At 43.6% G+C, this 144,179-nt stretch overlaps 2 protein-coding genes across 8 annotated transcripts; one reads left to right on the forward strand and one right to left on the reverse strand.

Annotated features, from left to right (window-relative positions):
* Positions 1 to 30,899: 30,899 nt before the first annotated feature.
* SYK (spleen associated tyrosine kinase) lies at positions 30,900 to 67,646 on the reverse strand. Of its 6 annotated transcripts, XR_014539791.1 has the most exons (15): positions 66,904 to 67,646; positions 50,656 to 51,107; positions 49,598 to 49,758; positions 47,753 to 47,891; positions 47,196 to 47,277; positions 45,737 to 45,777; positions 43,889 to 43,957; positions 40,973 to 41,087; positions 39,632 to 39,803; positions 37,532 to 37,741; positions 36,719 to 36,905; positions 35,956 to 36,096; positions 35,155 to 35,267; positions 32,000 to 32,789; positions 30,900 to 31,771 (listed from the first exon to the last, which is right to left on the reverse strand). XR_014539791.1 is itself a non-coding variant. In XM_083576855.1 (14 exons), the coding sequence occupies exons 2-14, from the start codon at positions 51,061 to 51,063 to the stop codon at positions 32,717 to 32,719; spliced, it is 1,911 nt and encodes a 636-aa protein (XP_083432981.1). In that variant the 5' UTR covers positions 51,064 to 51,107; positions 66,904 to 67,646; the 3' UTR covers positions 30,900 to 32,716. The 6 variants fall into 6 exon arrangements, 4 of the variants coding, with proteins under 4 accessions (XP_083432981.1, XP_083432982.1, XP_083432983.1 ...); XR_014539790.1 differs by lacking the exon at positions 43,889 to 43,957; XM_083576855.1 differs by having other exon boundaries at positions 30,900 to 32,789.
* A 37,029-nt stretch (positions 67,647 to 104,675) lies between these two features.
* DIRAS2 (DIRAS family GTPase 2) lies at positions 104,676 to 131,459 on the forward strand. Of its 2 annotated transcripts, none has more exons than XM_083577203.1 (2): positions 104,676 to 105,013; positions 125,546 to 131,459. In XM_083577203.1, exon 2 carries the CDS (start codon positions 125,586 to 125,588, stop codon positions 126,183 to 126,185), a length of 600 nt encoding a protein of 199 aa, XP_083433329.1. In that variant the 5' UTR covers positions 104,676 to 105,013; positions 125,546 to 125,585; the 3' UTR covers positions 126,186 to 131,459. The 2 variants fall into 2 exon arrangements, with proteins under 2 accessions (XP_083433329.1, XP_083433330.1); XM_083577204.1 differs by lacking the exon at positions 104,676 to 105,013 and adding an exon at positions 121,751 to 121,879.
* The last annotated feature ends 12,720 nt before the right edge of the window (positions 131,460 to 144,179 follow it).

The following is a 144,179-nucleotide window of genomic DNA, read 5'->3' on the forward strand; positions in this document are numbered from 1 at the left end:
ATGCTGTACTCTTTATTATGAAGTTTTATATTATTTGTATTGATATATTATAGAGGTGGGGAACCTGTAGCCCTTCAGAGATGGCTAGAATACAGTTTTCAGCATCCCTGACCATTGACCGGGCTGGCTGTGGATGAAGGCAGTTAGTCCAACAACACTGGAAGTGCAGGTCACAGGTCCGCCATTCTTGTTGTATGTACACTGTGGCTGTAATCCTATAAACACTGACCTGGGAGTCCCTCCCATTGATTTCAGTGGGTCTTACTTTGGAATTGACACACACAGGAGTGAGGTGAATTTAGTTTTTATTTTCCTACTCTAATATTTCTGTTTGTTGGGTATAAACCACTTTGAGTATAATATACGCAAGGTATAATATACACGAGTGAAATATACATATATAAATAAAATCAGCATTGACATGAAATGAATTATGTTGTATGGGAGGGAGAAGTATGTTTTGGAAAGTAAAGACCTTGAGTCAAAGCCTTCCAAAATCTCCAACGCTGTTACCACCATTTCAGATAATAATGGGGTTTGGGCAATGCATATGATTGAGAATAAACAAAAATGGAATTTTAAAGAGGCAGGGGGAACGTTCTTTCGTACATGGTAGACATGTAAAAGAGTATTGGGAAATGATCTATAATGAATTGAAAAAAATGTTTAAAGGTTCTTTCCTAAAAAAACCCCAGAGTCCTTTCTGTTGAGGATAATTCAGACTGAAAACCCCAGGTGTCAGAAAAGGTTATTTATGCAGCCCGTGTTTTGTTAGCCCCAAAATAGAAAATGAGCAAGGTCCCAACCAAAGAAGAATGGCAACTTGAGTTGACATAATATGCACAACTTGCAGACTTCACATATAGAATAAGAGAACAAGAAGAACACATGCTTAAAGAAGATTGGAAAACATTTGTTGAATATATGGAAAATAATTGTGTACAGCTGAAAATGTTAGCAGCATTAAGATAAATTCAACAGTGCAAATGTTTTGATGCATGCAACAATGGAAAACTGATAGATATAGTTTTTGTAAAATATGTGGGGATTTAAGATATGTAAAATGAACCACAGAAAGAGAAGCGAAGTCATTGATATCTTAAGAATGTAAAATGTGTATTTGAATTGTGAAGCGGAAATTTTAATAAAAATTATTAAAATTATAAAAAAGAAGCCATGCTACTATTTTGCTTTTCTTCTCCCCCCCTTCTCTCTCTCTCTCTCTCTCTCTCTCCCCCCCCCCCCAGGAGTTCAATTGTCACTTCCTGTGCGGATCAACCTGGAAGTCAATTAAAAATTGGTGAAATAAATTTTCCTCTGGGTGTTGTATACAGGGGGCAAATCAGCAGATAGTGTGTGATGTCCTCTACCTAATTGCATCCGTATATACATTTGCGATCCATATTGGGAATTCCCCTCTAATTATGCTGAGGGTATCTGTTGGAATCTTAGTTCTACAAAGGTCCTGCATAGTTGTGGGAAGGTCAGAGTCTCAAGGCAATGGGGCCTTGAGTGACAGGTCTTAATTTGGGGGTACCAAGTATAGCAATGGGCAGCAGTGATTGATGCTCTGTCTTGGTTGGCATCCTGATCAAAAAATCCAATTTCTAAGGTCATGTGGGCTAAGGGCTAAGTAGTTCTCCATTTGGAGATTATAAGCCCTAAACTTATCTTGGCACTTTTGTGCTCAGCCCCCTTGTACTTAGTTGCTCTAACCAGCAGAGCTTAGTTAAGAGTATGATCCCCGAAGGCATTTAGCCTGTGCCAGTATCTCAGATAGGTTAGATCAATTCTGGCTGCTAGAGAGGGAAGCTTTGAGCTTTGTGTCCCACAGGGAAGCCCCCAAATATGCCTCATAAATTTATTTTGTAGGACCTCTATTTCAGATTTGACACCAATTCCCCAAACATTACTCAAGTGATATTCCAGACTAGCTAGGGATGGTGGGAGTTCATCAACATCTGGAGAGCCATAGGTTTCCCAGTATGAGCCAGTGTGGTGTAGTGGTTAAGAGCGGTAGACTTGTAATCTGGTGAACCGGGTTTGCGTCTCCGCTCCTCCACATGCAGCTGCTGGGTGACCTTGGGCCAGTCACACTTCTCTGAAGTCTCTCAGCCCCACTCGCCTCACAGAGTGTTTGTTGTGGGGGAGGAAGGGAAAGGAGAATGTTAGCTGCTTTGAGACTCTGTAGGGTAGTGATAAAGCGGGATATCAAATCCAAACTCCTCCTCCTCCTCTTCTTCTTCTTCTGCAGCATTAAAGTTATAATCAATATCCGGTCCCTCTATTTTCAGACCTTTGCAGTCCCACCCTGCTAAAATCTAATATACTGCATCATCTCAGCTGTATACCACACATCTTCAAGTAAGATATAATGTAATTATTCTATCATCCCTGAAGCAACTGAACAACCAAAGCCTAACTAGGATTTCACTCAATATTGTCTCATAAATGTTTCCCGGTTGTGTCAAATCAAAGCATTTGCACTTCAAACATCGTCCTCTTATGTACATTGAAGTGTCCTCAGCTGAATTGCTGATATCATCCTTAAGTGAAAACACACTTTGCTAGGAATTTCTGTGGTTTGACTAAGCAGCCAAAACATTCAATAGCCTCCCTTGAAATATCACAGACAACGCAGATCATTTTCTTCTTCAAACTAGACAAATTTATACCGGAGCTGGGGGGCAGGGAGAGAAGTAAAATACTTGTAGATCAGGGAACTCCCATAATCCGTGAGCATAATAGCCATGCTGGCTAGAACTGATGGGATTTGGAGTCCGACAATATTGGGGGGGGGAGAGCACAGTTTCTCCATCACTTTTGTAGTTGGCTGATTGGAGAAGACAACATATGGAGGCTGCTGTTCAGTGGGATTTGCTTCCAAGTTTTGCACTGAAAATAAAGCAACCGTGAAGCAGAAACAAAAACAAAATGACTGCTCTAAGGAGCCAAGAAAGGTGTTTCCAGGGATGGAATTTTGACTGTTGAACCACTGCGGTTTCACATAATTCATGTGTTTTCATGTATTTATCTCTGTACATATCTATACAACAAACACATACACACACACACACCTGCTTACAAAATCAAATTTCTCCTATAATTAGGAGTTGCAGATGCTGTGGTTCTGGTCATGTGTACCACAAGGATAAGGCCATCCCTCCATTTCTCACAAGAATGGCATATATAAAAATACACATACATCTTTGGTTTTGCATTCTCGGCTTTTCACAAAATCCGTGTCAGATGGAAACAGACAACTTGATTGATATCAGCTCTGTAGGAGCTGGGTTTGGGTGTTTCCCCCTCCATCTAACCATACCTGAAATGCGGTCCTAGGCTGTGGCTTTAGTCATCTGCTTTGCGAGGGCAAATGAATTGTGACAACCCCCCACAAATGGTGCCTTGCATCCGGCAGATGTCCCAGAAGCGAGCCTCTGGTATTCCACCACAAAAAACAGTTGCGTAAAATACTATTTTTTCTCCCTGTCTCTCTCTCACTTGTCAATGGAACTACTTTTGACTTAGCTTTTTTTTATTTTTTACGGAAGCTTCCCAAATGATTTGTGACTTTCGTCCGCTAAATCTTCTCTATTTGTGGTACAGCAAAAAGTCTTTGTCGAAAAATATAATGATAAAAAGAGGATGTGTTTTTCTTACAATTCGTCGTTAAGATTTGGATGCTATTGTTAATTCCAAATGCATTTGAGCATGTAAAGTCCTCTGCAGTCCTTCACTTGCATGTAATCGCTCTCGAGGCCTAATGACTGGACTGAAGATAAAACGCACAACTTGGGATGAGCAAATGCTTCCATTATAGTTTCTCTTAGTTTCTCATTTTACCAGTCAGTTCAGTTCTCTACACTCATACATCAGTTAGAGAATTATTATTATTATTAAAAAATTCTGTTTGAAAATTCATCAGTATTTTGAGGCAATTCTTCCTAATACAGTTGTATCTTGGATCCCAAACGCCCTGAAACTCGGGCTTTTTGGCTCCCGAACACCGCAAACCCGGAAGTGATTGTTCCGGTTTGCCAATGTTTTTTTGGAACCTGAACGTCCGATGGGGCTTCCTCTAGCCAATCAGAAGCCGTGATTTGGTTTTAAAAAATTTTGGAAGTAGAACGGATTCCGTTCTACTTCCAAGGTATGACTGTATATACATGTTTGTATGCAATTTGACCTAATATACTTTTTTTTTGGCAAAGCATTTTTCCATAATATAACACATTTTTGCATATTACTTCCCTAGATATATGCATGCTTGCACACCTTACTTGGCTGCAGAACTGTACTGAAAAAATTCAGAGAATGGTGAACTTTGTCAGATGTCTGTGTTTTGATTCACATATTGTTTAGGAAAATGTAGGTTCCTTTTTAATGGGGAGCTGAACTGAGTTTCTCTCCCATCTTGCACATGGCTCTCAAAGCAGGGTTGACCTTGTAAGCTGCCTGGGTGGGAAACCACTTGGGGGAATCATTCAAAAGCATCATGGAGACTTTGGAAAGAATGGTAGGTTAATAAGCAAAAATATCCTACACTGTACTTGCATATGAGGGATACGAATATTGTTTTCCTCCACTGGGTCAACTGGCTGATAGTAATTGCTGAAGACACGGCCAATTCATCATTCATGCCTTTGGCACCTAATAACATAAGACAAACACTTCTGAACCGAATCAAAGGCCCAGTCAGGGCAGAATTCTGTATTCACAGTGGTCAGTCAGATTCCCCTGGAAATCTCACAAGTATGACATAACCACAGCAGCCCTCACCTGATTGTCTTCTCCTGTAGCTGGTATAGGGAGACTTCACATGTCTGAAGCTGGAGGTAACAGATAGAAGCTGTGACTAGCGCCTGGGCAGGCACAGTCTAAATTCTATCTTGTTTCCCCCAGTAGGTTTCCTCATTCCTGATATTAGGTTAAAAGGTAAAGTTAAAGGACCCCTGAACGGTTAAGTCCAGTCAAAGGTGACTATGGGGTTGCAGCGCTCATCTTGCTTTCAGGCTGAGGGAGCTGGCTTTGGTCCACAAAGACACTCCCGACATCACGAGGGGGTGGGGTTGCGGGCTCACGCCCCCAACAACAATCTCGCGGGGCTGGCGTCAGCCCCGCGGGACCCAGGGATTCCCCAGCTCATTAGATATTCATTGCCTCAGCGCCAGCCAATCGGCTGGCGTTGGGGGCGGGCTTACCGGGTCCTCTTAAGGTCAGGGCAAGCCCTGCCTCGCCCTCTTTTCCTTCTCGCAGCAGCCGCGGTTTGTTCCTTCGGAGAGTTTTGTTGTCCGGTTGAGCGTCGCTTGTACACTTCGGAGCGCTCTTTTACTCTCCTCCTTGAGAACCACCTCAGCCTTAGCCTTCGCGAAGCAGCTGCCGCAGCTTACCCGGATCACGGACAGGGAATTCGTTCTCCCTACTGCTTGCGTGCACCTTTGCACGGCAAGTCAAAAGGAGCTGAAATCGCTGGGGTTTTTCTGGGGGGGCTTATTCTCGTAGGTCTTCTGCTGCTGCATTCCCCCTCCCACCCGTTATTCATCGCCTAGCTGAAGGAGCACACGCGGCTGATCAGGTTTGGCGCTAGCAGTGTTTGATTTGTTTTTATTTTGACTTTATTGGCTTGAACTGGTGCTTTGCTTTGGCGGCTACCACGGGGACTGGGGGCGCCGGTGATTTATACCCCTTTTGTTTGTAGCGACAAGAAAGGGGCGGCTGTGATCGCTCGACGCTTAGCCTCACTGTTGCCACGCGACGGGACGCCCACGGCCGCCATTAGTCTTGCCCACGTGACCTCTTAGGCGGCCGCCATTTTACTAGAGGCATTATTAGTAGGAAGAATCGTCTCGGTTTGCTTAACGTTTGCTTTGTTGCTCCTGGGTCTTTCGTCGCAGCTGCACACGGCTATCCCGTGGTTTGGGCGGCTCTACGCTTGCTGCGCGCATTGTTAGTTCAATTCCATTGCTAGGTCTTAAGGCAGCGCGTCTGTTTATTCACTGCCGGTCTTGTCGTCGGTTTACAACGACCACGTGGTCTGCCGGCGGCCATATACCATTGGGCAACGCGACAGGAAGTTAGACGCGGTTGCTAGGTGACCTGCAGTTCCGGTCGCCATTTTAGATCGACCACGTGGTCGGGCGACAGCCGCCATCTTGCCAGAGGCAACCCCCCCCCCAAGGGAAGAGGTTCCTTTTCGACCGCTGAATTCATAGCAGATTAATCGGTGGGGCTTGGAGCAGATCCCGCTAGGAGCTAGTCTTAAGCGGCGGGATTCCCTTGCTGGAAAAGTTAATCAAGTCATTAGCGGTGTGCCTTTCCTGGTTTGGCTTAGCAGCGTTTCCTCTGAGGTTGTCTCTTTAAGGCTAGATATTATCTAGCGGTGCAAGTCAATCGCTTTGTTCATTTAAGTGATCCGGGGGTCTTCAGGTCGCTTGCCTTGGGAATCATTTGCTGAAGCATAAATTAAATTTGACAAGGGTTCAAGGGGGCTCATCATTTCATTTAATAAGTCTATTACGAAATTATTTTCGCTTTAATAACTCTATTAGGGGTTTTATTTTAGGGGAGATACATACCTACCTTATAACTGCCCATAGTCCCGGCAGTTGCGTAGGGCGGATTTTAAATTAATAGTTACGTTTGGCTATATAGTCCGGTATACTAGTACAGTAACTAATAAATAATAATAATAATAATAATAATAATAATAACAACAATAAATAATAATAATAATAAAAAATAAATAAAATAAAATAAAATAAAAAATAAAATAAATAAATAAATAAATAAATAAATAAAAATTCAGCATATCATTCGGCAAATAGTTACAAATCGAATTGCCATTAGACGTAGCGGTATTTAGCTTATAGTACAGACCTTCATACGCATAGCTCGAGTGGGTTTACATGGCTAATAGGGGCAATCCCCAGTTGCCACAGACAAGTGGTGCGCTGGTGCCCGCGCCACCCTGCAATCCTCAGGCCCTGGCCCAGTTTTTTGCAGCGATCCAAACCTTTTATGCTCAATGCAGCCCTCCGGTTGCCCCAAATCCGAATATAGTGGAGGTTTCTCGCGATTGTATCCCCGACACCCCCCCCAGCCAACAGGGCCAGGCGGGTCCTTCGGTGGCTGTGGCGAGTACATCGCAGCAGGGCTCTGGTCAGTTCATTCGACCCCAAACTCGTTCACAAACAGCGCACGCACAGAAGTCTAAGGGGGCGGCGCAAAGGGCTAAGGCCGGGGCGCAAAACTCTAAGCCTTCGGGGCATAGGCCAAAAGCTCCGCGGGCGGCCACCTCTAATTCTAGCTTGCAGGGAATTGGCGTACCGAGTGTTTTTCAGGACCCTCCGGCCCAGCAGAGTCCCTCAGAGGGCTCGTCTTCGGATGAGGAGCTTCCTCCCCAGCAGGCAGTCACTGCCGTCAAGGATCCAGCACCACAGGACAACGGCTCCCGCGGAGGGAAGCGGAAAGCGAAGAAGAAGCACGCGTCCAAGAAGAGCAGGAGAAGTGACCCATCTGACTCCGATGATGACACAGGTACCTCTTCTTCGGAGGACGATAGCGATGCTCCCATGGAAACTTATTGGGGGGAGGGGGAAGAGACCGGCGTACCTTTGTGGGTTCACGAGAGGAGGTCCAATTCTCACCGGAAAAGTTTTAACGGTACCCTCGAGTGGAAAGATGGGGCGTTGGTGGAGGATGTTAAAGTCTCAACCCACCTGTCCACCGATTTTATTTTGGGTAATCACCTTTCCAAGAGAAAGAGGGATAAGATACTGAACGGGGACTTTGTAGACATGTTTACGTTGCTGCCGCCGGCACAAATAAAGGGGAAAGGGGAGAAAAGGCGCGTTTATGGTAAGAAAAGATATAGGTCCCCACGGGCCGAGCGTACATTCGAGAACTGGCTCAATGGCTACCAGGTCTTCATGGGGATAGTGGTAGGCTGTTATCCAAAACGCGGTTTGCACCTTGCATCTTATTTGGCGCACGTGAGGAGGGCCCGGGAATTGGCGGGAGATGAGGCTGCCATCGCGTACGACGAGGATTTTCGTAGGAATGCCTCGCTGTTGTCATCCACGCGCTGGGATCAGAGGGACAATAACTACTGGATGGAGCACGTGGGGCCAAACATTGAAAAGAAAGCTCACACCCAAGCCAAATCTGGTAAGGCGGACACAAAACAGCGTAAGCACTGCTGGGATTTCAATAAGGGGGCTTGCCAGCGCATCTCTTGTAAGTACTTACACGTGTGCGATAAGTGTTTTGGCAGCCACCCTGCCGTTAACTGCTACAAGAGTAAGCAGCAGCCCTTTCGGGACGGCAGGGGTCACCTCCACCAGGGAAACCGGGGTGCCCCCTCTGGCGCTACAGGACCCGCTCAAGGAGCACCGGGGAACCGCTACTAACTTGTCCCTTGACCTGGCCCGCTCCCCGATCAAGCTCCAACCGTTAAGAACCCTGTTAAACCTTTATCCTAATAGACAAGCCGCCCTTCTCCTAGGGGACGGGTTCTCTAAAGGTTTCAGAATCCCAGTAACGTGCACTCCCAATTCCAGCTGCCCCCCCAACCAGAAGTCGGTCTTGGAGAGACCTGACATCGCTTTGAAGAAGATTCAGAAAGAGATTGTGGCGGGGAGGGTGGCTGGTCCATTTGCAGTTCCGCCTATTGATCAGTTGCACATCTCACCGCTCGGCATTGTTCCAAAGAAGGCACCCGGGGAATTTCGGCTAATACACAATCTTTCTTACCCCAAGGGCGCTTCCGTTAATGATGCGATTCCCCAAGAACTGTGCACGGTGAAATACGCATCGTTTGATCATGCGGTGAAGCTGGTTAGGGGCTTTGGTAGGGGCGCTTTTTTGGCTAAATGCGACATCGAGTCCGCATTTCGCCTCCTGCCAGTTCATCCAGAGGACTATCGTTGGCTAGGTTTCCAATTCCAGGGTTCTTACTTCATTGATAAAGCTATGCCCATGGGGTGCTCGATAGCCTGTGCCGCTTTCGAGACTTTTAGCACATTCCTTGAATGGGCTTTAAAATTTAGAACTGGTTCTGTAGGGGTAAGTCATTACTTGGACGATTTTATCCTGGTCGCGAGTAACGCAAGCGACTGCACGGCCTTGCTCCAGGCCTTCAAATCCTTAACGGAGGAGCTGGGCGTCCCTTTAGCAAACGAGAAGACAGAGGGCCCGGTCACTAGGATGACTTACCTGGGTATCGAGTTGGACACAGTGGCCCAAACTTCCCGCCTGCCGGATGAGAAGTTGTCGGCCCTGAAAGACCTTATCTCACAGCTTTTGCCCCTCAGGAAGGTCACATTGAGGCAAATTCAGTCGCTCTTGGGTCACCTCAACTTTGCGTGCCGAGTAGTTTCTCCGGGTCGCCCCTTTTGTGGACGGTTGGCAAAACTGACAGCTGGCCTGAGGTCTCCGCATCATAGGGTGCGCCTTTCTAAGGCTGTAAAATCTGATCTTCAGGTCTGGCTTCAATTCCTCGATGGCTACAATGGAATTTCTCTTTGGCAGGATAGCTTGGCCCTTCGAGCTGACTTCCAAGTGCATTCAGACGCGGCAGGTTCCCTGGGTTTCGGTGTTTACTTCAGAGGGCAATGGTGCGCCCAGCGATGGCCTCCTTCTTGGCAGGAAAAACCCATCCTTCGCGATCTAACTTTCTTAGAATTTTTCCCTATAGTAGTGGCAATTCATCTCTGGGCTGAACAATTTAGGGACCGCCGGGTCTGCTTCTGGACAGACAACCAAGCGGTGGTGTCTGTGTTGAATAAACAATCGTCTCGCTCCCCTAGAGTTGCCGCACTGCTGCGATATTTCGTCCTCTCCTGCCTTAAACTAAACTTATACGCTTCAGCCAAATTTGTGCCAGGGATTGATAACAACATTGCGGACGCTTTATCTCGTTTCCAGATGGAGCGCTTTCGCTCATTGGCGCCGGATGCGCAGCAGCTACCGCAACCGTTTCCGGAGCACCTCTGGAGTATTGGCAACGAGAAGCAATAAAGGGAGTATTGTCAGCAGTGGCTCCCTCTACCCTTAGATCTTATAACAAGGCGTGGTTAGACTTCACTTTATTCCGTCAAAAAAAAGGTCTGTTTAAACCAGGAAGGCCCCCAACTAAGGCAGAGGTGATAGAATACCTGGTGCGCCTTCGGGACCTAGGCCGAGCCCCCAAAACGCTCAATATCCATTCGGCGGCTATATCCTTTTTCTCCAAGGCTTTGTTTTCAGTTGACCCTTGCGCACATTTCGTGGTACGGAAGATGTTGGAAGGTTGGCGTAGATCGCAGCCTCCTAGTTCTGACAGCAGACGGCCCATAACTTTAGACATACTTACACAAATACGCACAAAGCTCAGGGTCATCTGCTGGTCCAGGTATGAGGCCAGGCTATTTTCCACAGCATTTTCTTTCGCTTTCTTCGGCGCCTTACGCGTGGGAGAGGTGGTCTGCGACGACCAACCGAGCGGCATCGGCAAGGGGCTCCTCTACGAGGACGTGGCCTTGTCCGGCTCCGAGGTAGTCCTGAAAATCCGCAGCTCAAAGACCGACCAACTGGGCAGGGGGGCTCTAGTACGTCTGCAGGCCACTCAGAAGGCCGGCCCTTGCCCAGTTAAGGATGCTAGGAAGTTTTTGTGTTTAAGGCCAAAAACTAGTGGCCCTTTCTTCATACACGCAGATGGCTCTCGCCTTTCCAAACACCAATTCACGAGGGTCATGCGGAAGGCGATTGCGGCCACCGGGCTCCCTCCCGGGGAGTACGCCGCACACTCTTTCCGTATCGGGGCTGCCACCACCGCCGCCCACATGGGTTTACCAGCCGAGAGGATAATGGACATGGGTCGGTGGAAGTCGAACGCCTACAGGAGCTACATTCGGAAATCACGCTAACCCCCCCCCCTTTTTGCGTATTCCCTTCCCCCTACCTGACCTGGCCATTTTGCTCTCTTGTTTTCAGATGCCGGGGTTGTGCGGATCTGGATCCTTGGCCACAGCATTGTCCACTGGGCAAGTCTGCGGGCAGTTGCTACGGGATGTCGCGTCAATCTCCAGCTCCCCAGCAATGTTGAAGTTTACTGGTTGGCACGTCGGGGAATGCGCTGGGAGGAATTTCGCCCAGTGGTTTCAAATCAGATCGCGACACAAGGCCCACCAGATGCGCTGGTCATTCAACTGGGCGAGAACGACCTCGCTTACAGAAAGGGGGTGGACTTGATGTGGAATATTTTCAATGACCTGGGGGAGTTGAAGGCCTCCCACCCTAAGCTTACAATTTTATGGTCATCTTTGCTCGAAAGGCGCTGCTGGCGGGACGCCAACAATCCTAGGGCTGTTAATAGAGCCAGGAGGCTCCTGGAGCGCTCGGTCGCGCGTAGAGTGACTGCATTGGGTGGGCGGGTCATTGAGCACCCAGGCATCCAATTTTGCAACGAGGCACTCTACTGTGAGGATGGCGTGCATCTTACCAATGGTGGTAACGATATCTGGCTGGCTGACATTTTTCAGGGGCTAAGGGATTGGTTACAGGTCTGAGGGTATTGGCGGCGAGCCTGGCTCGTGTGGCGGTTAGGCATTGGCAGGGGTATTGTTATGCAAATGAAGTCGGGGGGGAGGAACGCCATCACCTCCCCCAAATCTCGAAGGGTAGTTCGTTAAAGGACTCCGGGGGGTGTCGCCTCGTCCGAAACCTACGGAGGCTAGGGCCTAAAGCGCGCCCCCAAGCGGTAACCCCTTGGGGAGCGTCCAGGGATGTGCATCTCGGGGGCTCCCCCTGTTGGTGCTTAACCCTTCCCGGTTAGACCGGATAGACGGTTAGGGCCAATGCCTAAAGCCAATACCTCTCTCTTACCTGTAATCAATAAAGTTGTGGCCATTTTCGCCCATCAACTTCAATTCTTGTGTCCGTTGTCTTTATTTTACTCCATCTGTGGGAGGGGGCGGGTATTGCCACGCAAACAGCTTTCTGGGTCATGTAGCCAGCATGACTAAACTGCTTCTGGCACAATGGGATACCATTTCGGAAATCAGAGCACATGGAAATTCCACTTACCTTCCCGCTGCAGCAGTACCTATTTATCTACTTGCTCTGGTGTGCTTTCAGACTGCTAGGTTGGCAGGAGTTGGGACAGAGCAACGGGAGCTCACCTCCTCACGGGGATCCGAACTGCTGACCTTCTGAGCCCAAGAGGCTCAGTGGTTTAGACCACGCAATCACTGATAGGTCCACCCACCATTGTGAGGCGCAAAGCAATGAAAACAATGCCTCCTCAGCTGTTGCCATTGGCTGTGGGTTTCTTGTGATGTCACAAAAGCAACTGTTTATCTACTTGCTCTGGTGTGCTTTTGAACTGCTAGGTTGGCAGGAGCTGGGACAGAGAAACGGGAGCTCACCCCATCGCGGGGATTTGAACCACCGACCTTCTGATCGATAAGCCCAAGAGGCTCAGTGGTTTAGACCACAGCGCCACCCGTGTCCCACCTTTATCTTCCTGGTATTAAGTTTGGCTTGCCAGCAACTGCATTTGAGCGGGACTCCTAGGTTTTTCAGGGAGGTTGTAGCCTTCGCCTGCCCCTCCTCAGCAAGGGGATCTGGGTTGAGAATCCTGTTCGAAGCCTGGACATGGGCTAGGGCTATGTCACAGTTCCTATGGGAACCCCTCGGTTTGTCCCTATTTGATGTAAGTCATAGGGCACTCCCTATCAGGGGTTTACCCTTAAGTAGATTCCTTGCAGACAGGCAGGAGTCAAGGTATAGCCTGGCTTCACCCCAGTGCCTAAGCCATACTGCTCTCATCTGTAACCAATAAAGTTGTGGTCTTTTTGAACCCATAAACCAAAATACTTCATGTGCTTTATTGTTCTCCAGGGAACTTTGTGGCTCAGTTGCCTTGGCACGCAACTGCATTTGAGTGGAAGTCCTAGGTTTTTCACTGAATCATAGAAAAGGACCAGAATGGACCATTTGAGCAGCCCATCGGCAGCGCCATTCAGCTAAGTCTGGCCCACGGTGTGCCGCACAACCCAAGAGAAGGCGCATGGCAGAAAGGGGGTTTGCAGAACATGTTGCTCTGCTTGTTGCAATAATAATGATAATAATAATAATAATAATAATAATAATAATAATAATAATAATAATTATAAATTTTATTTATATCCCGCCCTCCCCAGCCGAAGCCGGGCTCAGGGCGGCTAACAACAATAAAACAGTACAACAGTACAACACAACACCACACTCTAAAATCATTCATTATAAAATTAATTCAAATCAAACCAATGGCAACCATTGGGCCAGAGCTCCGCGAAGATTGCCGAAGGAGGGAGTCAGGCTGTGCCCTGGCCAAAGGGAATTGAACGCCATTGTACAGATATGGTGATGTGGAATGTTATAGCTGCCTGGCAAACCTCATCAGTACCTAATGTAATAATAATTAATAATTAATAATTAATAATTAAAAAAGGTAAAGGTGAAAGACCCCTGGACGGTTAAGTCTAGTCAAAGGTGACTGTGGGGTTGTGACACTCATCTCGCTTTCAGGCCAAGGGAGCAGGTGTTTGTCTGCAGACAGCTTTCCAGGTCATATGGCAGCAGGACTAAACCACTTCTGGCGCAATAGGACACCGTGACGGAAACCAGAGTGCACAGAAACACCCTTTACCTTCCCACCACAGTGGTACCTGTTTATCTACTTGCGCTGGTGTGCTTTCGAACTGCTAGGTTGGCAGGAGCTGGGCCTGAGCAATGGGAGCTCACCCCATCATGGGGATTCAAACTGCCGATTTTCTGATCGGCAACCCCAAGAGGCTCAGTGGTTTAGATCACAGCGCTACCCGTGTGTAATGTAGCAAGCTAAACAAATGACATCTGTTGGCTTTGCACGCTAGCCTCCATTCTAAAAGCCCTCTCCATCCCCACTTCCAAGATATGTGAAAATGACTTTGTTTCAGTGATGTTGGATATAAATGGAACACAGTGAGATTGTCAGCATGAGAGCAGCATGAGCAAGTCTATTGCTAGCCTGTTGTGTTTCTGTGTGACGCTCCTTTAATAAAAGCGTTTGCTGGAGGGCTTTACAATTTGTTCTTTGAAGACTAAAGTGCTGTACAATACACAGATGGTGTGTTGTTCTGCTGGTGGAACATGCTGGCTTTTGCTGAAAGTTTCTGATTCATAGGAACCTAGAAAGCTGCCGTATACTGAGTCAGACTGTTGTGTTATCTACACTGAATGCCTGTTGCTTTCTAGCATTTAAGGTGGGGATCTCGCCCAGCCCTACATGGGATTGTCAAGGATTGAATGTGGGACCTTTTCCATGGAAAGTGAATGTTCTACCAATGAGCTTGAGCTCTTCCCCAAAGAATTACGGTATACTTTATTTTATTTTAATTTTTTAAATATCATTTTTATTAATTTTTCTGTTTTACAATTTAAAATACTCATTTTACATCCTTCAGATATTAACGACTTCCCTTCTTCTCTTTCCATGGTTCATTTTACATATAATAAATCCCCGCATATTTTACAAAAACTATACCATTCAGTATTCCATTATTGCATCCATCAGAACTTGTTGACACTGTTGAATTTATCTTAATGCTGCCAGCATTTTCAGCTGTACACAATGATTTCCTATATATTCAATAAATGTTTTCCTTTTTTTATATAAATATTTATTCGAGTTTTCAATTTTATACAGACAAAAAATAAAAAGAAAAAAAAATATTAAAAACAAATCAATTTCAATATCAATTTTCAATAACATGTTTCTTTGACTTCCTCATACCTCCCCTTCTTGTTTTCTAGTTCAAATTGATTATCCAGCAAATCCTAATCTCTTGACATTCCTTTTAACTAACACCTTATTTTCCAATCAACTTTTTAAATTTTATAACTTAAACAATATTTATCCCAGTTCTTTTTATCATAACAGCTAGAGACCACATAAATTCAATCCAGCATCTTTCAAAGTTCATTAATTTTGCAATATTTCTGTAAATAGTCCTTAAATTTCTTCCAATCTTCTTCTGCCGACTCTTCTCCCTGGTCGCGGATTCTGCCGGTCATTTCTGCCAGTCCCATACAGTCAATCAACTTCATCTGCTATTCTTCCAGAGTGGGTAGATCTTGCGTCTTCCAGTGCTTCAATAAATGTTTTCCAATCTTCTTTAAATCTTTGTTCTTCTTGTTCTCTTATTCTATATGTGAAGTCTGCAAGTTGTGCATACTTAAGTTGCCCTTCTTCTTTGGTTGGGACCTCGCTCATTTTTCATTTTGGGGCTAACAAAACACCGGCCACAGTTGTTGCATACATAAATAACCTTTTCTGACACCTAGAGATTTCAGTCTGAATTATCCTGAACAGAAAGGACTCTGGGTTTTGGGGGATAGTACCTTTAAACAAATAACAAAGTACCCCAAAGAATTCTAAAGGATGAGCACACTTGAGCCCCATTTCTAGGGCACCTGTACCTGTTCTTAATCCTACTTCCAAGGCAGCATGGAAATTTTATATAAGGGAATTGCAGATCAGGTTTGGAGACCTATTAGAGATGGACAGAGCGCTACTGAAGTCTCATCTAATAGTAGGTTTGAAGGGTAATAAGGGCAGTCTTGCTTGGGGTTGGCAGTTCATTGCTTACGGAATTACAGCTACATGGGTTCTTTATTTATTAGTTTATTGATTTGCTACTATAATTTCTTAGGGACGCAGGTGGCGCTGTGGGTTAAACCACGGAGCCTAGGACTTGCCGATCAGAAGGTCAGTGGTTTGAATCCCCGCGACGGGGTGAGCTCCCGTTGCTTGGTCCCTGCTCCTGCCAACCAACCTAGCAGTTCAAAAGCACGTCAAAGTGCAAGTAGATAAATAGGTACCACTCTGGCGGGAAGGTAAACGGCGTTTCCATGCGCTGCTCTGGTTCTCCAGAAGTGGCTTAGTCATGCTGGCCACATGACCCGGAAGCTGTACGCAGGCTCCCTCGGCCAGTAAAGCAACATAAGTGCCACAACCCCAGAGTTGGCCACGACTGGACCTAATAGTCTGGGGTCCCTTTACCTTTACCTTTACCATAATTTCCACTGCATCCTTGGAACCAGACAACAGGAACAAGATAGGGACATAGGACCATTAGTCTGCCTGGCTCCATGTTGACGATGGTTGACTTCCTATTGCTCTCCAGGTGCTTAGGCTGGACTGTTTCCAGATTGCACCATAAACGTTCTCCATCTTGTTTCCAATGTCTATCCAGGAGCTGATGTGAGCAATTTGATATGCAAAAAGTGGTCACAACAGGCCACTGATGGTTGTATCATTCCATTGCCTTGGCCAGATCATTGAAGATCTTTGAATACCTGGAAGAGCTCCAATGAACAAAGCGTGTTCTCCTTCATGGAGAGCACGTGATGCGGTGGGGTCTGCCGAGCCACCCCTCTGTTACCAGGCAGGGTCTCTAAAGATGCCCTGGGGCAGCGATTGGTTCACTGGGTTGCTGGGGTAAAAGTTATGTTGCAATTTTGGTGGGAGGGGTAAAATGTTTAAATACTCTGCACGCAGCCTGGAGCTTTCTCTTTGCTGCGTGCAACGGATCACCCGCCCACCCGCCCTTGAGTAAGGGGTTGTTGACCTTGCTATGCCTGTCATGGGGTCGTCTGCCGTTGGGGCAGGGGCCTGGTAGGAATTTTGTCCATCTGGCTGATTGGCTGGGCCATTTGGTTTTTGCCTACTGCGTAGCAAATCGTCACAACTTGTAAGGTTGCGGTTAGGCATTGGTTATAAATTGGTGGAGGAGGGGTTAGGATAGGCTGGGCCTGCCCCTCCATGGTTGCTGCGGAAAGGGAATTCCGTTAAAGGAATCCTGGGGCTTGCCATCTTTTCGTCCAATCCCTGGAATGGGACTAGGGCCGGCAAGCCTTCGGGGAGCATGCGGATGAGAATTGAGGGTCTGTGACTCAGCTCCATTTCTCCCTGACTTGCTTTCCCCCGCACTGTCTTTCAGTGGTGCCCGGAAGTCAGTTCTGTCCCCAGGCGGGGGGACAGATAGTCTTAACCAATGCCTCAACAACCACTCACGGTTTTGTATTTAAATAAAGTTGTGGCCAAAATTATGCCAAAAACCTTAAACAAAAATTAAGTGTGCGTTGTGAGTTATTTGGGGGGTGGCTTGGGGACCTCGACACGCAACACTAAGCAGATGTAATAATATTAGAGAGGTCAGATTCCTCTGCTGTTTTCCCCACCACAGAATAGGCCCTAAAGCCGTCTCAATGTGTTCAACCACAATCACCCTGAGTCACCATTGTTGGACAAGTCTATCTTCCCAGAAAGGTCTGTCTCTGCGATGGATCTTAGGTTATGCAACTCTCTCTGTATGAAGTTCAAAATGTCCCCTTCCCTGAAATCATCTTCCCTTTTATTGTTCAAAGAGATGGCAGAACTCCACATGGGGTTGAAGTCCTGGGGAGAATTCAGCACTATTGAGATTAGTTCTCAGCTGCGGAAAAAACATGTCCCCCTCTTTATTTTCGACTCTCTTGGGCAAAGGAATTTAACCTTAATTATTTACAATTTTTGTTTAACCTGCAATAAAGAAGGGCTTTTTCGCTGGCTAGGTTCAATTCTAACCCTTCTAACCTCCCTTGGGGTAGGTTTGTGGGTATGGCAGAAGGAGATAGGATCTGCCCATGCGATGCCCACCTGGTGGAAACTCTAGCTCACATGGTCCTTAAATGTAAAATGTATGATGATCTCTGCCAACAATTTCTAGACCATCTATGTATTCCAACATGGAAACCAGAGACAGAGGTTATACGCTTCTTATTACAAGAGAGAGACCAGGAGCTCACCAAGACAGTAGCTAAGTTCCTCTATTTGATTTTTTGTCGCTGAAGTACGCTACAGGATCCTGCCCTTGCTGGAGACCCACAGAGATGAAATAGATTGCTCGCCTCTTCTTCCCATCGGTAAATGATTGTACTGTTGAAGTGGCAATGAGATTGCACTGGCCTATTTATTCTGAATGTTTGTATGTGATGCCAATAAAGGTTTGATAATGATGATGATGATTGAGATTCGTATGGTCCACCCCCAGCAAATGTTCTTAATGTTAGTGTGTAAACACTGACTTCAGTTTCACAGTAAATTGGTGGTCCAGAATGTGGCAGCTAGACTGGTGACTGGGAGTGGCCGCCAAGACCATATAACACCGGTCCTGAAAGATCTATGTTGACTCCCAGTACATTTCTGAGCACAATTCAAAGTGTTGGTGCTGACCTTTAGAGCCCTAAATGGCCCCGGCCCAGTAGACCTGAAGGAGCATCTCCACCCTCATCGTTCAGCCTGAAAACTGAGGTCCAGTTCTGAGGGCCTTTTGGCGGTTCCTTCCCTGTGAGAAGTGAGGCTACAGGGAACCAGGCAGAGGGCCTTCTTAGTAGTGGCACCTGCCCTGTGGATTGCCCTCCCACCAGATGTCACTGTGATGGCCTGGGACTTGGGCTTGGACTCGGAAGCAGAGGAGCCTCAGTCTGCACTGAGGCATCATCTGAACCAAGTCTGGGGCTTGATCCTGAAGAGTCCCAGTCTGCACAGGTTCCCCTGCAACAAACACCAGCTGGGCCGAGTCAGGGGCCTGAGCCTGCCCTGGCTCCAGATGTGGGGACTACCTCGTTGTCCTTTGCTGGGTAATCATGTGCAGCTGCTCCACTATGGGTTTGGTCAGGGGAGGCTGAGGTGGCCCCTGGGTCTAGTAACCCACCGATGTCTCCCAAGCTGCAGAGACTAAGGTCTGAGAGAAGGAGAGACCTGAATACTCACAGGAGGAGTGCTCGCCTTCGGGCAAAACAGGGAGGTGAGTCATGGGGGATCAGGACCAGCCGCTACCCCGACAAAGATAAAAGGCTGTCGGACCCCGCCCCAGGTTGTGGGAGCAACATTGTTGTATGCCAGATCCTGCCTGAGATCCTGTACCTGTCCTTGCCTGGTTTCCTGCCTCGTATCCTGCCTTGGCCCTGTCGAACTCACTCCTAGCGGAGCATCCAGATTCTAGACTGTTCCTGGACCACGTTTCACGGGTTACCCCCGGGCCCAGCACAGTCATGGGAAAAAAACAACTACCTGACTTTTAGAAGACATCTGAAGAGGTGATGCACTAAATAAAATAATAGAAACGTCAACTGTTTAAATCAAGGCCACCTCACATGCTGTTACACATAATTGTATAGGCCAAGGTACTTTAAGTGTATAAAGCATTAAAGCTACTTTCTGTAAAAAAAATCAAAAAAAAATCACACTGTATGGCCAAGGGTATAGAATTGCTAAGAATAAGGACACACCAAAATAGAAAAAAGGCTATTACATATAGTTGAAATACTGTACATACGAATTCAAATGTTCATCCAATTAAATGAATAGCATTTTTAAAACTTAAAAAAAAAAAATGTTTTCTGTAGCTCACATTTCAGAACTGCCAATCGTGAATGACACAATGCCCAGTAATGTAACTGGATCAAAAAAAGATCTTTATTCATTACTTACGCTGGCAATATCACCGTTTGACTTATTATTTACTAGATTTTTAAAATGTGGGTTGTAAAACTGGTTCTTACATTAGAATTTACAGTTTGTGGAGAATATTCTCCGGAGAATTTTCTAGCAGAGAATATTCTCACCTCACATCAATAATCTGAAGGTAGCTCTGTTTAGGGAAGTTTTTCATGTTTGATGGTTTATCGTGTTTTTAATATTCTGTTGGCAGCCACCCAGAGTGGCTGGGGAAACCCAGCCAGATGGGCGGAGTATAAATAATAAATTATTATAATATGATGATGTTGATGATGTTGATTGGGCTTAGTAAAACCAGCACACAGATTCCAAGACATATTTATCATATCTTGTATCATGTTGACACAAGGGTAGTGTGGTCAGCTGAGTTAACTCATATAGCTTCACTACATCATGGAATCACAGAATTGTAAAGTTGGAAGGGGTCCACAAAGGCCATCTAGTCCAACCCCCTGCATTGCAGGAATCTCAACTAGATTGTGCATGGCAGATGGCCCAGGGCTCACCAAAGCTGGATCTGGGCATGCAAGAAATGCAAAACAATTATTGCGTTTGAACTGAAATTGTTGGTGTGTGCACAGCTTCTCTTTCTTGCACTCGTCCCTCCCTCCCTCCATCTTTCATTGCTTCTTCAGCCACTTTGCAGGCTGCAAATGTACCAGCTTTTGTCTCCGGCGAGCTTGCAGAGGATTGTCTGCACCAGACTGCGTTTAAACGTCACTGCACCAGGGCCGGATTTAGGTTTGATGAGGCCCTAAGCTACTGAAGGTAATGGGGCCCTTTATATGTCCAGCTGTCCTTTGTCAACAGCAAATTGTTGCTGTTTCTTTGTGTTGAATATATGTTATATATGGTAATTTATGGACCTAATAGGCATCTAAAGCCATTTGCACATGTTGCCGTGCAACCAGTCCATGCAGAATGTAGGCACCCTATATATAGAAATGAGCAAACCAGTGATATTTTAGGGAGCAGGCTAGCAGGCAAGGTACATTACTTACATCACAGGAGCCTACACAATACAAAACACTGTTGCTGTATGTAGGTTTTATTTTATTTGTTTTTTATCTTATATTTTGGAAATGTACATCCAGTTTTTCCCCCTTTACATTTTTGGGGGCCCCCTAAGCTATAGCTTGTTTAGCTTATACGTAAATCCGGCACTGTGCTGCACAACAGCAGCAAGGAAGAGAGAAAGAAAAGAGGAACAGATGGGGCAATAAAAAGGAAGAGGAGAGATCTGCCTTGCGCTTTATGACTGAGCTCCTTGAGTAGGGAACGCAGAGCAGGCATTCTTAGAGCTGCTCGCTTCAGTACATGATGTGCTGCCTGCACAATACTTCAAGCAAAGCGCATGTAAATTAGAAAATAATAGGATATTGTCCAAAATAGCCATCGCGCTAGATGAGACAATCAAGAGAGCGTTTTCTGAGAACTCTGCTTTCCACGTCAAATCCATGTGTTGTTTACGCACTCAGTGCCAAGCAAGCATAATATTTCATAGCTGCTAGTGGCCATGGACTCTGCTTCCAGCAATAGCCGCCTTTTCCTAGTCTCTCCCCCTCCATACTCACAGCAGGAACAAGAGCAAAAATGACTCACAAACCGGCATTTAAATGGTTGGAATTAATCCAGGGTCTGAGAACACACCGCTATGCATGTGCCTTGATGTTCTTACGTTGCTAAGCTGAGAGCTCGCGGGCAAAATTATCCCTACAAGATGAAAAAATGCTTTGTTTTTATTTGTGCCTATAGAACATCGCTTCATTTACAGCCAATGCATCTGTGTTTGTCTTGATCCAGCCGGGAAGCCTCATATGCATGGAAGCAACTTTGCAGAGGTCTTCCAACTGCATAAGGAAATTGCATGCACCAATAGCTGCTACTGGCAAGATCATACAGGCCAAGCCAGCGGCAGGGATTATGAGTGCACAGCCCTTTTATGGGAAACTGGAAATCCACCAATCAGCTTCCTTGGAAATAGCTGTTTGGCACAATTCTTTTCAAGGATGACAATGATGATGATGATGATGATGATGATAACACTGATAATAATAATAACAATAACAATAACAATAATAATAATAATAATAATAATAATAATAATGTGGCTTTTTCTGCTGTGCTGATATATTGTAGAACTGGTCTTTAACTTAAACTGGTTTATTATGAAATAATTTTTATTTGATTTTACAAATATAAACTTATAACAAAATCAATTACATATCATAGAAAGAGATTTCTCTGAATCTCAGTACTTTCCCCCACCCCCTCCATGGGTCCTATTGTCAACGTTTTCAACTGCATATCATTCCGTTATCCACACTTTTTATCAATCTGAATTTTCCATAGTCTTTGTTACAAGTATGATTAAAATCCTGCTAATGTTTTCATCTGCTTACCGTGGTCTCCTAAATAAATACGGTAACAATTTCCCCCCATTCTTTTTAAAAGTTCTTGTCCTCTTGGACAAAATCCAAGAGCTTAAACTGGTTTTTATGCAGGTGGTAGGGCAGCCCAGTTACACATCACTCTGAAAGAAGATGCGCACTACTGAAAAATAGGACAAACAAAATTTGCAAACATATTGCTTCTGCTAACTTCCATTATAGATGTGCATGTAGAAATAATTGCTGGAAGACAGGCTGCCTTGGATTGCCTACTTACAAACAAACATAACTCATGCACCCAGTGGCATGCAGTCATTGGACTAAGGGGATGCGGGTGGCGCTGTGGTCTAAACCACTGAGCCTCTTGGACTTGCCGATCAGAAGGTTGGCGGTTCGGATCCCTACAATGGGGTGAGCTCCTGTTGCTCTGTCCCAGCTCCTGCCTACCTAGCATTTCGAAAGCATGCCAGTGCAAGTAGATAAATAGGTACCACTGTGGCGGGAAGGTAAACAGTGTTTCTGTGCACTCTGGTTTCCGTTGTGGTGTTCTGTTGTGACAGAAGCAGTTTAATCCTGCTGGCCACATGACCCAGAAAGCTGTCTGTGGACAAACGCCGGTTCCCTCGGCCTGAAAGTGAGATGAGCACCGCAATCCCATAGTCACCTTTGACTAGGCTTAACTGTCCAGGGATCCTTTACCCTTTACCTTTACCTAAATGTTCTGCCTCCCTAAAGCATGGATAGCTTTTGCCCGGCTTAGGGAGGGAGCTGCGAGGCTCTGATGGGTCCAAGATCTGTCCTGCCATCTTCCCAAAGCCCACCCAGTTTCTGGAAGGTGGAAGGAGGCAGGAGGGCTCCAGCATCCTGTCTGAGCCCTGGCACCTCTTCGCAAATCCCAGGAAGTTTCTGCCCGCTTAGGGAGGCAGGCGCAATTCACACGTGCGCAATATCACACCTATGACATCAACCCCCACCCCTCACAAGCTAGGGCCTCTGGTTCTAACTGTTCCCCTTGAAAAATTTCACTGCAGGCGACTGCATCCCCCTTGTCAGAGTACATGCCAGCCTAATTGGTAGTATATGTTGGCTAAAATTGACACCCAAATAAAAGTGTGCCACGTTGAGCACAATGGCACTTAATATTAGCTTGCAGATGTGCAGCTGGAGCCAAAGCATGTTTCATCTGAAGCATGCCTCACATGGGACAATTATTTGATTCCTGCTCCTTTTATTCCCTGCCTCCTTGCCTGGAGTACCTCTTAAACTAGGGGTCAGCAAACTTTTACAGCAGGGGCTGGTCCACTGTCCCTCAGACCTTGGGGGGGGCGGTCTATTTTTTTGGGGGGGGTAAGAACGAATTCCCATGCCCCACAAATAACCCAGAGATGCATTTTCAATAAAAGGACACATTCTACTCATGTAAAAACACACTGATTCCCAGACCATCTGCAGGTGATTGGGCCGGATCCGGCCCCTGGGCCTTAGTTTGCCTCTCAACCTGTGGGTCCCCAGATGTTGTTGAACTACAACTCCCATCACCCCTAGCTAGCAAGGCCAGAGCTCAGAGATGATGGGCGTTGTAGTCCAACAACATCTGGGGACCCACAGGTTGAGAACCGCTGCAACAGTTAAGGAAGTGTCAGAAAAACAGAATAAACTGCCATTAAAGCCCCATTATGCCTAGTGGGGTTTACTCCATTGGTGAGTGTGTGAGCCCGTGCACACTTACTTGGGAATTAGCCTCACTGATTTCAAAGAGTTTTTTTTTTTTAACGAGTAAGCATGCATTAAACTGGTGTGTGTGCACATTTATTTATACAATGGTACTTTGGTTCTCAAATGCCCAGGCACTCCTTTATTCCCAAACACTGAAAACCTAGAAGTAAGTGTTCCAGTTTTTGAATTTTTTTTGGAAGCCAAAAGTCTGATGCGGTTGTCGGCTATTGTTTCCGGGGCGCCTGCACCAATCAGAAGCTGTGCCTTGGTTTTGGAACATTTCAGAGTCAAACGGACTTCCGGAATGGATTACGTTCCAGAACCAAGGTGCCACTGTATTTGCTTTTGTTATTTATTTCGCCTTTCTGTTTTTGAGGCTTTTCCGGTTAATTTGTTTTTGTGAGTGTGGAACCCAGTTCAGCTACTGATTGATTGATGTGTGGCTGTAGAAACGGATTAAAAAAACCTATCCAAACAGTGACTATCATCAGTACAGGTGGGAAAAAATAATAATTTTTATTTTTATCATCGACAATACTGTCTTATTTATTTTATAGTACAGTACATTGGTTATTGCTTTCATTTTATGTATCAATGGTCTCATTAGATAGAAAAATTCATGTTAAAATGATGTTTTAGGGGTTGTTTTTAAATAAGTCTGGAACGGATTAATCCGTTTTCTATTACTTTCTATAGGAAAGCACACATTGGTTTTGGAGCAAGGGACTTCCAGAACAGATTAAGTTTGAGAACTAAGGTACCACTATATTTATATTATTTATTTTCATATTATTTATATTTATATTTTATATTTATATATGGCTCTGGGAATCGGGGAAGCCTTCCAATACTGTTTCATAGACAGAAAGTTATTTATTCTTGTTTTGTGTATTTGAGCCTTCATTGCTTTTATAAAGCATTCATGGCTTGCTGAAAGTTTGTAGACCACTAACCAAAGGGAGTGGTGGTGGTTCTTTTTTTTTTTTTTAAAAAAAGCAAAAGTTGGAATTAAAAGTAGAGTAGAAACAATATACATTCAAAGGCTGCCATCTGTTGGTCAAATATATTTCTTACAGGTTACTTGGCACGGTGGAGACATACTGAACATAAGGAATCCAAAAGACGTTATGCTTATTTATGGATAGGAGCAAAGTAGGGTGGAAAGAGAGACTTTAGCTGCAGTCAGAGGTCTGTGGATACAAGCTTGGGAGAAAAATGTGTTTTATTATACTGTGTAGACCATGCTTGAGGATGTTCATGCAAACTGGCTTCCATGGAACTACGTATATGGTAGAGGTGGGGGATGTTTTTCAGAACAAGGGCATACCCTCCAACATTCCTCAGATGAAAATAGGGACATTTCTCACTTCCCTCTCCCCACAACTGGCCTTCCTCGACCCCCTATTTTTGCCCCCCCCCCAGCATTTCATATCAGAAGGGAAAGTGCTGTCCCCACTTCACCAGTGAGACATGGCACACACTGCCTCCACCTTCCTGAGAAAACCTCTTAATCCCGATTGCGTTTTATTTTATTCTTCGGTAGATTTACAAAAAGAAAAAAAACTCTGGTAGGGAGTTTGACTGGGGCATTTGTTGCTGGGAGTTAGGCTGGCCTCAAGTAGAGCCAGGGCTTTTTCGGTTGTGGCCCCAATCTGGTGGAATTCTCTATCACAAGAGACTAGGACCCTGTGGGACTTGACATCTTTCTGCAGGGTCTGCAAGACAGAGCTGCTCCACCGTGCCTTTGGCCAAGGCACAGTCCTTTGGTAATCTTCACAAAATTCTAGCCATTAATTTGTCATTAATTTGATTTTGAATTGATTTTAGAATGAATGGATTTTAGAATGTTGTGTTACTTTTATTGTTGTTAGCCGCTCTGAGCCCGGCTTCGGCTGGGAAGGGCAGGATATAAATAAAATTTTATTATTATTTATTTGCGTCAGCCATTGGCCATAGCAATAAAACAACAATACGATATACAAAGAATAGAAATAAAAAGTCAGTTATATAAAATACATTTTAGGGTTTTGAATCAACAGTCAAATACAGTTGTACCTCGGGTTACATATGCTTCAGGTTACATACGCTTCAGGTTACAGACTCCGCTAACCCAGAAATATTACCTCAGGTTAAGAACTTTGCTTCAGGATGAGAACAGAAATCGTGCTCCGGCGGTGCGGCGGCAGCAGGAGGCCCCATTAGCTAAAGTGGTGCTTCAGGTTAAGAACAGTTTCAAGTTAAGAACGGACCTCCGGAACGAATTAAGTACTTAACCTGAGGTATCACTGTAGTAGCTCTTATTCTGATTTCCCCAGCTAAAGACCTTGCCCCCTTGGCTGTCCCCTGCTCATCTTGATCTGCCAAGAGAAAGGACACTGTGGCAGTGGTTGGGCGGCCCAGAATGGGCAATAAAAGAGGGGTGATAATCTCATTCCGCAAGTCTTTATAAAACAGAGTGCAAGCCAGAAGGGCATGTGCCACCGATTCAGTACTGCCATCTCCACAGGGATAGAAGCGTTTTTCTGTATGGAATCTGTTGGAATTGTCCCTCAAGTACAGCCGAGGGCAATACATTCAATCTTGCGAGAGTAAAAGCGTGTCAATATTTTAGAATTGCTAGGTTACTGCATGAGTCCATTTGTGGTATTGTTCTGCTTTCAGCTTGGCTGCTGTTTGTGTGCAAGGCGCATTGCATTTGTGTTGGCAGCTGCCAGCAGCATGGGAAAAAATTGTGCCACCCATGATATGAGGCGGCAGCAATCAAATACACAGAGGTATTTAGCAGGGATCGTTTTGGAGATGTTAGTGTAGCACAGGAGCTGGGAACTATTTTTTCTGCTAGGGGCTACATCCCTTTGGAGGATACATGGTGGATACATGGAGGCCAGAAGAACCCTACACTCTCGCAAGATCACTCATCCCACAAACTCCATGCACTGTTGGCAGCCTTCCTGCGACGGAGACCCTGCTTGTGTTGCCCTGAGGAAATGTGGCTTGGAGGGTGTCACTACAAGGGACAAGGCTTTCTCAATGACAGCCACCCACCTATGGAGCTCTGTTGCAGCAGAAGCCCAGAGTACTCAGGTGGCCGTTTGAGATGAATTCATTCTGGAAGGCTTTAGGAGGGAAACCATTTTATAGAATGCAATCAAACCTATCCATTCTTAAGGAAATCAGCCCTAAGTGCTCACTGGAAGGACAGATCCTGAAGCTGAGACGCCAATACTTTGGCCACCTCATGAGAAGAGAAGACTCCCTGGAAAAGCCCCTGATGTTGGGAAAGATGGAGGGCACAAGGAGAAGGGGACGACAGAGGACGAGATGGTTGGACAGTGTTCTCGAAGCTACAAACATGAGTCTGACCAAACTGCGGGAGGCAGTGGAAGACAGAAGTGCCTGGCGTGCTCTGGTCCATGGGGTCACGAAGGGTCAGACACGACTAAACGACTAAACAACAACAACGTTTATTCTTATTGCGGATTGTATTTTGCATAGGGGGTTCCACTTTTGCTTTTATTGTTCCATTTTTGTTAGATGAAGGGATGAGATGATGGGAGGGCAATGAGAAATAAATAAATAAATAATAAAGGTGGATGCTAATAAAGAAGACTTTCTTCTTAACAGGAGGAAAGGGGGCGGTGGAGGAAGGATCTAGGCAATGCTTAGATTGCCAGGGCAATGGGTATGTGTGTAAGAAGAAAAGTTTCATCAAACTCTTCTTCATCCAACTTTTTTGCTGCTGCTACAATCCTCACTTACCAACATTTTCATTCCATACATCTCCCTGTTTGTTATCTTTTCAAAACCTGGAGTTAAGAGGAAGTGAGTGGATTTTGGCAATGCAGTAATTAGGTACTTGGCAGTTATTAATGTGTATTAATAATATTATTCTTAATGATAAGCCGGTAAGAAACTGAAATACAGAAACACACCAAAAGATTAAACAAAACACGTGGAAAAATCCAGCAGAGAAGATGCCACATCCATGGCAGCATTAAATGCTGGTTGTTAACAGGCATAGATTTGAATTTGGGACTAATAATAATAATAATAATTTATTATTTATACCCCGCCCATCTGGCTGGCTTCCCCAGCCACTCTGAGCAGCTTCCAGCAAAATATTAAAATACGGTAATGCATCAAACATTAAAAGCTTCTGTAAACAGGGCTGCCTTCAGATGTCCAAAAGATTATTCTCGAGAATTTAGCATCACTACTTCAGATGTCTTCTAAAAGTCTGGTAGTTGTTTTTCTCTTTGACATCTGGTGGGTGTTCCACGGGGCAGGTGCCACTATTGAGAAGGCCCTCTGCTTGGTCCCCTGGAACCTCACTTCTTGCAATGAGGGAACCACCAGAAGGCCCTCGGAGCAGGATCTCAGTGTCTGGGCTGAACGATGGGGGTGGAGACGCTCCTTCAGGTATACAGGACTGAGGCCGTTTAGGGCTTTAAAGGTCAGCACCAACACTTTGAATTGTGCTCCGAAACGTAGCCAATGTAGGTCTTTCAAGACAGGTGTTATGTGGTCTCAGCGGCCGCTCCCAGTCACCAGTCTAGCTGCCGCATTCTGTATTAGTTGCAGTTTCTGGGTCACCTTCAAAGGTCACCACATAGAACACACTGCAGTAGTCCAAGCAGGAGATAACTAGAGAATGCACCACTCTGGTGAAACAGTCTGTGGGCAGGTAGGGTCTTAGCCTGCGTACCAGATGGAGCTGGTAGACAGCTGCCCGGGTCACAGAATTGACCTGTGCCTCCGTGGACAGCTGCGAGTCCAAAATGACTCCCAGGCTGCACACCTGGTCCTTCAGGGGCACAGTTACCCCATTCAGGACCAGGGAGTCCTGCACACCCGCCCACCTCCTGTCCCCCCAAAACAGTACTTCTGTCTTGTCAGGATTCAACCTCAATCTGTTAGCCATCCATCCTCCAACCACCTCCAGACACTCACACAGGACCTTCACTGCCTTCACTGGTTCTGATTTGAAAGAATCAGACTAGAAAATGGGCTTGCTATTTCTTCTACTGAATTTTAGGCTTAAGGGGAACCTTTTCCTGGAGAGGCAGACAGACAGACAGAGAACAAGTCAATATTGAATAATGGTCAAATTAAGGGTTGGATCGGTTTCCACAAGATGCTCATGATAGCAAATTCATGTCAGTCCTAGAGTTTTGAGGTAGTCCAAGCTCCTGCATATAGAGAAAGGGTTGCAAGCTATTTCTTACCTTCTTCACATACTCTTCTAGATTGGGAAAGATTTGGAGGTGTTTGATAAGAACTGGGGTTGTTGTTTTTTTTGCTGGTATAATTATGTATCCTCAGAGACTTGGGAAACTCAAGATAATGGGCATTGCTATTGACCTTATTCAAATTTTGTATGACGTATACCATCTTACTGTTGTTTTAATGAAAGTGCAGTCTATAAATACAGTGGTACCTCGGGTTACAAACACTTCGGGTTACAGACTCCGCTAACCCAGAAGTAGTTCCTTAGGTACTTTACCTCAGGATGAGAACAGAAATCGCATGGCGGCGGCGCAGCGGCAGTGGGAGGCCCCATTAGCTAAAGTGCTACCTCAGGTTAAGAACGGTTTCAGGTTAAGAACGGACCTCTGGAACTAATTAAGTTCATAACCAGAAATACCCCAGTATTCCAATAAATAAACAAACAATGCCAGGAAACAGATCACATGTGTTTTCCCATTAGGATCCTTTTTATTCTCTCCCTTTCACCTGATCTAATCTATTTTATGTTGCAGTATGTACAAAGCCCCCCCCCCCCCATCGAAGAAACACGTAGTTATCATGCTCACTTTCAGAGTAAACTGTTGTGAAGACACTGACATTTTATCATCTGCTCACTAGATGGCACTAGCCTTAGCTGCATTTGGATGGAGTCAGGAGTTTCCTCTTGCTGTTTTGCTTTTCTTTAGGACTATGGACACATTGCTGGTTTAAAATGCAATGAAGTCACCCCCCCTATGTTTCAAGGTGTATTTGCTCCTTTCTGTCCACATGCTTTGATGTGTTTCCACCTCGCCAGCAGTCTGTCCACACCAATGGGCAGAGAGCAGGAAGGGATGCAAACTGTCTGGTTAGTTTCCTGCTACAGTCAGTGCTGGATTTGGGAAAACCACATCAAACCACAACATTTCCAGAAAACTACAGGATAGCTCTGCATCCCAGGTAACATTGTGTGTACACAGATTCAAAAACCACCAGTGGGAGAGAGGGCAAATTTTTTGTCTAGCTTTCTGAGAGGTGTGTCTCCTAGCCTTCTATAAATTTTTTCAAACACTATGAGTAACTTAAAAGGACTAATGGCATGCAAAATGTTAGGACATTCCACACCTTATAGGAATAATACAACCACATCTCTAGATGGATTCACCGCCAGTTTGAAACTGCCGTCAGCACCCCGCTAAATGGACCAATCGTGTCACTTAGGCTTGTATTGTTCCTATAAGGCACAGGTCTGAACTGTTTTGCCCTTGTCCTTCTGCTTTCCCTGGAAAACCTGCTCTTTAAGTGCTAAATCGGAACAAACGGCAATCCATGGGAAATCTGAAAGCAGCGGGGCAAATGGAAGTGTGAATGAGCCCTTCGTTTCAGGCAGCTATCGAGATTCCCAGTCCTATCTTCAGCTTCTGAGTTTACAGCAAGCATTGCCTGCACCCTCTCAAGCACATCTTTGCAGCTACAAAAGCAAAGCTCAGGAACATTAAAACATAAACTGAAATGTGTAGGCAGCTGAATTTTGCACCTAATACGACAGCCTGAGCGTATCAGCATTCCCACAGAACCACAATAGATATAGATCAGGCACAGGCAAACTCGGCCCTTCAGATGTTTTGGGACTACAATTCCCACCATCCCTGAGCAATGGTCCTGTTAGCTAGGGATGATGGGAGTTGAAGTCCCAAAACCTCTGGAGGGCCGAGTTTGCCTATGCCTGATATAGATGTCCCTGGGCAAATGAAAGTGACATTTCCTGATGACTGGACTTCCAGTTACCTTGCCCGCACTCCCCAATCTACATCACTCACAGATTTCTATGAACCATATGCAGGGCTTGTATGAACCACAAAATTCATACAAGGAAGTGATATCACCACAGTCCTAATGCAACTCCCACCACCATCCATGAAATTTCTCATGATATAAATTGGCCCTGAACAAAGGCACTGAGAAACCAGACCAAGGAAAACAAACAGCCAGAAAAAATTGAATAAACAGATGTTTGTTTCTCAAAATCAAAATGTAGACCATATGAAATAATATAAGAGAAGCGTTTTCTGTACATAAATAGGCAATGAAAATAGAAGTTCATTTTTTAAGAACTATTTTAAAAAAGGCATTTTGCATTCATAGGACCTAGTGCTAAGATTTCTGAATCTGATTGTTTGGCATTAGTTTACATTCTGCAGCATTGCTTGATTACAAAGAGATATTCCATTTTTTAAATGTCATGATCCTTTCTATTTGTTGCATTCGAGGTGCTGAAAAGACTCAACTGTTGTACCGTTGCTCATAGGGGAGTTCCTGCATTCCCATGATCATTTTGGTTGCTGGTCTTCAGGGACACAATTAAGGCAACAGAAAGCTCAGTGGAAGGCTGTGGAACGGATCCAGCACTGTTTAGGGGGCAGTGCTTATGCTCAAGACAGTAAATCTAGGGGCCCTTCAGGGTGCTAGGGGAAGAAAATTCAGGTGTGCGCCTTCCGCCAGCCAGCAATAATGCAGGCTATGAGGGCTTATTTAAAATGCGACAAACTATGCATGGGGACCAGTGAAAGGATTCCTGCATAGTGGGTGCTAAATCTGAAGGCTCCTGCTGCATTCCTTGGTTCAGTCACATCTAAGCCTCTCCATGCAAGCAAATCCTGAGATGTGCAGTGCTCACCTGGAGATTCTGAGGGGCAGCAAAAGTCTTTCAAAAGGTGATGCCCATCAACTCCTGTGTCTTCCCATGGAAGTACTTTTCAGCAGCCTGCAAGATGGGACAGTCACACTGGATTGGTGGCTACAGCCTGTAGATACCGGTTAAGATTAGTTGCACTGCTGGTGGATAGTTTGTGTATTTTATTTACAGTGGTACCTCGGGTTACATACGCTTCAGGTTACAGACTCCGCGAACCCAGAAATAGTACCTTGGGTTAAGAACTTTGCTTCAGGATGAGAACAGAAATCGTGCAGCAGCGGTGCAGCGGCAGCAGGAGGCCCCATTAGCTAAAGTGGTGCTTCAGGTTAAGAACAGTTTCAGGTTAAGAACAGACCTCCAGAACGAATTAAGTTTTTAACCTGAGGTACCACTATATTTCGTTACTGTGAAAATTATAGTTCATTTAAAAAAAATGTATACTCAGAAGTCAATCAACAAGAATACTGCTCAAGTATTTCCTTAGGTATTGCAGCCTTAAGTTATATAGATCAAGAAAGAGGGCGTGATTAGGCTGCTGTTGTGGAACATAGCCTACAGAATAATTAAATTTCTGTGCTCAATAGGACTTAACAGTGAGGAAGAAGTATTAGCAGAGGCCAAAGCAAGGCTCTTGTTTAGCACATGAACAACACACTTCTTCTGCATTTTGCATTGGCAAAAACAGTTTAAGGCTGAATTCGGCTACTTGAAGCAGGCTCAGGACTCAGTTCCGGTCCAAAATCAATCCCTGTTTTGACTGTCCCAAGGAAAGTTTATGAAAGTGGCAGTATCAATATTCCTTATTTACTAGGAACAAATAAGGCACTGAATATCTCTTAATAGCATTATGGGTATTCTACTGAGAGCAGGAAAACTGCGTGGGGACAGTCTGCTCGATTCTCCAGCATTTTTACCAGTCCAACAACATCAATAGGTTAAAAGCACAATTAATATCCAAAGAACAAGTGCAACCCCACTGGGAAAACGATTCCTGCAGAAACACTCTGAAAAGCTGCAAAGGCATTTGTACAGCAGAACTCTTTTCACCGGAGAGCATCTTCATTCTTCATATTTGCCTCCTGCATGGTGTCTCCGTTTACAGCCATTCAGTACACAGTGCTCTTATTGTGCTATGTCATAGTAGAAATTACGCAGCCTGAACTCCACCGCAGAAAATCCTGGCCGATCATCGACGCTGTAAAAGAAAGACATTTCGTTTTTGTTATAGGCACACACGTCCTTTGCTCTCTCCTCATTTAAGTCCAGATGGGCAATTTCCAGCCATCATTACCTCAAGACCAAAAGTGGAGATGGGTTTTGACCACATGTGCAGGTAACGCCAGAAAATGTTGCTCCCCAGCAGTGTCAAGAAGGTACTGTTTTGGGGGGACAGGGGGCGGGCGGGTGTGGGGGATTCCCTGGTCCTGAATGGGGTTACTGTGCCCCTGAAGGACCAGGTGTTCAGCCTGGGAATCATTTTGGACTGACAGCTGTCCATGGAGGCGCAGGTTAATTCTGTGTCCAGGGCAGCTGTCTACCAGCTGGCACGATGGCTTGAGACTCTACCCGCCCGCAGACTGTCTCGCCAGAGTGGTGCATGCTCTAGTTATCTCCCGCTTGGACTACTGCAACGCGCTCTACGTGGGGCTACCTTTGAAGGTGACCCGGAAACTGCAATTAATCCAGAATGTGACAGCTAGACTGGTGACTGGGAGTGGCCGCCGGGACCACATAACACCAGTTCTGAGAGATCTGCATTGGCTCCCAGTACCTTTCTGAGCACAATTCAAAGTGTTGGTGCTGACCTTTAAACCCCTAAACGGCCTCGGTCCTGTATACCTGAAGGAGCGTCTCCACCCCCATCGTTCAGCCCGGACACTGAGATCCAGCACCGAGGGCCTTCTGGCAGTTCCCTCATTGCGAGAAGTGAGGTTACAGGGAACCAGACAGAGGGCCTTCTCGGTAGTGACGCCCACCCTGTGGAACGCCCTCCCTTCAGATGTGAAGGAAATAAGCAGCTATCCTATCTTTAAAAGACATCTGAAGGCAGCCCTGTTCAGGGAAGTTTTTAATATTTAACGCTGTACTGTTTTTAACACTTAATTGGGAGCTGCCCAGAGTGGCTGGGGAAACTCAGCCAGATGGGCGGGGTATAAATAATAAATTATTATTATTATTATTATTATTATTATTATTATTATTATTATTATTATTAGGTGGAAGTTTGTGAGAGCAATACAGACTTTAAGCCCCTAGTTCCGACTCAGCAAAAACAGCAAGCTGCCTTACACCAGATGAAGCAAGGGAATAATGGCTATGAGAAGAAATGCAGTTAGTTGAAGTAAAACTGCAATTCCTGGCTGCAATGCGAATACAGAGTCTATCCCCTCCACAAAGGGGGTGGGAGCTCTCAAGGAGAACCTGTGAGGCTGGGAGGAATAAGCTACTTTTTGACCCTTCCTTGAAGAGCACAAGCAGAACTGAATCAGAAGCCAATAATGCTCCTTTGTCTTATACAACTTATCTCAGAGATTTAGATAGGTGTTTCGCAGAAAAAGTACTTAAAGGGGCCCCTAGAACACCACCCCCTGGCATTAGTTTGTTCTGGGTTCCCATGTGACCGAGAACATGTGCTGAGTGATCATCATCTAAGTAAAAGGTAAAGGTAAAGGTACCCCTGCCCGTATGGGCCAGTCGTGTCCAACTCTAGGGTTGTGCGCCCATCTCACTTAAGAGGCCAGGGGCCAGCGCTGTCCAGAGACACTTCCGGGTCACGTGGCCAGCGTGACGAAGCTGCTCTGGCGAGCCAGCACCAGCGCAGCACACGGAAACGCCGTTTACCTTCCCGATATAAAGCGGTACCTATTTATCTACTTGCACTTAAGAGTGCTTTCGAACTGCTAGGTGGGCAGGAGCTGGGACCGAACGACGGGAGCTCACCCCGCCGCGGGGATTCGAACCACCGACCATGCGATCGGCAAGTCCTAGGCACTGAGGTTTTACCCACAGCGCCACCCGCGTCCCTATCATCTAAGTACTCTACTGCAATAATTTAGGGCACCCTCATCACTGAAGGAAGGGTCTTCTGTTTGTGAGATGTGCCGAGAACATCACTGTACTTTTGAGGTTTTTTTTTTTAAAAAAAACACCCCTATGTATATTTTTTATCAATTTTTTCATGTTGCACAGCTGTTGTAGTCCAGTGTTCTGCTCAACAAGCTTTTGCCAGTCCGTTTCTGAAAAACACTGTACCAGAAACAATCAGCTGCTATGTAGCTGTGCACAGTGGTTATAAAAAAGTTATGTTATCTCGTCTAAAAGCTATATTGCAATTTGGCTTGCAGGGCATTACTTCTCATTTTCATTACTGTGTTAAGTAGGGCAACAATTATTGTTAATTCACATTTTATTCCTTTGGCTTGAAATGTTCCTTGAAGGGCAGTTTGCATCTTTTTATTTCATGGTTTAAAATGCAGGGAAAGCGAAGACAGTGTGGGGAGAGAAAAGCACAAGAAATCCAATATTTTTATCAGAAGAAACACAAATATGATGATGCTTACTCATATGTCCAGCATAATTTCATTAACTCATAGACCTCAGGTGGGCAGTTTTCTGGACATTCCATTCGCTCTCCTCTTTCAATCATCTGAGCAACCTCCCCACCTTTCATACCCTGCAATAGAATGAGAAAGGATTTACTTATTTTTGTCAAACTCAATTATTTAGGGACAAGTGATGCTCTGCAGCAACATGGAGTGTAGAGTGCTCCTCTTCCTGGTTCCAGCATCTTTATTCTGCTCGTGGCTACCAACCCAGATGTGCTTCCTACCCCCACAAGTCCATCAGCACTCTGTGCCCACTGAGCATACTGAATCTGCATTTTGGGTTTTGAGTTGGGTAGGCATATTTGTGCTGAATCCCACCTATACTAAATTCTGCGCTGAAGTCTAGGGCAGCTTTCTCTTCTATCCCTGGGGACATTTAAAAATAGATTGTTAGTGGGAACCAGGAAGAGACCGAGCCAGACAATGAGATAGTTCTTTTCACATTCAGATATGGCTACATATATTTCTCTGTCCTCCTGTTCCAGCCACTCCACTCACCCTTCCTCTCACTTATCCCTTTATTTCTCCTCTCAATCTATCACTAGTTCATGTCACTGAGTTATTATAGGGCTGTTTGGGGTATCCCGCCCCTGTTTGTTTCCGCAATTTTTTAATACTTGAGCATGCATCAGCATGACTCCGAGTCTGCTAGTGGTAAGATCTTGTGTTCCAGTGGTATGGTTTTGGCTACATAAGCACAAGCACAGAAAGACCTGAATCTGTATTTAGTGAAGGAAAGCAACATATAAAATGTACCTTGTATGGCTTTTGCCCATAGGAAAAAGCCTCCCACATTAAAACACCAAAACTCCAAACATCGCTCTTGCTCGAAAATTTGAAGAAGTTCATGCATTCTGGAGCATACCACTTGACTGGCCATTTCCCATAATGTTCTGCCTACAGTGGTGCCACACATAAAAGAGAATATTAGACTAATAATAATAATAATAATAATTTATTATTTATACCCCACCCATCTGGCTGGATTTCCCCAGCCACTCTGGGCTGCTTCCAACAAAACACTAAAATACAATATAACACAGCATACAGCAACAAGAGGAGGGAATTATGATTTTGCGGAGTTTCTAAAGTCCACCCTCTTTTGACACCATCAGAGGGGGAAGGTTAGTCACTGGTGGATCTAGTTTTCCCAGTACTGCATCATGTTGTGAGCCGATGATGTCATCAGTGTGTGTGTATGTGTACACTGATGTGTGGGCAACCTGCTAGAATCTACTGAGCACATATAACATAGCTGTACCTGCAGCCCCCAGGCCCCTGCCTTGCTCAGCTCCCAGCAGTGATGCCTTGCATGTTGTAAATAAAAGTAGTTTCGAGAGTGTATGTAGCAAAGGAAAGATTCCTTGCAGAGGCATGCCTGCTGCCCTGATCATGTTTTGTGTTGAAGGACAGCTAACAAATTTTAAACTACAATGACAGTGCATGCACATCACAGGAAGCCACAGTGACACCATGAGAAGAAATCTCAGTCGAGACAAATTACAGGGTGAAATAGTACCTTGTAATAATCATTAGAACCAAGGGCTTTGGAAAGTCCAAAGTCACTGATTTTGGCATAATGTTGTGTAACCAGCAGTACGTTTCTCGCAGCTAAATCTCTGTGCACAAAGTTGTTTTCTTCCAAATATTTCATCCCCATGGAAACTTGATGAACCAGCTCAATGATATTCTTTTCTGTGACATCTCTGAAAAACCAGAACTAGTTTACTACTTTAGCAATTTGTAGTAAATTTTCATTCCTTATTATTCCATTCCACTTATTTTGTTGGTAATTAACTAGTTGTTCCTGGATTTTGCTTGTGTGGAATCCAATGTTACACAAGTAGACCTGCTCTTCCTTTCCTGTCCCTTAAAGCCCTCCCCCCATGAGCTAAAAATCTGTTTCCAAGGGTTAGCAAACTATCCAGAAAATATTTTGACGGCATGTGTCTCCTTTTGCTTCCAGTCAGAAACAGACCCTTTGCTTTCATGTGAGTGAAGGGGAGACAAATATCTCATAACTAACTAAATACTTATGTTACCAATCCATTATGTGCTTACACTTTTCAAGAACGAAGGGATCCCATCTCAAAGGGATCCATACTGGAGAACAAACAGTAATGATGTACTCAACTCTTTTAGAGCACATCTTCACCTTTTGACTGAATTTCACAAATGTGACGGGAAAGTAGAACTTATTTTTTACAAACCAGTAGTAAATGTGCTCTTGGAAAAAACAAAGCTTTGGAGAACTACTCAGCTAGTGATTAGTCCATCAGTTTTGCCTATTAACACACAATAATTCAATAAATAATACAGACGGGCAATTTACCTGTGTTTTATCAGATATTTATTCAAGGGGCCAAGTTCAGCCATTTCCATTACCAGCATCCAGGACTCGGCCTCACATATGCCTATCATTCGGACAATATATGGGTTATCCAGCTGTTGCATAACATTTGCTTCTCTCAGCAGTTCATCTTTTAAGGAGGGGTCGTTGCTTTCGTTCTTGAGAATTTTCACAGCCACTGTCTTCTTTCCCCTGAAAAGAAACCACCAGGAAACCTACATTATATGCAGTGCTCAAAGTATTCTTGTCTGTTTGCCATGTGCTCAATCTATCCAGTTTCTGCTTCCAAATGCGGCTGCGTGCAACACCTCAGAGGAGGAACAGGCAACATTGCATTGCATAATTCATGCACTCCAAGTCCTTCTAAAGCTGCATAATTCATGCACTCCAAGTCCTTCTAAAGCAAAAGCTATGAAGCAAAATATACCGGCACAAATATGGTTAATTGGTTTCTTTCCCACTGATGGGGAAAAGGGAGCATTCTTGGGGGTGGATTGTTGGTGGTGGTATAAGCACTTAAAATTGATATATTCTGGTCAAAGGCACAAGTTTTTGTTGCTCAAAGAAGAAAAGGAAAGCTTTGCTGTTTGGTGCTTATGTATCAAAACAGGTCAAAGACCCAAAGTTATGAAAACATACTGTATTGTATTCAAGAAGCGTATTTAAAAGGAAATAAACACGACATGAATAGGGCAATGAGCAACACACACACGACGGAACACTGTTTGTTAGTCTGTTTCGACAAATGAATCTTTTGAGAACACATCCCAATGGAGTTAGGAGACAGCAAGGTTCTTGTGCCTTTAAAAGCAGGCAGAAATTCAGCAAGTGAAGTCTTTTTTTAGTATGGTAATACAATTATGGGGAAAGCTCCTCTAGTTCACATAAGATGCAGGTCAGACATTTTATTAATTGTGTGGGGCCTGGTTCATCCATCCACCTTACCCCCAACAAAGGATAAAATTTGTACATGATACAAAATGTATACAAATATGTGCCTTCTTTTGTCACTGAGGCAGAGAATCTATGCAAACTAACTACTGATTTTCTTTAGGGAAAACAATGCATGGGATCACACATTAAAAGCTTTCACTTTTTAAAATTACTGAGTGAAAAGGACTTTAATATACCCTTAACGTTAAAAAGGCCACCCCAAAATAAAACATTGTGGATTATAGAAAAATAAATCATAGTTATTTTATGGAACATACTCTGGTGCCAAATCATCTTCTCTAACCTGGTGATCTGCAGCAGGCAAGGCTTATGGGAGGTGTTGTCTTAAATATCCAGAGGACAACAGTTGGGGTAGGCTGTGCACATGATGAAGGAGGCATGGCAGTGCCACCCTCTTGGCACTGGAAGTGCTTCTGCTTGCTGCAACGGGGTGTAGGTGAGTTCAAGGGAGCTCTGAGATGGTGGTGTCAGTACACACACCTTCGGGATGCTAACCTGGAGCTCCCCCCTGAGCTGGCTGCCATACCCCACTCCATCCTGGACACCTGTACTACTGATACAGGTAAAGGTAAAAGGTAAAGGAACCCTGGATGGTTAAGTCCAGTCAAATGGTGACTATGGGGTTGCAGCGCTCATCTTGCTTTCAGGCCGAGGGAGCTGGCATTTGTCCACAGACAGCTTTCCGGGTCATGTGGCCACCATGACGAAACCACTTCTGGCTCAATGGGACACCGTGACGGAAACCAGAGCGCACATAACACTATTTACCTTCCCACCACAGTGGTACCTATTTATCTACTTGTACTGGCGTGCTTTTGAACTGCTAGGTTGGCAGGAGCTGGGACAGAGCAACAGGAGCTCACCCCATCATGGGGATTCGAACTGCCGACCTTCTGATCGGCAAGCCCAAGAGGCTCAGTGGTTTAGACCACAGCACCACCTGCGTCCCTCTACTGATATAAGAAGGCAGGGCAGGTCCTTCTCTCTCTCTCATGGGTTTCTATTGATTGAGGCAAAGGAAATCTGGTCCAGGGCTTAAGAACAGCGGTATCATCAAAGGAATAGGACAAATAAAATAAAATAAGTCAAGAGGGAAGGATGGTAAGATGACAGCATTTCAAAACTTACTTTTTCATTTCATAGGTGCCTTTTTTCACAGTGCCAAAATTACCAGAACCAAGTTCGTGGTCTTCCAGGACCAGCAGACTTCGGTCCAGGGTGACATTTTTAGTTTTTATCTCTTCTGGGTCTGCATATGGACTCTCGTAGACCTCTGTGTCCATGGGCAACCTCTGATCACCTGGGTGTTAAACAGCAGAACAGGTTTAACTTTTTCTGGCACACAAATGTTTCTGTGCTCCCTGCCTGTCAAATGTTAGTACTCTGCCTGCTTTCTCATCCATTTCACCTCCTATGCGGTGCAATATGCTAGCAACAATCCCTACCGCTATTTGGCAAGCCTCTTTCATTTCTGGACTTCCCTCATTGATATCCAGTTCTGCAGCAAAGACTTTTATGTCAAGTCCTCCTCCCAGACTCAATTTAGCTGCACTTCCATTGCCGACTAACTCCTACCTTATCCCACCTTCAGTTCCCATTTGTCAACTTTTCTCTCCAATCTCCCCCTGCTGTGCTGCTTAACAGGCACCTGTTTGGCTTTCATCTAAATAATGGCTTTCCTAAAATTTCACACTGGCATCATGGGGTTTTGTACTTTTCTCAACAGAAGGGGTTCTGAGAGGAGCTGGGTTTCACTCAAAATGCTGTGTACCTTTTCAAGTAGCATACTCTCTCACACAGCCTTGCTAAACATTGCTAAACTGGAATTTATTTACAGTTTAGAAGAGAAAAGAAATGCCTTTCCATGGGTACCAGCCCTCACCAGTGACAAGGGCTGTACCAAATTGAAACAGGACATTTCTCAGTTTCTCTCTGAATTACCGGGTCAATTGCATGAATTTCTAGTTGCTGTTATTTCTCTCCAGCAATATCAGCATCTGGAAGTAGCGATACTTAGAATCACCTTACAAATCTTACAATTTCAATTTGTAAACTGCTTGGAGATCCTTTTGACCAAGTCGTTTATGAATTTTCTAAGTCAGTAAGTAAGTACAGATAGCTGCAAAGATGTAGATTGGTCACAAATATACTGTATTTTTCTGTGTATAAGACTAGGTTTTTCCGCTGGGTTAAATCTGAATCCCCCCAAATAGGGGGCATCTTATACATGGGGGCGTCTTATAGACGGAAAAATACGGTACTTGTTCTAAATAGGAAAAGCGTTTCCAGGATTTTTTCTTTCTTTCAAAAAAGGGTTTCTGCATTATGAATGGTCACAATTACTCAGGGTTCTATCACTCTCCATGTTTAGTGCCTCAAATATTCTACAGAAAAGTCTGTCCAGTGCAAAATAAGAAGGAAACTTGGGGAACAACTATTATCAAAAGAGAACTGATTTCAATTGCCTACCTTGCTTTACACGTGGTGGCCCATAAGGGTTATCTGAGAAAGCGGCAGATGGTAATGATGTTGTTGATGTTCTAAAAGGTAATCCAGAATCATCATTCCGGACAGGTAAAGGTGGCTGTGGCACACAAACAGATTTTTCCATTAGTACATATTTGGGGTATTAAAGAGAGCATGATAAGAAAAATTAAGCAATGAAAGATGTAGGCAATGAAAGCATGAGTAAAGAAAGCGAGCAAAGCTTACCTAAATCTTCAGATTGTTTCTTGCATATCTGTGTCAGCAAGGTAAGAGACATGCTGCTAAAGCAGAAAAGGATTCTGGGAAGTATTTCAGAGAACTTCCTGATGAGGGAATTAACTAATGCAGGCATAGGCAAACTCGGCCCTCCAGATGTTTTGGGACTACAACCCCCATCACCCCTGACCACTGGTCCTGTTAGCTAGGGATGATGGGAGTTGTAGTCCCAAAACATTTGGAGGGCTGAGTTTGCCTATGCCTGAACTAATGGCTTTGTGTTCAAATGAGAACTCAATAGCAAATAAAGTTGGTCTTTTTCAAAAAACCTACATCTGCTTAATCTGGAGCTGCTCAGTCTTATTCTTCCAATCAGTACTATGCTTTTCATGGCTTCCCTTTGATGGCATATGCAGCATATAAACAGGTCTCCCGCAAACTCTGAATCGGTAAGCTTGAGAGTGAGCCCAGGTTGACACATTTACCAACATTTGAAATGAAAGTGGCAGACATAGGTTCATCCCACAAACCATTTCCACCCTCTCCAGATGTTTGCTATTGTGCTGAGAACTCACTCATCTATGTCTCTGGCCCTTTTCAGCGTAAGTCAACAAAAGGGCAATACTAAATGACTGAAACACACCTTACATTTTATTCTGTCTGCAACTAGTGCTGACAGCTGGAGGGCACTCAGGTCAAACAGGTGAAATTCCCAGAGTTCTGGTGTCTGGAAAAGTTCTGCCACCTGTATCTGTGTTTACCTAGTTTTCTCCCATTAAAGGTCAATGCATTCTTGAGCCAGGAATACCTGTGGGTAGATTGTGTACAGCAAGCACACTTTGCCAACCTGGTGCCCTCCAGATGTTTTGGTCCACAACTGTCATCAGCCCAGCCAGCGTGGCTGTCCTGGCTGGGGCTGATGAGAACTGTAGTCCAAAACATCTGGAAGTCACCAGGTTGCCAAAGGCTGGTGTATGGGGGAAAAATGCATTGTGGGACCCAGCGCCACATCTATGTTTAAAAGCAACATGTACACCCTGGGCCTTTCTGCTGTTAAGGTTGTTGAGCTGATCTTTTAAATATTTACTCTGTAAATTTTGATGGGATTGCAGCGGAATGAGTCCAGGGCTTGTGTCACTCAGTATAACTTGCAAAGAAACAGAGATCCGGAAAATAATTTTGGTGTTGTCTATCAGCCTTACTCTTGTTTAGATTCCTGCATCTCTACCAATCAGTAACACTATTAAAGATGCCTGGGTGAAGAAAAAATGTAGTGTTTAAGATAAGACTGATTTAAAGGGAAGTCATGTCATCAGACAAATCAACTCTATTCTCTCCGCAAAGCAAGCAATTGTATCCTAAACATTTTTACTCAGAAGTAAGTCTCTAAACACTATAGTACAAGTGCACATCTTCTGGAATAACTATAAAGAGTGCAAGCGTATATTATTTCTTGTGTATCCTGTTAATATATGGAAGTGGGAAATTGTTTCTGAGACACTGGAGCAATATATTTAAAGGGGATAAGTAGTGAGCAAAACATAGATATGAGGTTCCCAACTGACACATATGTTTCATACTTTGGTACTTGCACTTGCTAGGGAAGATGCAAACTCTTGACTTTCAACAAAAAAGAAAAACACCAAGACAGGAACTGTGGAATACCTGTGTTTCCTGTCCTCTCAATATTTTAAAATTTTATCCTAAGCCACGTCTTTTTGCCAACTAAGTAGGGCTAAACCAGTTTAAATGTTTGGAGATTTACTTTTAAATACGATGTTTGTTCATATCAGAATTCATTAGGACTAGCATGAAGGAGACAGACGTGAAAATTCACACAGAGAATTGATCTGACCCAGCGTTATGGGAAAGAAGCAGGCATGTGCCAATCTGCTCCACAAATTAGGAAGTATTTTTATTAATATTTTATTTGTAATGTAATATACAAATGGGCACCATTCATCCATTTGTCCTCAAATAAACCTTTTTCCAGGAGAATTAAGGATTAATTTCAGCTTGCAGCCACTGTGATTGGCTTTTGCATTTTCCAGCAATCATTGTGTCTAAAATGCATAGGTCTTGGATTTGGGTAGGGTGGGGTGGGAGCAGGAGAGTACATATGCTCAGTGCTAGCTTTCATGTTATTAGCTGGTACAATAGTGGCACTAGCCCCCAAACCTGGGGTGGAGAACAGAGGGGTGGAATATCTTCTCTAAAGAAGCAGGGACAGTTGTTTTCCACATTTCCCATGTTTCAGAGAGAGATAACTCACACAAAAACTAAGATTTAAAACTCACACAAAAACTAAGATTTAAAACAAAACTATAAATATTGTTTCACTGAAACATAAAGGCTGTTTTCAAAGATGTGCACACACATGTGATACTAGCTTATTTTCAACTCCATTCTACCAAACTGATCTCATTATTATTACAGTTATGAATATTATGGCACAGCATGTTGGCAACAAATAAAATGCAATCACTTCTTTTACATAGCTAAATTTGAGCCATGGGTTAATTATATTAGGCCAGAAGTAGAAGCTGAAGAAAGTTGCCAAATGTGCGCAGAGCGTTAGCAGCAAGGCATGGAGCCAAATCATTGGAAAGAGCTGTAAGTGAGCTTCATGAGGGTAAGTCCTTCCACACATTTGCAAATTTACAAAACACCATGTTTATGCACCTTTTTGCTTCCCGGCTTTGGGAAAGTGTATGACTTGATTCTGGTGAAAATTCCACCTGTTGACCAAGTCTAGAAACCGTAAAGGATATCAAAAGCATAAATAAGTGTATCAGAAAAAGTAAGAAATATTTCACACACACATTTATTTTCTTTAGTCATCTACAATAGTGGTTTCCAAACTTTCTACTGAGAATAGGACTTGGTTGCAAACTTTTGTATTTTTAGCCAGGATTCACATACAAGGACCTTCACTTTTGCGCTGTACACATCCTTTATAATATGCACTGCCAGACTGTAAACCAAATATTTCTTTTTTAAAAAAAAACCATGGAGAGACCTGGTCTGAACAAAGACATTGGATTCTTATCTCATTATATATGACAAAGCCATTTTTCACCTTCTCACCCCTTGCTTTTTCCTGTAAGACCTACTGCAGTCGTTAAGAGTCGTCAACAGGCTCATCACAGCTATCTGCCAACCACCCATTCCCACCACCCTTCTGAGTAATACCCCTCCCCACCTTCTCACTATATAGAAGGATCTGGCAACTTCTGTTTCAGTGTATCTGAAGAAGTGTGCATGCACACGAAAGCTCATACCAAGAACTAACTTAGTTGGTCTTCAAGGTGCTACTGGAAGAAAAAAAAATTTTTTGTTTTAAAAAAATGAAAAACACCTTCAAACTCTTCAGCCCAGTTCATCCATGTAAGCATGTCAGTGGTTGCTTCAAACCCAACTCAAAAGAGACTGCTCCACTTTGCAATCTGTTTGTACAATGTATTTGTCCTCCTGCATGCATCCAGGAGTTATCACCGTATCACGCTAAACTGCAACAAGTGAGGGTTTGTATTGTAAAAGATGCTAGAAGCACAGCTGTGTTTCAAGCAACCACCCATGGGTTGGGTGTAAAGGAGAGAGAAGGGGTGTGGCAATTTGAATAAGTGAACAAACTTTTAAAATGCATCTCCATTCAGTCTGAAGTCAATGCTTTGCCTCCTTCAGCCCTGAGACGAACATTGACAAGAAAAGCTTTATCATATAAGACAGAGCAGGAATTTTCAAAAGGGCTCAGTGCTTGAGACCATGAGTTTTCATTTCTCGTGTTCTGGTTCCTGTCATTCACTCTTCAAATGGCTTTTATGGCCCTCTGTAATGTCCTTGCTTCTATACTATACCAAACGTTCCCATTATTTTTCCTCCACCCAGTTCTCCTATCTTGCTTTCTCTCACTATCTACTCTAGTCCTTGTCAACACATTCAAATCCCTTGTGTAACCAAATTTTTGGAAGAACAATGATTGCAGAGCAAGCAAATACACACAGAACATCTTAATTTAAATTATTGTGATTTTATAATTGTATTTTCTCATATCCAAATTTGGACTGTTGTGGCAGAGAATACATCATACACTGTACAAAGTGAAACAAGAGTAGAAGCCAATTGGTGCCACTCCATGGATGCAAGATATAGCTCGGTCAACAGCACAGGAAAGAAGATTTATCTTGGTGGTTCTTCCCAATGCCCTTCCCTAACCTGCTCTGGAAGTTTGGAGTAATTCCCATACTTTCTACTGTGGAACACCACCAACTGGAGTCTACCCACTGCAGACTGGAATACATGATATTTTCACCCCAAAATACTTCTTATGAAGAATTAAAAGCTGGAGCAAAAAAATAATAATCCACATAATGTCTAATGCTATTGCATGTAAAACAGACAAATATATCTGAAAATTATAGCAAATGTTCATATAGTAAGAAACTCAAAAAGTGAAAATTAACCATCCTTGAACTTTATTTTATTATTAAAAACTACCATAAATGCTTTTCATCAGCACAATTTTCTTACCTTGCTGAAATTAGGCCTGTGATCCGGTGGGGTGAATACGCCTAAGATAATGAGGTACACTAATTACTATTGCTGCTTTTATCAAAATACATTTCTGGGGGGGGGGAGACAGGAGAAGAACAATCTCAAGGGAATAAATATGCAAACATCAGTGTAGCTGTGGCATAAGAAATGAAATTACTGAACTAACAAGAAATGAACACAGGAATCAGCCTTATACAGACTCAAGAGCACAGCTGTACCGAGCTCAGGGTCATCTTGCATCGATTAGCTGTGGCTCCCCAGTGTTTCAGAGAAGGGTCTCTCCCTGAACTGAACATGCTAGGGACTGAACAAGTAACCTTCTGCATGCTCTACCACTGGGCTATAGCCCTTCCCCAGAGAAGATGGCAAAATACGGGTCTTCCCTGGGGAAAGTGCCGGGACATGGAGCTTTAAAGCACAGACCAGTACCAGCATGACGCAAAAGGAATTTTGGGTGAGCCCCAAGTGACTCTGAGGTTGCAGCAACCTGATAAATATAGTCTTACTCGAAGAAAAGGCTAAGGAGTAAACCCTACACAAATTCAGAGTGGAGTTCCTAAGGCAATTGGATGGCACCTTGTATGCCTTCTTTTGGCAACTCCTGCAGCCAAACTGGTATCAAACGTATTGCTCTGCTTTCCTTTGGACTATATCAGCAAGGCTGAGAGGGCGGTCTTGTCATCTGGGAAGCCCAGGACCTCCAGACACACTGCCTAGGCTTGTGCCACCAGGAGGTCCCTTCCGTGCTACAAACACAGCAGTTTGACTTTATTCATGGCGATCGATGGATGCCAGCAACTATCCATGCTATGCTCTGCTGTTATTAAGCCCCAAGACTTGAAAGGGTGTCCCTGATGCAAGGCACAGCACTAAAAGGGAATTTAGAAGAGATTCCGAGAAAGCCCTGGCCCGCTTGCTTAACATAGGGTGTTGCTGCTTTACACATTTGCACTGCTACGGGTAATGTAAGATTGGGCAACCTATGGCTGCAAATCTGTTTGAAACTCTGGAGAGCCACTGTGGACAACAATGAGCTAGACTGACCAATGGCCTGACCTCCTTGTCCCTTATACGCAGATCAATCATTATACCAATAAATGAATGAGTATACACGGATCAATCACTGCAATCATCTGGAGAAGTCCTCCTGACAATCCCACAGTTCTTATATTTTTTCAGCTTCCGCATTTACTAATACTTTTTGTGTAGCGGCACCAGTAATTTGGGACACTGTTCCTACTGGAATCATACAGGTACCCACAATTCCAATATCCTATCAACCTGCTGAAACCATTTTTTGATTTACCAAGTGTTTTTAGAAAATTGATTGGATTCAGTTATGTATTTTACGCTCTTATAATTTTATGGATGATTTTCATGTACACCACCATGGGGACTCAAATTCTACATTTTAAAAATAAACCCAGTCACTCACCATTTTTCAAGTTAGGATTTGGAACTGGATCTGTGATGATTCTTAGAAGTCCATCTGCTTTGTAGGAATAATGTTCCACTAGCTATCATGAGAAGAAAACAAATAAGAAAGAATAGACTAGAAGGAAGGAGAAATAACAACTGCTACAGTGGCTTAGGGCCAGACATTTAGCTAATCATTTCTAGTTAATATGTAAAATCCAGCCACCTGTCCTGCTGCCCTCTGTGGGTTCTCTGGTCCTCAGGTTCAAATATTTCATTTTGTTTCCCCACTTCTGAAGCCAATAATTTTATCCCCAGGCAGCTCCACTTTCTCATTAGCCATTAGTCATTAAGTCATTAAGTTACCTAATTTTTTTCTAAGGAAGATCTAAACAGCTCATATTAACCAAAGTAAGCATTATCCTCCCATACTTTTGCCCACAATGGAAAACAGGAAAATATGTGATTTTGCATAACACATTTAATCTATAGACCCACGGCAAAGCAAAACTCCTGCTGTCTATGCTGTCAATATGCAGACATAACAGACAGCTCAGCGAGTGACACTTGACAAACCTGGCAGAGTGTATCAAATTTCTTTCCCTCTGGGATTGAGAGTTTCCCCCTCTTGTCCTTCTCTATACGATAATGTACCACCTTTCCTTCATTGAGCAGACAGAGAGCGTAGGATCCCTGATTCTCCTTTTCCCTGATTCTGCAAAGAAAATAAATAAATAAACAAAGGAACAATTTTCAAACTGCAGAGAGTCATTCTTACGTAAACAAATATGAGGCTAATTCTTCTCCACTGTTATTAGCTGTGTAAAGCTCTCATCATATTTTCTACGGTCTTCAGAACTACTTTTGTCACCCACAACTTGTCTAATAGCTGCTGGAGACAATAGTGCCATACTATCCACCCACCCCCAGACCCCAATCTAGTAGCCAAAGTACAGCTGTTTTCGCAACTGAGATTCGACAGACTGAGCAGTATCCAGAAAAACAGCCGTGTGAATTGACTGGTGCAGTTACCTAGTCCATTTAGTAAGGATAATTGGGTTCCTTAATTCTCATAATAATCCCAATTATTAAAAAATAATAATTACTTCAGAATATTACTCTGTCATAAAACAAATACCTTCCTAGCTCCTTAATATTCCTTGGGAAGTTTTAAATGTTTGATGTTTTATCGTGTTTTTAATATTCGGTTGGGAGCCGCCCAGAGTGGCGGGGTATAAATAATAAATTTATTATTATTATTATTATTAACAGGCACTAACATCTACAAGTTCTCACTTCCCTGCAAGTTACACAAAGGTCCCCCCAAGTGTGGCTTGATTTTACTTTTTTACAGAAAACATCACACCCTTAAAATTCAGGATTTCCATTTTTGTCTACTACAGCAGTCCTTCATTTTAAAAACAACTGGCTTCCAAAGCGAAGTACAGATGTAATGTGGTAGGAAGAGCAAATCTATTGGCTTATCATACTTCTTTTATGCCACAGCCTGGGGTGGTAGTGGGGAGAGAGGCAGAACAACTAATGTGATTTTGCCTAGTCCAAGCTACATGGGTGAGTCGGATTTTCCAGTTCCTGAATTACTAGAACACTGTGCACTTCTTGGCCTATCTATAAATAGGTTACGTAGCTGTTAACAGAAATAAAGGCAACCATGCATTACAAATGTTGTTATTACAGGACATAGTCAGATAAAAGAGGAGAGAAACCCCAAAATATAAAACGTGAATGAAATATGGGACAGGGATTCACTTAATTTGTTCCACCGCAAAGAAATTCAGGACCTTTAATGCCTGTCATGAGCAACAGTGTGGTAGCGACCAAACAGTATTTTCAAGAGCAGTAAATTCTGCTTTTTGAGTAGACTTAGGTAAGTTATCTCTGTCTTTATAAAATTTGGGTTTGCACACAGTCAAATCAACAATCTTACACCAAGACCATTGGGTTTGAATATACCCAACAACCGACAGGGATTAGGACTTGAGATAATAAAACAGTGGAAAGTGCTTGGAACAATTAATGTTTCCAGTATGCTGAAGAACACCACATCACCATTGCCTCTCATAGAAAAATAGTTATAAAGTTGGTTAATAACAGTTAAAGTATAATCCACTGTTAGCTTAACAATGCTGTTTTGAAAAACACTATCCCATATCCATAACAAGAAAAAAGGGGAGTCAATTCAATATTCCATAAACAAGTTACGATGTCTCGGCAAATAAGCCAATAAATGCTGCTTCCAGGAAGGCAAGGCCAGATGGAAATATAGATGAGTAAAGATAAACATACTTGGCAAACTTTGGTATTGTTAGAAATAATGACTCTACTACTTAGTCTTCCTACTGCAGTTCAGGTTGTCGGCATTAAGCCTCTAGAAATTGCAAGAAAAACATGTTTACTTACAAAAATTTCCCATTGGTCCTTGTGCCCAGAAGAACACGTTGTTCTGATTCCTCCCGAGTTATTATCCCATGGAACCAAGGCATTCTCAAATGTGCTGTTGTAGCAATCAATTTCTCTAACTGTGGTTTCTGACTAATAATCGCTTGCTCAAGGGCATGGCCCTGCACAGTAGGGGAAAACGGAGGAAAGTTGTAAGAATACAAAATAAGCAGTTCCAGAAGTTGAGCTAAGTGCTGGGCATATCCAGAGTATTTTGCCTGTGTGTGTGTGTGTGTATGTGTTTGGCAAGTAGCCATGTTTAGCCCAACAACATTTTAAGCTATATTAAGCAAAGCACTTTTTTTCTGTATATCTCATGGGTAGGCAAACTAAGGCCCGGGGGCTGGATCCAGCCCAATCGCCTTCTAAATCTGGCCCGCGGACGGTCCAGGAATCAGCGTGTTTTACATGAGTAGAATGTGCGCTTTTAAAAAAAAATGCATCTCTGGGTCATATGCCTCTATGCATCTGCATCTGTGGGGCATAGGAATTCATTCATTTTCTTTCTCCAAAAGATAGTCTCCCCCCCGCAAGGTCTGAGGGACAGTGGACTGGCTCCCTCCCTGCTGAAAAAGTTTGCTAACCCCTGGTATATCTGTTTATTAAAAAACTGTACAATTAGTAGTAGAATAGGCTACAATACTTCAAAAGGCACATTTTAGAAGGCAAAAATAAAATGTCAAATAATCCAACAGATTTCATAAAAGACTGACCCATGCAAGAAAACACAGCACCCTAAAATCTACCCTGTGCTTTTGTGACAGTAAATTTGATCGCTACATGGATTTTGAAACTGGAAAACTTAAAGTAGTCTCCACCCCAACCCCAACCCCGCCTGAATAGTGCTGGCAAGAGCGGTATTTTTCTTTAGCTGGGGAATTTTGTCATTTATGCTCACAGTGCTTGGGTGCCATTGCAAAAGTGTGAGGTTTCACTTCTTTTCTTATTCTCCTTCACACATCTCCATACTCACCAGGTGTCAAATGCAAAACAGAAAAACACAGGAGAACTAAACTTACATGCAAGTTCCACGTTCGTTTCACATAATCCCTAATTAGATTTTCCTTCAAGTCCTCAAACTGGCTTGTTTTTGGTTCCACTCCTGGTGGTCGATGACACGGTTTCTTGAGCAGGCAAACAAGACCATCAACTTCATCCGAGTGGTAGTTAATGAGTTCTATAGGACTCCTGTGGGACTTTCCTCCTGTAATGGCGTAAGAACCACTCATTTCCCTCTCAATGGTGTAATGATAAACTTTACCACCGTGAACCATGGACAAAGCAAAGCTACCCAGATAGTTGCGGCTCTGTCGCAGGAGATACAGTCCATTGCTCAGCCCGCCTTGCATCAGGTAGTCTTCAGCTTCTTCACGTGTGATGTTGCCAAAGAAAAAGGCGAGGTGACTAACAGGATTAGCACTTGCCATTTTTTCCTTTCACTTCTTAGTTCTTTATAGTGATTATTTTGTACCTGTAAGGAAAGAAGAAATTGTCCGAAGAAATGTGACCTCATATTAAAGTATATCACCTTGAGGGCCACATTTGGGATGCACATAACACAATGAGAGCCTCATATGTAGCCAAAAGGATGCAATGCTGAACTACAGGGAATCTATATTTTTGTGAATCTTTTACCCTTCATTCTGTGAATTGTGTCCATGCTGATGAAAAGCCATGGTTCTGACTATTCTGTTACAAATCTGTTTGCCCCTACTGCCATGAACTCAACTACACCAGAATCATTTCCCTATTAATAGGTGGGAGTCGATGGGGGGAAATACAGTGGTACCTCGGGTTACAGATGCTTCAGGTTCTAAACTCTGCTAACCCAGAAATAGTACCTCGTGTTAAGAACTTTGCTTCAGGATGAGAACAGAAATCGTGCTCCGGCGGTGCGGTGGCAGCGGGAGGCCTCATTAGCTAAAGTGGTACTTCAGGTTAAGAACAGTTTCAGGATAAGAACAGACCTCCAGAACGAATTAAGTTCTTAACCCGAGGTACCACTGTACAACCTTCAGATTACTTTTATTGTTTTCTTCTCTTGAGATACCCTTGGTTGTAGGTGAGATTTAATCCTGAAAACACACAAGTTAACTTGGCTAATTCAACACAGGTGGAAGTGATGCTTGGATTATATGGGTGGCATATGAAGAAGTATTCCAGTGAACTAAACATATTATCATATTGCAGATGTATGGCTGAGATGAGAGCTTGTGGCTCTTCTAAGGCCATATTCATAGTTGAGGAGATTTGAATCAGGGATTTTCTGGCTCACACGCTTACCCACTGCGACTCCCATTTCAGCAAAACTGAGACTTTTTGCCTATACCACTATATACTTACAGCTCAAACATACATGCTAGGTTTGCTACCACAAGTGCAACTGCCTTTTAAATCTTTCTAACTGCTGCTGAATTACAGGAAAGTCCATGTTTGCTTATCACACTGCAGCCCAGGTCTATGGTTAGACCAAAAAAAACATCTTATAAGCTTTGCTGCTTGTGTTATTCTCCACCCACTACTCTAGTTTTTTTTCTAGACTGCAATGCACTTTGATTATGCTTTTAAAAATTATTTTCATGTTACACAGGAAGCCACAAATGCTCAGCTCCTTAGCATTTAAGTATTTGTATCTCTCTAGCCGAAAGCATCTAACCTGCCTTTCTGTTTCCTTCTGTGGCTAGTGGACATTCAAAAGTTGCCTACTTTAACCAAAAGACACTTTTTAATCAGTGTGCAAGAAAATGAGTGGAAGATAAGAGAGACAAGCACAGAACTATTGATCAATGAAACACCTTTCCCTCAGCAAAAACCAAGATATAGAAACACTAACTTAAATATATGGGAAGTAACTGAGAATGAGACATATATATAAAAGTGCCTAGCTTCCAGTCTCTAGCGAAACTGAGAATGAAAGGTACAACGGACCCTCCCTGTTTCCGAAATCAGAACTGTTTCAATGACTGACAGATCAAGAAAGGGTCTGATAATAAAGCGTCAAACATTTAAAAATTCCCAATACAAGACTGCCTTCAGATGTCTTCTAAAAGTTGTGTAGTTCTGTATCTCCTTGATATCTGAAGGGAGGGCGTTCCTCAGGGAGGGCACCACTACCAAGAAGGCCCTCTGCCTGGTTCCCTGTAGCCTTCTCACAGTGAGGGAACCACCAGAAGGCCCTTGGTGCTGGACCTCAGTGTCCGTGCTGAACAACAGGGGTGGAGACGCTCCTTCAGGTATACTGTGTCAAGGCCATTTAGGACTTTAAAGATGAGATGGCAGGCAAATGATTTCTTTCTTTCTTTCCTTTCTTCTCACCTGGCAGGTGAGTTGCCACTGCTACCTTGCTGCTGTTCTGTGAGCTGGAATCTGAAATACCTCTGAGATATGATGCTGTTTCCTTGCCATGTGTATTATGCAGAAAAAGAAATGGGAGCCATTTCTTTTCCTGTAGAAGGTTCCTGGAAAGGAAGCTGATTTCATTCTTTCCCAACAAGCAGCATTTGAGGCTTCGTTCTGCAGTGCAGGCATGAGCTGGCAGTGGCAGCTCAGCTTTTGGCTTTCCTCTGGCTTAATTAGGCAAAAAAAGAAGGAAGGTAGATTTGTCTTTCCTTGCCTCATCGCATATGCCCAGTATTGGGTTATGGAAAGAGGGTACCATCCCAGGAAGCCCATGAAATACAGGACCCCTGGCCAAATGACAATCTTCTTTTTAATTCAATAGAAAAAGTTAAATGTTTCTCCAGGAATGTTAGAGCCCCTGAGAATTTCAACGGCATCTCTTTGAATCCCAAGTTGTGTAAAATGATGGAATTGGGGGGCACATTTTCTATATTACTTAGGTCCAGACAACAGAAAGATCTGCTGGGAGGCATTATCAGACTTGCTGTTGTCACACCATGGGGTGGTAACAAGGATGGGTGTCAAAAAGCTCTATGGGTGCTGCTACCTTGTTGGAAATGGATGCAGGTTTGGATGCTGACAGCACTGTATTATGGGTTCCTGGGCTCTGTTTATGTGTGTGGAGACTCTGCTTTCTACATGTTGCTCAAAAACCAAGGCTTCTCTCATTTTCAAGTGACATCTCAGTTTACCAGCCACTCACTTAAGTGAACTGTACAAAAGAAGAAAACCCCCCAACCCCAACCCATGATTTAGCATGATGCAAGGGAAGAAAGCTGAATAGTTATACATCTGCAAGTGTGTGCAAATGTAAAGCTGGTATCTCTAGGAAGTGGTACATGTACATAAAAAAGGCACTAGAGTCAGAGCTACTACAGTAATGATATGCAAAAATGAAAAGCTCAGCTGTGTAATAAAAAAAGTTAAATAGCAATAAGATGCCCTAAAAATAACTGTCAATCCAATGCCCTGAATGTTTATGTTCAGCATAAATGAGGGGAAAAATATTTAGTATGCCAACATAGCACTTTTCCAGATGGATTTTAACTTTTAGACAAGAGGGAGAATGCAGTTTTCTAAGACAGCTTAGATAGGAATCAAGCTAATCTTTCACACAAAACATGAACTGAATAACACTCAAGTTGATACTTAACAACAAGTGTTGTTAATTAGGAAAAGTCAAATTATCTTCCAAATTAAGGTTCTTTCATCTCCACAAGAGAAGCAATGGGGAAATATATATGAAGGACTTGCACAATAAAATTAAATATCTCAGAAATAGCCCATTGTTTTACAACTTGTAAAAAATACAAGATTGGCAACGTGTTAGTCTGAGATGCTAAGACGGGGAAATGCCAGAGCCCTACTATAGATAAAGAAAGGCCCAAATCGCATGAGCCAGTGCACTGAAAAACTTGAAGCAGGGGCAGCACATCCCAGAACTTGATTCTGTCACCCGCCATGCACATCAGTTTATGCTATATTGCTGCTTACACCCCAGCCTCTGTACAGGAATGCATGGCTGAAGAGTCATTATGCTTGCTTGGTCTAGTAAAGGAAATAGAGGGATCACCCTCTTGCCTGGCATCCTATAGTCTTTTGGGGGGCACAGAAGCTAAGGGGACAGATGCAGAGCTACAATGAAAGAGGAATAGCAAGGAAACAGAAGTCTTTCTTCAGTATACGTATGCATGTCACCTACCACTAATTGCACATCCGTAATTTGCAGTGACCCACAGCAGTAATGTACCCGAAAAGTCAGCTTGGTAGCATTCGCTTTATTTTTATGTTTATAAAGAAGCAAAGCAATAAATGAGAACATAAGAAGAGCATGCTGGATCAGGCCAATAGCCCATCTAGTCCAGCATCCTGGGCTGCATACACGCCATTATTATTATTTTATCATTTACTGCATTTATATACCCCTGGTATATAAATCTCAGGGCAGTTCACAGAACAAAATCAAAATATAAAACCTCAAAATAAAAACAACAACCCAATAAAGCCCCTCCCCCCAAAAAAACACATTTAAAAAGGGCATAGGATTTCAATCAAATCAACCAAATGCCTAGTTAAAAAAGAACCTTTTTGCCTGGCACCTAAAGGTGTATAATGAAGGTACCAGGTGAACTTCCTGGAGGGGGGGGAGTTCCATTTAAAGCACATTTAAACCCAGGACTCTGCTGCCCCACAAGAATCCTGGAACTTGTAGTGCTAGTAATAGTAGCTCTGAAAAGAAGTAACGCCAGATCCTGGGAGTCTTGGGAGAAGTTATGTGGCTCAAATGTCTGGTTTGCATGCAATCCTGTTCTCGCATTGGCCAGCAAAATGCCCAACAGCAGGAGCTGAGAACAGTATTCTTCCCCAGTTGCTATTCCCAGCAACTGGAATTCAGAAACATACCATCTCCAGCAGTGGAGGTAGAAGAAAGGGACTGGGTCGTATCCATTGAATTTGTCTAATCTTTTAAAAATCCATCCAAGTGGATGACCATCACTACCTCGTGGGAGTGAATTCCATGGTTTAACTATGTACTACTGCCTATTCTGAATATTCCAACATTCAGCCTTACTGAATGTCTTGAAGTTAAAGTAATTTTTCAAAAGGTAAAAACTTTTCTCTATCCAATTTCTCCATACTATGCTTAATTCTACACATCTCTATCACGTTTGCTCTTACTTGCTGTTTCTCTAAACAAAAAGCCCCAATTGTTGTAACCTGTCCTCATAATGGAATTGCTCTGCCCCTGTGATCTTTTTGGTTGCCTGCCCTTTTCTGAACCTTTCCCAGCTCTACGACGTTCTTTCTGAGTGAGGTGGCCAGAACTGTACACTGTATTCCAATTCAGGTTGCACCATAGATGAGTAACATTACTTCAGTGATGTTGGGCTGGAAGAGGTCACTACAAAGGAAGGACATACGCTTGCTGTGTCAAGTGAAAGTAACTCACTAGCAACACTCAGAAAATTATCCTCTTAGAGGTAGCTATGCAAAGACGCTTCTCACCCTGTCCAGATTACAGGTCGATAAATTTACATGAAAGTTAATGATAGATCTAGAAGCCACTGAACTTTTTACCAAATGTTTGAGTTGCAGCTCATAGGCAGGAATTATGCCAATCCAGTACATATCAGAGCAAAGTACAGATTGTGAGAAAATATGCCTTTAAAACAGGCAGAACTGAAACCTGTTTTTGTCTTCCCCTTTCTTCACTTTACCTCCCATTAATTACAAGCAGAATGACCAGTGGTGAGGGCTAGTGAGGCCTGTGGTCCAAAACAACTGGAGGACATCAAACTTGGGAAGGCTGTGCTGTAGAAGAGTTGGAGAAGGCCTTCTGGTCACCTATTCCAATGCTCTGCTCAGCGTAGAGAATCCAGAGCTTAAGACATCCCCAAAAGATGTCTAAGTCTAGTCTCAGCTTTAAGACCTCCAGCACGGGAGAGCCCATCATTCCTCCAGCTAATTGATTTCATTACTGAGCTATTATTTCTGTGAAGATGCCTCTCCTAACATTCAGGCACAACTCTAACCCTCTCGTAACTTAAGCCCATTCAATCTAGTCATGCCCTTTGTCTTCTTCTGTGTCACCAAGAGCCAAAACTATTTGAAAACGTTCTCTCTTGCTCATACTTCACCTGCTTAGTCTTCTCTGGGCTAAACGTACCCAACTTCTTCACTCTTTCCTCCTAGGATTTGTTTTACATATCACTCATTTCTTGCCCTCCTCTACCCCGGTTCTGCTTTATATTCTTAAAACTGCAGTGCACTCATTTTTGTAAGTCACTCTGAGATTCATTTTTCTGAGGGGGAGAGACTAATAAATATAACAGTAACAGTAACAATAGCAACAGCTTGATACAACACTTGAAGCTGACTATGCTGAATGCAAACAAAAAGTTATATTCAAGCTTTTATTGGCTTTAGTCTGCCTATGCTAATTATACTCTGGTCTTACAAGAATCACACTCTTTTTGTCAGTTTTTGAGAAACGCTTCCTGTGCTTCTCTGAAAATGTGTCCCCATGACCATACACATTTTTGCTCAAAGTGCTTCGCACAAGTCTAATGCAATCACCATAACTCATAATAAAAATTAGATCTACAACATAAACACTAAGAATTAACTGCTAATTTGAAATATATCAAAAACTGAACACTTCATATAGAATGTCCCAGGTTCAATCCCCAGCTCTCCAGGTGGGATTCTGATTGCCCCCTGCCTGAAATCCTGAAGAGCTTCTGCCTGTCTACTCCGACAATAATCAGCCAGATGGACTGATGGTATGACTCAGTGTAAGGCCTATATCCCTACAAAGCTTACCAACAGTTCCAATTAACAGTATACAATACCTTCACATCCCAAAGTAGCCACAAAGTTGGTGGCATTAGTGCCTAGCACCTGCCATAACATTTACATCTTGACCTTAATGTCTAGAAAGCCCCTTCGGAGTTTTTCTTGCAGCAACTTCCTTGTGAAAACTGTAGAGCAGGACAAGGCAGGTGGAAAGGCAAACACTGTTGTGGTTAAACAAACTTAGGCTAAGTTTTACCACACATGAAAAACTTAAAACAAATCCTTATTTCCTGATGAATAGCCTTTGGACTATAACATAACTTAAATAAAAAACTATCTTTAGAAAGATTTTTCCTCCAAAAGCATTTTATTTTAAAAATCCGATTTAAATGAAAAAAAAGTCTGATATATATATATATATACATACATACATATATATATATATATATATATATATATATATATATATTTAAAAATCATTGATTTTTATCCACCCTGATATGCAACATCAGCGGAGGTGTACCTAGGCTCCCTTCCACCCTTGACAAGGAGATGTATCAGTGCCCGCCCACCCATCTCCAGAAAAAAAAACCATGATGTAATTCAGTCATCACAAATGACTTTTGAACTGGGCATTTAACAGCATTCTACTCAAAAGTAAATCCAACCAAGTTCAGTGGGGCTTACTCCTAGGAAAGTAGGTACACAGGACTGCAGCCTAAATCTGGCAAGTCAGAGGCAGGAACTTCTGACAATACCTCACTTGCCTTTTCATTACTTCGGTCAAGAAGCCAGCAGAAAGGCAATAACTTGGAGGTTGCACCCCAGTGCATCCTTTACTCAGAAGTAAGCCCTGCTTAACTCAATGGTCCTTGCTCTCTGGGGTAAACTTGCAGTGGTGCACGTGCTGGAAACTGGTCAAGCCGGGAAAGAAACCAGGAAAAAGCAACTTGGCTACTGTAAATTAAGAGCCTCTGATGTTTCTCAGTTACAACATCAGCTGAAAGGCTGCTTTTGGGGCAAGCAGGGGGATCAGAGGGCGGGGAGAAGCCCTCACAGGGACAGGTAAGGGGACCCTGCAGCTGCTGAGACAGCCCACACCAGCATCCAGATTCCTTAGCTGAAGTTCCAAGAGAGGCACAATTTTTGTGCCTTCCTCCTGGCCTGCACCCTTGGCAAAGACCAACCTTACCAACCCCTAAGTACTACTCTGAGCATTGCACACCCAAACTTTGGCCTTGTTCAGAACTTGGATGAATGCATGAGGCTCAAAGTAAGACTGTGTGTGCTCAGCCTTCACGTGTTCAGTATAAGGTTTGAAACAGCCCCATGTGTACGACTGTAAATGCAGCAGGCTCTTTCCGTGCAGTCGGGAAACAGGCACGTTTTGCATGCACAGGTGCTCTTTTTAATCCTGTGCAATGAATGTATAGTCAAGCATACGCGATCCCACTTCCACATCCTTGACTACTATCTGAAAGGGGTTCCTATCACTGGCACTCACTTCAAGATCTGTTGTATTTAAATTCTTTTTTACTTTTTTACTGTAAGCTGCCCAGGGAATTGTAAATAAATAAAATGTCCTCCACTCAGTGAAGTGGCTTTAATTCTCGGATTTCCTCTGCTTCCATATAATCTCTTCAGTTGCTAGCACAGTTCACTGAACTTATTCTTTACAGTGTTTTGACAGGGTCCACACACTAGGAATGCAATAGGATGTGGGGCAATTATAGGATAATCTGGCAAAAGTTGAGCAGAACTGTTAATACTATTCTGTGCAACCCCAATCTCTGAGCAGCAAGAGACTCCAGAGTTTCCAATGTTTACTCATTGTTTCGTTTCCTTAGAATGAAGGTCAACTGAGCCTGTGGTGTCTTTAGGCTATATGGTTTTATTTGCACACATACACAACTTGAGCATAGGATGGAGGGGATCAAAGAATTAACACTCCAACATATCTTGCTTCCCCATTAGGTGCTCAGGGAAGCTCCAAGTCACACAAACACCACTCTGGAGATTGTTTTTCTACTTTAGAAGGTAATGTGGCTTCCAACTACAGCAGTACAACCTTGTCTGCCCAGTTCAGTGCCTTCTTCAAATAGTTTCTAAACCTTACATACACAGGATCATATGATTGGAAGGGTCCCATGGGTATCATCCAGACTGACCCCGCAACCTATAACACTATGTTTAATTTTGCACCAAAACTGGGCCACCAAGACAGCAGTAGCAGAACAACTTCATCAAGCTTCCTTGCATCTTAATACATTTCCAACAGACACCATTTTTATAATGTTCATTGGACACCAGTGTGTACTGAATGTCATTGCCGGTTGAATCAATTTCAAACAAAAAGTCTAGATTGGACATTTCAGGGCTATTGCTCACTGTAGAGGCCTGAGTGGGGTTTCCTAGCTCCATCTTCCATGGTTACTGTTGATCATTCAGATATTTGTGTATCTGTAATTTTCCCTGGGGGAAGGGCTAATACTACCAGTGAGGATGGGTTAAACATGCCTTCAGTTAAATTCAGAATCTCCTGTTTTAAAGTTTAAAACCCACAATATCAAGAGATCTGGTCACAGATCTCTTATGTCAGGTGTGTGGTCAGGCCCTCAGATCCATGGAGGAAAGTGTTTTCTCCTAGATGGAAAGCTGTAGGTTCTACAAACCAAAGGTAACCCATATTTATAGCAATGGAATTGAATGAAGTCATATTGACAGCAGTGGAGGTGAACTTTACTTAAGCTCCATATATTTCAATAGGGTTTACCTGCTAATAGTTTTTGATGGATTTGTGCCAGCTGTTCTGTTCCCCTGTCTTTCTGCTTTCAAACTGTACCTTTCTTGTCAATGCTAGTAGACAACCATGTGGAATATTATGTAGAAAGGTGCTGTATCTCCCTAACCCAAATCAATTATTAAATGAGACATCTCTGGTTGAGTACCAGCCACGTAACTATCAGATTTGTTCATCTGTGGATCTATAATGTAACATACCTGAAACTTGCTGTGCTATATTTCACTCATGCTTGTGTCTAGACCTCTAGGAAATTTTGTTTAGGGGAGTATTTTCTGTAGAGCCCTATAATACAGTGGACCCTCCAGATGCGAACTTAATTCGTCCCGGGGGTCCGTACTTACCCCGAAAAGTCCATATCCGGAGGTGCCAATTCTGCATGCGTGTGGCATGATAGAGTGCTTCTGCGCATGCATGTGCAGCAAAACCCGGAAGTATACACTTCCAGGGTTGCTGCGTTCGTAACTCGAAATTACTTTACCCAAAGGTAACATAACCCGAGATACCACTGTATATAGTTAGCAATCCTACTAGAAACTATGCTAAATACCTTTATTAAGGTTTGTAAATGCAGTGTTTAAAATGTTTATGTACTTACTGTTTTAAATTGTGCAATTTTATAATAAGTATCTTCCTAGTACAATGTTAATTCTATCCCTTCCTTTCAACATTGTTCCCTTTATCTCTGGGATTCATGCCAGCTTAAACTAAATAGCTGTCTCATTATTATTTTTTCCTAAAGTGGCGTTGGATAAATTTTACAATACTTCTATCACAATGGAACAAAAGTCATTCTGTTTTGTAAAAAACACAAGTGAAAACTTACTAATTTTTTGCCAGTCTTTTTTCTTTAACAATCAGTATTAAAGGTTCCCCTCCTTCTTTCTTTCTGCTGTTCCTGCCGTTGTTGTAATCTGTTACGTGCATTACGGCCACTCCTTATATTGCAACTTTTACAGATGGAGAAGTGAATCCTGTAACTGGCCCTTTCGGTTTTGAAAAGCAGATTACAATAAATACAAGAAAGCCCCTTAGAACAGAACTAGGCACCCCCTGCTGAAGTGACTATCTATCTATCTATCTAATCTCCAATGATGTTATTACCTGTTTATTATGCTTGTATCTCAAACTCCCTCTGGAAAGCTCAGAAGAGTTCACTCGGGTTTCCTGGTTAGTAACTTGTCCAGGTTCTGGCCAAGCTAAGACTGACTTGGGAGGGGCAAATAACCTCCGTTGTTAAATGCAGAATATTTGCTCCTCCCATCAGAAGTGTTCTAATTCTTGAGTTCAGTTTTTATTTTGACAAGGAATAAAATTATACTGTTTAAACATATTCACCATCATTCAACAAGAAAGATCTACAAGCAGAAACAAGATTTCTGCACACTGATTTCTATCTTTTCGGATTGGAAATCATAAACAGGATAATGCACATATGCACTGTACTGTTCAGGCAAGACTTAATTGCTAGATGTCTCTCTTGGTGAAAACTGGGATTTACAATCCCATCTGGGCCGTCTAGCTACATTCTATCTTTTATTCGTTTGTTGAAGACATTTATATATCACTTAATTGTTCGCATTTCATGGCAGTGTACATAAAAACAATCTACAGAAAACAAACGCAGGACAAATACAGGATAATAAAACATTAAAACTTTATCATAAAACCTGGTCTGCTGGAAGAAGACAGACTTCATCATGCACCTGAAGCTAGGAAGGAGTGTGCCTGTCTAATTTCAGCTGGGAGGAAGTGCCACAGGCTTGGACACAGCACACTGAATGCACATCTAGTAGTTATGAGCTGTGCCTCTGAATCATTGGGAACCACCAACAGAGATTCCTGCATAGATCTTGGTAATTGGGCCAGAATATAAAAGATCAGGCAGTCCTTAAGATCTACTGGACCCATATTGTGGAGGGCCTTGTAAATTAATACGAGAACTTTGAATCTGGCTACCAGTAATGCATGAGCAGCTAGTGCAAGCTTTTAAGCACTGCAGCTGTGTACTGGCCATGGTCTGTGTCCACCAGCAGGCTAGCTGCTGCATTTTGCACCAGTTGTAGCTTCTGTACTGGGTGCAAGGGTAACCCTGTATAGAGCACATTGCAAGCATCAAGTCCTAAGGTTTACTTATATATTTTATTATTGTATTTATAAAAAGCAGCCCAGTAATATCACCGTATTTTTCCGTGTATAAGACGAGGTTTTTTTGCTATTAAAAAATGGGGGGTCATCTTGTACACGGAACAGGACATCTGGGGGAATTTTTAAAATATTTAAGCATATGTCTGGGATTTTGGCTTGGGCAGGCTGAGGCGGTCCCACCTGAGACCACCCCACCTTTCTCTCTCCCCCCCCCACCCCGGGCTGCATGCTGGCGACTCGCTCGCCTCCTGAAGCCCCCGCTGGCTTGGCCACCGGATCGAGAGCAGCTGCTGCCGCCGAGAGCTGCCTCAGCTACCTTTCCTTGCCCTTCTTTCCTTTTTCCCCTCTTCCCCTCTCAAACTCCCACCCTGCTCCCAGCCCGCTCATCACCTTCCTCAGCTCAGTTTGCTCAACGGCATGGCCCCAATGCAGAGCGGCCGCTGCTTTCCTCCGGCTCTTCCTTGGCATCCTGCTTGGGAGCCTGCTTCCCCACAACAGCAGCTGCCACCTAGGGGGAGCGTGTGGAGCCCCAGTCGCTGCCTTTGCTTCTGCACCACGGTGCACTGCATGCACCTCATGGTGGAAACTTTGAGGGCAATTGCCCCCCAAAAGATCAACAACTTGCCACCACCAATCATCCAGATTTTCACTTCTATTTAATTTTGGGCTAAAAAAATAGGGGTCGTCTTATACATGGGGGCATCTTATACATGGAAAAATATGGTATTCTATGGGTGGCTTACATGATACTATTAAAAACACAGTATCTTAAAACATCCCAAGTTCCAGAATAAAAGCTGCTAGCAAAGAGAAAAACAAAACCAGTAGTTCAGAACACTAAACAAACCGGTAGTTTGTAAAACAAAAGGACTGGAAGACTAAACCTGGTGCCCAAATGGCCTTGAAGAAAATACAGTAGTACCTCGGGTTACAGACGCTTCAGGTTACAGACTGTGCTAACCCAGAAATAGTACTTTGGGTTAAGAAATTTGCTTCAGGATGAGCACAGAAATTGTGTGGTGGTGGTGCGGTGGCAGCGGGAGGCCCCATTAGCTAAAGTGGTACCTCAGGTTAAGAACAGTTTCAGGTTAAGAACGGACTTCCAGAACGAATTAAGTTCTTAACCCAAGGTACCACTGTACTGTGACCCTTCTGAAGGAGCACATTCTCCCTGGTACCACCTGTTTCACTTCATGGGTCCTCTGAAGAGGATCTTAAGGTCTGGATAAGTATATATGCGAGTAGATGATCTTTCAGATATCCTGGTCCCAGCCTGTTAAGCGCTTTAAATGTTAAAACCAAGACAATGAATTTGGTCCAGAAAGACTGGGAGCCTGTTTAGCTGTTAAAACACTGTTGTGATATGTTGAAATTGCCAGCTCCCAGTTAACAATTTTACAGCACTGATTTGAACCAATTGGACCAAGGCAGTTCCATGATGCTATATTTTAGTTGCATTAGACTAAATAATTGTAGGTCACTTTGAGTTTACATATTGTTTTTAAAAAGTGACCAATATGTCCAATAAATAAAAACATACAGAAATAAGGGCATGGCTGAATTAGATTGTTTATTTCTTCACACAAGAAGCACAAAGGAGTGGGGGGAGTCAGCCCTGAAAATATTTCCCCATTTATCACACTGACTGCATGTAGCAGAAGTTGAAAGTTTCATAATGGAGTGTGGCTAACCCAAATGCACCTTCTAAAAATGATGCATTTGATGTTTCACTTCAAGCAAACTTCTACAATGTAGAAACAAACATGATGTTCCTTTGCCCCAGTAGCGAAACCTGAATTCTGTTTTGCATTCAACAGTCTTAACCAAATTAAAGTCTGCACAAGAGTGTTACAAAAGACAGGCTTGGGTCCCCCCCCCCATGTCCAGCTCCCCTTCCCTTTCCCCCCAAACTTTACCATACTGTTATTAAAATAAAAATATTCATGCTTCTTTCAAAATGAATAAACTGCAATATTGTTGAGACCGAAACCAAGTGAAGAAATTGTGAAATCCTTCCAAGCATTTAGTTTTGTTGTTTTTTTGCTCAGATTTTGCTATAGGGAACTACAAGGAGGAACAACCAAAAAAGGAATGACCACAGACTTGCGCGGAGAAAAAGGAATGGCTGCAAGAGGGGTTTTTTTTGCTTTGTTTTTTTGTAGCATGTGTCCTTATTGCTTTTATTTATTTACTTATTGAATTTACATACCACCCTATACCCGGAGGTCTCAGGGCAGTTCACAGAACAAAATAAAAATATAAAACTACAATACATATAATCAAAATAACAACCCAATAACACTCCCCCCAAAGAACATTTTAAAAGGGCATAGGATGTAAATCGGATCAACCAAAGGCCTGGTTAAAAAGGTTTGGGTAGGTAGCCGTGTTGGTCTGACGCAGTCAAAATAATTAAAGAATTATCCAGTAGCACCTTATAGACCAACTAAGTTTGTTCTGGGTATAAGCTTTCATGTACATGCACACTTCTTCAGACGTTTTTGCCTGGCACCTAAAGGTGTATAATGAACACACCAGACGAACTTCCCTGGGAAGAGCATTCAACAGACGGGGAGCCACTGCAGAGAAGGCCCTTTTTCATGTTGCCACCCTTCCGGACCTCTCGAAGAAGCACATGAAGAAGGGCATCAGAAGATGATCTCAGAGTCTGGGTAGGTTCATAAGGAAAGAGGCGGTTCTTGAGGTATTGCGGTCCTGAGCAGTTTAAGGCCTTATAGGTCAAAACCAGCACTTTGAATCAGGCCCAGAAACTAAATGGTATCCAGCGCAGTCAGACCAGGATCGGTGTAATATGCTCAAACCGTCTTGCTCCAGTGAGCAACCTGGCAGCTGAATTCCGCAGTTTCTGAACTGTCTTCAGAGGCAGCCCTTTGCAGTAATCTGACCTTGAGGTTACCAGAGCATGGTCAACAGTAGTTAGGCTATCCCTGTCCAGATAGGGGCTACCGATCGGAAGGTTGGCGGTTCAAATCCCCGCAATGGGGTGAGCTGGTTGCTCTGTCCCAGCTCCTGCCAACCTAGCATGCCAGTGCAAGTAGATAAACAGGTACTGCTGCAGCGGGAAGGTAAAATGTGTTTCTGTGCGCTCTGGTTTCTGTCACGGTGTCCCGTGGTTTAGTCATGCTGTCCACATGACCTGGAAAGCTATCTGTGGACAAATGCCGCTGAAGCGAGATGACCCCTGTAACCCCATAGTCGCCTCTTACTGTATTTTACTGTTCAGGGGTCCTTTACCTTTTTTCACCCTGGTCCGATGTAATGCTGGGGTGCCAAATCACCCTGCCATTCATGCACTGCCCCTTGTGGCTTTCTTTCTGGCCCGATTAATGCCTGCTGGGTATGGGCTCTTGCGTCCAGGGGTCCTTTACCTTTTTACCAGTACATTTCCGAGCACAATTCAAAGTGTTGGTGCTGACCTTTCAAGCCCTAAATGGCCTCGGCCCAGTATACCTGAAGGAGCGTCTCTACCCCCATCGTTCAGCCTGGAAACTAAGGTCCAGCTCCGAGGGTTTTCTGGCAGCTCCCTCCCTGCGAGGAGTGAGGTTACAGGGAACCAGGCAGAGGGCCTTCTCAGTGGTGGCGCCCGCCCTGTGGAACGCCCTTCCACCAGATGTCAAGGAAATAAGCAACTACCTGACTTTTAGAAGACATCTGAAGGCAGCCCTGTTTAGGGAAGTTTTTAATGTTGATTTTTTTTGTGTTTTTAATATTCTGTTGGGAGCAGCCCAGAGTACCTGGGGAAATCCAGCCAGATGGGCAGGGTATAAATAAATAAATTATTATTATTATTATTATTATTATTATTACTTTTACTTATGGCGGGGGGGGGGTGTACCACTTCACTCTTACCCCCCTTACCCCCCCAGCTCTTTCCCACATGAATTTCTTCAGCCAAGCGACCCCCTCAGGCAGGGCCGGATTTAGGTTTGATGAGGCCCAAACTACTGAAGGTAATGGGGCACTTAATATGTCCAGCTGTCCTTTCTCAAAAACAAACTGTCACTTTTTGGTGTTGAATATATGGTAATTTATGGACCTCATAGGTATCTAAAGCTATTTGCACATGCAGAATGTAGGCACCCTATACTGTGGTACCTCGGGTTACATACGCTTCAGGTTACAGACTCCGCTAACCCAGAAATAGTGCTTCGGGTTAAGAACTTTGCTTCAGGATGAGAACAGAAATCGTGCTCCAGCGGCGCGGCGGCAGCGGGAGGCCCCATTAGCTAAAGTGGTGCTTCTGGTTAAGAACAGTTTCAGGTTAAGAACGGACCTCTAGAACGAATTAAGTACTTAACCTGAGGTACCACTATATCTAGAAATGAGCAAACCATTACTTACATCACAGGAGCCTACGCAACACAAAACACTGTTGCTGTATGTAGGCTTTATTTTATTTGTTTCTCATCTTATATTTTGGAAATGTACACCCAGGGTTTTTTTTTCCCTTTAAATTTTATTGGTGGCCCTTGGCCTAAGCTATAGCTAGTTTAGCCTATATGTAAACCCGGCCCTGCCCTCAGGCCCCAAGCCGCGGCTCCCTTCGTTCCCATACCCTTCCCCCCGTCCCTCCTTCAACTGAGGGAGAAGAAGCGTCTCTTACCTGAGGGGAATGGGCGGGAAAACTGACGTGACGTCTCTGTCTCTCCTCAGGAGACGCGGCCTTCCGAAGCCGGGGGCTAGGGGTGAGAGGATAGGAGAGACCGCGGGCTTGGAGACCGGCCGCCGGCCACCTGCCTGGGCGAGGCTCGACCCGCAAGCCGTCGAACCTTCTTCCTCGCTTGTCGCGCCCTTTCCGCGAAGCAGCAGCCCGAGTGTCCGCGGCGAAGAAGGCCGGCCTCGGCTCGGCGGTCTCTCGCGGGCCACGCCTGCCGAGCCCCGCCGAAGGAGCCCCGGGTCCGTTCAGGGTGACTGGAGCGCCCGCTTCCTCATTTTCGAGTTTCCTCAGCGGCTGGGTTTCGGCAGAGCGGCACTTCCTCGTCGGCGCCAAGGCCAGCTGCCTTCATTTGCTTAAGAGCGGTTTAACGGGGGGAGGGCGCGGTGTTTGGGGCTTTCGGTACCCCGAGTGGGACGGAGACGCTGGGAAAGATGGGGCCCGACCCGGTTGCCGCTTCCCCGGCGCCTCTGCGCTCGGCAGGAATCTCCCCTTCCCTGCCCTCGCGTTTATTTCCATGCCAAGTAAAAGCGCAGGTTCTGCTTTTTCTGCGCGCGCCGTAGCGATTGGCTCCTGCCTAGCAGCGGGGGTTGGGCTAGATGACCCCTGGGGTCCCCTTCCTAACTCTGTGATTCTATGATTTCTCTTGAAATCTTGTGCTTCTTAACGTTGAAGTCATGGAGTGGGGTGGGGCGTGCAGCTGCACCCCCCTAAACCAAATGAATAAATAAAAATACTTAACTAAAAGTAGATACAGTGATACCTCAAGTTACATACGCTTTAGGTTACATAGGCTTCAGGTTACAGACTCCGCTAAGCCAGAAATAGTACCTCGGGTTAAGAACTTTGCTTCAGGATGAGAACAGAAATTGTGCAGCGGCGGCACAGCAGCAGCAGGAGGCCCCATTAGCTAAAGTGGTGCTTCAGGTTAAGAACAGTTTCAGGTTAAGAACGGACCTCCGGAACGAATTAAATACTTAACCCAAGGTACCACTGTACATATTTAAAAAATATTTATTCTTTTCAAATCCATACATTTCACTAATTTTACAATTTTATTTTCCTTCGTTAAAATAACAGGCGATCCCCCAAAGCCTTTTCCCCTACTTCCTGCTACACAAAATAATTCTGTAAGGAAACAGGGTGGATTGCCCTGCCATTTTCATGGATCACTCCAGAAAAATATACGGGCCTCCCCAAGGCTGGGCAGATCACAACATGACAGCGATGCACTGTATTTGTCTGGTACTGTGTCTTCTAGTAAATGTTGGAAGTCTTTTATAAAAATGATGGCACTGCAGGATGGCGGGAGCAAGTAGGTAAAATCAACACTTTGCCTGGCCAAGGGAATGGTGAATAGTAAAAGCAATATAACAAAACATCTAATTTTACAATCCTTTTAACATTTAAACTTGACTCCCCTCCCCCTCTTTCTGCAGTTCCTTGAATTCATTTTGTTCATATGCAGCCTGTAGAACATTCTCCTTCTGGCAATAGTCACTAGTATATGCCCTGGAGCATACCAGGAGAGTTTTAGGGGGGGGAAAGTGTTCTTTTTTCAAGAGGGATGTCTGTCAGTTAGACTGAGTGTGCCTAAGCCCTTTGGTGGGCCAAAAGCAGCACTCTTACATGTGACCCAGTGACATTACTGTGGATTTCCATGCCTGTAACATGTGAACATCCTTGGGTCTTACCTGCTTGGATGCCCGTATCTGAATGGAGGAAGTAGGCATATGAGTTGGAAGTATATACATATGCAGTTGCTCCCGACAATACTGGGTCGTGGGTGATCCTGTGCTCTAAACTACTGAGCCTAGGGCTTGCCGATCAGAAGGTCGGCGGTTCGAATCCCCGCGACGGGGTGAGCTCCCGTTGCTCGGTCCCTGCTCCTGCCAACCTAGCAGTTCGAAAGCACGTCAAAGTGCAAGTAGATAAATAGGTACCGCTCCGGCGGGAAGGTAAACGGCGTTTCCGTGCGCTGCTCTGGTTTGCCAGAAGCAGCTTAGTCATGCTGGCCACATGATCCAGAAGCTGTACGCCGGCTCCCTCAGCCAATAAAGCGAGATGAGCACCGCAACCTCAGAGTTGTCCGCGACTGGACCTAATAGTCAGGGGTCCCTTTACCTTTACATATGCAGTTGCTCCTGACAATACTGGGTTTACCTATCACACTGTGAGACCACCTCACACTCCTCATGTTGTTGGACTCAGCACTTGCCAACAGTCCCAGCCAGTCACGGATGATGGGAGTTAGAGTCGTACATCCCTGATCTGGAAATTAGGAGAACACACACACACCCCTTTGGATGAGTATATTAGATTGTTTCTAGTTAAAATATGCCTGCCAAAACATTATATCTTCATGAGTGGCCTCATCCATTTTGCTATCTATGTGGCAGCTTCCTTTGCCTGCATGATAGATAATTGAGGATAGCACAACCTTTCAGATTTTCAAGGAAGTAATGGGGGGGGCACTGTATTGTTAATTTGGCAATTGTCCTTGCATATATATGTGCTTTCTAGCTAACCTCAGCCACAACAGCAAAGAACATTGCTCCACACTTCAGCTACTCTTGGAAATTAAGTTTTAGTAGGTTTGCTACCCCAGCTGCAGCGATTTCCCACAATGCCAGGGCATTCCCAGCCACTCCTTCTTTGCAAAGGCGTGAGTGAGGGAAAAGGTAGATTAGGTTGTGCAAGAACTAAGGACCTGCCTTTTCCAAATTTCCCAATAGGCAGAATTCCCATCCAGCAGGCTGAGCTGCTTTCTTTCTCCCTTGGATATTGTGTAATAATTAGTATTTTGAAAAGTTAAGAGTGCCACAAGCAGGATAAATCTACAGTGCTGGAAATGAACTGTTTGGGATGAAGAGACTGAGGCTGCATCCCTATTGGGGTATTATCTACACAATGAGTAGCTCAGATCTGTTTTTTCCATGTGCACACAGGTGCAAGTATGTCCACAGATGTGTGTTTTAAATGTTCTGCATCTGAATTGTAAGCCAATAATTCCCATATACACTAGTGGGTGGTTCTTGCTGGGATGTATCTTTGTGGCATATGCATGTCCCCTCCCTTCAATTACATATCTACCCTCCATTACCATTAAAAAAAAACAACAGTCATGCATTCGGGTATTTCTTTACCAATGTGTACACACTTTCACATCCCCAGGAATTGTGCAAGAGCAGGGTTGTGGGGCGGGGGCAGTGATCTGTCATATGCATGCATACTGGAGCTATTGATTCCTGGTCATTAAAAAAAAAAAAAGCATGGAGGTTTTGCACAAACCTGCTGTTCACATTTACTTTAAACTATTGTGTGAGCAACCCCTAAATTAATGAAATGCTCATTATGTCTGGAAACAATTGTCTCCAGTTATTAAAACAGTTTTGACATTGAGGCTATATCATTTAATTGCTAGATAAATGTATTTCTGAAATGCATTCCCTCTCTAGTTCTTCAAAGACCCTGAAAGGTATGTTTGCCTATTTCTCTGCTATGCAGAGATTTCATTGACAGCCCACAAACAGATGTTTCCCTTCTGTACTTCTGAGCTAATTCTGAGACCTCACCCTGCTTAGCATGAGTAATTTGGGTGATGCCCTTCAGTGTGCACACAGTGTTAAATTTACTGCCATCTGCCATCATACCATCCTCTTATTGAAATATTTGTGCTCCCTCAAGTCATGCAGTCTTAACTCAAGTCAAGACACAGCCTTGCTAAACAGGAGCTCCTTTGGTATAATTATATAGAATCGGAGCTGAAAGGGATGCATTGGGTCAGACTTTTTAAAAAATTAAGAAATTCTGTCCAAGACAAACTGCCCATACAGAGGGGGCTAGGCAGTGGTAAGATCGGTCAGGCCTTGCTGTTGCCATACCAGTAAATAAGCAAACATTATAAAACATGTGTGCAAATAACAAAATACATGTTTTTACAAATTTTGTGCAGATAACATCTATTTTGCGTGCAGAATGATATTGCTTGAGGTATTTTGTTTGGGGGCAGGTTAATAACAGCCCTGACCACAGAATGTAATTCTGCCATAAAATATGGCAAAATGCCATTGCTGAAAAGTAGGAAAGACTTGCAGAGTCATAAGTTCATTATTTATTATTTTCTCTCAGTGTATCATGCCACCCATGGCTGCTTTGCATTATATGAAGCGTTCTGCAGCTCACCTGTGTCCTTCAAATCTAAAATGGGGCAGGGCAAAATATTCTAGTAAAGCAGAACAGGGAATTTCCCTAAAAATATGATCAACATTGGTAGTAATAGCAGGGTGGAAACTCTTGATGTCTAAATGACAGGTGTCTTATTTTGTTTATAACTGTAGTACTTAAAAAAATTGCAGAAAAAGCACCTGTTCAGTTTGAAATGGGCAGGATAATTTTAGATTTTCAACAATATCACATCTGTGATTATTAAAATACTTGAGAGATTTGGGGACGTGGTTAAATGGAGATCAGTAGGGGACTGTGGGGAGGGCATAGGGTGCTTGGCTGGAGAAAATGAAGGCTGAAGATGACAACATTCAGCTCCCACTAGTGTTTTCTCAGGATGCTGTGGGCATAATTTCAAATATATGTATTTCAGCTGCAATGCTCCTTGCATGGGATTGTCTGTGCACGTTGCTCTAAAGTTCCTCTGGTGCAGAATACAGTTTGCTGCTTCATAGTTAGAACAGGAAGGTGAAGCACATAATGCCAATGTCTATATCTGATACTGAACTGGTTTATTATTTTGGGACATATTTCAAATTGCTAGTCATGATCAGTATACATTCCTAAATGGGTTGAGCACAGCCTAGCTTTGGAAATGCCTTTGTCCAAATGAACTCCACAATTCCTTGAGATCTTCAGGGGACTGTGCATCAGATTCAAGATTCTGCATATGCATCATATGGTTAGAACATATATGAGTTTTCTTCATTTCTCAAATATAGAGAAAATGAGAGCAGTAATGTGCATGCTAGAGAAAACATCAAGAATACCTGTATTGTTATCAGACATTATACCGCTTAAAAGGGCTGGTGATGAGAACGGAAACTGCAAGTCTACAGAGTGTCCAGCTAGCTTAACCACATGTGAATAATATCCCCTGCTGTGGGCTTGCATCCTCCCTACCCTGAGCCTAAGTGGTTACAGACAAATATGCTGTCGTGCTATTTTCCCCCCTAATTAAGTGATGGCTAAAATTGCATGCACAGTACAAATGAAAATTAAAACGCTGAAATGCACAGGTTACGGACATTCTGGCAACTATCCCTGACACAGTTTGCAATATTCTGATAAACGTCTATTAGTGTTAGATAAAAACAACAAAGAACCTCTGGTGAGATCTTGGAAGCTGACAAATGTATTATGGCACAAACTTTCATGGAGTACAGGCCACTCTATTAGATATGTGAAGTGTTATTCTGCGCCATGGAAATATAGACACATCATGGGGGAATTATTCTTCGAACCACCCTGAGACCCGTGGGTATGGAGTGGTATATAAATTCAATAAATAAAAATTCAATCAATAGACGAGGAGGACAGAAAGAAATGAAACACAGAAAGTTCTGAGAGTGGTATTTATACAAATAGTGGCTGTTTTATTTTATTTTTTAAATCCTTGGGAAATCCTAGTCCAGATTATTTTGTGTTCAGACCTGCAGTCTTGCTATGTTTATATTCAAAAGTTCCCTACCAAATTTCAGTAGCAAGAGGAGCATGGCTTCTGTGTTATGTTAACTGAGTGTGCTGGTTGCCTGTTCATTTCTATGCTCAATACAGTTTGCTGGTTTTTTACCTAATTGGCTTAGCACTTGAGTTGCCAAAGTATTGCCTTCTTTAGTATTTTCCCAAATTCCACACCAGATGCCCTCGCCAGCTAAAGTTTGATGGTCATTATTTTGTCTTGACCCTCTCCTGCCATTGCTTCTGTTCTGTTCTTCTGCTATATATATTTTGCTGTCTTGCTGGTTTCCTTCAAATTTCTGCGTGTCATCTTTTATAGGGTTTGGATAGCTTTTCTGCTCTGAGTTTACTTCGAGATCAAATAAATAATAAAACCGTGGACATTTCGTGCCACGTCCAAATTCTCCCTCTACTACCCTTCACCATGCAGCTTTCTGAATACTCATTCATTCCACCAGCAAGATGCCTGTATTTTTATCATCTCACTCATCATTCAAAGATGGATCTGCCAGCAGGCGTTTTCCCTTGAGATGAGGGAGGCTATTGGGGATGTGTGCTAAGTTAACTGGTCAGTTCAGATTCTGAGGGTTCATAACTGTGAGGCACAAATGGGTTTGTGCAGTTTAAAGCTGCATCGTAAATTGGCGGTACGTCACTCTGTATTATATTCAGTCATGCAGATATCCTGAGGCTTTCAGACAAACCAAGCGGAGAGCACGTTAAATACCACTTCTCTGGACTGGGCAGGCTAGATGAAAAGGGATTTGTGAAACTGGAGGTAAAGGAGAAGTTGAAAATCAGGACTGTGAGAATAAGATGCACGCAACATGAAATAGCAACATTATCTTGCATTTCTCCTTCACTGAAGGCACAAGGGATTTTTGTGGCCAGGAGTGCTTTTCAGCAGCTCCAGCTGGTACTCCACTCCTGGACCGTGACAGCCTGACCACAGTGGTCCATGCATTGCTAACCTCAAGTCTTCATTACCTTAATGAGATTGATGTGAGGATGCCCTTGCATCTGATCTGGATGCTGAAATTAATTCAGAATACAGAGGCCAGACTGTTCACAGGAGCAGATTACCAGCAACATGATGCTCCGATGCTGAGAGCTGCCCTGGTTGCTGATTTACTCTTGGGTCAGGTTCAAAGTATTTGCAGTAATTCATAGGCCATAAGCAATTGAGGCTCAACACTAGGGGCCACCTGGTTCCTTATGCTCCACCTTGGTCACTGAGATCCTCTGAAGGGGTACTTCTGGTGGTCCTCCACACCCCTTAAGGCTAGCTTGACCTTCACTAGGAAGCAAGCCTTTTGTCTAGCAGGCCCTGCTCTGTGCAACTCTCTACCAGAAACCACCCCTTTTTTCTTTCAGACATCTTTTAAAAACATTTTGTTTAGGTAGGCCTTTGCAACATGATTTTCTTTTCTTTTAACCAGTCAGCATTTATTATTTTTTTGTTGAGGTTTTATTAATGTTTTATGGATCTTTTGTTGATTATATCCTTACATGTTGTACTATGCCTTGCCAAAAATTTTTAATGAAAGTTGCAGATTATAATTTGCAAATAAATAAATAAATAAATATGAATAAAGTTAGACTGTATGCTCAGGTTTCTTAGATCCAGCATGTCTTTTTCCAGCAACTGAGACAGACGGTGGTTTGCATCTGCTTGTGAAGGGAAGAGTCCTTTGCTGGCCACAAGTTTATTGTGAAGACAATATGAGATCATGTCCACTGCAGTGAAGCCCTTGGATGCAGGCCACTATAAAATAAAATAAACAATATATAGCACTGAAAGAAAACTCTGAAGTGCTCCCAAGGAAGCTCTTCAAACTAATTGGGCAATGTGAGATCCAGTACTACTAGATGCTCAGTAGTAGCTGCCATTGTCAGGAAACAGAATGCTGTTAGCTTGGCCATGGGTGTAAGTCTGTGTGGCAGTTCTTACATTTCTTGAATAAGGATGAAGCTGGTGGTCTACTGCAGCTAAGCATAGAGATCAAATAATAAATAAAGGCTGCATTTTTTCAAGAGAGAAGGGAGTTGATAATAAGCCAAAGGATTTGTTACAGATAGGTAGCCGTGTTGGTCTGCCATAGTCAAAACAAAAAAAAAATTTTTCCTTCCAGTAGCACCTTAAAGACCAACTAAGTTAGTTCTTGGTATGAGCTTTCGTGTGCATGCACACTTCTTCAGATACACTGAAACAGAAGTTGCCAGATCCTTCTATATAGTGAGAAGGTGGGGAGGGGTATTATGCCAACAGTGTCCTTCAGCTCTCTATATTGGACAAACAGGCCAAACCTTACGCCAAAGAATAAACGGACATAAATCGGACATCAAGAATGACAAGACAGAGAAACCAGTAGGAGAACACTTCAATCTCCCAGGACATTCTATACAAGATCTCAAAGTAGCTGCATTACTACAAAGGAATTTCAGAAATAGACTGGAAAGAGAAGCTGCTGAATTGCAACTCATTACCAAACTTAAAACCATGGAGAGACCTGGTCTGAACAAAGACATTGGATTCTTATCTCATTATACATGACAAAGCCATTTTTCACCTTCTCACCCCTTGCTTTTTCCTGTAAGACCTATTGCAGTCGTTAAGAGTCGTCAACAGGCTCAACACAGCTATCTGCCAATCACCCATTCCCACCACCCTTCTGAGTAATACCCCTCCCCACCTTCGCACTATATAGAAGGATCTGGCAACTTCTGTTTCAGTGTATCTGAAGAAGTGTGCATGCACACGAAAGCTCATACCAAGAACTAACTTAGTTGGTCTTTAAGGTGCTACCGGAAGGAAAAAAATTTTTTTTTGTTTTGACAAAGGATTTGTGTGACATTGACATCTTCAAAGATCAAGCTAGTAAGAAGGCATCTCATAATTTTGCTTAGCTTATGCAAAAATAAATATTTTTGCATTGCTCAGAAGGAAAGTTCTTCCTTCTTCACTGGCAACTTGTAAGTAGCATTCATGCCAGGTTTCTGAGCACTGTATTGACACCACCCTCATTTACAGTAAGTAAAGTGCCGTATAACTTCCTTTTTTTCCTGCTTGCATTGCTCTGAATTGGGCCTCTTAATTAGCAAACTATAAGTAGCATCAGGTTTGACGTTTAGCTTTGTTGTACACATGCATTAGTATTGCTGCACATCACACTATATTTCTAGCCAATGTGAAACCGGGAACCACTGGATAAAAATGTCATGCCTTATAGCAGTGGTTTTCAACCTTTCTGAGTCCACGGCTCCCTTGACCAACCACATTCTTTCTGCTGGGTGCTTTCAGCTTGGTGCTTTCATAAACTTGTGCACATCACATTTGCTTGCCTGGGTTCTTAAGGCTTCTTAATTGTCTACTGCAACTACCACTGCTCAAAATTACCCAATGTGAAGTTCTCCTGATATTGTTATGAAGTTCCCAGCCAAGAAAAGGGTACACAAATGCATATAAATGCAACTTGAAAAGGTGGAAACAGTGTCAGGTGTGCCTGGATGAAAACTGATTATATAGACCCATTTCAATCTGCCTTCAGGCCACATTTTGGGACTGAAATACAGTGTTTGGTCAGTCACACTTGTTGGGAAAGGGAGTGCTCCACGGTTTTTGATAATACTGACCATGTTACCCTCTTGGGCTGTCTGAAAGAGTTGGGATTGGGCTTTTCTGTGGTTCCACTCCTCTCTCCAAGTATGGTTTCACCAAAAATGTGTGACTTTTGCTCCATGCCATGGGAGATTTCCTGAAGGTTCCTGTAGGATTTCAGTCTTGTCGCTCATGTTATTTAACATCTCCATGAAGCCGCCAGGAGCGGATTTTTAGTGAGGTGTCACCAGTATGCAGATGACACTCAGCTCTATTTTTCTGTTCCATTGTTTCCAGGAAGTACTGGCAGTCAAGAAAGGCTGGATGTGCTCTGAGTGGGTCATTCCCGTGTATGGGGCTTGGCAGAATCAATGGGGTTGCATTTCCTGCAAAGGAACAAGAGCGTAGTTTGCGGGGTACTTCTGGAATCAGCTTTGTCACTCAAAGCTGACCTCTGTGGACATGAGCACCTGGGTCCAGCTTTGGCTGGTGTGCCAACTACAGCCATATTGTGGTAGGGATAGCCTGGCCAGAGTTAGTCATGCTCTAGTAACCGCCAATCTAGATTGCTGTAATGTGCTCTACATGGTAGATGTCCTTGAAGGATGTCCAATTGGAAGGTCGGCGGTTCAAATCCCTGCGACGGGGTGAGCTCCCATTGATCTGTCCCAGCTCCTGCCAACCTAGCAGTTTGAAAGCATGCCAATGCAAGTAGATAAATAGGTACCACTGTTGCAGGAAGGCAAACGACATTTCCATGTGCTCTGGCTTCCGTCACGGTGTCCCATTGTACCAGAAGCGGTTTAGTCATGCTGGCCACACGACCCGGAAAGCTGTCTGTGGACAAACGCCGGCTCCCTCAGCCTGAAAGCGAGATGTGTGCCGTAACCTCATAGTCGCTTTTGACTGGACTGAACTGTTCAGGGGTCCTTTTCCTTTATCTTACCTTGAAGACTTTCTGGGAAGTGCAACTAGTTGTCCTGAGCACACCCAGCAGAAGGAGGTCAAACAAACAGTATTTTAATTCTGTATTGGCAAAGCATGTACTTACAGGAGCTCCTAAGGGGCACAGTGTTGGGATGTGAATAGGTGCTAGGAGAGGATATATTTGTTAGATATTATCCTTCCTTCCTCCTCCACGTTTGTGAGTTCGGCAGAGTACCACCTCCTTGCAACTTAAAAGGTAAGCTTAGATAGGCTGGTTTTAGCCTTTTAGTTTAAATAATCCAGGATGCTTTAAGGCGGACTGGATTCTCTTGGTATTTCCCTCTGTTCTCCCCCTTAAAACAATAATCACACAGTCTTGTAGAAGGTAAAAATAACATTTACTCGTTAAGAATACTTGTGGTTGCTGCCCCAAAACTGAGAAGGATAACATGGTGGACTGTAAAGATCCAACTGTCAATGAAATATAGAAACTCGGTGTGTGTTTTTTTAAAAAGAAATGTTTAGGGGTACTCCCATTTTGACTCAAGAAAATCACCATTTTTATAGTTCAGATTGGGAAAAATAAATACAGTAAATGGACAAAAGTACAAAGATTCACAAAATGTTTAGAGCTATGCATAAGCCTGCCTCCCCCCAGAAAAAAGCACTGTAGTTTTAGTTTGTATTTTAGGATATATATGTATGTATAATTTGGCTAACACGGTATTTTAATGGTGTATCTATGTGTATTCTGTATAGTATGGATGCCCACCGCCTCTACCACAAACTCCTTGGAGCTCTGCCAGTCCCTGGTGGAATATACACACAAATAAAAAAAAGTTGTGAAAATGCTTTCTTAAAAAAAGTTTTGAAAAAAAAAATCATATTGAATTTGCCATAGCTCACCATCGCCATCTAGTGTCACATGTGTATAATGCACTTTCACAACACAATTAAAGCGTTTTATTTGCAACTGTATATTTGACTCCTCTGATACTACTGCAAAATACTGTGGCAAGAATGCTAGTAAGGGCGGCAGGCCATGAACATATTAAAACATGTTAAAAGCATATTGAAGCAGCTGCATGGGGTAGCAGTTGTTTTCTGGGCAAGTATAAGGTATGTGATGGAGAGGGGGGCAGGCAAGAGCCTTTTCAGAAATGTGTCCTCATATATGGCACTCCTTCCCTGCTGAGTCCCCTCTCTCTATAGTTGTCTCTTCATTAGGGAACATCTTTTTCAGCAGCTTGTTGGAGTAGAGACAGTTGATTGCAGCTGCTGTTTGTAATTGATCTTTAAGTGATTTCCTATGTGTTTCAAAGGGATTGCATGATTTACCGGTATTAAAAAAAATCTATTTCCTTGCTGTAAACCACCCTGCGGCTTGAGCAAAGGGCGGTATCAAAATCATCTGAATAAATACAGAGATAGGTGATAGATACATATTTCAGTGTGGGTTCTACACAAGGCAAGTATTCAGTATTTCCCAGGTGGGAAATGTACCGTTAACCGTGATAATTGCTAGACATTGGCGTTTTAATGTATTCTCTGGATTCTATAGAGAGGGTAGTGAAGTTTCTGTGTTGGATTGTTTCCTTTTTCCAGCAGATGGCACAATGCATTGCAGGAACTCAGATTAGTGGCATGGTTACAATTGTATTTCACTGCTGGTTTCAAAAAGAGCAGATCTGCCTTCTCAGTCATTCTCTGCAGTACATATTAAACACTATTTTGTAATTGCAGCCTGCAAAGCTGAAAAACCAGAGTTGTCTTATACAGTTCCTCATAGAAGAAGACAATCTTAAATTAACAAATAGGCTATACAACTGCAGTGAGTGGCATGTAGTCACACTCAAAGCTTTAGAATTATTAACCAGTGGGTTGCCATGGGGGACTTTGGATAACACCCAGACAGAGAGAACTGGTTCAAACTTGATATGGCATGATCTGAATCCTGAACCTGCTTACAAAAAAAGTTCCAGCATCTGGATCACACCTACATGGCCACCCCCAGCCTGGGAGATCTGGACTTTAGCATGTTGCTTTTGTTACAGTTACTTAGGAATGTAGTTAACTGGAGAGCTTTTTGTAAGATATGATAAAGATCTGGCAGCCTCAGTTAGCACAGCAGGTGCTGATCTAAGCCCACGCAACCCTTCCCATGGTCACCGACACATAAGCTTAATCCTGTCCCTTTGTGTAGGATATTAATGAGTCTGCCTTATTTTAGCTATGGTGATGATGTTATCTGACACTTCCCCATAACATCCCGGAGCAGATTGCATAATGCTAAAAAACAACAACCCAACTACATCACATCAATTTAACACTGCATGGTTTCCATCCCTAATATGAACTCCCATTACCCAGACTGTGTTTTGGAGATAGTCAGATAGTCGTTTATCGGACTGTAATTTGCAAAATAAAATTATAACTTAAAAAACAGGAAAAGAGGGTGGGTCCTAAAATATTGCTACTGGCCACCCCAATCGCTTCCAGGCCATGCACAGGGTTCCAGAGGTCTTGGCCCTCAACCAGGGTCTGTGCTGCTTTGGAGAATTGAAGAAGCAGTGGAGGCTGTCGTAGCTTTAAGAAATAAGTTTTATTCACATATTTGCACCTGAATTTAGATGGAGGGAATCCAGATTCGACAGCACAGCCATCTGAAGAGGGGCTTGTACCTCACAGCAGTGCAGCACTGGGGTCAAAGCATCTCTTTCTGCCTGCCTTCAGCCAGCCAGCCCCAAACTCTCTCTGTGACATCATGCCCAGTTGCCCTGGCAACCTCTCAAACCCCCAGTCTCTGTTCATACTTCCAGGCAAGGGGAGAGGACAGTTCTCTTGCTTTGCCAATGGCTCTCAATAGCCCTGTATTGTTTCTTAATGGCCCTAGCCTGGCCTGTTCATTTTTGCAGAGGCTACTCCAGCAACTCCTCTGCAGCTTGTATATCCTAAATAACCAAAATCTGTCCATTTATTAATTACTAGGGTTGGGGTCCAGTAGTGATGTATGGAAGTGAGAGCTGGACCATAAAGAAGGCTGATCGCCAAAGAATTGATGCTTTTGAATTATGGTGCTGGAGGAGACTCTTGAGAGTCCCATGGACTGCAAGAAGATCAAACGTATCCATTCTTCAGGAAATCAGCCCTGAGTGCTCACTAGAAGGACAGATCCTGAAGCTGAGGCTCCAATGCTTTGTCCACCTCATGAGAAGAGAAGACTCCCTGGAAAAGACCCTGATGTTGGGAAAGATGGAGGGCACAAGGAGAAGGGGACGACAGAGAACGAGATGGTTGGACGGTGTTCTCGAAGCTACAAACATGAGTCTGACCAAACTGCGGGAGGCAGTGGAAGACAGGAGTGCCTGGCATGCTCTGGTCCATGGGGTCATGAAGAGTCGGACACAACTAAACGACTAAACAACAGGGTTGGGGTGGTGGTCCACCTCCAAAAGACCTGTCTGTCTGTCTGTCTGTCTATCTATCTATCTATCTATCTATCTATCTATCTATCTCAGGGGTAAAAAGTCACTGAACAACATACCCAACAAATGAAGTTCAGCTCTGCATTGCTCAGCATCTCTGCTTCAAAGCTGCAATAGACATAATCATTTTCACATGTTTTAGATAGATCCAGGAATAGACTTGAGGATGAAATATTCATCTAAGCCTGTATCAAAGGCACAACCTAGCTGCCTCTTCGAATGTTCCCTTTTGAACCCTAAAAGTTGAGATTTTCTGAGAAAGTGAGCTATACTTAATAATATTACAACAGAGGACAGGATAATGAGATGAAGGTAAGGAACACCATTGAAAACATTCCCCCCATGAAATATGTATTACCGTTCTATGCATTTATTCATTAAGCCCCCCTATGTTCATTGGGGGTTCACTTTCAGGTAAATGTGAATAGGATTGCTCACTAAAGGATCCATTTCTGTGTTCGAAACTATAGAATTGAGGTATTGTCACAAATAAGGTTTGAAGTAGTTTTCTTGCTGCACCAGATCAATGTGAATGTGAAACCCGTGTTGTTGACCAGAAAGCTCGTTCACATGACTAGTGCCTCTCCCCTGTAGTCACTTCTGGAATGCAGCAATGGGACATTAATGTAACAGCTGAGCTTAAAGCTGAATTTAAGTCTCACATGTCAAAAAGCTCTAAATCATTTCCCTGTAGCATCCAGATACTGCAGAACTAGAATGAACCTCAAGTTTGTAACAGTGGTCTCAGTTTAACATTACTCTAAGTGTTTTAAAATTTATTTAATTTTTATTTTTTAAAAAAATGTTCTGTGACTTCTGGCTCCCAGAACATGACATTTCACCTCTTCAGGAGCCTGCCTGCTAATGAGAAGTCACTGGCATTCTCTCAGGTGTCTGGTTTGTAGAAGTGATAGGGATTAAAGGGAGCAGAAGATCCTTCAGTTCAATTCCTTGTCTCATTACATCACTTTTACCCTTCCATGAGTGGCAGCCGGGGCTTTTTCCTCAGTAACCTTTCAAACAGCCTGCCTTGCAGATGACCATCCCATTGGTGTGCTCTGTAAAAGTGGTGGATGGATCTGGCTGCAAATTTAATGCACGTATTAAGGCACGCTGACTGCTCACACCAACGAAAAGCATTGACTCCATCCCTCTGGCATTTAGAAGTTACCTATCACACTGTTTCCATTTAGAGGACAGCTCCTTTTAGCTCTCCTGCCTGTCAATCAGGCTAGGGGATGGGACTGTTCAATTGCATAGTAACCGCAGGCAGTTCTTTTTCACAGTTCCCAAGAAGGTACTTTAAGCATCAAGGCAAAATTGGCCAGCTTTTCCTCATGCTTCTAAACAGGTGACAATTGACCTTTCTGTAAAAATAGAACCAAAAGTGGTCTGCAAAAGCTGCTCTTGAATGGTTATAAATATGGCTGCATGTGACACCTCGGCAGCTTAGAGTCCTATTTTGTCTGTGCGTGCATTTCTCAAAGAGGCTCTTTATAGAAGTGCTAATTTTTCATGCCCCAATTTCGGCTTTCAGCACTTTGTCATTCAGTTCAAGGATGACCTCCTGCCCATCAGATTCAGTCTGCAAAGATAATTTCACCAAGGGCGAACAATCATTAAAACGCTTATTTAAAAGCTGAAAACAGCCTTTGGCTTTCTGCCTTCCCTGTATTGGGAAAATGGAGAGCCAATTAGTTGTTAAAGCCATAATAAGGTATTTCATTTTTGTGCAGTTTTGTCCTTGTGCAACAAAACTGGCCATGACAGATTGATCTGGCTGAGCTACCACCGGTATGGATGAGTTGATTTAAAAGAAGATGAAGAGGGTATGCCTATTTATCCTAGTTGAATGGGTTTCTATTTTTACCCCATTTATAATAGATTCCCAATTTTTCCTTATATTTAATTTTAAAGTCTCATTATGCTGGGGACATTGATGTCGTTAGAAAGAGATGTACAAGGCATTGGACTCTACTAGACTTGAGAGGACAGGCTCTTGGCATCAAAACATCTCATTTTTTCTAATTGGATTTCGGGAAACATTTTGAAGATGAAATTCACAAGCGTGCTTCCGATTCAGGTTAATCCTGGGGAAAAGTTTCCATGTTCCTTTGGGCCAGGGTGTCTGTCATTCAGACACAAAACAAGAGCCCCAGAGCAACCCTCTGCATTTGATGGATGAGTTGTCATGATTACTACATTGCCATTCCTGATAGGTGAAGTGGCCTATAACAAGCAGACAGAAAAGTAAATGAATGTAAACTTCCAATCCAGGAAGACCACAGAGCCTTCTGATCCTGGATACATTAACCCATTAGAGTGCGCTCTCTCTCTCTGGTGGATCTTAACCCTCCCCCCAAACTTACATTGTCCTCTCCCTCCCATATCTGCCTTATTCCTCCCAATGCTCCCTCCAGCTATTTCCCGAAACCACAAATTCTCCTGCTCTCCAGCTTTCTTCTGCTCTGTCGCCAGAGCCCTAGAATGGTCTCCGTCACACGCTTAAATTCTTCCGACCCTCTCATTTCCCCCCTCATTCCTCCACCCAGTTCCGCCTGCCCCTTCCCCAATTTCTGCTTTCTCCCCCACCCTGCCACCAGAGGACTGCCACATGCAGAGACCCTGTAAGTCCCCCTTGTTCCCTGCAATCAGCCTTCTCACTAGAAAGTAGCCAGTAACATACCAAACTTTTAAGAAGGAGCCAGTGGAAATCCAGCTTAGTTACAGACCTAGATGTATACCAATCTAATATAATAAGTTGAAAAAAAATGTTTAAAACAACCTTTGTTAAAAAGCCTAATGCCTTCCTTTTAGGAATTCTGAGTGCCGAATCCCAAAGGAGCAGAAAAGACTCTTTATGGTATGTGACCACAGTTGCATGGTTGTTACTGGCCCAGAGATGGAAAGACGATAAAGTCCCTACTAGAGAAGAATGGCAGATCAAGTTGATGGATTAAGCCGAAATGGCAAAAGTGACCGGAAGAGTCAGAAATGAGGAAGATCAAAAGTTTAATAAGGAATAGAGAAAACTTAAAGCTTTGTAAACAGTTAAAATCGTTAGTAGGATTGGAATATCACTTGTAGTTTAAGGCTGAATTCTGGACATAATGGAAGAAGTAAAGGATTTGGAGTATCATAAAAGATGCGGGAGGAAATGATTAATAATAAGACCCACAAAGAGGATGATGGAAGTCCAGGAGATTCCTTGGAATCTTGTTTTTATGTTGCATGTTGCACATGTTACTGTAAATTGTTAATCTAAAAAACCAAATAAATTTGTAAAAAGAAAAGAAAAGAAGATGTATGCCAGCCTAACATCTTGTTGTTGTTGTTTAGTCATTTAGTCATGTCTGACTCTTCGTGACCCCATGGACCAGAGCACGCCAGGCACTCCTGTCTTCCACTGCCTCCCGCAGTTTAGTCAAACTCATGCTGGTAGCTTCGAGAACATTGTAGAACCATCTCGTCCTCTGTCGTCCCCTTCTCCTTGTGCCCTCCATCTTTCCCAGCATCAGGGTCTTTTCCAGGGAGTCTTCTCTTCTCATGAGGTGGCCAAAGTACTGGAGCCTCAGCTTCATGATCTGTCCTTCCAGTGAGCACTCAGGGCTGATAACATCTATCCTAGATAAAACTGGTTGGGAAAGCATCATTAAGGCTTGAATTATCAATCATATAGAAGAAGAAGACGATCTATGAGGGAAATACCATTGCCAAACAAACCTCTTTTTAATTGGGCCATTGTGGGAGATACAACTGTACAGAGCTTGCTGTGCTCTTTGCCCTCCCAGAGACCTTCCTGTTTTGCCATTTTATCCGCAGCCTCTTTTCTTCTTCTCAGCGTGCTTCTTTCACTTCCTAGTTATGTTGGTGTCATCGAGAGTGCAGGGGTTAGGGTTAAATGGTAGAAGATGCACACAATGTTAAATTCCTCCCAAAACCTTAGCAGACCTTTCTGCATCCTGCTTTCCTTTCCCACTCTTCATTCCTAAATGAGCCACCAAGGTTGACGTTTGTGACTCTGGCTTCTCCCTTGCTAAAATCCTGATGCAGTGTAGGCCAGCAAAAGATAGCAAAACCTTATCCTCAGTCTGGAGTTAGCGGGGGAAGCTACCAGAAATCCACGCTGGTCATTTTCCAGGTGGCAAGAAGAAAAGCTGGGTGATTTTAGGCTGGTCTAGGCCCGCAGCCTGTAAGAGAAGCTACTTGCCAAGTATGTTAGTAACAAGTTGGAAGCGAATGAAACACAGCCACCCTTTGAAATTTGCACATGTCTGAATGTTGCAATGCACTTCTCTGGTGTATGTATAAACTGTGTGCAATAATGTATTTGCTAGGGTACAGAGACCATTGAAATGCAGGCCCAGGTCATTGAACCACCATTGGCAGGATTGGTGGCGGCAGCAGTGGCAGCAGCAGCAGCAAGGTTCTATGCTTGTGATAATGTTTCATTAAAGGTAAAGGGACCCCTGACCATTAGGTCCAGTCGTGGCCGACTCTGGGGTTGCGGCGCTCATCTCGCTTTATTGGCCGAGGGAGCCGGCGTACAGCTTCTGGGTCATGTGGCCAGCATGACTAAGCCGCTTCTGGCGAACCAGAGCAGCGCACGGAAACACCGTTTACCTTCCTGCTGGAGCGGTACCTATTTATCTACTTGCACTTTGACATGATTTCAAACTGCTAGGTTGGCAGGAGCTGGGACCGAGCAACAGGAGCTCACCCCGTCGCGGGGATTTGAACCGCCGACCTTCTGATCGGCAAGTCCTAGGCTCTGTGGTTTAACCCACAGCGCCACCCGTGTCCTGCTTATTATTCTGTTTCAAATGTGCATTTTATATTTGACTTCATTTAGTAATGTCTTCTTTTGAAATGCTAAAGGTTTTTTTGTTAGCTGTGCTATGTGAAATGTGTGTTCTGTAGTTTATCTCCTTTCTAATGTTTTATTTTGAAATATTCAAGTTAATATTTGAGTTTCCTGCTAATGATGTTGCTTTGAGTGTATACTCCATATTTGACTTTCTTCAGTAATGCTTTTTCTGGATTGTTTGATGTTTGAATGTGTTGTAAACCATTTTGAGGTATTTTCTTTAAAAATATAAAGCAACATAGAAATGAAATGAAAAATGAAAGTGCATATGTTAGTGACAAATGCATTGTTTTAGGAGAAATACCTTTGCAACATGTGTATATAAATGTAAGTACAGTGGTACCTCGGGTTAAGTACTTAATTAGTTCCGGAGGTCTGTTCTTAACCTGAAACTGTTCTTAACCTGAAGAACCACTGAAGCTAATGGGGCCTCCTGCTGCCGCCGCACCGCCGGAGCACGATTTCTGTTCTCATCCTGAAGCAAAGTTCTTAACCCGAGATACTATTTCTGGGTTAGTGGAGTCTGTAACCTGAAGCATCTGTAACCTGAGGTACCACTGTATAGGAGAAAAAATTCTCAGTGAAATGCTGATGACTTTCATGAATTTATATGATTCGCAAACCGATAGGAAAATGTGGAGAACTGAACAGTGAGAAATAAAGAGAAACTTAAATTGACAGCTTTTGCTATCCCTAGCTGTAGACCACTACATTGGGAGGTAAAAAGGTAAAAAAGGTAAAGGACCCCTGGACGGTTAAGTCCAGTCAAAGGCGACTATGGGGTTGCAGCACTCATCTTGCTTTTAGTCCAAGGGAGCTGGCATTGGTCCACAAACAGCTTTCCAGGTCATGTGGCCAGCGTGACTATTCCACTTCTGGTGCAACAGGACACTGTGACTGAAACCAGAGTGCACGGAAATGCCGTTTACCTTCCCGCAACAGTGGTACCTATTTATCTACTTGCACTAGTGTGCTTTTGAACTGCTAGGTTGGCAGGAGCTGGGACAGAGCAACGGGAGCTCAACCCATCACAGAGATTTGAACTGTCAACCTTCTGATCAGCAAGCCCAAGAGGCTCAGTGGTTTAGACCACAGCGCCACCCGCACGATGGGAGGGCACCATGCTGATCCTCTCTGTGCTAGACACATCTGCTATAAGAGGTGGCAAAAAGCATGAGATAAGAATTCTTGAGAAGGGAAATAAAAGTAGGGACAGGGGAAGAACTGGCACAGAAGCAGATTTTTTTTTTCTTGTCAGCTTTGATATCATAGATATTGTGCATTCCTTCTTTTCTCCCCCCTGTATAGCCTGTGAAATATTTCCAGGCAAGCCAGAAAATTCTTAACAGAATGCTTCTTAGTCATTACATTCAATTCAATAAAACTCTTGCCTGCTTTTCAAAAAATGTTTTACACATCAACAGAGTTTTTAGTGGCATCTGCATTTATAAGGAGAGCATTTCATGAAAGGAAACATTTAGCAGCCGTGCCAAAATGGATTGTGCCTGTCAGTTTTATCTGTGAAACTTCAGCAAATTGAGGAGAGGAAGAACATTTGCTACACTTTGTGATATCATGTTACTCACAGGATGAGGAAGTGGCAGCAGTTAATGAAAGTTCAGCCTCTCTGTCTCTGCCAACACAATTGATTCAAGTAGCAAATACCAGCATTCATTCTCGTTACTGGATTTCATCAGGGTTACTGGATGGAGAAATCTCATGCTAAACTGTTAACCCCGTGCGCAAAACACATTGAACGCAGCTAATGACAGAAAAGGAAACATTTCTTCAAATGTTATCACTGCAATTGTGATGGAATGGAATACAAAGGAATAAATTAGGAAGATAAAGAGTGCTTGGAAATGCTGGCCTGTCAATCATGGAGCTAATGGTTGCTAAGGCAACCAAGGACCATATGCAAACCCAGAAGATGCACAGAGGCATGGACTGAGGCCGCCGAGAGCTGTACCTTGGCAGATAACATTTCAAATGAAGATATAGACAAACCACCTCTAAATTATGAATTTCCCAGGACAGGAACGAGAACAAAACGGTGGCTGGGGTGCTGTGTCAACATCAGCCCACGACTGCCACACCCTTGATTTGATTTAGCATTTGCATTCCACTTTTATAGCACAGTAATCACAACAGCGGGACACAGGTGGCGCTGTGGGTTAAACCACAGAGCGTAGGACTTGCCGATCAGAAGGTCAGCAGTTCAAATCCCCTCAACAGGGTGAGCTCCCGTTGCTCGGTCCCTGCTCCTGCCAACCTAGCAGTTCGAAAGCACATCAAAGTGCAAGTAGATAAATAGGTACTGGCGGGAAGGTAAATGGCATTTCCGTGCGCTGCTCTGGTTCACCAGAAGCAGCTTAGTCATGCTGGCCACATGACCCAGAAGCTGTACGCCGGCTCCCTCGGCCAATAAAGCGAGATGAGTGCCGCAACCCCAGAGTTGGTCACGACTGGACCTAATGGTCAGGGGTCCCTTTACCTTAATCACAACAACAATAAAAATCAGCAATAAAGAACACAATGGCACGTGAATGATGCAACAGCAAACCAATTCAGCAAACAGTTGTTTGCTGTGTCCAGTTTGGGGCACCACAATTTAAGAAGGATGTTGACAAGCTGGAACATGTGCGGAGGAGGGCAACCAAGATGATCAAGGGTCTGGAAACCAGGACTTGTGAGGAGACTGAGAGGAGATAGCTATCTTCAAATATCTCAAGGGCTGTCACATGGAAGAGGGGAAAAGCTTGTTTTCTCCTGCTCTGGAGGGTAGGACTTGAACCGATAGCTTCAAGTTACAAGGAAGGAGATTCCAACTAAGCGTCAGGAAAAACTTTCTGATGGTAAGAGATGTTTGACAGTGGAACAGTCTCCCTTGGGAGGTTGTAGACTCCTTCCTTGGAGGTTTTTAAGCAGAGGTTGGATGGTCATCTGTCATGGGTGCTTGAGATGGCTCCTCTTCATAGTTCCTTTAGAGGGGTGTACTGAGCTCTTTCTCTGCTCATACGCACAAGGGCTCCAGGTTGAGAGTTTTTTGCCAGTGTCTTACACCTCTGGCAAGGTGCCCAGCTTGAAAAGGTATGCCCACACATTTCCCTTAGAAAACACAAAGAGGGCTGTGGAATCTAACTTTCTTCAGGTTTAGTAACTGCAAAGCCAGCATAAAATGATATCAACTCACACCTTATTTTTTGCTGCGGTTTCACAATGATGCAAGGGTCTAGTCACGTAGAATCCTAAGGCATAAATCTACAAAATGCTGAACTGCGCTAGTTAGCCATTAGTGCACTGACCACATGCTTGAACTGAAGCACTGAATTAACTGCACAGCAAAATTAGATCCAACTCAGAGACAGTGAGGCCTGACGGGCAGCAAAAGGTATCTGTGAAGGAATCCTGGCTTTGTACTGGACTGTAATGGATCACCCAGACTATTAAAAAGTGATGTCACTATGGCTGCAATCTTATACATACTTACTTGACAATAAGTGTGACAGTATGTTTTGAATAGAATCTATCTATCAACACATATTTTTAATTCCATTAATGTATAATTTTTTAAAAAAATGATTTCCACCCTACATTTTTAACTGTTCTAATTTATTTGTAAGCTGCATTAAGTCCCTGTCAGGGGAAAAAAATATGAAGTAGAAATAAACCAAAGCAATATCCTGCCCCTGAAACTGCAAAAGGTAAAGGACCCCTTGATGGTTAAGTCCAGTCAAAGGCGACTCTGGGGTTTCAGCACTCATCTCCCTCTCAGGCTGAGGGAGCCAATGTTGTCCACAGACAGCTTTCTGAGTCATGTGACCAGCATGACTAAGCCACTTCTGGTGCAACAGAACACTGTGATGGAAACCAGAGCTCACAGAAACACCATTTACCTTCTCGCTGCAGTGGTACCTATTTATCTACTTGCACTAGTGTGCTTTCGAACTGCTAGGTTGGCAGGAGCTGGAACAGAGCAATGGGAGCTCACCCCATCATGGGGATTTGAGCCACCAACCTTCTGATTGGCAAGTCCAAGAGGCTCAGTGGTTTAGACCACAGCTCCACCCGTGTCCCAAATAAACAAGCACACAATCACTGATAGGTCCACCCGCCATTGTGAGGCTCAAAGTAATGAAGATGATGCCTCCCCAGCTGTTGCCATTGGCTGTGGGTCTCTTGTGATGTCACAAAAGCACTTGGCAACTGAGTGGATATAAAGGCAGGCCAGGGGGAAAGCCCTTTACTGTTTCCAGCAGAACACACCTGGCAATGAATGTGACATTCAGCACTGCCCAGGTTTCTTCCACTTGGAGGAGGCAAAGTGGTGAATGGAAGGAGGCAATCCTCTGGCAGTGGGATGCTAAGGAGCGATAATAAGTCAAGTTTGCTTGCTTAAAGGCTGCTGGTATCCATGGTTGGAAGCTGACAGACATCTCATGATGGACCTAACAGTAGCTTGTGGTTCGAGGACCTGATCCCCCCCCCACAAAGTGGAATGAATACACAAGGACACGTGATATAAGGTTAATGGGCAAGAAAAGGCCACAACTTTATTGATTACAGCAAGTGAAAAGGTATTGGCTTAGGCATTGGATTACGTCAGCTGACTCCACCCCCTCAGAGAGGGGTGAGTCTGAAACAAAGGGGGGGTTTATTCACCAGTAGGTGGAGCCTGTTGATGCTAATCCAACTATAGGCTCTCCCCTGATGTCACCGAGGGTCGTGCCATGGCCTCCCGCCAAGCAGGCATCGGACAGAATACACGACCGCCAGATTCCTTTAACGGAATACCCAAAAATTGAAGGCATAGGCGATGGCCACACCTAGCCCTTTGACACCACGACACATTATTCCAATGCATAACCTACCCACCAATACCACGAAAGTTGTGACGATTGCTGCGAGGTAGGCGAAAAAGCCAAAAGGCCTAATGCCAAATGGAAAAATTCCTACCAGGCCCCCCCGGACAACCAGGGCGACCAACCTAAGGTCCATAGCAAGGCCAAGGGAAGCTAAGCCCTGAGCTCAAAGGGAGTGGAGGGTGGGTGAATCGCGACGGGACGACGAAGAGTGAGGCTGAGGAGGGGCTGGCGCCGCCGTATTAAGGCTGCTATACACGCCCCCTCGGAGGCACCTGGTTGGGTGCCTGCCGATGGGCGTGGGCGCCAGCCAGGTAAGTGGAAGGCAGGGGGCTAACACCCCCTGCTAGAGGTGGGGCTCGGGCTCCCGCCCAAAACCACTCCCCTCTCTTCAGGAGGAGAGTCTTTCTGGCAGAAAAGAACACAGTGATAGAAACCAAAGCACATGGAAACGTCGCTGACCTTCCCGCCGCAGCGGTATCTATTTATCTACTTGCACTGGAATACAGTGGTGCCCTGCAAGACGAATGCCTCGCAAGACGGAAAACCCGCTAGACGAAAGGGTTTTCCGTTTTGGAGGTGCTTCGCAAAACGAATTTCCTATGGGCTTGCTTCGCAAGACGAAAATGTCTTGCGAGTTCTTGCGGGGTTTTTTTTCCTCCCCCCCCCTTTTTCCCAAGCCGCTAAGCCGCTTAACAGCTGATCCGCTAAGCTGCTTAACAGCTGATCGCTAAGCCGCTTATCAGCTGATCCGCTAAGCCGCTTATCAGCTGATCCCCTAAGCCCGCTAAGCCGCTAATAGCGCTAAGCCGCTAAGCCGCTAATGGGCTTGCTTCGCAAGACGAAAAAACCGCAAGACGAAGAGACTCGCGGAATGGATTCTTTTCGTCTTGCGAGGCACCACTGTACTTTTGAACTGCTAGGTTGGCAAGAGCTGGGACAGAGCAATGGGAGCTCACTCTGTTGCGGGGATTCGAATCACCAACTTTCCGATCAGCAAGCCCAAGAGGCTCAGTGGTTTAGACCACAGCGCCTCCCGTGACCCTTCCTGCAACTGTAATGAAGAGTGAATGGCAAAAAGGGAACTTGCTTAAGTTTAAATAGCAAAACAAACAAACAAACAAAAAAACTCTGGTTCAAGTGGCTCAAATGGCTCATCAATGACTTCATAATCAGTTCCCAGAAAAATATTGCTTGTGTAATTATATAAACTCTTGAATGCACTGTGTTACAATAATTGAACTTTATTACATGGTAAAATAGTGGAATATCAAAGCTTCTTGGTGGTTTTCAATATTGAGCCCATTTTAAAAATCCACAGGTGATATAAACCCAAAGTCCAACATCAACACAAGTAGCTATAAATAGTGGCAAAGGTGGTTTTACAAAGGAAGTTTAATCCACGCATGCTGAGAAACCAGAAACTTTCTTTGACCAGAAACACCTGTTGCCATTCTACCCATAATTCTCTACCCATTTCTACCACTTGTTGGATACATATCCAGGTTACATTTAACAATTCAAATAATGTTTTTAAACTTCATATTCGTATGGATTATTTAGGTACAATTCAGGCAGTTTCTTGTGCATAAATATTTGCAAATTGTCCATTAAAAAGGCACATCTTTCAAAAGTGGTGTGAGGCTAATTGATAACTTTTTACATGACAGACATTCCTGTTTCTCTTGTGAAGACATTGTTAGTACAAATCATTTGTCATATTCAAGTTGGGGTTTGGAAAGCACACACACACGGAGTGGGGCAGTCTCCAAATCATCACGCTGTTTTCTTTTTTCTAAATTTATTTTTATTAAAGATTTTCTTGGTTTACAAAAGTACATGTCTTGTCTCTTTTTCCAGGTTCACAGCAACCTTTCCCTGCCCCTGCCTTTCGAACCTTGAGAAACTGCCAATGAAAACAATATGATCACAGACTAGTGCAAATACTATATATTAAAATTTCTGCAAACTCATTATGCAGGTTGCACAACTGGAGCACAACACGCCTCAGAAATGCTGGATGGAGAGAGTCTGGGTTAACCAGATGATTCATCACCAAGAACAGTTTTGCAGAAAGATACTAGACATACTGTGCTAGTCATGCAGAAAGTATAGGTGCATTTCCACCACGCAGTTTAAATTCGTTATGTGCTTCACCATAACTTTGCATAATGCAAACACTTGACTCTTTTGCTTTTATTTGTTATGAAGAATTTAAAACTTTATCTAAACTTCCAGAAATCTTATGAAGAAGTATAATCCACCCTACCTGCACACATGTACCATCATAAACCTATCTGAACTCCTCTGAGGGGATACTCGTGTCCAATTTGGTTGCATACAGCCAATGTACAGTGCAGGGTTGTTTGAAAGCCCTTTTGCGAACCATCCCATCTTGCTCTTTGAACCTCCAGTTTTCAGAGGTTCAAAGTGGGGCTGTTGTACTAGGCTTTCAAACTGCCTAGTACTGTTCTCCGAACCTCTGAAAACTGGAATTTCAAAGAGCGGGGCAGGTTGTTTCAAAGCAGATGTTAAAGAGCAACATGGGGTTGTTTGCAAAAAGGCTTTCAAGCAGCCATTTGCTTCTTTTTGAAGTCCAAACAAGGGTTTCAGAGCTCAGCATCACCCACTGTCACTATGAGGTTAGGTGGTTGCTGCTCACCGGCCAAATTTGGTCCTCCAGGGGTGGAGAGATAAGGCTCCATCTCACTGGCCAGAAGAGGTTCCCTACCCCTGATGCACAGTGTTAGGCTTGGGGAAGGTCAGGGGTCAGCAAACTTTTTCAGCAGGGGGCCTGTCCGCTGTTCCTCAGACCTTGGGGGGGTGTGCGGACTATATTTGAAAAAAAATATGAATGAATTCCTATGCCCCACAAATAACCCAGAGATGCATTTTAAATAAAAGCACATATTCTACTCATGTAAAAACACCAGGCAGGCCCCACAAATAACCCAGAGGTGCATTTTAAATTAAAGGACACATTCTACTCCTGTAAAAACACGCTGATTCCTGGACCATCTGCTGGCCGGATTTAGAAGACGATTGGGCCGGTTCCGGCCCCCGGGCCTTAGTTTGCCTACCCATGGGAAGGTAAAGATCTAGCTGAAGCTAAAAGGGGACATCTGATCACTGAGTCCCCTAAAGTCCCTTGCAAAGGACTCTGCAAAGTGGGTCCTTCTATCCAGACCAGGCAAATAGGGTTGCAGACGTGACAACTCACAAATTTTTAGCACACAAAAGAGTTGTCATGAGGATCACCAAATAAGGATTGTGAAGCCTTCCATAAACGGAAAGGAACTAAAGAAACAAGTGTTGATTGTTAATTGGGCACCTACACCCAGTTGCAGTCCACTATGCCAGCATTTTCCTCCCTCTCTTCATGTCTTTTATTAGCATTTTTACAGTTATACATTCTTCACACCCTGGAAATATTTTAAGAAGTGCAATGAATAACCAAGGATTTAACACTTATCCCACCCCCCTTTTCCCATGAAGATTTTTAAAAAGCTCATTAGCACTTCATCTCTGTCTTTTCAAAGAAGGTTTAAATGGCAGAAGAGAATGCATTAGCTATCTGCAAGCACTCTAGGCATTTTAGGCTGAGTTTGTCTTGCAAATAAACAAATAACACTCTAGTGAAAAGTTTTCCCGCCCCCCCTCAATTTTAGCAGCCTTTGGGTTGGGGGGAGAGAACATGAGACCATTATTGACAATGTTAATCTTCTTAAAAATGGCAACTGTAATTTGCAGTACAGTCCCACCCTCCCTTAGCAAATGCTTTGGCAGTTGGGGAGGAAGTATCACAACGCCTCTACTGCTGGTGATTGCCATCTCTAACTCCACAGCAGTCTGCAGAAATATCTGCTTGGTGCGCCTCACTTTCTCTTTGCAAAGAGTAGAGAAGATAACGTTGCAGATTGCCTCCTTCAAAGGTCTGTCCAGTCACTTTGAAGGAGAAGGAGTTAGTCAAGAGTGTAACACACAGCACAATCTTCATGCCCAGTGCCAGATACAGGATTTTTTTTTGGAGGGGGTGTGTGTGTGGAGGGCTTCCACAAAATGGCAGCGGTAGCTCCCTGGGTAGCAGCAGCTGCTACAGACGGCCTGAGGGCTCGGTGATGGTGGCAGAGGGAAAGGGGGAACAGACCAGAATACAATGGAAACAATGTCTAACATCGTCACCATCATTTAATTTGTTGTTGTTGTTGTTTAGTCGTTTAGTCATGTCCGACTCTTCGTGACCCCATGGACCAAAGCACACCAGGCACTCCTGTCTTCCACTGCCTCCCACACTTTGGTCAAACTCATGCTGGTAGCTTCGAGAACACTATCCAACCATCTCGTCCTCTGTCGTCCCCTTCTCCTTGTGCCCTCCATCTTTCCCAACATCAGGGTCTTTTCCAGGGAGTCTTCTCTTCTCATGAGGCAGCCAGAGTATTGGAGCCTCAGCTTCACGATCTGTCCTTCCAGTGAGCTCATTTAATTTAGGAACCATATTTTACATATGTCGCAAAGTGATTTACAGACATACCACGAAAGCAGTTAAAATAGTTTTTAGAACAATACAAAACTACTGAAGAGAGGTTTAAGCATGCAGAATGAACACTAAAGGCAGGGACCTTTTCATCCAGCTGGGGAAATTTAAAGTGACCAAAATGACTTCAGTGGTTTATGAACAGTATGTCCTGGTTGTATCTCAGCAGGAGTGCTTCTCTACAAAACCAGGATACATGAAAACAGTGCTCCAAGTGTGCAGAACCAAAGGTGAACTGTTCTGGAGGCTTTCCTGATGCCATCTCAGTAGTCAAGATAAAATTAATTTGTAGTTGTTGCAGCAGTAAGCTCATATATGATTATATTCACTTGCTCTGATAGAAACCAATTGGCTTGCTTTGAGGTTATCCTTATCTTTGGATTTGGGGTGCTGGGCTCTGAGCCCAGAAAAGGGAACTATCAGTAAGGTTTGGGTATTTTCTACCTATGCCCTCATCAAGGCAGGTTGAGCGATGGAACTCCTAGGCAGCATGATGCTTTGGGTATAAAGAATAGGGACAAGCACTGGAAGACTCAAGATCTACCCACTCTGGAAGAATGGCAGATGAAGTTGATTGACTGTATGGGACTGGCAGAAATGACCGGCAGAATCCGCGACCAGGGAGAAAAGTCAGCAGAAGAAGACTGGAAGAAATTTATATGATTTTGGAAGGCAAAAATAAAGTAAGTCATCAAACCATTAATTCTAGCACATGGTGGGGGTTGGAGGTTGGCCACCTAAATTGTATAATTTGGCATCTTAATGATTGGTATTATTAATTGTATTATAATTTGGCATTGTTATAATGAGTCTATTATTGGATTGCTGTAATTGAAAATTAATAAAAGCTATTATTTTTAAAAAAAGAATTCCCAAGTTGAATCTGAGGTTGTGAAGCTGAAAACTGTACAGGAGCAGTGAAGTTGTCCCAACAAGTTCTCCCACCCACCCAGCAAACTTTATAGTCAAGACGGGGCATATGCCTTACTTATGAGAATTAACCTTGTGAGAAGGTCTAGCCAGCAGGTATGTGCTCTGTCGGGACAGATTTCTTCTTCCCATGGGCAGAGGCAGCCTCCAACAGCACTACCTTCCTCACAGAGAGTGAAGAAGCAGCTGGGTCTCTTGCTTCAACATTAATGTGAAGCATACCTCAGGAATGGCAGGAAATTAAATTTCAGGCTGAGTGCTGCTTTTTCCTCTCGTGTTCACACACAGACATTGACAGCGTTGTGTGCTAAAGGAAAGATGTCTCCATTTACCCCTGAAGGGATTTACAGAGCAATCGGGAAGGGGGAAAGCTGTGGCCGTTTGGATGTTACTGGGCTCCATCTCTCTTCGTCCCTAACAAACGGCCATGATGGCTGAGCCTGAGGAGAATTGATGTGTAATAATATCTAGTAGGCCACAGCTACCCCTTTCCTGAGGGAGCTGAATTCTAAAGAACTGCACAAACAACACACTCTAAGCTCTAAGGCATTTTTAACAAGGCAACTGGAAGCAGCAAGAGAAGGAGAGAATTTACTGGGGAGACTGACCTGAAAAGAGAAAGGAAAAATGTCTCTTACTTTCAGCAAGATGCTGACAACACAGAGCGTTGCTTTATGTGCTGGGCTTTTGCCAGATGGCAAACCATCACCCTCACTTCCAAGCCCTCTTGTGAAACAAAGACATGTTGAGATATATATATATTTAAAGATTTCACTCAAATAGAGTTTGCTGCCTTTTAGGAGTGTGCCACAAAACTAGGTCAGCACCACCCAAAGCCGTGAAGCGTGGCTTTTTAAAAACACACAGTTTTAGCTTAAAGATGACAGATGTTCATTTCAAGAGCCATGCTGTCATGATAAACCAAAATCATTTCTAAAGCAGCATTAAAACCCAGTTTCCTGACTTCTGTAACCCTAAAAAATGGCCTCTCTGGCAAAGCAGGACCCTCACCCCCCGAATGCTTATAAACAGCAGATGGAGCAGTTAACCTACATCAAGGGCTGGGGAGACATATTCAATTTAGTCCTTATTTAAAAACAAACTTGCCTAATTCCCACCATCCAAGGCAAGATCTAAACCACAACACAGCCGGCCTTTGAAATTCTCACTTCTCCCAATGCTGCCTTATGTGGGTGTGATAGATCTGGCAATGGGGCTCATGGCGGAATATCGCCTCCTTCCATTCTCCAGTTTGCCTCCTCCAAGTGGAAGAAACCTGGGCAGTGCTGAATGTCACATCCACTGCCAGGTGTGTCCTGCTGGAAACAGAAAAGGGCTTTCCCCTTGGCCTGCCTTTATATCCACTCAGTTGCCAAGTGCTTTTGTGACAACACAAGAAACCCACAGCCAATGGCAACACCTGAGGAGGCATCATCTTCATTGCTTTGAGTCTCACAATGGCGGGTGGACCTATCAGCGATTGTTTGTTTATTTGGGATACGGGTGGAGCTTTGGTCTAACTGCTGAGCCTCTTGGGCTTGCCAATCAGAAGGCTGGCAGTTCAAATGCACACAACGGAGTGAGCTCCCGTTGCTCTGTCCCAGCTTCTGCCAACCTAGCGGTTCGAAAGCACATCAGTGCAAGAAGATAAATTGGTACCACTGTGGCAGGAAGGTAAACGGCGTTTCTGTGCGCTTTGGTTTCTGCCCCAGTGTCCCATTGTGCCAGAAGCTACTGTAGATCCATCATGAGACGTCTGCCAGCTTCTAATCACAGATACCAGCAGCCTTCAAGCAAGCAAACTTGCCTTATTATCACTCCCTAGCATCCCACTGCCAGAGGATTGCCTCCTTGCATTCACCAGTTTGCCTCCTCCAAGTGGAAGAAACCTGGGCAGTACTGAATGTCACATCCATTGCCAGGTGTGTCCTGCTGGAAATAGACAAGGGTTTCCCCCTTGGCCTGCCTTTATATCCACTCAGTGGCCAAGTGGTTTTGTGACATCACAAGAAACCCACAGCCAATGGCAACAGCTGGGGAGGCATCATCTTCATTGCTTTGAGCCTCACAATGGCGGGTGGACCTATCAGTGATTGTGTGCTTGTTTATCCAGGACACGGGTGGCGCTTTGGTCTAAACCCCTGATCCTCTTGGGCTTGCCGATCAGAAGGTTGGTGGTTTGAATCCCCATAACAGAGTGAGCTCCCGTTGCTTTGTCCCTGCTCCTGCCAACCTAGCAGTTCGAAAGCACGCCAGTGCAAGTAGATACATAGGTACCACTGCGGTGGGAAGGTAAACAGTGTTTCCATATTTTCTGGTTTCCGTCACAGTGTCCTGTTGCTCTAGAAGCGGTTTAGTCATGCTGGACACATGAACTGGAAAGCTGTCTGTGTACAAACGCTGGCTTCCTCGGCCTGAAAAGTGAGACACAACCCCATAGCCACCTTTGACTGGACTTAACCATCCATGGCTCTTTTACCTTTTTTTTACCTTTGTGTCCCCCAGACACGGCACATGATTGTTGGCGTGAGGTTTTCTCCACCCCAGGGTACTTCATGAGCCTCTTGACAAGAAGATGTTTGTTGTCAGTGCATGAGAAGGATGCAAGGGCTTTGAAGGTTTTTGGACAGTTGTCTTGTGTCTCCAACCATAGAATGAAGAAAAGGGCTTCTTAGACTGGGGAAGAATCAAACCATGAATGATGAGTATTTTTAAAAAGTATTTATTTATACTTTTCAAGTTTATACTTTTCATTAGTTTTACAATCAATGTAACATTTCAAAATTTTATTTCCTTCCCTCTCTTTCTGTGGTTCCTTAAATTTATTTTTTAAAATATCTTCCGCATATCCAAATTAATTTAATTTGCGCATTTAATTATCTACTTTAAATATATACTCTTATGAAGCAGCAGGTTATTACAATAATCCTGCTAATGTTTTATCTGTTTGCAATTTATCTGTAAATATTCAATAAACCACTTCCATTCTTTTATAAAAAGTTTGTTATCTTGATTTCTTATTCTTCCGGTAAGTTTCGCCATTTCTGCATATTCCGTAAGTTTTTGTATCCATTCTTCCTTTGCTGGGACTTCTGTTTCTTTCCACTTTGGGGAAAGTAAAACTCCTGCTGTTGTAGTAGCATACATGAATAAGTTTCTATACAGTTTAGTTAGTTCTGTCCCTGTAATTTCCAAAAGAAAAGCTTCTGGGTTGTTGTTGTTTTTTACAAAATTTATTTTGAACATCCTTTTCAAATCATTGTATATCATTTCCCAGTACGCTTTAACCTTAATACAAGACCACCTAAACAATGAATGATGCTAAAAGAAAAATCTGCTGTCCTCAGAGAGGCTTGCTTGATGCCTTCCTTACATATGTTTAAGTCAGTGCTGTGCGGTGAACTTTTTTCATAGGGAAACTGTTAAGTTGTGGGTGAACGTATCAGACGATACAGCGATTCTTCAAACAGCTCTCGTTTATTCACAGGCCAGAACAGAACTGAACTGAAGGGTTCAGCCAGCCTGCTTATATAGAGCTCCACTACAACGCAACTGTAACCACTTTCTGTAACTATCCAATCATTGAACGTCACTTTCAATCCCTTATTTGCATATGTGGACCTGAGTAAAAAACTATCTACAGTATCCCCCTGCTGGCCCAAGGTGAGAACTTCAGTACATAACAGAAACAGTTAGGGCCAGAGGCACCAGTTTGCAAGGACCATGGCAGCAGGCTGTGTGTGTGTGTGTGTGTGACAGAGAGAGAGAGAGAGAGAGATGTCGTGCTTGTGAGCACCATGTCTTCTTCCCTAATCCGGGCAGAAGCTTCCTGGGCTTGGGGAAGGAGGCACCAGGTCTCTGTCAGAATGGTGGAGCCCTTCTGCCTCCTTCCTAAAGCTAAGTGAGTTTTGGGAAGGTGGCAGGAGGGCTATTGGAGCCATCAGAGCATCATTCCTCTCTTCCTGAGTTGGGCAGAAGCTTCTTGGGGTTTGAGAAGCAGATACCAGAAGAACATTTAGGGGACTAGCCCAGTCCCCCTTGTCCAGTGACCACACAGTACTGCTTTAAGTGCCAGGCTGTTAGCAAATTAAAGTATTTATGGCATTTTAAAAGAGGGGTGGGTGGGTATTTTTGTTTGCTGTTTTTACCTTATTCATTTTTGTGCTTTTATGCTGTAAACGGCCCTGCAATCAGGGGTGAACTTTGGTGCCCTGAGCGAGGACAAAATTTACCCCCCCCCCAATAGTTTTTATTTCCACAATAATTCTTTTTGTTACAGTTGCTTTTTAAATGGATCTTCTCAGTGAGTACCCATATAAATATAAATATAGGTTGTTGTTGTTCCCCTCAGCTTTGCACCCTGTGCAGGAGAACTGCCTACAACGCCCTAAATCCGGAACTGCTGTAATCCTTGGATGAAGAGCGGCATAAAAAATTATATAGGGACACGGGTGGCGCTGTGGTCTAAACCACTGAGCCTCTTGGGCTTGCCGATCGGAAGGTTGGCGGTTCAAATCCCCACGACGGAGGGAGCTCCCATTGCTCTGTCCCAGCTCCTGCCAACCTAGCAATTTGAAACCACACCAGGGCAACTAGATAAAGAGGTCCCGCTGCAGCGGGAAGGTAACCGGCATTTCTGTGAGCTCTGGTTTCCGTCACAGTGTCCCGTTGTGCCCAAAGGGGTTTAGTCATGCTGGCCACATGACCTGGAAAGCTGTCTGTGGAAAAACGCCGGCTCCCTGAGCCTGAAAGCAAGATGAGTGCTACAACCCCATAGTTGCCTTTGACTGGACTTAACCGTCCAGGGGTCATTTACCTTCACCTTTTTTAAAAAAATAATAATATAATATTGTCAGAGCTACCCTAGGTCCCAGCTCACAAAGGACCAACGCTGCTTCGTTGTTAAGTATAAAAGCCTTTATTGAAGTTCAGTTTCACTTCCAGAGCCGCAGCGCGCAGCCCCACGTCTAAAGTGTCAGACCACTGATGCTCCGTCTGAGTCTCCTCCCCCTTGACACCAATTTAAGATTCTAGCCTTGCTCCACCTTCTCCGCTGCTCCTTCCTCCTCTGGGTCCGCCTGCCCGCCGGGGTTCCACCCTTTCTAGCCTCTTCTCCCGCTGATTCCCCTGAGCCTTCTCCCTCCCTCCGGCGGGCTTTAGGAGCTGGTTCCCCATCCGGGTCTCCTGCTGTTCCGCGCGCCTGCACATTTGAACTTGGCGCGCGCGCCCAGCCAGCAGCTTTCCTCCTGACCGTTCCACTGCTGCTGTCACTGCTTCCCCCATCGGGGGGGCTAGCTGCAACTGACCTCCCCTCCGTTGGAGGCGTGGTCAGCCCTGACTCCCTCTCTGGAGGAGACACTGCTCCTGACACATGTGACTCCTCCCCCCCACTACGCTCTGGTGGGGAAACTGGTCCCGATCCTCCACTGCTGCTTTGGGGTTCCCCTCTGGCTCCTTGTTTCTGGTGCGTCCCCCCTGGGACCCCCCTTGCCCTGACCATCGGCGCCCCCTTCTGGGAATCTTCTGATTCGCTGGAGAAGCTCATGGAATCTCTCGGGCCACTGTCATACTCCCCTACGCTGCCCTCGGATTCTTCCCCTTCGCTCTCCCAATCCTCTCTCCCTAGTGCTCCTGCTCCTGATTCCCTGACAAATATAATATAATATAATATAATATAATATAATATAATATAATATAATATAATATTATAATATAATATAATATAATATAATATAATATAATATAATAAAAATAAACAATAAATAAATAAATATTTTCATCTAAAGTGCATTAGATATGGGCAAAAGTGCATATAAAAATGTGTTTATTTAGAGAAATTTACTCAAAAAAAAACTTTCACAAGGATTTTATTATTATTATTATTATTTGCATGCATTACTCAGTGTTGCAAAATGGGGAGAAACACCCATTTCAAAGGATGTTTGTGTATCATTTTGAAAACTGTGACTTTGATAAGTTCACGTTTGAATGCCAGCCTATTCCTATCCATAGCGCAGCCGAGCGCTTTGAACAGTGCCAACTCAGATGCTAAACCGGGTCATCGTTAATTTTGGCAACATCGCCATTCTGAAGAGAATCTGAATGAAAGGGGAGAGATTATTTTACAGAGTTCTCTAGGGTGGCAGCAGCATGAGACCAGAACTGTTAAAGGAATGACATGGCGCTGTGAAGAAAGAGAGAGAAGGAGACGTCTTTGCCAATCGTTTGCCTGAGCCGACTACAGAACAGAGATTTAACAATCTGATGGCATCTTGGCCAAATCACAGTTTGAGCCAAGTTCCTGAGTTGAAATCACCACTCTGATTTGAATCTACTACACCTGGCTCTGTCTTCCACAGCAGCTTTGCTGAGATAGCTTCCCTGTGGGACCATCCTTCCTCTCCATATCTGAAGGTTGCTGAGGAGCAAGTCCCATGTGCTGGTCCAACTGCTTTCTGCCAAAAGCAACACTCACAGCTTGGAGGCCAGCCCAGAAATGAGGCGGGTAGGACATTTGGCAGCAACTGTGCCCAGGAGAACGAGGAATAGATCTCAAAGTCATCCATTATCAATGATGAATCGAAAACTTTTGGGGCAGAACTTCCTCAGAGTTGAGGGGTACCATTGCTTATGTCTGACAAAGCAGCCAGGTTATTTTTCCAAATACGTAATTCGTACTTGAGTAATAAGTATACAGTGGTACCTCGGGGTACATATGCTTCAGGTTACATACGCTTCAGGTTACACACTCCGCTAACCCAGAAATAGTGCTTCAGGTTAAGAACTTTGCTTCAGGATGAGAACAGAAATCATGTGGCGGCAGCACGGCAGCAGGAGGCCCCATTAGCTAAAGTGGTACTTCAAGTTAAGAACAGTTTCAGGTTAAGAACGGACCTTCAGAACGAATTAAGTACGTAACCAGAGGTACCACTGTTTAAGATCAAGGGCAGCATGGAGGATGCAAAATGGCGGCCAGTTTTCTGCTACAACTCCTACTGGTGCCACTTGCAGTACTCGTTTGGTAGCATTTTGTGGGTGAGTTGGAAGGCACTTGCTCAGAGAGAGATGTTTGTTTGTTTGTTTGTTTGTTTGTGTATGTGCATGTGTGTTTGTGTGTGTGTCACAGGTTTCTCAGATGGGGGCATTACCTAGAAAGGTAACCAGAAATAAGGTAACATCTACACACCTGAACACAACCCTTAGTTCTAACACTTCACTATAACAATGGCAGCGTGTGTCTTTTGGACGAAATGTAATAACAAAACAGGCTATCCTTAAGCATATACAGAGTGTTTTTCCTCAGGCAAGTGGAGTTAGGCTCCATACACCTGTGGTTAGGGAGATGGATTTCCAGGTCAGAGTGCATCCTTTCAACGCAGGCTACAGCTCTAGCTGACTCTGTCTCTCTTTTCTAAGACCTGGATAACAGATAATTACTTTATAAAAAATTATTTAAAACATTTCTTACCCACACTTCACTGCACAGTAATTCCAGAACAATTAAAAAAGTAGTATACCCTTAGGTGCCAAGCAAAAATGTTCCTTTTTAAGCAGGCCTTTGGTTGATTTGATTTACACCCTATGCCCTTTTAAAATGTGGTTTTGTTGGGGGGAGGTTATTGGGTTGTCGTTTTTATTTTTATTATGTATTTTGTGGTTTTATATCTTGATTTTATTCTGTGAACTGTCCTGGGTATAGGGTGGTATATAAATTCAATTAATAGTACTAATAATAATAACAATAATCTTTCTTCTGATCCACTAAATGTATTTATTTATTAAATTTAAAAGGTCTGAAAGGTAGGGAGTTGACAGCAGCATTCCTTCAACACTGTATCAACCACAATCACGTTCCATGTAATCTCTAGAGGAATTGAGCCAAAAGTTATTGGAGGACATTTTTTTCCTGATTAAAATGTTGAGATATTCACTCTCTCTCTCCCGCACACACTGGAAAAAGACCACATTGCAGCATTTTCTCCAATTTTATTCCATTGCTATGTGTGTACATGAGGGCACGTATTGTTTTCTTTCCCACAGTGGCCTGGAACTGTACAGTGGTACCTTGGGTTACATACGCTTCAGGTTACATATGCTTCAGGTTACAGACTCCGCTAACCCAGAAATATTACCTCGGGGTAAGAACTTTGCTTCAGGATGAGAACAGAAATTGTGCTCTGGCGGCGCGGCGGCAGAGGGAGGTCCCATTAGCTAAAGTGGTGCTTCAGGTTAAGAACAGTTTCAGGTTAAGAACGGACCATCGGAACGAATTAAGTACGTAACCAGAGGTACCACTGTATAAGATCAAGGGCAGCATGGAGGATGCAAAATGGTGGCCAGTTTTCTGCTACAGCTCCTTCTGGTGCCACTTGCAGTGGCAGCAATAACAAACAAACAAACAACCCATTCCAAAATGGGTTTCTGAAACAAGAAAGCTGCTCCACTGGAACTAAAACTTGGGGGAAAAACACTTCTCTCCATGGAAAAACTCTGCGAAATAGTTCCCACCAATTTGTGAGCTCGCAAATGAAGCGGAGAATTTTGTGAGGCCATTCTGTGCACAACTTCAGCCATGAAATTGCCTATGTGAGCTCTGTCAGGCTCAAGGAGCAGGGCTGCTGCTGCTGCATTTGGAGAGGCGAAGAAAACAAAACAAATAAAATGCAGTTTTGAAGGATGCGAGCCCAATTGCATGACAGAGATGACCGCCTTTGCCCGAGTGTTGAATTTCTGTTTTTTTAATAAGACCAAACCCAGCCCATCCCAAAGATGTGAATTCCACATTTATTCAGTAGGTGGCAGTTAGAAGCTTAGATGAGATTTGCAGGCGCCATTTAGGTACTAATAGCAGCTGATGCAGCAGCCGGAGCCAGAGCTGTTCTGCCACAGAGAGGAGAGGGAGTAACTGGAGGGACACAAGCATTAACCACGGCCCAGAGACCCGGAGAGGAAGAGAGGGAGCTGGCATCTCAGTGACTAAAGCACAAGAAACGCCAGGAGCACCAAAGAACAGCCACCAATTGGACATAAAGCGGAAGAGGGAAGGAGGAGGGATACAGATTGGGAGAACTAAAAAACAGCCAGCTCCCAGCCTCGGCAGAAAGCCTCTACCTCAGCTACTATGACAGGCAAAAACTGAAGCATATTTATCAGACTTCTTCTTCTCAGGTAAGTCTCCTCATTTTTTATTTTTTAATAAACTCTCTCTAGAATGTTGCATAATGGTCAGGATGCACATTACAAGACTGGCTTTAGGCTACAATTTTCACCCGAATGAAATGTGAGGAATGTTTTGACCCATCTGTCTGCTGGAAAAGGGTGTAAGTAATACAAGATTATTATGTTCTTTTAAAAATAAAATCAGAGGGGAAACTTAGTGGATGGAAACATTTTGGAATGCAAAAGGGAGGAATACTAGTGAGGGAGAACTTCATAGCTCCGCATTCAAAATGTGCAGGTGATACATTTTGGGGTTAGATTCTCGTGGACCTTTTCTGTTTCTGAAAAAAGAGAGAGAGAGCCCTGGCAAATGGATCTGAATATTTTCGAAGCCAGAGAGTAAGGCAGTGCAGGTTGGTAAGTTTTAAACAAATAGTCCCTGACATGTTTTGAACAGAGATGGGTTGGTTCTCCTGCTTTGAACAGCTTGATCAATCGTTAGCTCCTAAAGAAATCAAAACAAAGAACTGTTAAAGAAAATCATTTATTTTATCTAGACTTCCTTCATTATCTTAAAGCAAAATACGTTAAGGAGTGAAGATTCACAAAGTGTTTTCTTTGTACTTTTGCATGCCTATGTAGTTATTTTTAATAGGAATGCACATGCTTATGCAAATGTGCATTTATGCTTGTTTCCCATATAACCATATAGTTTGCAAGGTTGATTTTTTGGAATTAAGCTTGCTTTATTTTATTTTATTTTTAAAGAATAGAATCATAGACTTGTAGGGTTTGAAGGAACCCTGTGGGTCATCTAGTCTAACCCCTGCAATGCAGCCTCCTCTGAATTCAAAGAGACTTACTCCCAAGTTTGCACGGAATTGCAGCCAGAATTTAGTTATGTGTGTGGAGTATGGATTCCTGGTGTTGTACAGGGGCCATGTTATAGACCTATAAAACATATGGAAAAATGTTCCCACTGGAAGTATTGCAGATCTAGAAAGTGCTTCACCATTATCCAGCTGAATTTAGCACATATTGATACTTTTTCTTGTAACATTTAGCCCCACACAAGTTGTGAATAATTATTAAATAGATTTTCCCGGAAAGCTGTGCTTGTTGTGGTTCAAGAAACTGCAGCTGTAAGGCAAGTAAGGGAGAAATGACAGAATGATGCACGGTTCATAGATTCCATAGATTTGGAGCCTTGGAAGGGACCCAGAGGGTCATCTAGTCCAACCCCCTGTAATGCAGGGATCGTTTTATCCAACGTGGGGCTCAAAGCCATGATCTGGAGATCAAGAGCTGCATGCTCTACAAACTGAGCCGCGGCTGGCGTAGAGAAAGTGGCCAGAAATACTCCCCACCCCCTTTCATAATACCAGAAACCTATGGCCATTCAGTGAAGATAACATCTGGAAGCTTAATGACCGATAAAAGGAAATATTTATTTCCACAGTGCATTGTTAACCTATGAAATTACTTCCCACTGACACGGACAGCTTTAAAAAAGGGGTTAGTCAATTTAATAGAAGTTAAGGCGAGTCTAAATGTCTCTAAATGGATACTAGACTCAATTCCAGCTACAGAATCCTAGCTCTTTCCCTCATGTCCTGCTTAGTTGGCTTCCCGTGGGAATCTCCTTGACTATTGGGAAACAGGAATTAGATGGGCTGTTGGGCTGATCTAGTGGGAATCCTCTTAGGTTCTTATGCTCATTTAAGAAAGGAAATCTTTCCCAGATTTTTTTTTTAAATCCGGCCCAACTGAACTGAAACACAATTATCTGTGGACATTTAATCAGCTGGATTTCATCTCCTGACACCGCAGATTTAGTCTGCAGAACTCTTCTAATTCCCATGACAGCCGTTGCTACTTCTTAATTGAAGGTGGAGTCAATATTTAGTTTTCAAATGAAGTCAGAAAAAAGAACAGGGAAAATTGGTTCACTCAAGCGCCGGCAGATGAGTTAGAAAAACTTCCTAAATACAAGAGCATTCCAGCTATGGAATAGACTTGGGGTGGTTGTGACATCTTCTTTCATGGAAACTTTCACAAAAACAACGTAAGTAAGGTGGTTCAGGCCATGGCTCTGTTCTGCTTCCATCATTAAGCAGCCAGCTGTGCTCAGAATATGACATGAGTGGCTTTCCTGCGTTGTGTATATCCAGCATTTGGTGTTGAGATGTATTTAAAAATGGGAGAACTCTCTCTTCTGGTATGTGGAAGGATCTTCTTGCAGGGTACTAGGCTGGAGAAGCCTGGGAGATCCACCCAACTTTGTGATTCTGTACACGTGAGGATGAAAGATCTTGGCGCATGTTTGGCATTAGCTACATTTGAGTTCTTTCTGTGCATCATGTGCTCAGATACATCATATTTTGTTGTTGGCATCTGTCTCAGGAGACAATGGAGGAGTGTGCCTTTGCGGGGGAAGTCAAACCATTGGAGAGTTACAGCACCTGCTGTGGCTGTAGAGACTGATAAGGTGTTAAAGCAGCGGTTCTCAATCTATGGGTCCCCAGATGATGTTGGACTACAACTCCCATTATCCCTAGCTAGCAAGGCCAGAGCTCAAGGATGATGGGAGTTGTAGTCCAACAACCTCTGGAGACCCACAGGTTGAGAACCACTGTTAAAGGTTTCAGAACTGCATTTATTGACAGAAGGTCTTTAGCTCAGGGGTAAAGCACCTGATCTGCATGGGGGACATCCCAGGCTCATCCCCTGGAACCCCCAGTTTAAATTATCAGGTCATAGGTGATGTGAAAGACCTCTTTTGATGTTAGGATACTGTCAGCAGCTCCCGGCTGGTTGCCCAGGGAAGTATAAAGACAAGGAAAAGTTTCTTTCAGTCCATTTTTATTTCAAACTTTACAGAGAGAGGCTATAGACCCCAGCCTCTTGGATAATGGCATTGTCCCAAATTAATCTCCAACCCCTGTCTCTCCCACTTCCTCATTCGTCATCACCATCTCCTCTACGGGTGCTCCTACGTGCCCTCTGTCTACAAGCTCTTTGCTCTCCTACTTTTAAGGCTTGCCAGGTTCTGGGAGATGTTGGGTCTAGAATGCTTTCTAGTGACAACATGTCAGCCAGTTGCCGCTCCGGTTCTGCCTCCTCTTCCCCCATTACTTCCCAACTTTTCGTCTCATCTGCCTCTGAGCGGTGACCTCCCTCAAATCTCTGTTGTAAATCTATACAGTGGTACCTTGGGTTAAGTACTTAATTCGTTCTGGAGGTCTGTTCTTAACCTGAAACTGTTCTTAACCTGAAGCACCATTTTAGCTAATGGTGCCTCCCGCTGCCGCTGCACCGCCGGAGCGCGATTTCTGTTCTCATCCTGAAGCACAGTTCTTAACCTGAAGCACTATTTCTGGGTTAGCAGAGTCTGTAACCTGAAGCATATGTAACCTGAAGCATATGTAACCTGAGGTACCACTGTATTATCTTCCTCTTCCTCCTCCCTGGAAGGGTCAGGATGGGGAGGCAGTCTCCGCCACTCCCCCTCCTCCTGCTCAGACCCTGACAGTTGAAGACTCTGGAGCCCACTGCATAAATGGGCAAACAATATGACCTGCTCTTAAACAGTTTCCTAGCTTCCTATTGCATCCCCCTCTCCAGCACTGGTGGGTCATAAGGTATGGAACCTGCTTTCTACTGGAAGTCCATTTATTTTATTCTATTCCCTAAAGCATTTTTTCCTCCTGGTTCAGGCAGGTGTGTTGCAGAAATATCATTTATGACATTTAATTTCCATTTCTGGAATTCTATTTGTTTTCTTTTAAACCATGCCTCAGAGAACACTGTATTTTTTTTCCTGTGTGTTGCAAAAGAAAATAAAACCACGTATATTTCCAGTACAATTCTTTATTGCACGGGTAGTGCTTGGACAACAGTTCAAAATGCAAACCCACCAGGTACTATGGCCATTGAATTCAAGGCAGAATTTCTGGATGGCATGAAAAATATGTGGGGCAGTTTGATAGGCAGTGCAAGATACTGTGGTCTTGTTCCAGTGGTGAAATGAGTCGCAGTCACACTAATAGTGCCTACTTGGATGCCCAAACAATTTCCCTAGCTTCCAAAATGCACATTTCAGCTAAAGATGTCCATTATAAAATCTATGGCAGTCAACTGAGTCACCAAAGCAATTTAAAATAATTTGGAAAAAACAATTAGATACGTTCTAGCACCACAATATAGTTTCCTTTGGTGCAAGGCTGATTGAAATTATCTTATTCTGATGGCTAGAAACAGTGAACGTTTCATCTAAATTGAGCCCTCCAACATATAATAATAAATTTAACCTGGAAACAAGAATGTCATAATTTAAATGAGGATACTGCTTTTCATTTACTTGCTGATACGCATCAGCCAGGAGCCAAGGAATATAAAGAGTTAGTGAAATGTGGGGGAAAAGGAAGCCAGATTCCATCTTCTACATTCCTTAACTGAGATGCTGTCAGCACATTCTGGAAACCCCGGTAATCCAATAGACGTTGCATTAAAGCAGCAGGGAGAGAGATTTTGTGTCAGAATGACTAGTGAATACTACAGTGCTAGCATCCTTCCCCCTTTTTAAGATGGATGTTCCATAAAGCAACAGCATGGGTGAAAGCACATCAATTTCCAGGTTGCATAAGGTTCTTTCCACTAATGCTCAGCAGCTCTGACTGGAAATCAATGCTAGGCAGTAATGAGACTCGCCGAATCACACGATTGTTTCTTTACTTTCCCCCTTTTGAACTGAACTTAAATCTTGTCACTGGAAAATGATGATAATTTCAGGGATTAAACCTCATAGCGTCAGCCCTGTTCTGAATTCTTCAGGCGACTCCATTGCTATTAACAGGCACTAGCCAGGACATTAACTTTCACAAGTTATCATAAAAAGGACAAAAGATTAATTTTGAACATTAGGGTGACTATATTATAATTGCAGTTTATAAAATATTTTTTTATAAATTGACTTTTATAAATACCTGACTTTTAGAAGACATCTGAAGGCAGCCCTGTTTAGGGAAGTTTTTAACGTCTGATGTTTTATTATGTTTTTAATATTCTGTTGGGAGCCGCGCAGAGTGGCTGGGGAGATCCAGTCAGATGGGCGGGGTATAAATAATAAATGATGATGGTGATGATGATGGCCTATTTGAACCCATAAACCAAAATACTCGTGTCCATGTGTTTCTTATCAATTTGGGAACTGCGGGCCATGGGGCCTTGGCACACAATAGATCTTGCCGTTTGCGGAGAGGAGATTCCTGAAGGTGGTCCTGGGAGAACACCTGCTTGAGATCCTGCAAAATTCCTTCTTGTCCTCTCTCCTAGTTTGATTGATTGATGAGTATTTATAAACCACTCAGTATTTTGTTGTTGTTTAGTCGTTTAGTCGTGTCCGACTCTTCGTGACCCCATGGACCAGAGCACGCTAGGCACTCCTGACTTCCACTGCCTCCCACAGTTTGGTCAAACTCATGCTGGTAGCTTCGAGAACACTATCCAACCATTTCGTCCTCTGTCGTCCCCTTCTCCTTGTGCCCTCCATCTTTCCCAACATCAGAGTCTTTCCCAGGGAGTCTTCTCTTCTCATGAGATGGCCAAAGTATTGGAGCCTCAGCTTCAGGATCTGTCCTTCCAGTGAGCACTCAGGGCTGATTTCCTTAAGAATGGATGCGTTTGATCTTCTTGCAGTCCATGGGACTCTCAAGAGTCTCCTCCAGCACCATAATTCAATAGCATCAATTCTTCGGCGATCAGCCTTCTTTATGGTCCAGCTTTCACTTCCATACATCACTACTGGGAAAACTATGGCTTTAACTATACTGACCTTTGTCATGGACAGAGACAAAGACAACTCAGTATTTAGGACAATGATAAAGCAGCATCTAAAAGAAACCACTAAGGGAGATGGGATTGTCTGGAGATTTGGGGTTGGTTGTCAGCAACATGCAGGTGACATGTAGATCCATAATCTCCCTTTCTTCTCAGCCCACAGAGGCTGTGGGAGTTCTCAACAATTCTCTGAAACCATTGATCGGCTGGATGGGGGTGAACAAACAGAAACTTAAGTGTTCTTGATTATGAAGACAGCTGGTCCAGTGATAGAATATCCGCTTGTTCTGGAAAAGATTCCACTCTTCTTGAAATATTAAGTTTACATTTTGGGAGTGTACTGAACTGGCACTGTTCCTAGATGGTTGAGACACGCGGTGGCTGAGATTACGAGAACTTTTGCTCAGCTTAGGCCAGTGTGGCAAATGGGTCCATTTCTAGAGAGAGCAGACTTGGCTACAGTCAACACATGCCTTGGTTACATCTAGACTAGATTCCTGTAGTGTGCTGTATGTTGACACAAATTCTGCATATATATTAAAGGTGCAAGAGCCCTGAATGCTTTTTGCATCTGACTGTCCTAGTTTAGTCTGGCACTGAAAGTAAAGACTGTAATACTCTGTACCAGTCAAAGCGAGAATTCTAAGCCTGGGTGCCACCACCACAAAGGCCCTGTCTGTCAGGCTTCAGGGAACTGGCTTCCTTCCCGGTAGCAGTAAATAAGAAGAGATCAAATGAAAGGAACGTCTTACCAGTTAGATTCTTTAATAATCACAGGGAGAGATAAAAAGAACATGTCTACTAGAAATGGTGCTGCTCCCAATTAAGGCTCACTCCCCCCCCTACTCCATCCCTATTAATCTACATCACTCCTACATTTTGTAATCTGAGCTTGTACCCTTTGCGCTTTCTGTTCTAACACTTTCTGAGCTCTCCGTGTCTTTGGAGAAGGGGGTGAATACTGTCCAGAGACTGTGAATCTGTTAACTCTCTCTCTTCTAGTGTTTCTCCTGCTAGCTGTTCCCCATCCAGTATTTCCCAGCTTCTGCCTTCTGAACTATGCCCCTCTGCAAACCATTGTTCCAAATCTATACCGACTCCTGCTCCTGGGAAGATTCAGGATCAGGATCGGGGTAGGGGTTGGGGGGTGGCTCCCACCATTCCTCCTTAGTGCACCCCTCCTCAGCATGGTCTCTGACACTGTCTGACATAATCACCTGTTTCTTTTCTGTTGGTGGATGAAATATACTCAGAGTCGAGAGTGGATTTCATGCTCTTTATTCAGCTCATAGTGGTGAGGAGGAATGGAAGTTCCCCCAGAATGTCTGCTTTATATACATTATTTATACAATGGGCCCCACGCGATTCGCTAATTCCGGGATTCTCCTGTAGGCCAATCAGGTTGCGGATTAACTTCCACCTGGAGCTGGATTGGGTGGCTCCTGTGGACCAATCAGACTGCTGCATTCTGGATCCTATTGTTCTAGGACCAATCAGACTGCTGCATTCTGAATCCTATTGTTCTAGGACCAATCAGACTGCTGCATTTTGGATCCTATTCAGCTCAGTACATAACAGTGGAGGTATCCAGAGAATTGTCTCTGAGGAGAATCTTAATATCTTGGTTAATCATGGTGTGACAAATTGGTATGATAGACCAACTTTGTGAAGGGCTGTCTAGTCTTGAAGTGTGTGAGGAGACTAAAGAAAATTAATATAAACCATGTAATATCTGCAGATGCCCCACCCACATTTAATGGATGCATCTGAAACTCTGAACATGGTTCAAGAGGAGCTCCATAGACTTGGCCAGTTCCCACAATGTACTGCATAACAACTGGTGCTGAATTTGTAGTATTTTGGTTTTGATCTGTTGACCACAGTATTAAAATGATTGACAAGTGCAGCAAGCATTTTTCTCTGGAAGTGGCTTCCTTGCAACGGAATTTTCAGCTTGTTTTGGGAAGAGAAAAGGGCATCTCATTTGTAACTAGACTATATTTTATTGCAAATGCAACATCTAAATTATACCGAAATTTACTCGATATTTTTTAAGCATCAAATGCATTTCCCCTGTATGCCCACACAGAATTCATATGGTTTTCAGAAGATGGTTTGGCTGGAGGTTGTCAGCTACTGGTATGAATACTTCATCCTCTGTGATTAAACTTAGCTCAGCTGGAAATATGGAACACCAGAACTGATTGTTCTCTTGCTACTTAGGCCTTCAAAATAGCAGTATTAATGACTGCTCATTGAAAACATGCCAGCTGCTTTGCTTAATCAGAAATGAAGCCCTGTGATCAATGAATGATAGACTGGTTGGGCTATTCCTCTCTGCCATTTGTGTGTGAAAACACAATGTAGAGTTGTTTGGCCCCTGAGAATGCTGCTGTCAGTACTTACTGGCACAATTGTGATATATTTCACAGCATCTAATAAGTGGCCCTAAACAGATAATCAGATTCTTTGTATCAGGATATCCTTATATCTCAGCGCCCCCGCCCAACAGATGCCTGTCCAGATCCTCTTCAGAAGCCCCCAATGGCCAAAGTAGATGTGAAATTAATGGTGTGAATGCATTCAACATTGATGTGCCTTTAAGGTATGTGTGAGATTCTTTAAAACTGACCAGTTGGACAAGGGTATAACCTTGCCTCTCCCAGGCCTAGACCCTGCCCAGTGGTGGACTCTGGAAAGTTCTCCTGGCCATGGTCCCTTCCTCATTCATGCCACCTTTGAAGGTGACCTGGAAACTGCAATTAATCCAGAATGCGGCAGCTAGACTGGTGACTGGGAGTGGACGCCGGGACCACATAACACTGGTTCTGAGAGATCTGCATTGGCTCCCAGTACGTTTCCAAGCACAATTCAAAGTGTTGGTGCTGACCTTTAAAGCCCTAAACGGCCTCGGTCCTGTATACCTGAAGGAGCGTCTCCACCCCCATCGTTCTGCCTGGACACTGAGATCCAGCACCGAGGGCCTTCTGGCGGTTCCCTCATTGCGAGTAGTAAGGTTACAGGGAACCAGGCAGAGGGCCTTCTTGGTAGTGGCACCTACCCTGTGGAACGCCCTCCCAGCAGATGTCAAGGCAATAAACAACTATTTTACTTTTAAAAGACAACTGAAGGCAGCCCTCTTTAGGGAAGTTTTTAATGTCTGATGCTGTATTGTTTTTAATATTCAGTTGGAAGCCGCCCAGAGTGGCTGGGGAAACTCAGCCAGATGGGCGGGGTATAAATAATAAATTATTATTATTATTATTATTATTATTATTATTATTATTATTATTATGGAGCCTGAAAGCACAGAAGTATCCCCAAACCCAGAGGGGTGTTTCATGTCCAGACACCCAACTCAGGAGCTGTCAGATCTTAGAGCCTCCTGCCAATTATCACGTGAGGCTCCTGGATATGATGAATGTTGTAGGGTGACCTTTAACCTTGGTCAACCCCTACCAACCATTAATCTGCATATGCCAACAAGTTCTGGCATTTGTAATCAATAAAGTTGTGGCCCAATTTAATCCCAATATTGCTACTCTGTGACTTATTCTAGGATTGTCTGTGCTTCATTGCGCCTGGGTGCGCATAACAAAAACCACAGAACTATATTCATGTGCTTAACATCACATCTAGCTTGACCCTGTGACAGGAGATCCCACAAGGTCTCTAAGTGCTTAGTTGCACTGTCAAACCATCCCCTTATTCTTTAATGTTCCTTGTAATCTTAAATCTCTATCCCTCCTGTTTAAATGTCCTTGACCTATTCTTCGAGGACACTACGAACAGTTCAGAAGCAGAACAGACAGTCAGAACAGGCAACCACTGAGTGCCAGAACATGCAGTAAGCTAAAATAATCTGATTTAATCCCCACTGCAAGGGAGAAGAAAATAAATGCAGGAATTGGTTCTGAACTGGTATGGGAGGACTATTAAAAAAATTAGCAGCCCTAGCAAGGTGGCACTACTGTATAATTTTACTTCAAAATGCTTTCTCTTATGAAACCTTGACTTTTTATGAAAACATGTTTATGTCCTGATCTCATAACCAGCCACAAGTGATCATCATAGCATCTGAAGATTGTGGTTGAGGTTGAATTCTGATGAGACAGGAGAATGGTTTTTGGGGGACAGGGGCGGACAGGTGTGGAGGACTCCCTGGTCCTGAATGGGATAACTGTGCCCCTGAAGGACCAGGTGCGCAGCCTGGGCGTCATTTTGGACTCACAGCTGTCCATGGAAGTGCAGGTCAATTCTGTGTCCAGGGCAGCTGTTTATCAGCTCCATCTGGTACACAGGCTGAGACCCTACCTGCCCATATAACACCTGTCCTGAAAGACCTATATTGGCTCCCAGTATGTTTCTGAGCACAAGTCAAAGTGTTGGTGCTGACCTTTAAATCCCTAAACGACCTTGGCCTAGTATACCTGGAGGAGCATCTCCACCCCATTGTTCTGTCTGGACACTGAGGTCCAGCTTCGAGGGCCTTCTGGCAGTTCCTTCCCTGCGAAAAATGAGGTTACAGGGAACCAGGCAGAGGGCCTTCTCTGCAGTGGCGCCTGCCCTGTGGATTGCCCTCCCATGAGATGTCAGGGAAATAAACAACTATCTGACTTTTAGAAGACATCTGAAGGTAACCTTGTACAGTGGTACCTCGGGTTACAAATGCTTCAGGTTACAGACTCCGCTAACCCAGAAATATTATCTCGGGTTAAGAACTTTGCTTCAGGATAAGAACATAAATCATGCTCTGGCGGCGCAGCAGCAGCAGGAGGCCCCATTAGCTAAAGTGGTGCTTCAGGTTAAGAACAGTTTCAGGTTAAGAACAGACCTCCAGAACGAATTAAGTTATTAACCCAAGGTACCACTTTATCGGGAATTTTTAATGTTTACAATTTTTTATGCGCTGTAAGCCTCCCAGAGTGGCTGGGGTATTCCAGACAGATGGGTGGGGTATAAATATATTATTATTATTATTATTATTATTATTATTATTATTATTATTATTATCACCACCACCATCATCATCATCATCATTATACAGTGGTCCAAAGCCAAGTTTCTAATTAACATACCACTTTGGGCACAATTGCATGCATCTGTCTTGCACTCTGGTGTCTTAGGGTTTCTGAATGAGGTCTCATGAGTTTGGTTCTTTATTCTGAAATGATACATGAAACAACAACATCTCCTAACGTGCAGCATTTCTGCAGGGACTCTTAAGTGCATTTCCAGACAATTCTAATTTTGAACAGAAGCTTAATGGTGCCCACCCCTAAATGCAGGAAGCTGCTGTTTAGACACACCTTTAGGAAAGCAAACTATTAACGATGACCTTCTTCTTTATGGCACTTCAGGGTAGTCTGTAATGAGTTTCCATCAACTGATTGAGATTACTTAGCAAGGCTCCTAAAATTCAAAAGCAAAGACTGGCCTGATTATCGTGCCACTACAATAATGGCACCACTGATGCACTAAGAAGAGGGAATGTGTGTTCTCTTAAGCAACAGTGTGCAAAGTCCATTAGGAGCTGTCCATTGTTGTTGTTGTTGTTTAGTTGTTTAGTCGTGTCCGACTCTTCGTGACCCCATGGACCAGAGCACGCCAGGCACTCCTGTCTTCCACTGCCTCCCGCAGTTGGGTCAAACTCATGCTTGGTAGCTTCGAGAACACTGTCCAACCATCTCGTCCTCTGTCGTCCCCTTCTCCTTGTGCCCTCCATCTTTCCGAACATCAGGGTCTTTTCCAGGGAGTCTTCTCTTCTCATGAGGTGGTCAAAGTACTGGTGCCTCAGCTTCAGGATCTGTCCTTCCAGTGAGCACTCAGGGCTCATTTCCTTAAGAATGGATAGGTTTGATCTTCTTGCAGTCCATGGGACTCTCAAGAGTCTCCTCCAGCACCATAATTCAAAAGCATCAATTCTTCGGTGACCAGCCTTCTTTATGGTCCAGCTCTCACTTCCATACATCGGAGCTGTCCATAGAAATATCAAATAAACTTACTATTTAGCACCACTTCAACAATTGCCAAAGCAAAAGTATCCTGTTGTTTTAAGAACTCTTATCTGAGTATGTAATGCAACAGATGTTTCTATTCTCAGTGCTACACGGCATGAGATCATCACTTCTGCCGTATTACAATCACTTGTATTCTCTAGTGTCAATTGTCCATCAGTTCAGGGTACTTAGAAAACTCGGAGAAGATTGGTAAACGCTGATGTTCATTAAATTGCTTACGAAACCATCTCCTCTACCAACAGACAACTAGCAAAAAAAAGCCTCTCTGAAGAAACTAGTTCTAGGATCTTATCGAGGATGCCGCAGTGTTGGACAGAAAGGGAGTACCAATTTTTGTTTGCTCAGGGAAAAAACCTCAAATGGAGACTTTTCATTACATCAGTCATCTTGTGCTTTACAGCTAAATTCGGTGTGACTTGGCTTGGTCTGCAGTCCTGTACTTAAAATGCTTCACAAAATTCTTTGTGAATTATTAATCGCCCCGATTGAAATTCTGCATGAACACTCAGAGCCCATCCTCCAGATGAAAAGACCCGCAAGGCAGAATATCTCACACTTATAGAATATACACACTCACTTAGAAAAAAACTATGCTTTGCTTATTATTTTCCAATCCCCACCCTCTATAATTTATCCTTGGGGTGGGCAACTATTTGAAGTCCACCCAAAGGTGACTGTCCCCATGATACATGTCCTTTATTCTTGGCTTCTGAAAACCTAGGACAGTGTGCAAATTCTCTCAAGTGGGGATGGGGAACTTCAGATCTGGAGACTGAAGGCAGCCTGGCTCCAGTGTACATGTCCCCAGGCCACAGCCCTTGATGGCTGTACTTCCTGTCATCCCAGTGTTTTTGCTTGGCCGGAATATGTCCTTGATAATGGGTCTTATTTTCCCAGATAGACAAATGTGTGCCTGGGGGCGTGGCGTAGAAACCTCTGTGTTAAGTCATGGGTGAACCTATCAGACGACACAGCGATTCTTCAAACAGCTCTTGTTTATTCACAGGCCAGAACAGAACTGAACTGAAGGGTTCAGCCAGCCTGCTTATACAGAGCTCCACTAGAACGCAACAGTAACCATTTTCTGTAACTATCCAATCACTGAACATCACTTTCAATCCCTTATTTGCATATGTGGACCTGAGTGAAAACTATCTACAGTATCCCCCTGCTGGCCCAGGGTGAGAACTTCAGTACATAACACTCTGCCTTTTGTATGGCTAGAATGTAGCCTACTGTACAGTAGGGGAGCAGGTGGCGCTTTGTTCTAAACCACTGAGCCTCTTGGGCTTGCTAATAAGAAGGTCAGCAGTTCAAATCCCTGCAACGGGTGAGCTCCTGTTGCTTTGTCCCAGCTCCTGCCAACCTAGCAGTTCGAAAGCACGCCAGTGCAAGTAGATAAATAGGTACCGCTGTGGGGTAGGGATAATACTTACCTAGGGATGTGGGTGGCGCTGTGGTCTAAACCACTGAGCCTCTTGGGCTTGCCGATTAGCAGGTTGGTGGTTCAAATCCCTGCGACGGGGTGAGCTCCTGTTGCTCTGTCCCAGCTCCTGGCAACCCAGCAGTTTGGAAGCACACCAGTTCAAGTAGATAAATAGGTACCACTGTGGCGGAAAGGTAAACAGCATTTCTGTGTGCTCTGGTTTCCATCACGGTGTCCCGTTGTGCCAGGAGCGGTTTAGTCCTGCTGGCCACATGACCTGGAAAACTGCCTGTGGACAAACCCCGGTTCCCTCGGCCTGAAAGCGAGATGAGCGTCGCAACCCCATAGTCGCCTTTGACCGGACTTAATTATCCAGGGGTCCTTTACCTTTTTTACTACTATACAAAGGTAAGGGTTGCATCCATTGCTTGGGCAACCTTTGCCTCTGGCCCTGCACACACCCACTCCTCCCGCATCCCTCTGCGAGGGAATGTGGGTCTTGGACTGGGAAAGCTTCTCAACCCCTGCCCTACAGAGAACATTTGTGTTATGAATAGGGCTTTTTGGGGAGTCCAAAATAAAAGACATAACTTTTTAGTCCCGCTTGCCTGGTCCTTGCATTTCTTCCCGCACTATTTTTACAGTCAATCGTTCTTTTTCTTCTTCCTAATAAGTGTAATCAGAAGATTCCAAGGCATAAAAGTGTATAAAAGTGTGAAAAACAGGCCAGACACCATATAAATAAATGATGGGTGATAGCCATACTCAGATCCACGGAAAAGTATCGACGTCAGTAATGGTCCTGCTCTTAGTATGACTGAATTGGATATTGCCTTGTTATCTCTACTAGCCATAAAGGAAGGGATAAACTGATCCTACAGAGTATCCCAAGTGTTTTCGTAGGTTGATCATGCTCCCAAAATCTGATGCTCTGCAGTTACCTCTTGCATGAAAAAAAGAGCATAAGTCAGTGAGAGGAATGCAATGATTTTTTTTAAATCAGCCTGCTCAGGGGCTGTAATTAAACATTTTGTTAGAGAGATTCTTTAATCATTACTTATGCTCACTTACGATAATTTTATATTATAGTGATTTTTTTTTAAGAGAAACCTAGCTAATAAATTAGGACTTTCCCTATCAGAGCCAGTTAATGTGAAAAGAGTTCCTAAGTAGCAGAGGCTATATATATACTGTGAGTCTTAATCCACATTACACGTCAAGTCAAGAGTATATATTAGATTAAACTAAAAGTGACTCTTTCATGGAACAAATGGAAAACTTTATGAATGCACACGCTTACCAGCAACTAGGAGAGTCATTGGGAAACATGCATTGCTGTCAATGTTTCCCCCTTTTTAAGGAAAATTCCCTTATTCCGAATAGGATTCCTCGCAAGAAAAGGGAAAAGTTGACAGCTATGGACATGGCATGTAACAATATAGCCCAAAGGAATTATCTTTCTGCTTTTTCACGAGGAAATTGGTATTAACTTGAAATAAAAAAAAACACCAAAATATTTCTTCATGCAACATCCGGCTAATTTATGGAGTTGCTGCTCAGATTGAAATTCCCAGGAGTCAGAAAAGGTTATTTATGTATGCAACAACTGTGGCCCGTGTTTTGTTAGCCCAAAAATGAAAAATGAGCAAGGTCCCAACCAAAGAAGAATGGCAAATTAAGTTGACACAATATGCACAGCTTGCAGACTTAACATAGAGAATAAGAGAACAAGAAGAACATAATGTTTAGAGAACATTGGAAAACGTTTATTAAATATATGGGAAATAATTGTGTACAGCTGAAAATGCTGGCAGCATTAAGGTAAATTCAACCGTGTAAATAAGTTCTGATGGAAGTAATAATGGAATACTGAATGGTATAGTTTTTGTAAAATATGCAGAGATTTGTGATATGAACCAGGGAAAGAGAAGAAGGGAAGTCATTGATATTTTAAGGATGTAAAAATGAGTCCTTTAAATTGTAAAACAGAAAATTTAATAAAAAAAGTTATACACACAAATTTATAGAGTTGCTGCAGTATGTCCTGATGCTGATAACTAGCTGATAAATTTCATAAAGGATTAGACAGATTTGAAGACAGTTAAGTCTAATTAGCCACAAGAGCAAAAAATGAAAAATAGAAATAGCACTATCACTACATCCTTGGGCACAGGGAATGGCTGTTTCAGTTCTGCTTATCGTGGGCATATTGCTAACCTGTGGCCACCAACAAGAAGCAGCAAATCTTCAATCCAGTCATACTGAGGCAAAGAGGAAGTCAGTGCAGCAAGCTTACCCCACCCAGGTTTGAACTCCTTTGTAAAATGCTCTGCCAATTTCAATTAAACACATCTTCTGTTAGCCACTCTTAAGGAAGCTTCTTGGTGCAGTAGTACAGTGGTACCTCGGGTTACATACGCTTCAGGTTACAGACTCCGCTAACCCAGAAATAGTGCTTCAGGTTAAGAACTTTGCTTCAGGATAAGAACAGAAATCGTGCTCTGGCGGTGCGGTGGCAGCAGGAGGCCCCATTAGCTAAAGTGGTGCTTCAGGTTAAGAACAGTTTCAGGTTAAGAACGGACCTCCGGAACAAATTAAGTACTTAAACCGAGGTACCACTGTAATTGATAGGGGCAAAATGCTGAATAAGGTGGACCTTCAGTCTGATGGCACCAAGGGATTTTATGTTCTTCTTACGGCTTTCACCCAATTAAAGAAATCTTAGTTGTTTAATCACGTTCAACGAAAGATTAGGAAGAACATTCTGAAGATACATGCTGATTGACAGTGGAACAGATTGTCTCATGTGGTAGTGGAGTTTGCTGGAGGTTTTTTTACAGTGACAACCTGTCAAGGATGTTGTAGTTGAGTATTTCCTGCATCAGCAGGGGGTTGAACACGGGTGGCGCTGTGGTCTAAACCACGGAGCCTCTTGGACTTGCCGATCAGAAGGTCGGTGGTTTGAATCCACATGACAAGTGAGCTCCTGTTGCCCTGGCCCAGCTCCTGCCAAGCTAGCAGTTTGAAAGCACACCAGCGCAAGTAGATAAATAGGTACCACTGTGGCAGGAAGGTAAACGGCGTTTCTGTGCACTCTGGTTTCTGTCACGGTGTCCCGTTGTCCTAGAAGCTACTGTTAGGACCATCATAAGACGTCCGCCAGCTTCCAACCATGGAAATCAGCAGCCTTCAAGCAAGCAAACTTACCTTATTATTGCTCCATAGCATCCCACTGCCAGAGGATTGCCTCCTTCTATTCACCACTTTGCCTCCTCCAAGTGGGAGAAACCTGGGCAGTGCTGAATGTCACATCCATTTCCAGGTGTGTCCTGTTGGAAATAGAAAAGGGCTTTCCCCTTGGCCTGCCTTTATATCCACTCAGTTGCCAAGTGCTTTTGTGACATCACAAGAAACCAGAAGCAGTTTAGTCATGCTGCCCACATGACCTGGAAAGCTGTCTGTGGACAAATGCTCGGCCTGAAAGTGAGATGAGTGCCACCCCACACCTCATAGTCACCTTTGACTGGACTTTACCTTTACATTTACCTTGAACTAAAGGATCTTTGAGTTCCCTTCCAACTGTGTGACTCTGTGAGTTTGAAAATATCAATTGTATCTGCATCTAAAGGTAAAGGTAAAGAGACCCCTGACCATTAGGTCCAGTCGTGTCCGACTCTGGCGCTCATCTCGCTTTATTGGCCGAGGGAGCCGGCGTACAGCTTCTGGGTCATGTGACCAGCATGACTAAGCTGCTTCTGGCGAACTAGAGCAGCGCAGAGAAACGCCGTTTACATTCCCGCTGGAGTGGTACCTATTTATCTACTTGCACTTTGACGTGCTTTCGAACTGCTAGGTTGGCAGGAGCAGGGACCAAGCAATGGGAGCTCACCCCGTCGTGGGGATTCGAACCACCAACCTTCTGACTGGCAACTCCTAGGCTCAGCGGTTTAACCCACAGCGCCACCCGCGTCCCTTGTATCTGCATCTATTTGGATGCAAAAAAAGAGTATACTATGAGTGCAATTCAACTTTGCTATTGCAAATGTTTCATCTCCACAAGTATTGTAGCTTGCCAGATAGATGTGTCCTCTGCTTTCCAGACAAACTGTTCTGGGGAGTTATACTGACTTCCAAAGTAGGGTTGTCATACGTCCAGAATTTCCCAGACATATCTGGAATACTGCAGTTGGAAGTAGTGTCCGGTTGGAAATCACTGGGGGGGAGGGGAGTCTGGGAAAATTTGGATGTATAGCAACCCATGTTGGCAGTATCGTTTTTGGTGATTTTCCTCAACAACTTTGCCAGAAAAAGCTTAACAACCTTTCTGTCCAGACTTTCATTGTGTGAAAAATGGCAACCCTACTCCAGAGCCAATCTTGGGGGAGCATTGGGGGGAAACACATTGTGACCCTCTGTCTTTGTGCAGGGCTTCTGCTGACGGACTTCACTAGGTGAACCCCGTCCTCTGTTTTTAGATGATGCATGTACAGTATGTCTCCCAACATTGGTCTTCAGCTGTTTTTGGACTACAACTCCCATCATCCCTAGCTAGCAAGACCAGTGGTCAGGGATGATGGGAATTGTGGTCCAAAAACAGCTGGAGACCCAGGGTTGGGAAACACTGATGTATGTAGTTCAGCAGTAGCACTATAAATGGGGTGTTAGAGAGAAGGTACAATGTCTCTCCAAAAATGGCACATGCTACATATGGTTTGTATAAATAGTTAAATTTAAAAAAATAAAAATGCCCCTCCCCCATAATTTTTTTTTTAAGTTAAATGCATTTTTAATGAATTCCTGTAATCAATTAATTGCCAAATCTTGCAGCCTCACTTCCCTTATTTAACTTTTTTTTCCAGGCAAAAATATCAATGATTAAGATGGCTACCAGAATCAATTCTCTTTTCCAGCAGTTGCCAATTAAAATAAATGGTCAACAATTAAATAAAAGACAAGGATCAAAGCAAAACTCTTACACGAGAGTAAACCGGGGGTGAAGGAGGGATTTCAAATTCCAAATGGAATGGCTTCCTCAGAGAGGTTCGCCTGGTGCCTTTATTATATATTTTCAGGGGTCAGGTGAAAACGTTCCTCTTCAACCAGGCCTTTGGCTGATTAATATTCCACAGCCTTTTGAATGTGTCTGTGGGAAGGGGGGTTATTGTTTTGTTTTGTTTTGTTTTGTTTTTGTTCTATTTATTTGTGTTTTTACCTTACATTTTCATCATGTCGGCTGCCCTAAGATCTTTGGACGAAGGGTGGTATATAAATTTAATTACATCACATTTAATTAATTTATTAATGGCAATAATACATTTCCTGTTGACTTGGAAGACATCATTGCATAATTGCACACACACACCCCTTTTAAAGCAAGGGCAGATCAACCAGCAAAAATGTTCAACACAGAGAACCATAGCTGTCAACGTTTCCCTTTTTTAAAGGGAAATTCCCTTATTCCGAATAGGATTCCTCGCAAGAAAAGGGAAAAGTTGACAGCTATGCAGAGAATCTTTAGTTACATGACTGACCTGGACAGCAGACCTGGCCCGCATGTTCATTTCCATTTTTAAAAAATTACTTCACCACAACACCGTCATCCCCTTGGCTCTGTGCTATTCGTACCCAGCTCTGGCAAGCTCTGAAGATGCATTGTCCCATCTGCCTTGTTCTTTTAGCTGTAATCACGATTGCGACATTATTCGTCGTCACGGCTCTTCTTTACTGCTCTGCCTAAGCCATAGCCCTAGTTAGCAGTTGTCTCATAGATTTAGTCAGTGTTATCCTCTGGGGGGGAAATTCCTTCTAACTGCCTCCGCTCTTGTTTCTTCCTGTAGGCTGGATTGTGACACGAACTAGACGCCTACTTTCTCTTTGCCTTCTAGAGCCTTTTCTTATCCTTTCTCTTAGCATTTTCTCAGCCCACTTGTCTTTAACATTATACTCTGGGGAGTTCACACTTCGATTGGATATGAGAAGCTGTAATGCCATCCCTGTTTCTCCATATTGTGCTGAGATATAGTCCCATTCTAACGGCTCAATGAGGCAGAATCTTGGCATTTATTTTGAATCCGGCCCAAAATGCTTCCAGCTTTTCTGCATTAGGCTAGAGACAGAGGGAAATATCTTAATTTGGAAATTGGGGTGAAAGAGTTTTTCTCCTTTCGTTACTTAGTTCCTCCATGGCTTCCCTCTGATTTTACTTTCTAAAATTAATTACAGTGGTACCTCGGGTTAAGTACTTAATTCGTTCCGGAAGTCTGTTTTTAACCTGAGGTACCACTTTAGCTAATGGGGCCTCTGCTGCCGCCACACAATTTCTGTTCTCATCCTGAAGCAAAGTTCTTAACCTGAGGTACTATTTCTGGGTTAGCCAAGTCTGTAACCTGAAGCGTATGTAACCCAAGGTACCACTGTGCAGTGGTACCTCGGGTTACATATGCTTCAGGTTACATACGCTTCAGGTTACAGACTCCGCTAACCCAGAAATAGTGCTTCAGGTTAAGAACTTTGCTTCAGGATGAGAACAGAAATTGGGCTCTGGCGGCGCTGCGGCAGCAGGAGGCCCCATTAGCTAAAGTGGTGCTTCAGGTTAAGAACAGTTTCAGGTTAAGAATGGACCTCCGGAACGAATTAAGTACTTAACCCGAGGTACCACTGTATATGTAATTAGAAGGCTCACCCTTATTTATGAGCCACCCCTGCATTTCAGCAAACACAAAGATGTGTGATTGGTGTAAACAGATAGAAGTTGGTGGGGCGGCATTGCTCAACACTGAGTGCTGCTGCCTGCTACCAACACAGGGAGGCAATGGGGAGCTTAGTGCCATGTCTCTACCTACCCCACACCTGATGTCACAAATGATGCCAGACATGAGGCAGGTGGGTGTGGTTTGGGGGAAACTGCTTGGCAGGCCAAATTTGGGGCAGAGTTTCTCCATTTCCATTTGAAAAGGTAGAGCGAGTGTTATCCTTCAGTGTTTGGAATGTGTCTGCTGCTCTCTGTGGCAATTTACCAATAGCGAACACTTCCTCTTTGCATGAGTCTCAAAATCATAGAAAGACAGTGAGTTATATAAATTTACAGATCTGCTTTGTACCGAAAGATGGGCATCTAAAATTGAGAAGAAAGAGCCTCATCCTTCACACTGTGCGATAGCATAGCTCATGTTTCCCATTTCTAGAGTCCTGGATTTATTTTGAACTATCCCCTCCACAAATTGTTAATAGATGATTCCTATTTCTTCCCACATGCAGGTTTCTTTTCCTCGTTGAGCAGCTCAAAGCTTGAAAAATCATGCCTGAACAAAGCAATGATTACAGGGTGGTGGTGTTTGGAGCAGGAGGAGTTGGCAAGAGTTCATTGGTCCTGAGATTTGTAAAAGGCACCTTCAGAGACAGTTACATCCCTACAATTGAAGACACCTACAGGCAGGTGATCAGCTGCGATAAGAGCATATGCACTTTGCAGATCACTGACACAACGGGGAGCCATCAGTTTCCTGCCATGCAGCGTTTGTCTATTTCCAAAGGACATGCTTTCATTTTGGTCTACTCCGTCACCAGCCGGCAGTCCTTGGAGGAACTCAAGCCTATCTACGAACAGATCTGCCAAATCAAAGGGGATATAGACAGCATCCCAATCATGCTGGTGGGAAACAAGAATGACGAGGACCACAACCGAGAGGTACAGACCAACGATGGAGAAGCCCTGGCCAAAAAGTGGAAGTGTGCCTTCATGGAGACCTCTGCCAAGATGAACCACAATGTGAAGGAGTTGTTCCAGGAGCTGCTGAACTTGGAGAAACGCAGGACTGTGAGCTTACAGATTGACGGCAAAAAAAGCAAGCAACAGAAAAGGAAAGAGAAGCTGAAAGGCAAATGTGTCATTATGTGAAAATAGCACTATCTTGGAGCTGCCATCTAGACTCCTTCTTCTGACTGTACCATGTTTCAGACCTGTACACAATGGAAAAAAACAAACATGTGAGACTGTTTTATTAATAGCTGTTTTGAAAATATACCAGAAGTAAACAGTTGTGTGGAGTGAAAGCGCTACCAACCTCTCAACCCTTTTATAAATTAGACATTTAACAGCAGCGGCAGCAAAGCAGTTACCAGAAGAAGAGCGATATCTCTTTTCGAGAGAATAGAAAATGAAATATCCACAACTAAGTACTCCCGCCGGTATCGTTGCCACTATGTAAAGATGAGGAGTTGTTAGTTTAAAATTTTATGCTAATGCTATATGTAGAATTAATGAAAGATGTATTTATCTACAAAAATATATATTTGGAAGTAGAACTAAATTTAGGGTTAAGTTAACATAGCTTTCCTGGATTGCAAGTTTATTCTCTCACACTGAATTGTGCTCTATTCTTCTTCACATGCTTTATGATACTGATGAACACTGAACTAAGATGTTTCTCCCCCTCACCTTTGTAATTTTCCTAATGCCCCTGATAAAATATCAAGGCCTCAGTGACATCAGGCAGTACGAAATATTATTCTCTCCCATGGGATTAATAATCTGACCACTCCCCTTTGCGAATAGATCTAACATTGCCGATTAGCTGTTCTGGGTGGCATGACAATTATCTGGTATGAGAATGCAAGGGGAGAGCAAATGTTTTTGACACTCAACTTGCCAGATATTTCTTTATTTTTATCTTATAATACTGAAGTAGACTCATTACATTTGACTCTCCAAAGGATTCATAGTTGATATGGGTATCAGTTGAATTAGTTGCATGCACCTGTAAACATCCCCCCCCCTCCAATTTTTTATTCTTAGCAAACATCAGATTGGCTAGGAGAAATCAGGTATTTTCTGTGAGGACAGAAAAATTTCATCTCAGTACTCATCCCTGCTCCTTTAAGCTGGAGGGCAGGGGACAGTCCCTGAGGGGTGGGGATATATGATAAGACACAGGTTTCCAAATCCAGCCTTCCCACATGTCAGTTGTGGCATCAGGGAGTAGCACAGGATTACCTGCATCTCATATGCTGACAGGTGAGGGTTCAGGATGGGCAACTGATGGACTTAGTATGGTTTGCAAATCTTGAATGGACAGGGCAAAACCTCTGTGCCAAATGACATTTTCATTACAGTACAGTGGTACCTCAGGTTACAAACACCTCGGGTTACAAACACTTCGGGTTACAGACTCCACTAACCTGGAAGTAGTACCTCGGATTAAGAACTTTGCCTCAGGATGAGAATAGAAATCGTGCGCTGGCGGCAGCGGGAGGCCCCATCAGCTAAAGTGGTACCTCAGCTTAAGAATGGTTTCAGGTTAAGAACTGACCTCCGGAACGAATTAAGTTCGTAACCAGAGGTACCACTGTACATGCGTCAAAGCAAGATGTTGCTGCTGTTGTTTTTTAATTAAAAGCTGCATCGTGAAGAGAATGAGCTACTTTGAAGCAGAACATATTAACATTTTGGCAAGTGTGTGTATCAAAAGCTGGAGAATGCAATTAAGTATCTTTAAAAATAGCACGCACGTTACATTTCAAATGTCACCCAAAAGCTACTTAAAGGCATCCTTCGCATTGGAATACGCATTGCTCACAAATACTTTAATGCTGTGAACCCTTTAATCCTTGCACCCCCTTGCCTGAATACAAAGAGAATTGCAGACAAGCAGATGCCTGCAATATGAGACCACAGTTTATGCCTGTTTACCTTCCATGGTCCAAGGAGAAATAGGTAGGAGAAACTTAACAAGGCCTGATGCACCAAGAGTGAATACAGAATCCCTTTATGGACATTTGACCCTCATGGAACAAATGTGCATTTAGAGGGTATGGCATTATATCAGCAGGCCCCACCCCTGACTGCCACACATCCATTTGAACTAGAGCTGTACCCCAAAATTTAGAAATTTCTTTTCAATCATTTGTTGGGTGGCAATGGAATCAATTTCAAACCAAAAAAGACCCCAACCCTGTGCCACTCACAGAAGTGCAGTTTCTCTCTGCAGTTTCCCAGAATGCCTTGGGAACAAGGCCATGTCACAACCTGTCGCTCCCAGGGCATTCTGGGAAATGTGGCCTGAGGGAAACTGCCTAAGGCTTTCTCCACAATATCTTGCCGGCAAGGTAAGGGACAGCTATCTCTCAAAAGGTTTGGAGGAAATCCTCTTTTTTCCCACTTTCCCCCTGGACAGTGGCAGAAAATCAGCCCCTGTTTTAATGGCGGGAATATTTTCAGGAATCTGGGAGAAATGTCAGTTCAATCTTAATCTGAACATCTGTCGAGAGTATACACATGTAGGTGCACAGCCTCTTTGCTGATGTTCACATAAACACAAAGTACGTTGTGTATTTGCTCCAGATTAAATGTCTACAGGAGATTAATTTTAGGTTCTGAAGAGTTATGCAAATGGTTTTGACACCCATTCAGTAGGATCTGAAGCTTTTGTTTTCAGTTTTCAGTCTATTGAAATGGCTTCCTTCACATGTAGAATAGATGGGTTGAATCCAACAAGTTTCCTTCTCCAGAGGAAGCAAACTACTAGATCCATTTGGGTGTCTTCACCCAAAGAATGTACCCAAAAGCAAGTTTCTTTCCCCTTCCCCCCCTCTTGATTTCACAGAATTGGGATTGCTCCTAGAAGCAGGCATCTTAAAACCATTTCTAAATGCATGCAAGACGTTTGTCTCATTTTCTGCTGAGTGAGTCTTCTTTCTAGCTGTCAGAAAATCCAACAGCATTGAGCCAGGCAATAATTCAATATGTAACCACATAATTGGTCTGTTCTGCCTGCAAGCCAGCGCTTTGGCAAAGGTTTTCATCTTTTCCATTTGGGATTCGATTAAGAAAAGTGACAAACCAAAAGAAAGACGTATTATGTGAGACATCATGTAGCTGGATGTTAAAAAATAACAGGCTATATACAGCCTTTGAAGTGAATGGGCATCTTGAATAGGAATCTCAGGCTAACTTATGAAAAGCATCAAAACTCCAGGAGGATTGATTGTGGCTGGCTGTGGCCATCCACTCGGAGCTGATGTGTTTCTTAACTGAGGTCCGTGGAAGCCAAATAGTCCAGCTCCAACCCATTTGAGGCCTTTCCTTGCTAGCATTTACTTTCTCCATCCCAAGCAATAGAAAATCATGAAAATCTCCACAGAGAGGCAGCTAGCTGGATAAAGTATTCCATCTGACTCTGTGGCTTTTGGAAACTGCATGAGCTCAAAAGTCTCCCATCAATGCCCCTCTTTGGAATTTAGAGGCTGCCCTTAGCATGAATTGCTCTCCTGGTCCTCTTCTAGGTTTCAGCTCCTTTCCCAGGGTCTCTGTTTTATTTCTTTGCTATTTATTTTAAAGCCTTCTACCCATTTAAATTGCCTAAGAAAGTTGGAGGCACCAACAGACCCTCCAAGTGTCCCTATTTTCCAGGGACAGTCCCAGTTTCTGATTTGACCCCAGAATGTTCCGCTTTTCCTTATGACATCCTCATTTTCACGGGAGAAATACTAGAGGGTATGGTAGGACATCCTTATTTTTGTTGGAGAAATGTTGGAGGGTATGGAGTTATGTGAACCCCGAGCCAAGGAGATAAGTAACTACACAACCTTCAGAAGACATCTGAAGGCAGCCATGTGTAGGGAAGTTTTTTAATGTTTTATTATGTTTTTATATATGTTGAAAATTGCCCCAGAGTGGCCAGGGCAACCCAGTCAGATGGCTGGGGTATAAATATTATTATTATTATTAGATGCACTTTCTTGGGGGTTTTGTTCTTGTTTGGGTTTAATATAGAGAACGTTGTGCTTATTATTATTATTTGAATAGGACGTCCCTATTTTATCATCAGATAAATGTTGGAGGGTATGCAGCAACAAAACAATGCAAATGAAACAACAGTCCAACCAACTAAGGAAAAAACCCCCAAGAAAGTGGGAATATATGCACAACATCTAATGGCAATGAATGCACCTGAACACTAAGGGAGCACACAGTATACAGCCTGCCATTTCATCCATTGCAGCAGCAGAAGTATCTTTTGAACTTCTGATAATTTATTGTAGGGCAATTGTGTTTTTCTCCTATATCTTGAACCAAATGAACATACACTTTCCTGCTTTTAAATTGACTGGAGGCAGGTGGTTTTGCACAGGAACTGAAGGTCGGGGTTTGGACAGTGATCTTTAGCATGAGAATCAGGGCATTAGAAACATGCCGGTGTTTGCAGTATCAAAAGGTTGGAGACTATATAACAAAGAGCAAGCCTGCAGGATACCGTTGTCCCAGAACAGCCAGTAATATATACCTTTTACAAATGCACAGAATCCCCAAAGAGAAAGCTGTTACAAAGCCTTCTTAACTTCATTGCAGCTTATATAATGTGAAGGAAGGTTTGCCTAATCCCTAAATGCAGCCAGTGATTGCAGTCCTAATCCATTTGCACCCATGAAACCTAAAGAATCAAATTTAGACATCTTCCGGTAACTTGCCTACTAAAATGCTATTTCAGACACATAAGGCTCTGGCAAACAATTCACTGTTATGTAAGGATAATATCTTTTTGTTCCTTGTTGTCCCTACTCTCCAAACAATATAATAAGCCATGACTATGTTTTATTGCCTTGCATTTATCTGTGCAGGGCTAGTATAGAAGCAATATTTATTCCTGGACCAGTAATTCTAAAGTGGATATATTTTATATTGTACCCTTCCGTTGTCCTTGTAATTTATAATAGATTTTACATACATGTGAGTTTATCAAAATATTTGTTTTGCTATAACTGGTATAAGGTGGGGTGGGCTTTTTCTTTTTGATAGATGGAAGAAACTCTTAGTGGGGGAAATTAGTTGTACAGCTTTATTCCAGTTTGTGGTTTATTTCCAAGTGTGATGCTAATAGACATGAGATATTTGAAAATGTACACACACACACAACGACATGTTTAAAACTTTCAAGGAATTTCAGCATCATGAAAACATAATATGGACACGTATGCTATTCACAAAGCATGGATTTTATATAAGTGCATAAGCTAAGCTATATAGTTATCATTCAGATGTATTTATTGTTGCAGTTTCATTATATCTAATATTTTATTCAGCCACAGTTAACATGTAATTTGTGCCTACAAGTTTCTATGTTTCCCGTGATAATCTGTATATAAGGTATACAAAATAAACGTTTTAAGTTACAAATATTAGCCTTTGTCTTTTGAATTGTTTGAACATTTGGAGTAGTTGGGGACATGGGCATTGAAATAATCAGCAGCTCCTAACAGTATTGCCCCTTTGTTGAGAGCATCAACAGAGGCCAAACACCAGGTATCCTAATATCTGAAGTGGCAGAGTTGATGGCTGGGATAAGGACTTCCTTGACAGCTCCGCTTACCTTCACTGGACAGGCAGTGTTACAGCCTGGCCACGGCCCATGTCCTCCATCCTCACAGTATTCCTGGATGTGACCATTGTTTTGTCCAATTTGCTTGAGAGGCAGAAATGGCATAAGAGTCCATACCCAACAGGCATTAATTGGGCCAGAAAGAAAACAATGCATAAATGGCAGGGTGATTTGGCACCCCGACATTACATTTGACCAGGTAAAAAAAAAGGTAAAGGGCCCCTGGATGGTTAAGTCCAGTCAAAGGCGACTATGGGGTGTGGCGCTCATCTCTACTTTCAGGCCAAGGGAGCCAGTGTTTGTCCACAGACAGCTTTCCAGGTCATGTGGCCAGCAGGACTAAACCGCTTCTGGCACAACAGAGCACCGTGATGGAAACTAGAGCGCACGGAAACGCCATTTACCTTCCCACCACAGCGGTACCTATTTATCTACTTGCACTGGCATGCTTTCGAACTGCTAGGTTGGCAGGAGCTGGGACAGAGTGAAGGGAGCTCAGCCCATTGTGTGGACTCGAACTGTCGACCTTCTGATCAGCAAGCCCTAGAGGCTCCGTGGTTTAGACCACAGCACCACCCGCTCCCTGTTTAACCAGGAGACCTTATATCATAACAATGGGGTGTCCTACCTGAGTTAGGCAACCAGATTTGGCTAGACAATCTAGTCGAGGGTATAAAGGGAAGGTTGCAGGTGTGAAGGGGTTGGTGGCGAGCATTGACTGTTTCGATTGGGGGTTAGGCATTCGGTAAGCCTAAGTCTTGGCTGGAGGGAAGGTTGTAGCCTCTGCCTGCCCCTCCTTGGTTAACAGTATCCTGTTAAAGGGATCTGTGAGGAGTTCTTTCCGTCCAACATCCAGGCGAGGGCTAGGGCCATAGCACTCATCAAAGCGGACCCCTTGGGGGTACCCCTATTTGATGTAGGCCATAGGGCTCCCCGCAAAATGTGCTTTACCCTTAGATACACTCCCAACAGATGGGCTGAATAAAGGGCTTCACTCAATGCCTATGCCCAACCTTTCACATCTGTAACAGTGACCACTCCCCACATTAAATGGGGGGCACCCTTTGCGTGGTCGTGCGCAGCCCCCTGGACCCTATGCGGCACCATTAGCACAGGCTTGGCTTTGCCTTCCCCAGGTGGGATACCTGGAGGTCTCCGCCTATCTCAGTCAGTTGCTCAATCCCGCCTGGAGAGGCGTTGCCAAGGTGATCAGGCCAGGTAGGGGGAGGGACCACCCTACCCACACAATAGGGGGAGGATCTTACCTGGGAATCCAGAGTTTCTCCCACCCTACCCACCCTCAGTTAAGACTTCTTTTGCAGGTTAACCTTTTCTCCACAGTTATGCGGGCGCTGCTACGTCAAGGTCACTGTTGAAGGGCCAGAAAGGAATTCTCCTGCATTGGCAAGTTTGCCTTTGCCGTAACAAAACGTCACAACTTTGGCGGTATCAGGCCTTGGGCAGAATCCTTTAGTCTGTCTTCCCTAAATGGGGGTGGGTGTGTAGCGGTGACCCACCCACCCCTTATCTTTGCGGCCGCAATACCAGGGTTCCCCGTTAAAGGGGTTGTCTTGGGGGGAGGCTTTGGCCGTATGCCTAGAGGTTGTCATTGCTCTCCCCGGCGGGGGACTGGGAGGGATAAACGCCCAATGCCTGAGCCAAGGTCTACCCACATCTGAAACATAATAAAGTTGTGGCCAATTTTAATCCCAAAGCAGGTTGTCTTGAGTCGTTATTCCACATGGGGGCCACACGTGGTGTGGGGGACTCTGCCTGTCCACACAAATCAAGTTGTGGCCTATTTGAACCCAAATCTATATGCTGCTATCTTGCATGGTTATTCATTACATAGGGAGCAATGGGGTCACGGGGCCTTGGCATGCCATAGTACCTCTATAAGGCATACTCTTCCTATGGCTGCTCACCAGGCCCCTGGCTTGATGAGTTGAAAATGCCAACCCAAAAATATTTCATCTACCTGTGTTTTGAATGCTCAGTAAAGTTGCTTCTGCTGTTTTAAGTTTTATTTTTATTTGAGCACTGAATTATTTTAGCTTAATGTGTTGCATCCATTATTGACATTTTGTGGAAGAATATTTTATTCAAGAGGAGCTGCCATTAATGGAAGAAGAGGCACACCATCTTCCAAGCTGTTCCAGAGAGTTCCTCAAGCATTTGCCGCTGATTTTCAGGGGTGCAGGGATGTTTGTGTGTGGATTAGCAAAAATTGCCTCCCTTTTCTTTCATCAGTGGAGGCCTCCACTAGACCGAATACAATGAAAAAAACACTGGAAGCTGCATTATTAAAAGAAGAAACAAGCAACAAAGGAGAAATAGATAAATCAATAAGATCAGTGGGGTTGCTTTGTTTTTTTAATGAAGCCACTAAAAACCAATGACCTTCCTAACAAATGTCTCTCCATACTGGCAGAAAACCACTAGGGAACTGAATAGCTTGGCTTTCCTTCTGAATAAAGAACAGCTGGGAAAAGCATTAGACTAGATCATTGCCCTATCGCTAGGGGCAATCCATACCAAAACAGTTTTTCTTGGCCTGACTCACCCCTGGCTAGGGATGTGAAGATCTGTCCATTTCAGTTTCTTTCCACTTCTCATTTCCACATCACCTTGCTTTTTTAAAAAAATAAAAAATAAGCGCTCATGAAAATTCATCACAATCTTAGTGCAAATTTCTCCTAATGCAGACATTTTGTATGGAATTTTGTCTCACACACATTTCCCCCCAAAGCAATTTCCCCCAATATACCTCATGCTTGTATGTTATTTTCATGAATATATTATTTTTAATGCACACCATATTCTAGTATACGTGTCTTTGTACCCATTACTATGCTGAAAAAATGGCTTGGGAGGGGGGAGGTTAGCCATCTGCTAAGGTCAAAGTTACATATTAAGGGTTGGTGGATGGGCACTGCCAATCTGTGTCTCCCTGATCAAATGTTGTCGAAAGAATCGTTCCACAGAGCGTGTGGCAGCAACTGTACATGTGCTCGGAGATACAAGGAAGTGATGAAAAATAAAACTGAATTTAAGTCTCCTTTTGTATTTTTGTATGTCTCCTAATAATGTGTATTTTGTGCCTTAAAAAGTACAAATCAGAAGTTGACAGACATTTATTTTTAGCAACCTAGGCACAGTCTGACGTGGCAACAACATCCTGTCTGGCAAGAGGTCTATGAATGAAGCATCTCTTATAAATGGGTTGCGCTGTAGCTTAATCACTCAAACGAGCTTGATCAATTAGTAATTCTGATGATTTGTCACACTCAACTTTGACATGATAGCAAAGAGAAACAAATGCTGCTATGGTTAACTTGCAAAACAGATAGCTGAAGGTTTTCTTATTGCAGAATTGGTGCTGTTCATGCATGTGAATTTCTGCACTATCGGCATGACATCATCATCAAAATGCCAGCCCACGGTGTTTTGATGGGTAATCCGTATCGCCATACCTGTCCTTCCATTTGTTCCTCACTTCAGCATAAACCAGCCATTTTGCTTCTTGCAGACTAGAAGGTACAAGGCTGGCTTTTGTTTCAGCTGGAACGCACTAGAACTCTCTTCTGGCGCCTCTCAGGTGGGTGCCATTGCCATTATAAGAGAACAAAGGAAGTATTCATGGTGAGTTCTGGCACCTCTTTTTCTTTAATAATAATAATAATAATAATAATAATAATAATAATAATAATAATTTATTTGTATGCCGCCCATCTGACTGAGTTTCCCCAGCCACTCTGGGTGGCTCCCAACAGAACATTAAAGCAGAATAAAACATCAAACATTAAAAACTTCCCTAAACGGGGTTGCCTTCAGATACCTTCTAAGAGTCAGGTAGTTGTTTATTTCCTTGACATCTGATGGGAGGGCGTTCCACAGGGAGGGCACCACTACTGAGAAGGCCCTCTGCCTGGTTTTCCTGTAACCTCACTTTTCGCAGTGAAGCGACCACCAAAAAGGCCCTCGGCACTTGAATGTACAAGAGTGTAAGTTTCCAGTTGCCACATGCTTTAAGCTGTTTACATACTGTCTTCTCTTGTATATCATTTATGACAAAGGAATGCTTCAATTATGCATTCTCAAAGTATTTTTAATTTTAATTTTCCTTATTCTACTTGTTAATTCGGTGCAACTCTGTTCCAGTAGATTTTGACAGCTCGACGACTAAGGTATTTAGCAACGAAATGTTGGATTACCGGAACGATGTCCAAGCCCTGAACCACTAGTATATCACAAATGAATTCTTTATTTACGGTGTTTGCAATAATAATAATAATAATAATAATAATAATAATAATAATAATAATTGTTTAAGATTTGGGAAACTACTTTTGCCATTTCTGTGGACATTTATTGTTGCCTACAGATAGTTGCCATGCGGATATTATCTTGTGTCGATTTCAGTAGTCATTGTATCACTACCCACTGTTTTATTGACATGCTGAAAGCTGACATTTCAACAACCTAGTTCAGAGGAGCTATTTTCTCAAGATATGTACAGGATTACCTTTGAGACTATGACCCTGTAGATGCTGTTAGACTACAACTCCTATCATCACTGACCATGGGCCAACCTGGCCGAAGAGGATGGGAGTTAGATTCCAGCAACATCTGGAGGGCCAGAGGTTTCCCATCTCTGCTGTAGAACATAACCATTTGATTGAGATAAATGAGACTCTTCAAGGCAATGGACTACAGCCTACTACAGCATTCTGCAGGACAGAGAATGATGCATGGGATTGTCCTGTAAGAGCTGTTTGACCTGGAACAGACTCCCTTGGGAGGTTGTGGACTCCCCTTCATGGGAGGTTTTTAAGCAGAGGTTGGATGGCCATCTGTCATGGATGCTTTAGCTGAGATGCCTACATTGGAGGGGGCTGGACTAGACAATTCTCAGGATCCCTTCCAGCTCTACAATTCCAGATAGGGATAATATTTATCTAGGGATGTGGGTGGCGCTGTGGTCTAAACCACTGAGCCTCTTGGGCATGCTGATCGGAAGGTCGGTGGTTCAAATCCCTGCAACGGAGTGAGCTCGCATTGCTCTGTCCCAGCTCCTGCCAACCCAGCAGTTCGAAAGCACGCCAGTGCAAGTAGATAAATAGTTTCCGCTGTGGCTGGAAGGTAAATGGTATTTCCGTGCGCTCCAGTTTCCGTCAGTGTTCCGCTGCACCAGAAGCGGTTTAGTCCTGCTGGCCATATGACCTGGAAAGCTGTCTGTGGACAAACGCCGGCTCCCTCAGCCTGAAAGTGAAATGAGGGCCGCAACCCGATAGCTGCCTTTGACTGGACTTAACCATCCAGGGATCCTTTACCTAATATTTACCTGCCCTGTGCTTTGTTGTTGTTGTTTAGTCGTTTAGTCGTGACCGACTCTTTGTGACCCCATGGACCAGAGCACGCCAGGCACTTCTGTCTTCCACTGCCTCCCGCAGTTTAGTCAAACTCATGCTGGTAGTTTCGAGAACACTGTCCAGCCATCTCATCCTCTGTCGTCCCCTTCTCCTTGTGCCCTCCATCTTTCCCAACATCAGGGTCTTTTCCATGGAGTCTTCTCTTCTCATGGGGTGGCCAAAGTATTGGAGCCTCAGCTTCACGATCTGTCCTTCCAGTGAGCACTCAGGGCTGATTTTCTTAAGAATGGATAGGTTTGATCTTCTTGCAGTCCATGGGACTCTCAAGAGTCTCCTCCAGCACCATAATTCAAAAGCATCAATTCTTCAGCGATCAGCCTTCTTTATGGTTCAGCTCTCACTTCCATACATCACTACTGGGAAAACCATAGCTTTAACTATACGGACCTTTGTTGGCAAGATGATGTCTCTGCTTTTTAAGATGCTGTCTAGGTTTGCCATTGCCTTTCTCCCAAGGAGCAGGCATCTTTTAATTTCGTGGCTGCTGTCACCATCTGCAGTGATCATGGAGCCCAAGAAAGTAAAATCTCTCACTGCCTCCATTTCTTCCCCTTCTATTTGCCAGGAGGTGATGGGACCAGTGGCCATGATCTTCGTTTTTTTGATGTGCTACTGAAACCTAATTGTGGAGCTCAGCAGCCTCTCTCTGAAAGAAAAGCATGCATTGTGTGAGTTAAAGCCACTCCCGAATTTAGGAGGGGGGGTGTTGCGGGCCCATGACCCCGCCCACACACACTCTCGCGGGGCTGGTGCCAGCCCCGCGGGAACCAGGGATTCCCTGTTATTATTCATCTCCTGCAGCCTCAGCCAATCGGCTGGCAGCAGGGGCGGGCCGACCTAGGGGCACTTAAGGTCGGGGCAGCCCTTGGCTCGCCCCTTTTCCTCCTTCGCAGCAGCTGTGTTTTCCCACCCACCCGCCCTTTAGGTTTAGCATTCAGACTTTGCTATGGGCTTTGGCTGGTCGCCGCAAGGGGCCTGGTAGGAGTTTTTCCATTTGGCTAATTGGCTGGAATTTTGAAGCCACTTGGTTTTTTCGCCTACCTCGTAGCAAACGTCACAACTTCTTGGTCTTGGCGGTTAGGCATTGGCCGGGGTATTGTTATGCAAATGAGATCGGGGGGGAGGAACGCCATCACCTCCCCCACTTCTTGAAGGGTAGTTCGTTAAAGGACTCCGAGGGGCGTCGCCTCGTCCGAAACCTACGGAGGCTAGGGCCTAAAGCGCGCTCCCGAGCGGTAACCCCTCGGGGAGCGCCTAGGGATGTGCATCTCGGGGGCTCCCCCTGCTGGTGTTTAACCCTTCCCGGTTAGAACCGGATAGTCTGTTAGGGCCAATGCCTAAGCCAATACCGCTCTTACCTGTAATCAATAAAGTTGTGGCCATTTTTCGCCCATTAACCTAAATTCTGGTGTCCTGTGTCTTTATTTACTCCATCTGTGGGAGGGGGAGGGAATAGCCACGCAATTGTGAATGCAGCCCAGACCATGAGATATGAGGGGATGGCCTGCCCACTTCCTAAGTTTCTTGTCCATACAGTAAGACCAATGTGTGCTTGATCAGGAGGCATGTAATACAGTATTCGATCATTTGATATATAAATAGTTTCTTCCATGATTTAGCTCAATCATAGACATTTAAAGCTGCAAAGTAGCCTGTGCCAGAATGTAACAGGTGGTGTTTTACAACTGAACAACAAGTGCTGTTAGCAGCTTAATCTCAGAAGCACCGTGTTTAAGGGAGCATCTCTACCTACACCAAACATTTATCCTAAAACATATTATTTAAGTGTGGGATGGAATAGCACAGCGGTAGACTCTGCAATTGTCTTTCATTGCTGCCAGAGTTTTTTTTTTTTTTTTGCCAATGCCATAAAATTATAAGAGTGGTTAACTTTAACATGTTTCATCTTACTTGTACTAAGTAAACAAGGCTAAAAACACGGAGACTGCCAAGCTCACCAAATACCAAATATTTATTTGCAATCGGCATCCAATTGCATTCTAATGAGTTCTTGCAGCTTGACCATGTCAGCCTGGGAATGTCTCTTTGAAAAGCTAAAGCAGGATCTGGTTGTATTTGTTGTGACAGTTTTTCACACACAGCTTTGTTGCGGTCCATAGACCCAAAATACACAGTACAGCAATAGTATACATCAACAGTTATTCAGGTGTAGGATCGCTAAGAGAAAATTATATGAAAATGATATATCGATGATATCTAATACCGAGTAAATTGGCAAAAATGTATAAATCTAAATCAAATAAGTGTTGAAAATGGAAATACAAAGGAGGTTTTTTTTATCATATGTGGTAGTCTTGTAGTAAGGTTATAGATGACTGGGAAATGATATATAATGAATGGAAAAGGATGTTTAAATAACCTTTGTAAAAAAACAAACCCAGAAGCTTTTCTTTTGGGAATTATAGGGACAGAACTACCTAACCTGTCTAGAAACTTATTTGTGTATGCGACTACAGTGGCAAGAATGTTACTTGCCCAAAAATGGAAAGAAGAAGAAGTCCCAGTGAAAGAAGAATGGATACAAAAACAAATGGAATATTCAGAAATGGCAAAACTTACTGGAAGAATAAGAAATCAAGACAGAAAACTTTTTATAAAAGAATGGAAATGGTTTATTGAATATTTAAAGATAAATTGTAAACAGATAAGAATATTGGCAGGTTTACTGTAATAACTTGCGGTTTTATAAGAGTATATATTTAAAGTAGATGAATAAATGAGCAAATTAAGTTAATTTGGATATGCAGAAGGTATTAAAAATAAATTTAAGGAACCACAGAAAGAGGGGGAAGGAAGTCAAGTTTTGAAATGTTAAAATGATTGTAAAATTAGTGAAATGTAGAAATCTGAAAAGCGTAAATAATATTTTTTTAAAAAAAATAAGGTGTAAGATCGGCCTTCCTACAAAGGAGCTTTGGCCTGTACATACTGATTTCTGATTTTTCTGCCTCCGAGAGGAATTTTGCTACAGCCAGCGTAACAGTATCCATCTCATCCTCAATCTTATCCTCAAGAAGAACCTTGACATCAAAAGAATCAGCAATTCCAGGTTATTCTGTTAATATTGGATTGATTAGATGCTGTCTAACCTGTTTATACAGACTACAGTGTAATAAAATGTGTTTCATACATTCAGCATCCTGGGGACATGGACACAACCTATCTTGGTATGGGGCACCAGCCAATCTTCCGCTCAGATGGGAAGACCTGCTATGAAACAATATTTGATAAGGTCTTCTCTAAGAATGCTGAAATCACTGGAATTCTGCTGATGTGTGCAATGATGTCATAAAGCTGCCTATCGGTTCTGAGTGTCCTTGATTGCCGAGGTTCAAAGTGGCTTCCTCATAAATCACATTTTTCTTCCCAGGGAAACCATCAGGAAGGCCTCCAACACTTCACCATACAGAGTTTGGTGCATAGCTGTCAACTTACAGATTTGAAAATAAGGGACCAGCAGCCTCGAAAATAAGGGGTCAGCAGCCAAAATAAGGGATTTTCCAGGCACAGGTATGTTCAACTTCTGAGCCCCTCCGAGCCAAAGGCAGAAAGCCCAGCCAGCAGCCAAACAAAGCCTCAAGCGGTGGTTCCCACAGCCCAGCAACCTGGCAAAGAGGATGCAGCAAGGAAAACCACTGTGACCTCTCCGCTGGGAAGTGCTGAGCAAAGGCGAGTCCCCAGGCAACGCGGCCAATTTGATCGGCACAAGGCATGCAAGCTCCACCCCCCAGTCATTCTTAGACTCCTTATTGGGTGAGCAACGCAGCCAAGCAACACAGTTGGAGCCTCCCTCCTCCCTGGCTGGCAGACAGGGAGGGAGAGGAGCTGCTTCCTTTGAAACCCAGGAAATTTAAGGGACATCATAAATAAGGGGCAGCAGGGGGACACGGTGCCAAATAAGGGACAGTTGATAGCTATGGTTTGGTGCTCTTCAGAGAATGATAGTGACATCATGATTTCATTAGCAAGATCCTCTATGGAAGAGATTAAAATACTAACTTGGTAAGACTGAGGTTTTGTAGGCATCTGAGAGACTTCTCTGAACAGCATGAAGAGCCTAATCCATTATAGGCCTGCAAGATGGTGGTGCAATCTTGAATGGTTTTCTTCTGTTTGGGACAGGACTATGTTGTGATGTGGAGTCAGGGCCTGCAGCAGCCTTGTTTTACATTAGCCACTTTCCAGTGCTAAGAGATGCAGGTGGTGCTGCGGTCTAAACCACTGAGCCTCTTGGGCTTGCCAATCAGAAGGTCGGTGGTTCAAATCCCTGCAATGGAGTGAGCTCCCATTGCTCTGTCCCAGCTCCTGCCAACCTAGCAGTTCAAAAGCATGCCAGTGCAAGTAGATAAATAGGTACCGCTGTCGCGGAAAGATAAATGGCATTTCCGTGCACTCTGGCACTTGTCACGGTCCTCCGTGTGCCAGAAACGGTTTAGTCATACTGGCCACATGACCTGGAAAGCTGTCTGCAGATGAATGCCAGCTCCCTCGGCCTGAAAGTGAGATGAGTGCTGCACCCCATAGTTACTTTTGACTGGACCTAACCATCCATAAAGAAGGCTGATCGCCGAAGAATTGATGCTTTTGAATTATGGTGCTGGAGGAGATTCTTGAGAGTCCCATGGACTGCAAGAAGATCAAACCTATCCATTCTTAAGGAAATCAGCCCTGAGTGCTCACTGGAAGGACGGATCGTGAAGCTTAGGCTCCAATGCTTTGGCCACCTCATGAGAAGAGAAGACACCCTGGAAAAGACCCTGATGTTGGGAAAGATGGAGGGCACAAGGAGAAGGGGATGGCAGAGGATGAGATGGTTAGACAGTGTTCTCCAAGCTACAAACATGAGTCTGACCAAACTGCGGGAGGCAGTGGAAGACAGGAGTGCCTGGCGTGCTCTGGTCCATGGGGTCACGAAGAGTCGGACACGACTAAACGACTAAACAACAGCAACCATCCAGGGGTCCTTTGCCTTTATTTTATTGTTTTACCCTGCGTTATATGTGAAAGGGGAAGATCCAGGTGGCTACCTCACCAGCTTTGGGCTACCAGCCTCATCAAAATGAGTGGGAGTAGCACAGGGAAGCTGGTTCCTTTTAGAAGGGCTTGTGGAATGTGCTCTTGTTGCTTCTGACAATCCCTAAAAAGGAAAAGAAAAACGAAAAACAGCAGCCCATTCTTTCCGAGGCATTTTCAAAACCAGGATGACACTTCCCAGAGGTTGCAGAAACTGAGTTGTTCTGAAATACTGCAAGATTAGAAATGATGAATTTTCACCTAGGCTGAGCATGTTTTATGAACTAGCAATTTCTGGATTACAAATATCTCATCAGCAGCTTTAGCCGCATAAAGGGGGGGGGGAGGCAATTTATTACTTTTCTGTGTAATAAGCATTTGAGGTAGGTTTACCTGCAATAAAGAATGAGATGACTGTGCCAATATTATGCTTCAATTTATACAAGGTCCTGCCATCCAGTATGATTAACAGTCTTGCAACAGAGAGTGGATGGAATAATCAGCTAATTGAAAATAGTGGTGAATTCTGTTACGAAACTTTGGTTCCATCCATTATGCTAAGTTTGCACATGAACTTTGAGAGTGTTAATTATTAGTATTAAAAGAATAGTAAGTGCTTATTGTAAAAACTTCTTTTCAGGGTTTCTGTGCCCTAAATTTAATCCTATATATACTGTATAGCCAGTGTGGTGTAGTGGTTAAGAGCGGTAGTCTCGTAATCTGGTGAACCGGGTTCACGTCTCCGCTCCTCCCCATGCAGCTGCTGGGTGACCTTGGGCCAGTCACACTTCTCTGAAGTCTCTCAGCCCCACTCACCTCACAGAGTGTTTGTTGTGGGGGAGGAAGGGAAAGGAGAATGTTAGCCGCTTTGAGACTCCTTCGGGTAGTGATAAAGCGGGATATCAAATCCAAACTCTTCTTCTTCTACTACTTACCTGGTAGTAAGTCCTACTGAACCTACTTCTGAATAAACATAACATACATAGGGTTGTGCTGTTGATTTATGCTCAGTATACATTTATTTATAATGCATGTAATTATAGGGGTAATTACACCTATAGTTGCAAAAATGCAACAAGCAATGCCAATGAGGGGCAATCATACTTTGATGATCAGTTGCCAATGCTTTGTGAATGTGTTCACCAAGGAGAAAAATGCACACAGATTAACAACCATACTATCAAAAACCTTCGGTTTCTGTTACCAGAAATAAAACTGGTGGGGGTCACTGATATTCCTAATTTCCTGGTTTGGTATATGAATTTCACCCAGCTGATATTGCTAAATCATAGCATGAACCAGGAGCCATGTTCCCTTTAAGTTCTTCTCGGACCTGGATTGTTAAATGAGATTCTGCACATAGCACAATAAGACTTTCAGCAGACCAGCTGCACAAAGCCAAGTGCTATGGAGCATACAGAGAAGTGTATTCAGGTTAATCCATTTTCTTTATTGTTAAGTGTGTCATAGATTGCTGGGTACTAGAATGCCCACATAAACAGCCTTTTGTTTGAGTATCCCCTCTGTTTGGATCAATAATCTTGACTGTTTCTTGCAGACATTTAATGTGGCTTTTGCCCTTTCTCCAGACTTAAGCTCTTACCTCTCCCTGGGTGGGTTGGTTTGGAGTAAGGATATTGAATTTCCAAGTATCTCTCTGTTGTGGTTGATGCAATGGGGTAGGTGCAGGGGTTGCGGCGCCAAAGTATAGGTAATTCTCAAAGGGCAATACCTTAAGACACATCTTTCCACATCCTGGACAAGAAGCTCAAGAAGAAAGATAGGGCACCACAGAGAGATCCGAAATAGCAACTGGCTCCAACATGCTTAGGAATGGAAATTATTTTTGCAGGGTCATAGCACCCCTTCAAGGTCCACTCCTTGCTTAAAGGAGCAGCCACCATGCCTGTCGCTTGATACTCATTTTCTTGTGCAGAGGTACCTTGATTTACAATCATAATCCGTTCCAGAGGTCCGTTTGTAAACCAAAATAGGTTGTAACCCAAGGCGCACTTTCGCCAATGGGGCCTCCCCCCAAAAATTGTTTGTAAT

This window comes from Podarcis filfolensis (assembly GCF_964270895.1).
Source record: "Podarcis filfolensis genome assembly, chromosome: 11".
Classification (NCBI taxonomy): Eukaryota; Metazoa; Chordata; class Lepidosauria; order Squamata; family Lacertidae; genus Podarcis; species Podarcis filfolensis.

Excerpts from the sequence above, each read along its gene's own strand:
- DIRAS2 (XM_083577203.1), top strand. The coding sequence starts at position 125,586 with ATGCCTGAACAAAGCAATGATTACAGGGTGGTGGTGTTTGGAGCAGGA.
- SYK (XM_083576855.1), bottom strand. The coding sequence starts at position 51,063 with ATGGCAAGTGCTAATCCTGTTAGTCACCTCGCCTTTTTCTTTGGCAAC. Across the intron at positions 47,278-47,752 it reads AATTTGATACACTCTGCCAG|CTAGTGGAACATTATTCCTA; the intron begins GTTTGTCAAGTG and ends TTCTCATGATAG. Across the intron at positions 35,268-35,955 it reads ATGGGCAAAAGCCATACAAG|GGTATGAAAGGTGGGGAGGT; the intron begins GTACATTTTATA and ends ATTCTATTGCAG.